Raw genomic sequence first — 143228 nt, 5'->3', positions numbered from 1 at the left:
AGTCAGTGTTTATTTTACCTGCTTCAAAAACTCATTTGTGCTTCAGAGATCGAACACGTCCTCATGCAGACTGACAGAATCCAGCCACAGTGGATCTCCGTTAGTTACACAGGAGATGTGAGCGATGCATGACTGAATAAAGATTGAAATTTGAAAGGAAAGGACTGCATTGGCTCCTCTTATGATGCATATTTACCGAGCACCTTAATGGCCCAACAGGAAGAATCTCTTTTGTTCTCTGTTTTGGAGAAACACTTTTGAACTGCCTGCTGGCATGGATACCATTATCCCCCCTTTGAGATCCTTTTCATCATTTTCATCTCTATAGACACTCTGCTCACATAGAGGTGAAAAGACCCTCGCCTTGTAGCAATGTTCCATCATTTTGTTTTATCTTCATATTGCCCTGCTGGTGTTTCATCTAAAAGATGAGCTCCACGTGTGAGTGTCCTTGTTGATCCCTTGTCTTTCGGTCTCTCCTGTCCTTCCCCTTCTGTCTGTCATGGCCAGCTGGGTGCTGCTGCTTCACTTCACTGAATGCCCAGGAAATGTTCTTGTTTTCTTCTTGATATGGCATGCTGTGTCTCTGAGATGGCTGAGAGGGGAGTGAAAGACCCTGGGGTGATGGAGGGAGCAATGGCCATCAGACAGTTGTCGAGGAGGACAATCAGAAAGCTTTAGAGGAGCCTGGTATTATGTCACAGAGTACTAATACCAAGAATCCTCATTAGAATCGTTTTTTTTTTTTTTGTGGCCCAGTCCTTTCTCTTTTAGTCTTTTATTTCATGGGAAAATTCACCCATCCAACACCATTAGTTAAGCCATATCCATATTTACTGTTTGCTTGACCTCAACAGGGCATGAACTCTCTCTGATCCTTCATCCGAGGACAAAGCTTATGTTTGCTGTGACATCATAAATGCCTGTGCACAGATCTCGATGGTTGATAGATTCTCTGGGGGCAGGGCCGTGTGGACATGGACAAAATCTCAGTTTGCCAGAAAGTTCCAGAAAGAGCCAGCCCACACCTTGACCAAGAAAACCTTCCAAGTGAAAGAAAACCACAGTACTGTACCTGTGGCAGTGCTGAAGAGATGACCACTGAGTTTTGTTTTTGCGCTTAAATATTGTCTACTACCTCATATTTACTACAAGCTATTTGGTACGGTGGTCAATTGTGAGAATTTGGGACTTCATGTATATTTATGAACGTTTGTTGTACTTGTGGATGTTGTAGGATATGGAATCCCTAAAAACAGATATACAAAGACTGTGGTCTCTTCCTCAGCACAGAAAGATGCATTGTTTTTGTAGGGTGCCAGAATGATTGGAAGTCTCCAGACATCTTCTTCGTTTGCATAAGCAATCCTACCCCCAGCTATGAATGTGTAGGTGGTCTGATTAGCTTATACCAGTTGTATAGAGATTAATGTATTCGTGAAAAAACTGAACTTTGCTAATACTTCTAAAAACAAAAATGTATGATGCAACCATTAGTGCTACAAGTTCAATAATTACTATATTGCTACCAGACATTTCTCATTCGCAAACCGTATTTCAAAGTATAACTAAACTATTTCAATAAATAAAAATATATAATTATTAAGTTCCAGAATATCAAAAATACGCTTTCATTACTTCGCTTTTATTACAGCACCATTTTGTAGGGAGTTCCCCCGGAGCTCATTGGTGTGGAAATTTCTCTAAGGCAGAGTCATCCCCAGGTCATTTCAGATGCATCCCACCCATGCACGCATTACCAGCCCAGACATTACCATTCTCTTTGTTAAGCAAATTGTATTATTGTAGTTTTTTTAAATGCACTAGGGGTTTTGTATGTCTGTATACTATTAGTTATTGGGATATTTTTCTTTTACTTCAAGAATCTTTTTTTTACACTTGAGAAATAATCTTGCCCGATAATGAATTCTAAGTGTATTTGTTGAGCAGGACTCACTATTTAATATGTGCTTTGTTAAGATAAGAAAGGCAAACATACAGCGATATGCAGCCACAGCTAACCAGAAGTAACTTTTCATCAAAGATTCCATCTCTCAGAAGGCTGCAGGGCTTTGGGTTGTTCCTATTGGCACAATTTAATAGGAATTGGTTAATTAGTTTATGAATGGCATGCCATTTATCGAAAGCTCAGATTGATAAAGATCAAATACAGAACTTTAGAGACTCTTTAAAACAGATATCATCTATTAAATAGGGCCTGCGGTAACTCTACACCGATTGGGGAATGCACTCAATCATGTCCATTGTTTCTGGTCACATACAGTTCCTTTTTGTTAGATAAGTAGGCCCATAGCCCCGCCCCAGAGATAACCACAATGCCCTAAAAGCATAGATGAGACGTCCAGTGTCAACACCTCAACTAGCAGAATTCCTTCCCAGATTAATGCGTTGGCTGACTTTCTGTCTAATGGCAGGGTGGTCATCAGCTGAAAAAGCTGAATGTTCTTAAATATATATTCATGTGAGCTAGCTGTTGCTTTGTGACATAATTTAATGGGACAGCTTCTCTTAGAGAGGCTTGGTCTGTGTATGAGATATCTGTGGGTCTCTTTCATGTCTTATTTAAAAATGTAAAGCAAATAATACACTAATAACAGACATTTGATATAATGACACTTTCAGATGCATTTTGTGTTCCGTCTCATGCAATGTCAAAGTCATAACTCATTTTTGTTTTGCTAAATACAGATCTCTTAACAAAAAGTAAATTCTGTTTTGTTGTGGCAACTGGATTCTCTCATTAGTAAACTAAACTCTGGGATTTCAGTTTTCGACACCTTTGTGTGGTTAGAATGCAGACTCTCTCATATTGGTGTGATTGTATGTGTGACTTAATGAGGTAATTTAGTTTTAGAAAGTGACTCAGGCTTCTAGTTGATGAGGGTAGCCCTTGAATGGGCAGCGTAAATATTATGGCATAGTGTCTGTGAGTCAGGAGATGAAAAATCTAGTTTATTGGTTCATTGCTTGGGTTGAAAGGACAGAGAGGAAGTGAGTGGAAGATTTGTCACCAGCAGATCTTTCTTTTGGGTGGAGGGTTGGGGGGTGGATGGTCTTTGCACAACTCAGGAATGTGAAAATTAACCATCAATAAAGCCTGGTTGTTTTTTAGGTTCTGCTTGCTGCCAGCTCAAATCTCTTTGAAGACAACTGAATACCATCCAGTCCTAAAGAGCCTACCCCATGTAATGAATGACTGATCATAGAGTTTTTCAAAAAATAATTGTCCAATTTGGTTTGGACCTTTTAGAGAACATCAGTTAGTATTTGTTAAACAGTGATCTACATTGATCTGATAAGCACACATGAATTAAATGTCCCTTTTCCAATATTTCTATCGCTGTGGAAGAGGTTGTCTGTGTCATGTTCTCTCCAGTGACGGGGGACTGATGTGTCCATCATCTGGGTCTCTGAAGGTAGCGCTAATCCTCGACAACTGGGCCCCCCCTGGCACCATATCCGTTGCACTGCTAGCTGTGTGATACAATGGAGTCCCTCCTTTGTCCTTAAAATTGTTTTAATTAGCCCCACAGTAGGGGTGAAGTAGCAACATAAGACTGACTCAATGGGATAGACAAAATCATAGACCTGTATTATCGCAGGCTTGACAGAAAGAGTGTTGTCTTTCTTGTGCCATTAACTTACTGTACTGTACACTTTATCGGAGGACTCCATGGCTGTTGGCGCCATGTTATGATTAGAATAAAACTTTTGCACAGTCTAACTACAAGAGCACGTAAAGTTTCTTCAGCTGTTTCCGAAGATCCAGCATTGGTGCTGTTGCAAAATAATTTAACCCAAAGCGAGGAGTAGAGGCAACAAAAAAATAATAATTAATTAGCCTCTTACAGAGATTTAGACAGAGAGGTAAAGCAAAGGTGACATTCTGTTGATCCCTCTATCATCTGAATCATTGTTTAAGGAAACCTGTTCAACTGGTTCACCTATTCTCATCAAACAAAAGCAATGATCTATAGAACAGCATTTTCAGTGGAACTTAAAATCCCTGAATGTGTGTTCCTCGAAGTCTTTGGAATGTGTGTGCGGGTGTGTGCAGACATGTGTGCGTTCGACAAACCCTAGTTAAAGATAGTCAACCTTGTGGCCCGAGGTTCCTCTCTTCAGACAGAAATGTCTTCCTCTACAACAGGCTTCCGAGACATGACCACTTGGACCTCCCACCACCCCACACAAACTCTGTCCAACAAGGAGGTGATAGAAGGCTAAATAGTTACCAGAAGCACCACATGGTCTTAGGAGACATATAAGGGTGGGGCTGTATGTGGCAATAGAAGGCTTCACAATATTAATGTGAAAGGGCAGGTTAACTCATTCAGGGTTACTAAGAAACTGTTACTGTGTTACATGGTTACAACTGTTTACCATTCTCATGTTGTGTCACGTCCACGGCCGTGCACTGGGGGTTACCGACATCTCCTGCTGCTGGGTCCACTTGCTCTTTCAGAAGCAACATGTTGTCAGTGACACATTTTTGGTGTTTTGTCTGGGCGTGCCCAGTCATGTTTTTAGAAAAATTATGAAAACCAAGCGAATTGACATCATATCACTCAATTCAAATATTCTATGTTCAAATTAATTGCATCCATTGAGTCAATGGTATGCTGTGCAAACTCCCATTATAACTTTTCCACCAGGGCCTGATAGTGGGAGACAACAGACTCTATTTATAACATTGTTTGCCTAATAGCCCAGATATCTGACTGGATAACACAGAGCACAGGGGAAAAAAAAGGTTTGGCTTTTTTTAGTTGTTGCCCCCACCCCCTTCCGAAATTAGGTCTCCCAAGTCAAATACCCCCATCCCCCTCTGTGGCCCGGCCATGGGAGGAGGGAGGGTGCAGAGAGATTGCAAAGCATCTGAATCTCTTTTAGTTAAGTGCCTAGAGAAGAGTAAGGCCAATTATTCCACCATGATGCATTCCTTTAGAAAAAAGGATTCCATCACTGTGCAACAAGCTGGAATGCCAGCTGTGTCATGAGCATTCAAGACATGCCATGTCCTCCTGGGTTCCTTGTGAAACAGAAAAGTGGAGTAAAGTACAGAAAGACAGTTTGTCTCAAAACAGGTGCTCTTCCCAGGTCAGCAATACATATCAGGAATGTGAGAAGAGAAATGTTTTGTCAATGAAACAAACAATGCAGGGGATGAGCCAATAAAACATGTCGTGGAGACGTGTGTGTTCTCAAACACATGTTGTTCATGCATTCATGTACAATTTTGTCCACCAACTAAATGGTAGTTTGCAAAACAGTGCAGATGGTTTGATACACTAAATTTCGCTCCCATTGCATGTGTGGTCCTTGATGGCTGGATTGACGTATTTGTCACTGAGTGGCTCTAAGGCGGTTCCCAGTTTCTGTAAACATGGGGCTAATGAAGAAAAATACAGCAGCTGGTCTTTTAAATATAGAAACCCACAATTAGGAAAGATTAATAATGGTGCATGTTGCATTGAAGACCCACCTCATCCTGCTGCCCCCAGGCAAGGTTCGGTGAGAAAAAAGTGTTTGTTTGTTTTTATCCTTTAATAGTCATGCTGATTAAGAGAAACTGGAGATGTGGTGGTCTTTGCCACATGGACTTTTTCATCACCTTTCCTTTACAAGGAATTTATTGAATGATTCAGAACACAAAAGGTAAAGAGTCTAGTAATGAGGCCTGTTATCTCTTGTTCAGCATATCTCTGAAAATATATCTTGAAACAAATGCTTAACTAGTATGACGGTTTGATCTATAGATTCAAACCACAAAGCAGAGTCTGCTGAGCTGTGGTCAGTTCTAAAGATCAACACCACCTTGATGGACTATGTCACGTCGGTGATAACTGTATACCTCTATATCTCTTCCTCTTAAAACGAAGAGCATTGTGTATGCTTTCGGATCATCCCTACATAAGGAGCAGGACCAGGTATACCACTGTTGTAAATGTGTATAGTATACTTTATCCCTCAACATATTGTCTCATTGACAATAGACTCTTGAGTCTTGTGTATGTTGAAGCCCACCTGTAGCCTGTGCAGTATTAATTGCCCCGAGAGACCCTCAGAGGTCGAGTTCCACAGTGGTGGTGTTTAATGAAGCTGATCGGTCTGCAATTCTCTCACCATTTCCTCTGAAACTGGACACTTGTTACCACGCATCATCTTCCTCCAGCCTTTTAGAGGCGACTGGAGCATGGAGCGTAGGCTTTACCACCTCTCTGAAGAGGGAGACAATAAGCACAAGACACATTTTCAGCTGACCAGCTGTGTGGTGGAAAACACTCAGCTTTGTCCAAGCCTTCCTACGGGGCTATGGGGGCTGTCAGATGCTCCAAGCTTGTTTGACTTTGTAGATGGATTTTTGAATGTATGTGGGGTGGAACAAAACACATTGTTATGATGGAAAGAGACAGAGAGGGCACCGAGAGAAACGAGGCGTCATCCAGCTCTCCTTCTCCAGTGTGTTTCTCCTCTCCTCCTCTGTCGCTCCGCCGGACCTGGTTATTCAAATATTATGTTTTCCTTAAACATGACACTGATCTGTAGGGATTATCTGTAAGACAAAAAGTGGTTCTATAACAACAGTCCAGCACTTAAGTCCAAAAATAGTCGTGTCACAAAAGCTGAAACAGGTATCTCGACTCAAGCACCCACCATGTTTCTACATGGCACTGAGCTACGGTTGTTTGGTGTGTTTGACGTGAGTGTCAAAAGACGTATTCAGATGACTGTCATATACTATATCAACTCTACCTCAAAAGGACAGAACAAAAACCATATCTATGACGTATCCATGTACATCTATGTCATTTACTGCTCTGCCATGCAGTCTTCTACTCGTTGTCCAGCAAGAATGCACAATATTTCCTTTGGTGACAACTGTAATGGAATACTTGTTAAAAAGAGAAGAATGTGCTTTAATTTGTCAAGGGGATCTGAGCTGACAACTTTAGTAAAGTCCACTATAACAACCTTCCAGGGCCCCTGACCCAGGGAGGGGGCGACCCCTGACCTTATTTGGGCCTCTTTTATGGAGACTTTTTTCGACTCTGGCCAGATGGCTAAACTATCAAAGGGTTTTTTATGAGAAAAATCTGCAGGCAAGGGTAGAGCAGTATATTTATCTCATTGTGAGGACGAAGCCTCTGTAACTTCCGACATAGTGGGGAAATGGAACAGGAGACTTGAAGGAGAGCGGGTGCCAAACACGGCCCCCTTTAAACATCTCACAGAAAAACAATAATTTTCCCTTTCAGAAACCACATTGGCTGCATCATAGCTTCTTCTAGGAGAAAGCCTCAATTACCCAGATGTATTGATCTTTTCAGTTCATGATTTTAGGATGTATAACCAATTTGAATTCCTTTCAGAATTGGCCTTTTGACCTTTGTATATCATCTCAGGAATGTTGGTGTGTGACAATTTTGCAGATCATTTTGATACTGGGATCAAAGTGAAATCACTGCAGCTCTGACAAATGAATGGCTCTATGCCGACCAACATTCTTTCCTTTCCCTCAGAACAACACCAAACAAGGAAGAAATATTAGGTTTACATCACAGTATTTTTCGTTTTTGGTAACTATCATGTGTGTCTCTGTCTTTCTTACATGCTTCTAGGGTGACGTACCAAACAACATCTACATCATACTTGAGGTAGCTTATGGAGGAACAGGACTCTCCTCCACATACAAACACAGAATGCCACTTTTATGGATGGTGTGAAAACATTTTGTAAACGCCACCCAGAACTTCATGTGACAGTCCTCTGAAATCTAGGATGAGCACAAAACAGAGGAATTTGTGTGTTTGAGGAGGGAGAGAGTTGTGTGTCCCAGGGTCGCTATAACTGGTTCTGCTCACATCACTCATGTGACGTGTTTATGAGCGATGGGCTGTTTGGCTGGATCAGGTTTCCAAGGAACTACTCACTTCGGGCACGTTCTATAAACATCACAGAGTACTGATTATTGAGAAAACCCCAAACTGTTGGTTGGTTTTAGTTAGTGTTTGTCTTGGCATGGGTGTGTGCATGTGTATCTTGTGACAGTAACACTGCAGCTGCCCCCTCTGTGTAGCGATGGGAGTGTAAGAGCCCATCCAGGAAGAAGCTGTCTCTTTTCTACCAGCTGTTGTAAACATTACCCATTTAGGTATCCTCCTCACCAGTCCAACTCTAGCGACACTCCCCTGAGCCTTGAGCCACTGTCCTCATACAAACTCATTCCCAAATAACATTGATCATATTTGTAAATAAAAGCACTGGACAAGCTACATTCTCTTTTGTTTCAAACCCCTAATATGCATGGAGTATGAAGACCTTGAAAAGGTTCATCTAACAGAGGAACTCACAGTTGATGCTTATTCTGTTTTACTTTTCTGTTTGCTCCACCCTTCATAACTGCGGTAACCTAAGCTGTCCCTGGCCTGGGCTTTTAATGTGACCATTCCTGTTCCTGATTGCACTCAGAGGTCGAGAAGGATCTGAAGTCACTGGAAGCAGTTAAAATAATAGGAGCTGACCATGTGTTTGGGGTTATGGGACAGCCCACGACGAGGTCCAAACAACCACTGTGGGAACTCTAGCGGAAGCTGACACATTACGAGGATCTAGAGAATATCAAAAAACATTAATTGATCATCATTTTTGGAGCATTGACTTATTTTCAAGAATATGCTGCCTGAGAGGGACATCATAGGAAAAAGCAGATGAGAGGGTTTATTTGTGTGTGTGTGTTGTGTTTGTGTGCATGTGTGTTGTGTGTGTGTGCGTGTGTGTGTGCGTGTGTGTGTGTGTGAGGAAGGTCAGCCTCCTCAGTCTTCCTGTTTACCTTCCCCTGTGGGGCTACCCCTCAGACCTAACACATGTACATACAAATGTGCTCATACACTGCTCGAAATCTTACACACACGCGCACACACACACACGCTGCCTGGCTGTCCCCGCCTCCTCACATTCATAATGAGGGGGATGGGCGAAGGGGAGGAGCCAATGTTTGACCCAAATGTGTGTGTGCTCATGCAAGCGCACAGCAGGAGTCTATGCCATGGAAAAGGTCAGTTGTCAGTTGAGTGATAACGTTATTGTGCTAAATTACTACAAGGTTCACAAATCTATTTGGTTCACCCATGTGAAAAAATCCTCTTCTTTAGTCTCTGGCAGATCTTTCAAGATCTATTGAGAAATTTCAAAGTCTCCAGATTAAAGCATTACTTTCATAATGAGCTTACCTTCATAATATGAGTATAAATATAATATATTACATTACAGTGTGTGTGCATTGTGTGTCCTATGAAAAAAAGGAAGATGGTGGGGAACTTTTCTCGGAGACTATGTCTTTTTTTGGTCACTGTTAAATCTCCTTAGTTTGGGGGACACAATGGCCCCTTGGCGCTGTCCAGCCCACCCTGCAGATGGCCGGAGGATCAGAGGCTGTCAGCACGCTTAAACGAGCCAAGAGTCGGGGTTTTTGCCCCACGGGAGCCAGGTCTGGATGAATGGGGCATTTCCAGCAGGCTCTATAGCCCCCCACTGGGCATTTGTAAAATGATTTGTGGCAAATTTGTTTAATCAATATGGATGCGGGAGTTTGGATTCCACCCATGCTCCTCTCGTCAAACGAACAACTGCTTTACCTGTCAAACAAGTGTGGTGGCCAGGAAGATGTCAGTGGACTCAAACAGGTCACACCTGTTGAAAATATTCAAGCAGGATGATGGACGTTTGTGATCTTGATATGAGTATACGTGTACACATCTGCCAGACTGAGATAGGGACAACAATATGACAATTGATTAATGCAAATCCTATTCGGATCAATGCTAGAGGGCTTAAAGGGGCCATTTTTATGTCATTTCAATAGCAGAACTACACTGTGAAAAATCTTTGCCTTTGATGCTAGGCATTAATGCATCTCAAGAGTGAAAAGAATACAAAAAAAGAAAAATCCTTGCTCTTTCATGTAAGACAGCAACGAGTCTGGACGGTTGAATGTGTTCAGCAGCTTGGAGAACAGGCAGGTGGCTTCAATCCTATTTCTTCTCTGACACACTGGTGGAAAGTAAATAGGGCTTCTTTGAGGAACCCAAGGACAATGGGCACCTATAGTTTCTTTCTTTAATGCCCTCTCATACTTAATTCAATCTTTCAAACATTGCGATCCTTTTCATCTATTGAGCTACAGTAGAGCTAAAGAGAGGGGAAAAGCCTGGACACTTGATAGGATGACGTCTGTCGGTGGCCGGAAAGATGCACGACGATTAAGAGTGTTTACTTCGTTTATGAGAATGATATCCGATCACGTAACCAGTCAAGATCGAGTGGTTAGATGAGTCAAGCACAGAGATCACAAACACCCTTATATACAAAGAATAGACAGTAAATATAGTTTCCACAGAACGTGTCCTTACAAGGCACAGCAAATAGTCAGCAAGTTTGTGACAACATCGTAACTCATAGAAGTCTGTCTCTGCATATTTCCTACTTACTGTCTCCAGTGAGTCTGGACACATGTTCATATCTATCAGTGGACTGTAAAGGTGCCTCAGAAGGTGACCTCTTAGCCTCAGAAGGAGAAAAGTCTCTCTTACACAAAAACTCTGCGTATCAACACTTAATTGATCATAACGCAATGTTACGTTTTTTATTTTCTTCTTATAGCTAGTTTTACATGGAAAATCATTGTTATAGTATGTTACAATAAACACATGATAAAATACATTTAAAAAAACACAAGAGAAGAAGTACAGTATATTTTTATGGTATCATGAGATCGCAGACCAGATTATTATTTCCAAAGGTCATGGGCTTCTGCCACACCTTTACAATATAATGAGAAGTATGACAACCATGGGGTGCCAATGTCTAGAATCTAGATGGTAGGAACAGCCCCACAGGCCAAGGTAAGAACAGTCATGAACCATTTCTACATACCTTTCTGGTTGCTAAGCTCTGATGACATTTATGGTTACGGTGGTGCAACTTTAAATGGAGGAAACCTTTTGTTAACTAGCTGGGCTACCGGAAAGGACTGCTGTTTGCTTTTTACGCTTTTTAACCAATTATATGTGTTAGTTGGCTGTTGCATTTCATGTTTCTTACCAATCTTGAAAATTCCATGTATCTCTCTCTCATGCTCTCTCTCCCTCTCTCCCTCTGTCTTAAATTGAAAGACTGAGGCACCACACATGCCTGGTTGCTGTTATTCAGAATTATCTCTGTTGCTGTTGAACTAACTATGTAACACTTCTTACACAGATGTTGGCAGAATTCCTAATTTCATTCGAATTTTCTTAGCTTGTCAGTCTTCAAAGGGGGAAGCAGGATGGAAAATAATCAGCAGAACATCCCATAATTCTGAATGGGGAGTAGCAGATGTGGAGGGGGGACCTGCCTCCCTCGCCCCAATCTGACCATTGTTAAGGCAAGGAGCCATTTACTATGGTTGCCATGACAACATAGACAGATTTGTCCATTTCCCCATGCCGGGTGCCTGCTAATGGAAAATAAGGGCTTCTACTCATCAAAATTACTCAATCCAAACAACAAACACTAATGAAAACGACTTAGGTAAAGTTTGATATTGATGCCTAGTTAGATGTAGACATACAGGAGGCCTGCACACTGTATTTGTGCCAAGATTACCACACTGTATGAAAGAAGCACGGCTACTGAGGGTTTTGAACTGTTTTGAGTGTTTGAGGATGTGTCTCTGTTTAGTGCTCAGATGGCTAGACCTCTGGGGCTCGGGGTGTCTGCCTCATGGAGCTATAAAATCACCACGGGCAGCCCAAAAACACACCGCCAGGAGTCTTCGGATCTCACTCATTGTCAAGTGTCTTATTCTCTGTTTCACTCTAATCCCTTTTTATTCAAGACAGTTATTTTATATCAAGCCCAAACCTTTTCACAGAATGTCCTTATAAGTCTTGATTCAGATATTGTATTAAGATGCCATGTATTTTTACAAAGTTGCAGCCTACTATTACAAAAGCACAAAATTGATGTGCTAAACAACAAAGGCATGAAATAGGACCTAAAAGTGCTTTGTAGCCAAAAGCAATTGAATGTGAGAAGTCATACAGAAACAAAATGCTGACACAACAGTAACCATTGATACTGTGGATTCTATTTCAGTTGAGTATTTCAACATGAGTTTGTTTCTGACACACACAAAAACATGACAGCAGCACAAGTGAAGTTGTCCAAATCAATTGCCTGCACAAAAAAATAGGACTGTTCATGGTATTGCATTGTCTATTGAGAAACCAAGGTATTGTGTGAAGTAAATCAATTAAAATCAGCCATCCCTGAGTAACCATTTTGTCCTTTCTTAGCAAACTGGAGGTTTGGCTTGATGGTGCTATTTACATGTGCATACAAGTTAGTGGGAAGGACATGTAATGTAAATTTGGCACTTCTTAGAACAGATAGATTAGATATGGGTTGCCAGTTTGCCTCCTTTACCATAATTCCTGCCATAAAATAAAACTATTCTAAGCTTGCTTGAAAGAGCAGTAATGCATTATGTTGACAGGTGGATTGTGTTTCCAAAGAACTGAGTGTGTGTAAATCACTGAATTTTACCATTTATGTGGTCTACAAGTCTAACCAGTGTTATATGTACAGCTGGCCTTCAAACAGCACTGCAAAGTTAGATGTTTTCTGTTTTGTGTGGGGTAAAGAAACCACCAAAGTTGTCAGACGCCATCTAAACATGCAAAAATAAACAATTGGTAATTTTGAGGTTTTGGTGTAAGTAGAATTTTTTTTCCCGACAAGTTGTTTTCATTGAAAAGATTAGTGAGATGTGAAGCATAATGATGTCGATAACTGCAGTCTGATTTTGTGTATTTCTTTGGTCAATACAGTCTTTTTACATTGCTAAAGGTGTACAATGTAAAACATGTTGTACTTGGTTGTATATGTGTGTGTGGATGTTACAAGACAAGAATATTGTAACATCCCAAGGTGGCTACAATTCCCACTAAACCTTAGCATTGTGGATACACATATTAACCTATGGGAGCTCTTGCTTTTCTGTTATCAACATATAATCGACTGGTCAAGTTAATATTATAATTTATAGAAATGAATAGCCCCTCCAATGGATCTCATATTTCACATTGCTGTGATGATGTGAAGAATCACCCATATTACAATTCCATCATTAGGTTACTATTGTAGAAATACATATACATAATGATATTTGAGTGGAATTATTGAATCATTAAGTGAAAAATATTCTTCAATTGTACTGCAATGTTTTTGTAATATATTGCTGCCTCTGCTTGGTTAGAGTCATAGCCATCTTGCCTCAACTGTTAGATCAGGTGTGGTGGTCTTACTCTGATTCTGACTTCAAATAATATAAATGATTGCTTCAAATGCAATAGTTCTACTCCTGCGGCACGACATGTGTAGCACTTGATTTGCTGCATACAGAAAAAAAGCTATGCTTCAAGCATAAGAAAGAGCATTACATTGAATTAAATTAGGTGTACGTGCATTTTAAGTATATACTGAACAGTATAAAAAGAAAAAATCTGGGTTGTGTGTTGATGGTGGCCTACCAGAGCTTAATCACCATCGGGACAGGCCTGATCTCCTGCAACCCTTCTCCCCAGCACTTCCCACCCAGTAAACGTTTATGGCCCTGCCCCAGATTGCATCTTAGATTTGAAGGATTGGCCCCCCTGTTGACTCACAGCTTGATGGTGACTGCCTGGCTCTGTGTGTTTACTATGTCTCCATTTCTTTACCCCTTTTTCAATCTTCAGTTCCACAGCAACCAATGTCAAGGCAGTGACAAAGCAAAACCCCTGCATTTTAGTGACCATTGTAGCTGCAATAGATCATTGTGAACCTGGATTGGGAGCAACAAATGTACACAATGTTTCTTTTCATACACAATCAATTGAGAAACTACTGGGTTTATTTACACCAACACCACAATAGCTCTTATAGCTAATTCTGCTCATGTAGTTGTATCATAGTCCTGTATGCATGGCTCATAAATAATCTCTGGTAAATGAGCGAGTGACTGAGGGTGAGAAGTGGTAACAGTAGGGGTTCCTCCATACAGTGAGTCCTTGTTCTATCAACACTTTATTGTTTGTTGATGGAAGGAGTTCTGCAAAAACAAAAGCCTTACTATTAGTGTGTTTACCTCTGCACAGGAACCGTTAGGCAATTCTCCATTAAATTACAGCCATGTGTGGGCTCCTGATCTCTCCCCACACCCCCCTCACCCCTACTCCCATCCCCTCTGTCACAGACACACATTCAGAATGAAGTGGATACATGTTGACTGTTACCAACACTAGAAATGGCTAGATAACATATCTCAAATATTTTCATTTGTCACACCCTACAAATAAGTGAACAAGCATGAACTAAAATAGAAAACTGACAATTGCACTATGTGTGTCTATAAGATATGCATGCGCTCAAACACACAACAACTCTTGACAAAAGCTCATGAAGAAGTTGAGTTGTTTGTGGAATGCAGTGGCACATAATTTCCAGCAGCCCAACCCCCACTTCCCATTCAACAGTGTGAGACAAATAAGCAGTCATCTTGTTATCTTTGAAGCCTCACATCTCTACCTAAAGCCTATGTAATTTATGCTTCCTGTGTGGAAGTTATTGGATTTTATATGTTCACTCAGGTGTTAAAACCTTTCCTCAATTACAGAAAAAAATTCACAGGCACTAAACATGCTGTTAATATAAAATTATACTTACTATTGTAAATGTATCATGTTAAGAACACATAAGTTTAGTCATTTTAGAGTTAGACTGCATATTGTGGCAATTAACAGTTTAATTCTCATCCAGTAAATCTAATTGGGTAAATTAATTCTACCAGCATAGAACAATCATTGTGTGTGCCATTCCAAATATTTGAAACATTGCAAAGCAATGAACACACAAAAATGACTTCTGAGCTTCAGTCTGAGGAATATGTTGAAATGCCTTTACCTCAATGTCTATTCTTGAAGTTGACAACAAACTGTGAAAGTAAAGCGTTTGGAAAGATGTTTACTGATATAAAAGAAAAGCATCTCAATGCTATGGACTGGTTGGCAAAACCCTTTGGTTTTCCTGGATGGCACTGCCTTTCCTCAAAACATTGCCAAACTAGTAATACAATGTTAAACCATCAAACAACTTACAGCCTACATGTGACAGTTACAGTTCACTGTATAAAGGAGAGCAAAGCAGAAAATAAAGTAGAAGCAACTAAAGATGGCACAAAACAGGTACACAGTCAAAATATTAAGAAAGATTTTGTTTCATTTTAGTTGATTTATTGAGATTTGCAGCAGACTTTTTGTTTAGTTTCCGGTCTAGAGAAAGAGGAAAAGCGTAATTCTTGTTCAGAGGTCCTATAGTTGTATGGACGTCTCAGTGTTTAACACAGGGTCACTCCTCAAGAGAATGCCCTTTTCTTCATGTTTCTGCACGATAATAAATAGTAATTTGGCAGGCAACCTTCTGCAATCAATCACTCGTCAAAGAGTGTGATTGGTTAAAGGTCTATGGAAGCTCACACAGGCAATCCACTTCACACAAGCTCTCAGCAGATGGACAGTTAGATCATAATGTCTCAGATACCACCCATACAACAGAAAAAGTTACTTAAATGATAGAAGTATATTGTTCAACTGCATAGTAGGGTCAAATCAACACTTCATAGTGCAGGAAATAAACACATTTCATAACAATCGAATGAGAATTAATTCCACAGCACACATCATTTATAGGAACACATAAAAGGAACGCATGTTCTTTGTTTAGTTTGCTCTGATGAAACACTTTACAAAACAAAGTACAATGTAGTTAATGATGGGCATAATCTGTCAAAATATATTTATTCTATCTCTTGTTTGTATTTTCTAATCATAAGAAGATCAAAAACCAAGTCAAAGGGGTTGTTTTGAAAGCATTCATTAGTGTTCTGGCCTTTCCAGTGGCTCCTGGAATTTGGTTTCCGTATGGCATCCTCCTGTAGCACAAAATACAGTAATATTTTATAACACACTGGCTTTTTCCATCAATAACTTTTTTTACTCACAAATAAATACCACAGTGATGTACTTTTAAAGAAGAAGACTGAAAGGATTATATTTGTATCAGCCTTTTCTGGTGTAGATACATCAGTGATTGCATACTGTAATGTTGAAAACTTAAAGTTGAAAAACAAAATTACAAATTATTGCACTTATAATCTGGGTAAAGAAAATAACGAGGAAACAATAATTGAAAGTTAAAATTAAAACAATATCCTCTTCAAGTCTGTGGAAATTTCACACTGATGTGAAATATCTCAGCCTAGCCAGACTGCGTTGTGCCTTTCATGTTTTACTGAGTGTTAAAAAACACATGTTCAATTTACAATTCCTCACCAAGTGTTAGGCTGTTATTGTTTGTCCACTACAAGCCCTGCTGTTGCTGCCCATTGTCAAGGATTTGTGAATGTCTTACTGGAAAGTAAGAACCTCTGAAAACTTCACTGCTCTCCCTGTCTGTCTTCAAATAAAGGGAATCACACAAAACAACTACATCTCTTTACTACATCATAGGGCATTTGAGTGACACATATAAGCTTACGGATATGTGGTCACAATAACTGCTTTGTTCTGTCCTCTGCAATGTGGTTCTTTCTTTGTTGATAGAAATAACATGTGGTATAGTCAATTTGAGTATTTTTCTTGTCAAAAATGTGACTGTGCAGATCTATGTGCACACACATACAATGGACATAGGACAGGTCAAGGTTTTCAAATACCATTACCATAATGCTTCCATGTTCTCTGTTGAAGAAAACAGCTACCTTTAACTCAACTGAACTTACACAATAATATGAGAAACGTACCATAGACAGGATAACCTTTGTACAAAAAGGAAGGAAAAGTTGTATGGGTGAAATGCCCATTAATGCATTTGTTTTTAGCTACCGAAGATAATCCAGGAAGCGCCTTTTTACTCAAATATTATATATATTAGATAAATATATTATATATTAGTACTGAAACTGCTTGTGGTTAAGATTCTGTGAGGTGGGAATCTGGTACATTCACAACTGGAATGTTACAGAATGTTTGTGACTGAATTTTTTAGACAGGTCAAGGTAATTCCATGGCCTCAGAACCTGTAGAGCTGTGTATGCTTTTCTTAAGTAAGAAGTCAACCCCAATCACATGTGTCCATTCTCAAAGGGCTGTATAGGCAATATCCCTTTGGTTCCCACAACTGCAGATTTATGATGCAAGTGCACACAGTTTGGATTGTTTAGTTTGAAAGCAGCAGAAACAGTGTATTCAACCATAGTTCTTATTGGGGCAATAAACCGTCTAGACAACACTCCTTCCTTTTTCACCTTCAGTCCTTTAGTAAAAAGCATTTGTTTTTTAAATGCATTGCTTTTTTCTCATAACTAACAGATGGGTCATTATACATGTAATTTCCACTCTATCTAATAAAACTAATGCTGTCATTCATCTCGTCATTCATCTCGTTCATGAATTTGTATTATTGTAAACAATATAAAACTTTAATTTTAGCTTTCAATATTTGTATGTTTCATTATAAGGATGGGGCTCCAGAGATGGAAGGTCTGACAATGGAATTGTAGATCAAATAGTTTTCGAATGTAGACATCTTGAGGGTGAATACGTGTTTAGGCAGTAAACATAAATACCTGTTGTACACCATTCAAACTTCCACACACAAACACACACAGGCTGTAGGCACTGACAACACTAAGGTCCACTTCAAATAGGAATAAGATGGAATTTTGACCCTGGACATGCCATATATTTTGAGTCATTGTAATCATTAGGGTAAAAGTGAAGACAATATACAAGATAGAGATATAATAAGTGTTGCATTGTGGGCCAATATAGGCTACTCTGGTTAAATCTTAGGAAATAGACAATAGGAAAATATAAAAGTTAACACTAGGCCTATATAATGGCTAAAAGCATTTCACAAATAGTCACGGCGTCTACTTTATCGTGTGCCTAACAGTACCAAAAAGGGACACATTTCTGCTTTTCAGGTGACTGTATGCCGAAAGGGTAGGTCATCGCAACAAACTTACTACCCTCCCTCTACGATTCCATCCAACAGTATCGCATCTCCCGCCCCCTCCTGGCACTCTGCTTTTCTCATCAATGGAACACATTTGAATAATGTGTAAGCACTTGGACTGGAGCCAATCAGCTGTCAGAGGACCATGATAAATCGCAATGCATTATTGATAATAATAATTACTTTGACATGCGCATTTCTACTTGTGGAGCTAATTTTCCAACCCGAAGAATTTGTAAAGAAGGAAAGGAAATTGTGTTACTATTTGCTCTCGATGGTTGCACCATGTCGAGGCGCAAGCAAGCCAAACCACAGCATATCAATTCCGATGAGCCCGGGTCCTCAGAAAACGGTGAGTTTGCATTGATAAACTTTTTTGCGGACATGTTATATTAATAGAACGTTACAGGTTAGGAAATATCTACATTTTCTTGGAAAGTTTTACGTTGTTTCCTTGCACTTTGACCTGAATGACGACCCTTGGAACGGACCATGCTATGGCGAGAATAGAGAAGGCGAGTTGTTTGATGAGCAGCAGATAGGCTATTCAACTCGAATTGGCTATAACGTGTTGTGAAGTTGAATTGGATTTTGTGATGGAGTCAATGGCATGGCAGTACGTTTAGATACATTCTACCTGTGCATCAGAAACAATATCTAATATAAATGACTGGGCTTGATTTACCGATTGATTTTGTTTGGTATTGAGCATAGTCTACACGACTCTTCATTCTGCTCAACTTTTTCAAAGTATGTAGCTACCTGTTGGGCTGGTAACAGGAGCAGCCTGTTTAGCAACACTGGTCACTTCTACGAACACGTAGCCAACTACGAACGTTGTGTGGCAAATTTCATTAGACACCTAACATTATATTTAACAATTTATTTATTTTCCATTATATGGAAGTATTAATGTATTCGATTTAATTACAGTAGGCTACGATACATAGCAATATTTTTTTCCCAACAGCACATTTGTATTGAAACTGTGGCTCATTGTCCGCATATGATTAGAGCTGGGTTACTACAATTGCTTGCATTTGTGTTGGGTTTGCTGTAAATAATGGTTTGCTGTGACTTCGAACAAGAGGATTTTGCATAGTTGGATCATGTTTACAGTAGCATATGTCAAAAAAAAGTGTGTGGGGGATTGGGATAGTCTGGTATACTTTCAGACAAGGGGTCCGACAGAATGGTATGAAATGTGACTCTAGTAAGCTGACCTAAAGGCCATAAATCCCCCACTTTAATGCATGACTGTTTCCTTTCGTACATATGTGGGGGATGGAGTGTTCTGCAGAGAACGGGTGGGGGTGCGTTTGGTGGTGCCAGAATGTAAGCAACATTAATGGACATCTTTTGTAATGGCCTATTTTGGATATAATTTTTTCATGTAGGCCTTTTTTACCGTTTATTTTTTACTTTATTTGACATGTCCGGTGACGTATTAATTCATCACCTTGCGAATGGACGTTCTTTACATTTGCACTGTAGACCTTTAGTGTTCTTTAGAGAATCCGTTTTACCTCGTGTCATCAACTAAACAACTGGTCACTATGCAACTCCGCCACCAAGCGGCAACCCTGATGAATGCTGGACTGAATATTCGATTCATAAGTGTATTAAAAACGCAAAATTTAATATCTATCTGCAACGTTTGTGGAAATTACGTTATATAAACCAGTCCAACAAAGTCCAGATTGATATTAATTGGTATGCTACCAACTACATTTTTCGACAGATAAAAAAATAATTTAAAAAACGCACCCTCCCCATAGACAGTACTCATCACATTACCAACAGCGTTATTATGCCCTTATTCATAGTCATCTTGTTTGTCAATGAACGGATTCTGTATACAAAGCCATTTGCAACCCCCCTCACACTCAAGTTGCCTGGTGAGCAATTAACAAGTCGAACTGTTTCGTTGGAAGAATGCAAACAGGTGGTCTACCCCCCTCTTCACATAAGTCCTACAGCATTAGCATTTGACAATGCGACCGGTTGTGAAATGGCCCCATAGTGCGTGAACATTTAAAATGCCCACTCGAGGTATTCTATATACTCCCGGTTAGCCAAAATTGTCTTTGCATGTAAATGACCAAGCGATTATTGCTTTGTCCGTAAGTGCGAATTTGGGAGGTCAAATGGTGACTACCAATGACCCTGTTAACTGTTAGTTCTACACCCTGCGTTGTAACTGGAAAGCGTGACTACTTTGTTTTTAAACGTACCTTGAAGTTGCACTTGTCCAGCTGTAATGATTAGAGTTTATCATTTGGACAAGTTGGTGGCTTAACTATGCTTTAAGGTGGGCTAATGCGTGGAAAAGTCATATAATAAGCGTGTCTTTTTTGCCTGGTATATTTATTGTCTGCATAATATTGTAAGACAGACCATCTTGCATATCTGGAGACTTTAGTTTAATGTACAATTGTGCCACCTGCTGGTACTCTTGTGCACTAAACACAATACATTGTACTTTTCAATAGGTCAGGACCATGGGAAAACTACTATAGTTTGCTTCTTCATGTGAAATTAATTGAACATGGGTGCATTCTTGCAACTATTTGGTAATGTGTCATTAACTATTTACTTTATTCCCCCCTTATCAGAGGTTGTACAGGATGGTCACGCTGAAGAGGATGGAAACGAGAGAAAGAGGTTCAGAATGGAAGATGCTAGAGTTTGCAACAAGTGTTGTGCCGAATTCTTCAATGAGACAGAATTTCTTGAACATCAGGAAAATTGCACTAAAGGTCAGCAGGTGGTCATCATGAAAGCGTCTGATGGGAATGAAGTGCCAGAAGACTTCTCACAAGGCTCTTCTGGTGCCCCCCAAAGTGACGATGATGGCCAGGCCAGCAGTCATCCTTTACCCAGTGTCCATCCAGAACCAGAACGGACAGATGAAGAGGTGTCCAAATCAAATGCTGAAAAGATTTCAAAAGAAGGACGGGTTATGTCTGCCAGTCCTGAGATTAGTTACCAGCCTTCACCCAAGTTACAAGATTCTAACGTCACCCTTGAATCTATGCCTGCCACCAAAGTAGCAGTCACCCAGCATTCATCCAGCCATAAGTCTCCACCCTCCAAGGATACATTGCAGGCCATCCCTATGATTCTGGAGCAGCTGGTGTGTCTCCAGCAACAACAGCTCCAGCAGATTCAGTTAACTGAACAGATCCGCATACAGGTGGCCATGATGGCTCCCCAGAGTCTCCACTCAGCTGTAGGGGCAGCAGTGGACCCCCTTAAGGCACTGGGAGCTCACCTTTCTCAGCAGTTGTCGGCTGCAGCAGCCCTGATAGGGAAAAGAACAGGAAGTCAGAGCCTCTCAATGGAGACTATGAAACCGGGCAAACTACCTCAATCTAATGGCATCCCAACCTCTCTGGCTGAGGGTCTAGGGTCAATCCCCTTAAAAGCAGATATTTTGAAGGCTCTCCCAGACCTGGCCAGTCGCCTACCAGCTTTACTACCCCAGTCTCAAGGAGCCATGGCATTACCAGGCTCTTTTACTGGCCTCCCTGTAGGGTTGGATCCTTCCAAAAAAGGGAAAAGCAAGGGATCCAACATGCTGACTGAATCCAAAAATAGTTCTGGGGATCTCTTATACAAGCACAAGTGTAAATATTGTGGCAAAACCTTTGGGAATGACAGTGCCCTCCAGATCCACTTGCGCTCTCATACTGGGGAGAGGCCCTTCAAATGTAACATCTGTGGAAATCGCTTCACAACCAAAGGAAACCTCAAAGTACATTTCCAGAGACACAGGGACAAGTATCCTTACATCAGGATGAATCCACACCCTGTGCCGGAACATCTTGACAATCTACCGACCAGCAGTGGCATTCCCTACGGTATGTCAATGCCCATAGAAGAATCCAACATGGTGGACATGAAACCAGTGATTGGCCTCCCAGCTCCAGGTTTCCACCAATCTCCACTCCAGGGCTTTAAGCCCTCCTTTGAAAGCTTTGGAGTCGACCCATTCTCTCAAAGGCCCTCGTCATCAAGTAGTGATGGAGCATCAAATCCCTCCAACATGTTTGGTCATGAGATGGGATCGGATCAAAACCAGGAATCGAAAGACCTCAAGGGAACACACACCAATGGCAATGGTCTGTCTGAGCACACCTCAGGAACTGCCAAACTGCAGCAGATGGTGGACGGGCTGGAGAAGAGGACCAATGACCCCAACGAGTGTTACATCTGTCACCGAGTGCTCAGTTGCCAGAGCTCCCTCAAGATGCATTATCGTACTCACACTGGTGAGCGGCCCTACAAGTGCAAGATCTGCGGACGGGCTTTCTCCACTAAGGGAAACCTCAAAGCCCATTATGGTGTTCATCGGGCCAACACACCCCTCAAGATGCAACACTCCTGCCCCATCTGTCAGAAGAAGTTTACCAATGCAGTGGTCCTGCAGCAGCACATCCGCATGCACATGGGAGGACAGATACCAAACACCCCCATGCCAGACAACCAGTATGAAGCTGCTGACGCAATGGACTCGTCTCTGCCCGACGAGAAGTCCATGGATGCTTCTGGCCTTGATGGGAGCTTGGAAGACCCAGACACTGAGCTGGACACCCAGGAGAAGCCCAGTGCCTCCTTCTCAACATCAACCACTGAGGAGCAGCAGCCCCAGGCACCTCCCTCAATGTTTTCGAGCATCGCAGCCCTAGAGAATCACATGAAGACCATCACCTCGGCTCTCAACCTGAAACGCCAGACCAGCACAACCTCCGAGAGTGATGGGCGGTCTAAAGGGTCACCCTCAGAGCCAAAGGAGCAAGAGTACCAGATCGATTGTAGTCCTGCCATCTCTGACTCTCTGTCCTTTCACTCCTCATCACCGGTGAACAGCCAGATGGGAAGCAGCCAGTCCAAGTCTCCTGAGTTGGCAATTCCAGAGGATTTTTCCCATAATGGAGCTAGACCGGATTCAGACTGTGGCTCCCAGGATGTAAATGAGTTCAATGGGGCTCTTGATCTGACTGCACCCAGCAGCTTCACACCAAAGTCAATCAAAGAAGAACCTGGCCTGCCCTACTCAATTGGCGAGTATGGTAAGTTGTTATCTATAATATTACTTTTGAGCTATGACCCTGGGTTTACCAGATGTGCAGTTCTGTTAATTAATATATTGAAATGTTCTTGTCATCTTGCTCTTCAGCTCCCAGCCATTTACCTTTCATGAGGATGCCCCCCAGTCTGGTCAACCTGGAGATGCAGATTCCCTCAGAGAACCCCCTGGGTGCCCATGGCTTGTTTGGCTCCCAGCTGCCTCAGGGGACAGGGATGTCGTCCTCCAGTGCTGCTCGCAGGTCCACCAAGCAACACCTGTGTAACGCCTGTGGGAAGAACTTCTCCTCAGCCAGTGCTCTGCAGATCCATGAGCGGACGCACACAGGAGAAAAGCCCTTTGCCTGCACTATATGTGGAAGAGCTTTCACTACCAAGGGTAACCTAAAGGTATGTCAGTCATATCTCCATTACTCTCTGACATGACAACAGTTTAATTAATATTTTAGTCTGTGCCCTTCAAAAGGTGTGCATTGGCATTGACATTTGACTTGTTCTGTCAGGTCCATGTTGGAACTCACATGTGGAACAACGCGTCTAGGCGTGGTCAGCGCCTGTCTTTGGACAACCCCATGGCCTTGATGGCCATGGGATCAGAGTCGAAGGTAATGCCTGACATGATGCCACCTCCTAAGGAACTGGGTCCTCCACCTATGAACTTTGACCAGTCTCTGTGGAACCAGTATGCTGCTGCTTTCACCAATGGGCTGACCATGAAGGCGAATGAGATTTCTGTCATCCAGAATGGTGGCATTCCCCTTCCTGGTAGCCTGGCTGGGGGGCCTCTGGCTGGCTCCACTGGAGGCCTGATGAAGATGGATGGATCCCACTCTGGCCTGCCTGCATCTGTGGCGGAGATGGAGAAGAACATCTCAGAAACATCTCCATTTCCACATTTCATGGAAGAGGGAAAAATTGCAGTGAATTGAGTATGACACTAAGGAAGTTCTCTTTTTGTAAATCCATCACTGCAACGTCAGTTTTGAATGTTTATAGTAGCAAGGATTTTGCTCGCCTACACTCATTGATGGGTACAATCCAAGTGTGCTTTTACAAGACTTTACAAAAGGTAACCCTTGTTGAACATTCTCCGGTTTTGCGAAGTCTAGCTGGAACTCTAACTTTAATGGTGCAGCTCTCCCCCTCCAAATGAACAATGAACCCCATAAACAAGTATTATTTTTAGGTTAACTTGATATAACTGCTGTAGTTGTATTTACTGATTCTTTTTTTTCTTAATATATTGCGGGTATTTCTGTGTGACATCTTTTTAGTCTTGTATCCAGAAGTTGAATGTAGGGCTTACTTGAAACTGCTTTAATTCAGAATGTCTCCCTGGTAATGTATACTTTGAAGAATGTTGACAAGCATTGGAAAAGCTTCAGGGTGTGACTGATAATGGACACCACTGTTTTAGTGTACATGATTAATATAATGTGGTTTTCTTTATTCCTCTGTACATGACTACTTGCTCTGCTACTGTGTGCCATAGATTTTATATAAAAGTTGTACAGTTCTGTAGTGGTCATTGTGCTGATATGTTACTTTGGAGAGAAATATTTGATCACTACATTTATTCACAGTTGCTCAAAGTTCTACTGAATAAGTGTTGTGTTCTTTATTCAAATTTGTTCAGGCTTGATTATTTACTTTGCCATCCATTTTGGTTGTCATTTGACAGAATTTCCCATTAAGTCAATTGTGGAGACTGAGAATGTGTCCTTTAAACAGAACCTCATGCCAAGTGCCTAGCTTCAACCTGAAATAATCATATTTTTTTTTCTTTTTTTTTTTGCACCACACAATTGTAATGAAGGTTGTGTCTGTTAGACTGATACCATATTGTCCCATGTAGCAGTACTTTTTGTTCATTCCTATATATATATATAAAGATCTGTTATACATTCTCTGCTTCTGATATTCCCCTAGAAAAGTACAGCTTAATCTTTGGTTTGTTCTGTTCTGAAGAAGATGGAATGCTCTCAATCATGCCTGCACTTTATTTCCTTTTTTTGTTGTAAGATGACTAGTTACATTTCTGAACATCACTTCTGATTACCCTATCGTAGAAGGTGCACATGAGTTTTGTCATTTCTTTTTGTATCCTTATAGATTTAAAAACATTGACTGCATCAATAATTTGAACAGGGAACTTCAGATTCCTGTTGAGTTACACAATGACAATGTTTAACAGTTTTTGACTGACTTTGATAACTGTTTTCTACATTCTTATATTAAATATGGTAGCTTATAAATGTTTTGTTATTTATATCGCACGGGGGTGGTAAATCTCTACCTCATTCAGATTTTTTTCTCCACCCCTTAATCTTAACACATGGTCTGTACAATTAGTGATACACACTGCTTTCATTCTCTAAACCTGCTGAGTTGTACAGTAACGAATGTATCACTGGACACTTTACACAACTCAGAATGCTCCGATAGCTGTAGACTCCTGCTGTACCTTCCCCATCGATATGCATTTACCAAGTTGTGCCTTTTTAATACAAGCAAACCATATCAGAACTGCTTTGAGGTTGTCTCTACAATTCTAGATAATGTTGAGCCAATTGGGCTTGTTTACAATGTAAATGTGTTTTTGTTCATTTGTTTTCTTTATCTAAATGTTACTTTCTGGTCTTTTGAAATAAAAATCAGGGTGACTTTTTGAACATTGTCCTTGAGTATTTCTGACACACGTTGAACAATGGGTGTTGGAATGACTGGATTAAGAAAATTAGGCAAAATATTTTATCCTGCCATGAATCTTTCCTGTCCTTGGAGTATCATACTTTGCATATGGTTTACCTCATTCTGTCAGTCAGTTGTAGCTTCTTCACTCAAATTTGTATAGAGCACATCCCTGATTTCCATCTGGTACCCTTCAGATGACTTTACAGGAGTTTCCTGATGTCTTACATTTAGTCATTTAGCAGACGCTCTTATCCAGATCTTGTTTCTCAAGATGGATAATCCAAATGTCTGTTTACTCCCTCATAAATTTGCATTTTCAACCAAATTGATTTGCATTCTCACTGACCATGAGTCAATATGTTGTCTTGTCTCTTGATTGTCTCTCCACAAATCCCTGCAATAACATGATTGGAAGGATAACTTATTTGCATTCTTCAGGACACCATATTTTACATTTACATTTAGTCATTTAGCAGACGCTCTTATCCAGAGCGACTTACAGTAAGTACAGGGACATCCCCCCGAGGCAAGTAGGGTGAAGTGCCTTGCCCAAGGACACAACGTCATTTGGCACGGCCAGGAATCGAACCGGCGACCTTCTGATTACTAGCCCGATTCCCTAACCACTCACCTGACTTTTATATTTTGATGCCTTTGACAATCATACAAATGTCAATTTAGTTTAACTTGCATTTCAACAAAACAGTAAACACCTGTCAAATCACTGAAATGTCACGGTCTTACGATTGTTCCAAAATGAAATAACTCGTAAGAAAATTGCTGGTGTTTGCCCATTATCAATTACAAAACTAAGACGTCTGACCTTGTTGAGTGGTGAAATGTGTAATCGAATAAAATAAAAACCTGCAAATATATTTATCAACTGGGTTCACATTTTGATACAATGTGTTGTATCATTTGTGTGTTGTAAGTGACATGGCAGCAAGCAACAGCAATGATGAGACACTGGAATGAAGCCAGGCTCAAGCTAGTCCAGACCAGGCTCTGACAGATCAGCCCTGCCCAGAACGCAGACACAGCAAGGTGGATTCCGCCAAGCGTCTACTGAGGGGTTGCAGGAATGACGGATAATATTCCCCTACAACCAGTGAGACATAAAAAAAGACACGACAATAAAAACAGGAATGGGTAAGGGCGCTATTAATGTAGTACATTTAAATAATTATGGGTTTCACTGGCAAGCGAGTGTAATTTCGCTTGTTGTCTTATAATGATTTTGATGACCATTAATGCACGAGGCTGTTGCCGACATAGATTTGTCTCTTTAATGTTAGAACAAGACAGATAATTTAGCACCTTTTGGTTACCTTGGTTTGTCACAAAAAATGTATGTTTAGAGTTATTTTCGTAATAGTTTTCCGTCTTTCAGAATAAAACCTAGACTAGCCTACATCGTTAGCAATGACATCACCAGGGTGCAGTTCTGGCTAATATTTGTTTAGTATAGACTATGGCGCTAGAAAATTGCACGAATAAAAGCCATTGCCACATAATCGTGTCTCTAATTCAATAGTAGCTGGTCTGTGTTCATTGTGCCGAAGTATAAGGCACGGCAGGCCTCAGATTCCAGAGTAAATTACACATCGGCGTTGTCGTAAACAGACTCCTAGATATCATAACATTGCTAGCTAGCTATAGCTAAGCTAGCTACCTTGTTTTAAATTTTATGGCTACTAATGCACGTCAGATGCTCTTATGGTGCACGAAATGCACAAACATACAGGCAAGAACACAGCAGTACCGCACTCATGCCAGCTTCTGGTTAGCTGTCATAGTCCTGCCCTCACGTCAAATGCATTTGGTTTCGTGTCATTTATAAAGAGATGGATGTAGGCCCATCGTGTACAAGAACAAATAGAGAACATTCATTCAGACAACTCCTGTATTTTGTCGTCCTTGTTCCAACAGTCCTATCTGGATTTTAAGATGGAGCATGTGTAGGCTAGGCCGCAGATGAGCACACGGGAATGACCTGTTAATGGAATATGGACAAATTAGACGTCCATGCATTATTACTACTTCTGTTTAGTTTGGTCTTTACCAGGCTAAATTGATTACGAGCCCTATCTCTTTGCATTCATCTGAGCTCTAGCAAGACATTTCACATTTAAGCACACATTGCTACACATTACTTGCTAGAGGTTTGTGATACGGGGCATCCAAAATGTTAGGTCATGGTAAACAATATCATACACATCGGAAATGCGTATATCTGCTGTTTAAAACAAGTTGTCTTTCTCAGGAGGTATATGGCATTTCAGTCTCTAAAATAATGGATTATGATCCAGTAGTGTGGGGGAGAAAGTTATCTTTACCATTGTGGCACAGGAATGGTTACTTGATAATGTAGACATTCCAGACCTTGCAACAGGAATGGTGGGGATGTAGTTTATGATTGTAAGTGTAACATTAAGTTAAAACAATATATACATCAATGTCGTGAATCTGATTCATGCAATATGACAACCGGTCTTGACCAGATCAAACCAACTAGCTATTGTCTTAGAATAAATGGAATTACTTTGTTTGAGAAGGGAGGAGGAAGCTATTCGGTTGCAGATGAAGTTAATATTTAACTACAAAAGGCATAATAATTCCCATCTCTCTCCCTTAGACCTAATATACTGACACATTTACGATTTTTATCCAGTGTCAACAAAGGACGTGTTTTGTGTGTGGAACCCTCACGTCCTCTCTCCGTTCCTATGTTTCAGGTGCTGCCCGTGGTCGAGATGTTGTGGCATGGGGGACTTTAGTCCCCGTACTGTGTGGCTGGGCCATCCCGAGAAGCGTGAGCAAAGGTATCCACGAAACGTCATCAACAACCAGAAGTACAACTTCTTCACCTTCCTGCCTGGGGTGAGGTTTGGGGTCATCCCCTTCTCTTTTGCATATTCTCAACAGCCTGGATGCAGGGGTGTGGCTGTGCCTGCTGGACAGTGGCTTTAACTTAACGTTCTTGTTGGAAGATATAGTCAGTCAACCTGACGCCTTTTGTCATTTTCCTATAGTCACCTTCCTTAGCCTAGTGTCTGAGTTTGTCCTTTGTTTGACAGTTTTTTTCTGGCTTCTGTATAAATTGTTTGTCTTTTTACCATCTGAATATCCAAAGCTCATTTTCTTATGTTTATTTATTGATTATTTATGTGCAGGGGGATCTTAACTGTGGTGTTATTTAGCTAGCTGAGGGAAAAGCCAAAGTCGAAACCAAAAGTTTGTGCAAATTCTTTTCACTCTCTCTCAAGTTAACATGTTTGTGTTGTTGACTTGTAAATAGTTGGGGAAATGGCATACAGTAGTGATGAGAGTGTGCATGCGTTCCCTTTTTGTGTAAGCTTGCACATTGGTGATAATGAAACTTCTAGCAGGGGCGCAGGAACGGCTCATGTCTTTGTAAACCTAGTAGTTACTAATGACATTTCGGAAAATATTACTGTACACCCCCTGAAATTAAATTATCTATCATAAATTGTGTATCCTTTGAGGCACAGTTTTATACAAACGTAAACTATAAGATACTGTTTCCTGTTTGACGACATTCTCAACGTTCACTCTAATCTTCTGTCAAATCATGTTTGTTTTGTGTTGCCAGGTGCTGTTTAATCAATTCAAGTACTTCTTCAACCTTTATTTCCTGCTCCTGGCCTGCTCTCAGTTTATTAATGAGTTAAGACTAGGTGCACTCTATACCTACTGGGTGCCCTTGGTAAGCAGCATTGGAATTCATGTGAATTCAAATAATAATAAAAAAAGTGCTATATATTATATTAATTATGTGTGTATGTATATATAAATGGGTTGGGGGATAAAATATACTTCCTATGCTGTAATGTACAATAGTTTGTATGCTGTTATGCTTATCCTATAATGAATGACTGCTAAATTAAAATACTTTTCTTGATTGTTAATACTAAAAGCATACTATTACGGGTTTATACCTATTTTTCCTTCTTCTAGGGGTTTGTATTAATCGTTACCATCATGAGAGAAGCAGTTGAGGAGATAAGATGTTTTATTCGAGACAAAGAAGTGAACTCTCAGATATACAGCAAGCTCTCAACAAGAGGTGAGTACAGATTCTTGCAGAAGCTTCACTATTTATTTTACTTTTACTATACTTACTGACCCAACATCCATGGCCAGTGCATTTGAACTGTCTTTATTTGATACATTTTTCCTTTTAAAGTTGATAGGGCATTGGTTATGGTGTGCTGGTTAATTCAAAACAGCAATACAAAAGTGTGCATTAGAAATCTCGGTGTAAAGTGCTACCACCAATAAAGCCCTTGAGACCTCTCGTGGTTTCCATCACTTTACCTCTTTGATTTGGCAGTTTGTTTTACCCATAAAAACAATGAATGAAGCCCTGAGCAAGGCTGTCTAAATAGGAAGATTTAAAGAGACCAAATCCGGGTTCTGTGTATTGTTTGTAATTCTGATATTGTTGATAATAGTTTGTAATGGTAAAACATATATTTTTACACTCCATCTTTACTTTTATGTTGTCTCCCATCTTTTAAATATCTACACGTATGTCTTTATGCAGGATTCATGATTTTAGGCTAACATAGGCGACCAATGTATTCTTAATTGAAGAACTATGAAGGCAATATATCCCTGTATATAATGAAGATCCCTAGTCTTTTTTTATTCGAGAACAGAACAACTGGAAGTCCTGTGAACGTAATACAAGGCAATATTAATGTGCTTTAATGTCTTACATATGCAAAAAACAGGGGTCGTTTCTAAGGTCAGGGGTCACTGACCCCCTCCAAACAATTTTGCCTGTTCATTCCAAAAGGAATGAGAGAAAAGGCTCAACTCCCCCAACATTCTTTCAGAAAGGCATGGAAGATTACTCCCAAACTAAGTAGATGCACACAGAGAACTCCTCATCATTTGCTGCTGGGGAGGAGATACTTGGAGATCAATAGTGAATATAATAGTATGTGTTTTGAATAACCAGCGAGTATAAGGGGAGGTTTTTTTAACAGTGTCTTTGAATGACGTTTATGGTACCAGCATGTCACCCTACCATAAATCCTGTCAAACCAAGGGAAAGTTTTCATGGTTGCTTCAGATTTGTGTCTAACTCAAGAGACTAAGTTTTACTATATGAATGTAACAATAAATCTGTTACAGACAGATTATTTCCAGATAACCACGTTTTGATATTTCATTTGATCAAAAAGCATACTGAATATTGATTTTGGCCTGGTTTCTCTTTTCTAGGCACAGTAAAGGTGAAAAGCAGTGGTATTCAAGTGGGTGATCTTATAATCGTGGAGAAGGTTAGTGTCAGTCTGGGAAACTGCCTACATCTACATCTGTGAATAATCTTAACACCATTGTCAAGTTTCCATTTATATGACAAAGAATAATGAGTGGCTTGTTAATCTTTCGTGCCAGACTGGGGACTGAGGTGAAAGGAGTTAGTAAAGATTTTGTAATCTTGTGATCAATGCTTAGCTTCAGTCTGTCAAACTCCATACATAACTGACAAACTTTAAATTCACTTAATTGGTCTGAAACCCCAAATTATATGAAATGCTCTATATTTTTGGGTATTTAATTTAAATATCTTTGTGTTAATTGTGTTTGATTGCTAATGTTGTTGAGGTAATTCAAGCAGACTTCACCCTACATTGCAATTGCCTCTTGGGATCTGTTTTCTACGTGTAGAAAGGGTTGATTATCTGAGTAGAGGAAATATGAGAACTGAGTGTTGTCCTGGGTTACCAACTAGGCACTTCAATTGGGTTAATCTGAGTTGCTCAAATCAATCTATCTGAAGGATAGGTCAGACATGAGACTACACATATTTAACTGGTTTTAATTTCAATTATTGTATTTCATTCAGATTTAAAAAAATGTTTTAATCATGAAAATAAAATGAATGACTGAAAAGAAACACTTGAATTCTAAATTTGTGACGAGCCACAGTAAATCTTTTTTTGGCTATCGATCACTTAAAATAATACAAACCCTGCTCAGTGTTTTGAATTATGTCAAGATGAATAGCATTGAAAATTCATCTTGTACAAACTAAGAGTGGCTTCTTGTGCAGAGGCTGGGTCAAACAGAGTGTAAGGCTCGGTCAGAGTCCCACTTAAAGTCAGGCCAGAATGATTTGCTGGAGGGCTTATTATTGTGACTAGCTGAATACAGGTAATGTGGCACATTAAACCAGGCTCTGACTTTAACAGTCCAGGCTAGCAGGAGGGGGCAGGATGCATTTTTGAAGTCCTGTTAATTTCTTTGTGTCTTTCCCTTTGCAGAACCAACGCGTTCCTGCTGACATGATCTTTTTAAGGACTTCTGAGAGAAATGGTAAACATCTGCTCCTTCATCCCCATCTCTACAACAGCCGCCTGTTTCAAAAGCAAAGAGGTGGTGGGATTAGCCCAGAGCCAAGGACAGGAAGTCAAACAATGTCTAAATTGTAATTAGGTCCAGTAGTAGGGCCATAGTTCAAAGTGTGCTCTGAAGGGCACAGACTGCTCTATCATGGACTGTGTCATTTTGTGTCATATTGATGATGGGCGGGGTTAAGAAGCAGCCCAAAGTGTTTGTTTTAACCTTCAGATATGCACTGGTTACTTTTGTCTTTCAAATCACAAGGTAATGTTAAGGAAAATCAAGACATGCAAAACTAAACAGAAAGAATATATAAAATGCAAAGATCAAAGTACCGACCAAGGCTCAGAGATGGGACTGCATCTGAATAAACAAATCTGGCATCTAGCAAGTTCCATCTAAATGATGACACAATAACAATGCAAAGCAACAAGCTCTGTCATATGCATCTAGACTGCTCAAGAGAGCCCAGAGTACATCCTGTCTACAGTTGAGCAACTTTACATTCGTGGAACTACACTGTCCTGTCCTCCAGTCGCTCTCACAGTATGGAGTAGTAAGTCCAAGATGCTTGTTGGCCTGAGATTTCCTGTGGGGGATGGAAAAAGAACAGCATTGTATTACTGGAAAGGGTGCTTGGTTATCTCTCTTCCATGTGGAGGCCATTAGGTCAGTAATGAAGCTGGGCCCAGTGTGGTGAGCTACAGACAGACAGACAGACAGACAGACAGACAGGTGGAGGGGTCTCAGTGGATCTCCATTCAGTTTTACACAATGTTGAACACCAATGTTAATGTTTGGATTGCAGTCCTGTTGGAACAACTTCTTAATTAAACAGTAGGGGTGTCAATATAATACTGTTCAGTAGAATTTGCAGTTGAATATTTGTACTAGGAACAAATGGAAAGGCTAGTCCAGTGACTCCCCCTAGAGGCTAATGTACATTCCCAAATGAGCACATGTCTTCTCCCTCTTCTTCTCCCAGGCTCGTGTTTCCTGCGTACAGACCAGCTGGACGGAGAGACAGACTGGAAACTGCGCCTCCCAGTGGCATGTACCCAGAGACTGCCCACCGCTGCTGTGAGTCACCAGATGGCTGCTGGCCCTCACACGCTCCTTCCGGAACACACAATGACAACATAGAGAACATGGAGTAATGCCATTTGTCCCTACTGTGGGGCATATGTAATGTATGGAATCCATGGCTTTTAGGTCATGTGTACTGTGTTTGAAGTCACAGTAAACACTAATGGTAAACAGCGCATTATAGCATCCTCTCTGTTTTGTGACAGATTTAATTTTAAATCATGGAAGTATTTAGACTTGCTTTAATTTTCAAAATCCAACTCTTAGTATTTTCCGTTTCTTTGCTGTTCCTAACCTGTGTTGTACAATCTCTCCAGGACCTGCTCCAGATCAGGTCCTATGTGTATGCAGAGGAACCAAACATTGACATCCACAACTTTATTGGCACTTTTACAAGGGTGAGGTTTATCATTGACTTATCGGGACAGTTTGCTTCCAAAAACGTATGTACAATTCTCTCGAGAACTTGCTATTTCGCAAGATTAATAATCCGTTTTACGAATATGATCATTAGCAACTGTGTTGAAAGTGCAGTCCCTCCCTGTGTGGATCTCATTGTGTGGATCTCCTGCAGGAGGATGGAGACCCGCCGGTCAATGAGAGCCTCAGTATTGAGAACACCCTGTGGGCCAGCACTGTCATCGCCTCTGGTGAATAACTAGCCCCCTGCCCCAGTAGTCCTCTGGCACTCGCTTGCTCCTCCGCTGAAGCACAGCTAATAAGCAGGAAGTAGCCAGGACCCTCCCTCTCATCTTATCTCCTCTCTCAGCCCATAGAGCTGCGATGAAGCGCCACATCCTACACAGCTGGGTGCTCATGATGTGGCGTCGAAAACGCCCACACACACAAACAAAAACACTGATGCGTGTACACACACACACACACACATCCTTGGGCCCATTTGTAAAGCACTTGGAGGCAGTTGAGTATGAAGAAAACAATCCTCTAGAAGTTCACCTAACATATGGTTGTCAATCCAATTAAATTGGGTACACTTACCGTACTGCCTCTCGTGTTTTGTATTTTAAACTCCTACTGTCTTGTTCTGTGTGTCGTGGTTGGTGGTCAGACACTGAGGTGACCTGTGCTTTGTCCCACAGGCACTGTTGTGGGCCTGGTGGTTTACACTGGCAAGGAACTGCGAAGTGTGATGAACACTTCCAACCCACGACACAAGGTAAACCAGAGCTCTGAACACCAAGCGCAATTTATAAACATATGAATGTGACAGTTGAATTTAGCGTATGAAATAATATTTATGTTTGCATAATTACTCAGTAAGGACACCGTGGCTATGTTTGGAATTCTTGTAATCTATGTCTCTTGATTATATTGCTGCAGGTTATCTAATGGGTCTTCCCTCCCTCTCCTGTAGGTGGGTTTGATCGACCTGGAAGTGAACTGTTTGACCAAGATCCTGTTTGTGGCCCTGGTGGTGGTGTCTCTGGTCATGGTGGCCCTGCAGCACTTTGCCGGACGCTGGTACCTCCAGATCTTCCGCTTCCTGCTGCTCTTCTCCAACATCGTTCCCATCAGGTTGGACACGAGCCCTCCCCTAAACCGCTAGCTTCTAATCGTTTTTGTCTCACGCCCGTCCATGCTAACTGGTGTTTGAAACGGGTTGTCCAGTTTGTGTGTGAACCTGGACATGGGGAAGATGGTGTTCAGCTGGATGATCAGGAAGGACTCTAAGATCCCTGGCACGGTGGTGAGAGCCAGCACCATCCCAGAGCAGCTCGGACGCATCTCCTACCTGCTGACTGACAAGACAGGTGAGCCTGACCCCTCCGCGGACGTGAAACCCGCCCAGATAAGTTACTGCAGTCACACGCTGATACTACAGAGAGGACATGGCGTTGAGGGGAGTTCTGGGTGAGGAGAGTCGTCACACAAGTCCATTTACGGTCTCAGCCTGGTCTGTTCTTCCAAAGGGAGGTCAAATGTTGTTTTTTGTGTGCATTGTGGTAGTGGTGAACTACTGCGGAAGTACTGGAGCTGGAGAGATGTTACTGGTGTAAATTCATAAAGATTGTGTGTCCAGCATGTGCCTCCCGAGCACAGCAGAGCCTGTCGAGCGCAGCAGAGCCTGTCCCCAGGGCTTTGGTTGTGTGCTACTCTCCAAGACATGCCAATTATTAGATCTTTAAATCAAAAAGTCCTTCAAGGCTCCCTCATCTCTGCACACCATCACAGCCTCAACCCGTCAGAGAGCATGTCCTCTGGAACAGGCCCCTAGGTCTGAGATTTACGACTCTCATGCCCAATAAAATGATTGGCCATTTTCCCATACAGAACCGTGATAAGGGCAACAGGGTGTAAGGGTTAAAGGCCAGCCTAATGTATGTGCTGGGCCTCCAAGGCCATCCTGATATACTGCCGTGGAGGGCTTTTAAAGTGAGTGTGAGCACACAGAGGGCATGGAAACAATGTCAAAGAGAGCTGCTAGTTGTTAAGCGGGAATAAATCCATTGACCCAATCAGACAATGTAGTGATATTTTCCCACCACATTGCGTTTGCGTCTAAATATCTCATGAGTCACTGTGTCCGTACAACCGTAAACCTAACACGTGTGCTTGAATGTTTCACACAGGGACTCTGACCCAGAATGAAATGGTGTTCAGACGCCTCCATCTTGGAACGGTAGCCTATGGGATGGACTCCATGGATGAGGTGCAGAGTCATGTCTTCAGCGCATACACACAGGTAGGAAACGAGCAAAATATCGCCTTGTAGGACCCAATGACGTAGAACTGCAAGGACACATTCCAGAAAAATGCACAGAACGGCCTGAGCCACGGTAGCAATGTTGGAGGAACACACCAGCTCGTGATTATTGTTTGGTCAAATGCTTCATGACCTAAGATGACACCCTTTGTCCCTTTGACACCAGAGGTTAGCTGAGCAGGAAGTGGGATTATGCCCCAGACCAGCCCACAGCGGGTTCCTTTAATGACGCCACCATTAACCCCTGGAAACACGGCAGCCCTATAAATAGCAAGACGGGGATGCAAAAGCTAATTGTTCATATTTCAGCACACATCTGGTCATGTTTACATCGCCCCCCCTCCCCCCCTGACCTTGTTGATGGTGCAATGACTTGAGGGTTAGCTTGTGAGGGAGGGAGTGCAAATCTGGAGAGGCTTTGTGCACCCCAGTAAAATAGAAAGAAAAAACAGACAGACAATACGGAAAAAGAGGCAATTCTGTGTCAAAGTAGAACGTTTCAGATGACAGCTGGGAAGGTTTTTCGAAACATCCCAACATTTGCGTATTACACACACTTATGTTGGGTTCTTTCCCCCGGTCTTCCCCTAAAAACCCCTTTTCTACGTGTGACCTTCTTCTTACTTGCCGCAGTGACCCGTGAGTGAATCCCTGGAAGAAAACCTTGAGGAGACAGTACCGGCGATTTTTCCATTGCCATTGTCCACTTCAGAGCAGTTTTCTTTTCTCCCCCCCAGCCCTCCCACGACCTCCCGGCCTCCAGGGCTCCGGCCGCCACCAAGGTGAGGAAGACCATCAGCAGCCGCGTGCACGAGGCTGTGAAGGCCATCGCCCTGGTGCACAACGTGACCCCCGTGTACGAGGCCAACGGCGTGACGGACCAGGCGGAGGCCGAGCAGCACTACGAGGACACCTGCAGGGTGTACCAGGCGGCCAGCCCGGACGAGGTACCGCCCCGCCCGCCAGGCAGCGTCACGCCCACGGGGCAGACCCTTGAGGCTGACCCCGGATCTGCTGTTGGCGCTGAATGTATCGTACCAGCACAGATGTTCAGATGTTACACAGAGTAGAGCTCCTGATAGTGTCATCATAGAATGTCTGTGATAATGAATACCGAGTTTATTACTTGCTAAGTTTCTTACGCCTGATTCGATGATGCCGTCGGGGGACTATAAACTACTCTGCCCTGTTCATAAACAACGGGTATGGCATAGTTGTCAGAAATGCTGTCCTCCACAGTCCTATTCCCAGGAGGAATACTGTAAATATTGTGAATAGCGGAACAGGATACGGAGGTGGAGCCTTCTTGGGTTTCACAGACAGGTGGAGGGTTTTGAGGTTTTTCCCTCCCAGGACCCTTATGGTGCCCACTGCTCCGCTTGCTACCTTTGAAGGCGACCTTGAGGAGACGGATGCCATTCCACACGCATGTCCTTGATCAGTAGGAATCCTTTGAACTCCAGGAAGAGGGCTGCGGAATCCAGCATGATCCATTTCCCGCAGTGTAAATAGGGATTTCCTTAATGCGCTCCCCAGCCCACTGCACTTATCCTCCTTTTGAATGTCCCTCCTCAGGAGTGGATATTTCGTTGTGGTCCACAGCTGTTGCTTTGTGGTGATTAGCCACATCGTATATCCCATTTCATGCATTGTATGCCAGGATTATGTTCTTGAAATTCCTGTTTTATAGAAATGCTTGTAAATAACAATGTCCAAAGCTTTACTTGAATTAATGGCTGTTTCCTGTTCTGGTTGGGTGTTTCTGGGTTGTTACAATAGGCATTTTGTATCAGCTTGATATGATCTGATCTCCATTTCAGTTTGCAGTTCTTTTGCCTTTCAGGAAGTCTAAATATAGATATAGTGTTGGCTGCTAGTATCAGTGGTCACAATGGCAGTGACGGTTGCCTGCATGGTTTCTGGTCCAGTGCCATTCTCTGGTTGTCAGTACAGGCGTATGTTGAATGGAATTTGATTCGAGAGACAGATTCATATATGCATATCCAAACCACCAGTTGAATTGAATACAACTTGGTTACTGTGTCTGGTTGCAACAAAAACAGGGTCGAAAAGAATAAAACATGTTATAGTCCTTAGTTATTGTAATGCATGTAAAACTGTGGAGTGTGTATCCCCCTTCTAACAATGCCAAAATACTAATAGGAATGTTTCCATAGTGACCCAAGAAATATTTTTCTGCTTTTCCCATCATTCCTCCGAACAGTCACCCAATATATTGAGTCACACCATCTGCATGTGTAAGCAATACACCTACACACACATTAGGGAGGAGGTGATGGTACCACTGTGGTGTAGGTCCAATAACTGCATACCTCCAAACTGACTATGCTTGGACTGAGAAAAAACCCTGTTCCCACTGTCTACCTAACTGGATGACACACAGAGAGTCAGAGCTCTGCTGACGTCAGAGCAGCACAGGTAAACAGACCACAGATCACATACCTAATAGAAACACTGCTGTTCTACGAAAGGGAAAACTCCTGGTTGGCCTTGACGTTGGGATCTGAGTTATGGGAGCATCTGGGCCAGGGTGGTGGGGCTCCCTGTCTGGGCCAGGGTGGTGGGGCTCCCTGTCTGGGCCAGGGTAGTGGGGCTCCCTGTCTGGGCCAGGGTGGTGGGGCTCCCTGTCTGGGCCAGGGTGGTGGGGCTCCCTGTCTGGGCCAGGGTGGTGGGGCTCCCTGTCTGGGCCAGGGTGGTGGGGCTCCCTGTCTGGGCCAGGGTGGTGGGGCTCCCTGTCTGGGCCAGGGTGGACGTCCTGCCTCTGGAGGCCTGATACTAAAACATGGGACAGAGCTGGGTCTAGACTCACACTTTAACCCAGCGGACTGGAAGTTATTCAGCCATGAGACTCCCCCCCCCCCCCCCCCCCTCCCCCCCCCCCACACACACACACACACACACACACATTTAGTCATTTAGCAGATGCTCTTATCCACACACACACTTTACAAAAGCATTAATGGAAGTCATCTGTTGTGCTTCATCCAGACCCATGGCCCTCAAAAGAGAAGACAAATGTGTGTTGCTTTGATTTTGATTTTTGATTTTTCTCAATTATTATCGGCCTCAGTTTTTCCCGATCAATACTCCAGAGTGCAGAAACTGCTTGAGCCATTGATTAGAGTGGAAGAAGAGCACTGTGCTTGTTCAGGTGCCTCTCAGGATTGATATGTTCCTCATAAGCAGCTGTTCATTGACTACAGTCTTACCTTCTTGGGAGACACTGAAACTATACTACATATTTGTAACAGAACATTCTAAATTTCTCCCCAAAACAATAATATAATTTGTGCCCCCAGTGTTATTTAGCTGGAAAGCTCTAATTAAGTCACAACAGGGTTATTTCAAAGGCTATTATAATATTAGCCTTTAACATCCCCAGTGTAAATGAATAGCTGTTACCAACCGGCAGCGTGTCTGTGTCTTTGCTTCTGCCAGGTGTCGCTGGTGCAGTGGACAGAGAGTGTTGGACTGACACTGGTGGGAAGAGACCAGTCCTCCATGCAGCTGAGGACTCCTAGTGGACAAATCCTGAACTTCACCATCCTGCAGATATTCCCCTTCACCTACGAAAGCAAGAGAATGGGCATCATCGTTCGAGTGAGTGCACAAATAAGGTTTCCTGGTGAAAAACATAGATGGATAATACACATGACAGAATGGTATGTTGCAAGTCGTGTTAAAGAGGTGGAATTTATACTGACTGCAAAGTAACCATCAGTGGGGTCCATGCAAGCATACATGCAGCAGGGGCCAGATGTTATTTAAAACAAGCTGAAAAGGGTAAGTGTTTTAGTTATCCATCAAGAGGAAGTCTTATCTGAGAAGGATTTCACCCTGCTATGAACTCTGACTAAGTCAGATGACTAACTATTGTTGTTGGCTTGGCCAGACCTGCGCTCCAGGAAGCCTGAGCTTAAAACTTCCTCAAGATAATATTTTCAAACACTTTGGACCAAAACAAGTTTCCCTTTTTTGGCAATAGACAGTCGGTAATGCATCGCATGCTCAATTGTTCCCAGGTGAGGTTTCCCAGGTTTTATCTGGACAAGATCGTAACTTTGTAACGCTTGTCGCATCAGTGTGATCATGGTGGGTGTCTTGGTGTCTAGGATGAGTCCACTGGAGAGATCACGTTTTACATGAAAGGTGCTGACGTGGTGATGGCAGGCATCGTGCAGTACAACGATTGGCTGGAGGAAGAGGTATGGTCTGCTTCTGCCACCGTTAGGATTTCTGTTCTTTGTTCTTTGAGTTTGTTGTTGGAACAGGAACGTGGTGATGCAAGTCCTCTGCTTTGTGGTTCTCCGTCTCAGTGTGGAAACATGGCCAGGGAAGGCCTGAGGGTCCTGGTGGTCTCCAAGAAGTCCCTGACCGAGGAGCAGTACCAGGACTTTGAGGTGAGCAGCTTCTCTGTGGCCAGGTCATCTCCTGGAGCCACCCAGGCCTGACGCTCTGCACTAGAGACTCAGCCAACCAAAGCCAACAGGAAAACGAGATTTATTGTGTGGATGGATTATAGAATCTATAGAGAATGAATGGATATCTAACTCAGCAGGCTCAGCAGCTGGTGTTGGTGGGTAATCCCAGTAGTGAGGCAGGGGACGGACCACAGCTGGAGCCGTCTTCTGCTGCAGACCTGAGGCCACAGGCTGGTGGGAGGGGGCCTTCATTTGGACCGGCACTTTTACTCAAAACATGATCGGATTGAGGAGTTCGGATCGACGATCTGTATATCGAATCGGTGTCATTTGTCCCACTCCCTTGGGAATGCCCTTCTTAAACACTTTCCATGTTTTTTACGTTCCTAAATTGTCTTTCTTCATTCCTACCTGCCAACACTATTAGATTCCTTAGCCAAATGGTTTCTACAGATACTCTTTCATTGTTCTGAAATGTCAAACTGTTGTTGCTTGGATTCTCTCCACACACACAGACACACACTCTTTCTCAGGGCAGCGTCTCCCTTGTAGCTCCAGGCCCAGTGCCTAGGATTGTGCGATCTGGTGGGCGGCGGTGAGTCACTCAGTGAGTCACAGAGTTTGTGTTCCTGCGTGAGTCATGCAGATTGTTTTCTCTTTATCTCACTCAAGTTACAGTCTGGGCTGGAGACGGGCGTTCACTTGGTGCTTATGGCTGTTGGGGCCACTGGCTATCCCTGACATGTCACATTTGATCACTTTGTTGAGTCTGACTTATTATTGATTGACAGGACACATGATAAAACCCATTCGGATATGGTGCAGAAATAGGCTGCAGTGTCTGCTAGACTCAGTTCCTGTACTTGCTGCTCTGCCTGTATTCTTGCAGACAGCCTATCTCTGTGTCAGTGGTAGTTGTATCTTTATCTACTGCTGCCAGTGGTAATGGCTGCCCTCTGCTCCCCCCCCAGGCCCGGTACGTCCAGGCCAAGCTGAGTGTCCACGACCGCTCCCTGAAGGTAGCCACGGTGATTGAGAGTCTGGAGATGGAGATGGAGCTGCTGTGTCTGACCGGGGTGGAGGATCAGCTGCAGGCCGACGTCAGGCCCACCCTGGAGATCCTCCGCAACGCTGGCATCAAGGTCAGGCTCCTGCACTGTCCAGACATCCAGCATAGATACATGGACGCGTCCGGCATAGAGCGTTAACCACCAGCTTAGATGCATGCATAGTGCAAGGTTAGGACCCTTGTGGTTGATGATGTTATTAACCAGCAATATACATTTGATCTCTTAATAGTGTTCTCTACTGTTGAGTTTAGGTGTGGATGCTGACCGGAGACAAGATGGAGACGGCCACATGCACTGCCAAGAACGCCCACCTGGTGACACGCAACCAGGACATCCACATCTTCAGACCTGTGAGAACATCCTCTCAGCTCCGCCATGTTGAATGGATGTGTAGTTGTGCTCAGGACACGGGATATTCCTGTTCCATAGTTTGTCCTCCTACTTGATTCCTACTTCCAAGTGGCCTTAACCATTAGTTCTAAACTCCCACAGCCCTGCCTCTATACAGCCCTGCCTCTATACAGCCCTTCCTAAATACAGCTCCTGACTCTTATCAGCCTTTCCCCTGCCTCTGCCTCTATTAACCCTGCCTCTTAGTCAGGAACCAGAGTTCAATAAATCACATCCCTCCAGCGCCAGCTTCCAGCTCCCTGTCAAACAGAGCTGAAGGGAGCCGAGCAGGATCTCTGAGACAGCGGAGAGAGCAGCTGAACAACTCCCTCTGGGAACACAACGACGACTCACTTCCTAATTTGTTTCGCAGGTTCACTTCTCTTAACTGCACAATCGCTTTGATAGTCCCTCGGCCTCCCCTCTGGCATCGCTCCAGTGCGGTAGAGGCGGCCATAGGAAGGGTACAACTTGCGTACAACACTCGTTACAAGAGGAGGATAACAATGGTTGGCACCGCATGAAAACAGACCTCTAGAGGCTATGGGCCACGGAGAGTGGCCCTGCAGTGTTGGCCTCTGGGTAGGCTTCCTGGTGGACACAAACCACATCTGGATTGACGTCCATACCAGAGCAGAACACTTGTTGGCAGATTGATGTCTTCCAGGTCAATGATGCTGAACTTTGAGTTCAGATTTGTATTATACACAGTTTGCAGGACGACAGTGTGTTTGTTCATGTCGACCATAGCCAGCCTTCACAATTTGCTGAGATGACTACAGAGAACAATACAAATCCCAAGTTGTTCTGTAGATTGAAATCAAATGTTGAGCAGTTGATAGCTGTGGCTTAATGGTCTCTCGATTTGGATCTGGCAGTTGATCAGTTATTGTCTCGTCCTGATTGTGATCTACAGTGTGGATGGCAGTTGAAGTGAGAATCCCTTTTAGTTATTGCTGTGGGTTCACTATGTATCTGGTTAGACTGATAGTGGCTCTGAGGGTTAGGCTGACAATGTGCCTGTGTGTGTGTGTGCGTGATTGTGTGTTTCTTCTGGCTGGCTGTGTGTTGCCTGTAGGTGACAACACGAGGAGAGGCCCACCTTGAGCTCAACGCCTTCAGAAGGAAACACGACTGTGCATTGGTGATATCAGGAGACTCTCTAGAGGTATGTGCTCTCTCTCTCTCTCTCTCTCTCTCTCTCTCTCTCTCTCTCTCTCTCTCTCTCTCTCTCTCTCTCTCTCTCTCTCTCTCTCTCTCTCTCTCTCTCTCTCTCTCTCTTCTCTCTCTCTCTCTCTCTCTCTCTCTCTCTCTCTCTCTCTCTCTCTGCCTTTCTCTCTCTATTTCTATCTCTGTTGTTCTGTCTCTCGGTCTCCCTCCTTCCCATCCCTCTATTTTCATCTCTTGCCATAATAATAAAGCAGGAGGTGAAGCGGTGCGTAGTCGGTGGTTTCCCTCCCAACGTTCCGCTGTCGTCTTGCAGGTGTGTCTGAAGTTCTATGAGTACGAGTTCATGGAGCTGGCGTGTCAGTGTCCTGCTGTGGTGTGCTGCCGCTGTGCTCCCACGCAGAAGGCTCAGATCGTCCGCCTGCTGCAGGAGCGCACGGGAAAACTCACCTGTGCCGTCGGTGAGCTGAACCCCCAGTGTCCTGAGCCCCCAGTGCCCTGGACCCCCAGTGCCCTGGACCCCCAGTGCCCTGGACCCCCAGTGCCCTGAGCCCCCAGTGCCCTGAGCCCCCAGTGCCCTGAACCCCCAGTGCCCTGAACCCCCAGTGCCCTGAGCCCCCAGTGCCCTGAGCCCCCAGTGCCCTGAACCCCCAGTGCCCTGAGCCCCCAGTGCCCTGAGCCCCCAGTGCCCTGAACCCCCAGTGCCCTGAGCCCCCAGTGCCCTGAGCCCCCAGTGCCCTGAGCCCCCAGTGCCCTGAACCCCCAGTGCCCTGAGCCCCCAGTGCCCTGAGCCCCCAGTGCCCTGAGCCCCCAGTGCCCTGAACCCCCAGTGCCCTGAGCCCCCAGTGCCCTGAGCCCCCAGTGCCCTGAGCCCCCAGTGCCCTGAACCCCCAGTGCCCTGAGCCCCCAGTGCCCTGAGCCCCCAGTGCCCTGAGCCCCCAGTGCCCTGAACCCCCAGTGCCCTGAGCCCCCAGTGCCCTGAGCCCCCAGTGCCCTGAGCCCCCAGTGCCCTGAGCCCCCAGTGCACCGTTCACACAGTGGATGATTATTAACAAACTATGATTTCAGTTTGCCATACTGTAGCGATGTTCATCTTTATAGAGTATATTGTGTGCCAATAACGCTGTTATTATGTGAAAGTTGTTTTGTGTAGCTCGCGATGAAGACGCGGGCACACGCTCACACACACACACACACACACACCCATCCCAGTGTCTCTATGGTGAGTCACAGATGTATTAGTGACACTTCCCCCTGCTGTTGTTGTCTCTTAGGGGACGGAGGAAACGATGTCAGCATGATCCAGGAAGCGGACTGTGGCGTGGGAGTGGAGGGCAAAGTAAGAGTCTGTCCCCTCCGTCTCCCCTGCCGTCCCCCTCCCCCCGTCCCCCCCGTCCCCGTCCCTGTGTTTCCTGCAGCGCCGGCTCCAGTGTCAGGCGCTCCACACCCTGGACGCTGCAGACCAGGGCGGCTCGCTCAGGCACGCAGATGATTCCTCCCCAGAAGTCGCCCGTGTGAACGTGTGTCATCCCCCGGAGAGGATGCGTCGGTGACACTGGTGTTCCAGCGCCGACGGCCTGCAGCTGCCATGTCGACAGCTGCACTGTGCAGATGGCTTATCTCCCTGACAGCCTGGGGCTGGAACTGATCCGCCCGGCCAAGATGGAGCACAACCTTCCCAGAGAGTAGCTCTAGATACATGGCCATTTCAGCTTGGCAGGAGCGGGGGAAGTCCTGTCGCTCAGGTCCCAGTGCGACTCTCTCTGCTGACCTGGCTGTACGCAGAAAACATTGAAAACCTTTTCGAGCGTTCCCTTATCCTGCGTAAGAATGTTGTTCTGGTTGCCAAGGGCCTAAACGCTCTTTTTCCCCTTTTCCATATTTGTGACAGGAAGGGAAGCAGGCGTCGTTGGCTGCCGACTTTTCAGTGACTCAGTTCAAGCACTTAGGCAGGCTGCTCATGGTCCATGGGAGGAACAGCTACAAGAGGTCTGCGGCCCTCAGCCAGTTTGTCATCCACCGGAGCCTGTGCATCAGTACCATGCAGGTAGGAGGGCTGGGGGGCGGCCAGCCGGGGACCAGGGCTGACCTGGGACGGTCCTGGTAGGAGGGGAGGAGCCAGGGCTCCCCAGGGGGTTGGGGGTTGGGGGTGGGTGGTGACTGGTGCGTCAGACTAAGGGGCGCTCTTGGGGGGGGCCCAGCTCTGGTGGGTAAGCCTGTGACTCATCAGGCTCCAGTAGTTACGGAGGCCCTCCACCACACGTCTGCCTTCATCATTGCCCACAACCACAGCTGGTCTCGGTTTGGTGAGGAGCCTGGCTGGTTCAGCCTCATGCCTGCATCCGACTGGATCTCTCTGTCTGTGTCACACTTTTGGGGTCTGCTGAACTATGTGGCAGTGCCATGTTAAAGTATACTTCTGTTTTGTCATCCGATTTTTGTAATAAGTAGTGGTGTGCAACTGGACCGTTAACACATTTCTTGGTTAAAATAATGTGATTTATTTCGTCTTTGCACTTCAAACCACCCACATGAGAAAAGATCACCCAAAAGATGAATGTTGAATGATGACTGTTTTTCTCCCTCAGGTTGTCTTCTCATCGGTCTTCTATTTTGCCTCGGTCCCCCTCTATCAAGGATTCCTCATTATTGGGTATGCCTCTCTGCATTTTCCTTTCTATGTCTTTCTCTCTCTGTCCCCATCGCTCTCTTTCTCTCTCTCTTTCTCTCATACTCTCTCTCATAGCACACTTATCTCTGTGGCATTTGACCCATTTGACCCATTTCTCATTGACATTTCTATGTGTTGAAGTATTGTTGCACTGAATGTCATAAAACTGAAATGATCTCAACCCCATGAGTCATGCCAATGCCCTCTGCAGTGCTTTCATGGAGAGGTTGATACGCGTAGCTTCAAACCCCTCAATGGAATACATTTTGAATACGACATCCTGGATGTCTTATCTGCCCAATTATCCAGAATAAAAACGATGGCTACTTTGAGCAGACTAAAAAGGAAATGTCTCCCCTCCAGATACTCCACCATCTACACCATGTTCCCTGTGTTCTCCCTGGTGCTTGATAAAGATGTCAAGTCGGAGGTTGCTATGCTGTACCCAGAGTTATACAAGGATCTCCTGAAGGTAACATGGTCCATATGGACGTACACACTGTATTGCACCAATGGCAGAACGTAATTACAGCTGAAGCCTCGCCAACATTCGAATGTGCAGTTCGATCCAATGTCATATAAATGAATATTGATTGATGTTCTTGTTTATACCTTTAGGGTCGACCACTCTCCTTGAAGACGTTTCTGATATGGGTCCTAATAAGTATCTACCAAGGTAAACTAGTAGACCAGGATATGGTTACTGTTAGCTTCCTCTCCAGGCCTAGGCTGACTGAGAAACTACTGTAGGCCTATACAGTTAGTACTATACATAACAATACTGTATGTGTTGTTATACATGATCCACTCTGAGAGATTTGTGTGCTGTTCTATTTGTAGAGGGGAAAAAACATTGAATCCCTTAAGCTGCCCTAAAAAAGATCGTAGAAACTGCCCTGCCCCATCAGCCCACACACTTTCTTATTTTTCTTGCTGTTGGAGGTTATTTATGTCTCTGGTGGTTGTGAATGTTGAATAACCCCAGGTGCTTTTCCAACACAGGCCATTTGTGTTTCAGAGGCGTTGCCAAAGGCATCCAAAAGCTAGTTACACCCCTTAACTGTTTGTCTACAACCCCCTCCAAAGCCCTCTGTCAAAACAAGACTTGGTTTGAAGACTGGTCTTGTTTCTAGAGGATTCTGGTTTCTGTTTTCTAGAGCCAACCACATCTTGTTTAGTATCGACCCTCAATTATTCTAGTTTTCTTTACTTTCCTGTACTCCATTGACGGCAAGACATTCGGGTACAATCAATTTTTGTATTTCTTTTTTTTTTTTTTTTTGTAGTACCTTCAGTTTAGGATCTGTTGGTATCAATGACAGTGTCAATACCAGGAAGTGTTTTTAGTCCTGCTTTTAAGGGTCACAATAACAATCTGCAAGAGGTGATGGAAAACAGTGAAATTATGGGAACGTCGAAAAAAAAAAAAGTCCTCTTCCTGTGAGGGGAAACCCTGGTGGCCACGGATCCTCTTACGTTATCCTAAAGACAACTACATACGCTCCACAGCTTCCATCATGCTGACAGTCTTCATTGTGTTCCAGTCACAGCGGCAACATGTTACTGGCCTCAAGGTCATCTCTTTAGGTGTTACCAATCCAGCTCTTAGGCAGGTTTCACCGTAGACTGTATGTGCGCGACTGGTTGTGGATAGTGTGCTGTTGATGTGTCCCTCAGGCAGCATCATCATGTACGGGGCCCTGTTGCTGTTTGAGTCGGAGTTTGTCCACATCGTGGCCATCTCGTTCACCTCGCTCATCCTGACAGAGCTGCTCATGGTGGCCCTGACCATCCAGACCTGGCACTGGCTGATGATCGTGGCCGAGCTCCTCAGCCTGGCCTCCTACATCGCCTCGCTTGTCTTCCTGCACGAGTTCATCGGTGGGTAATCACACACACACATGCATGCACAGATACACACACACACACACACACACAAATACACATGCGCCCACAGACATTTGGTGGCACTTTTACAGCCGGAAATTCAAGCGTCGGTATGTTTTTGATATGAATGTCCCAAATATTGCATCCACTTATTCATTTTATTGTACGCGTTGACAGATTGACTGTATTGGGCTTTCTCTCACCTTGAAGTTGTACGTCAGTGTTCAGTGATGACAAGGCACCATCCATTCATACAGTGCCTCTGGTGTCTAGTTAGCCCTTCCATGTGCTGCCATGAGGAAGGCAAAAGGTGACTTAAGTGACAAATGTCCAGAGGTTCCGTAGCCACTGGCATACCAGAGTATAAAAGAGGAAATGCCAAAGTTTGATGTTAGTTTCCTGTTCTGGCTACCAACCAAACACCACCAAGGTCTCCCTGGCTGTTGTGAAGAGAAAAAAAAAGACTATGCACAACTTGACCCTGTTGAAAACATACTGTGTAAAACCTACTAGAGGGAGATACATTTATGCTGAAGTCGGACAGATACTCATGTAACTATAGCCTGGAGTTTTTTGTGTCTATCAATGACATCCAAAGAAGGGCCATGTCTACAATTCCAGCCACATTTTAAAGAGTGGGACATGGGCATCAGTCACACAGAGTTGTCCCTATTTTGAGCGTTTATGTGGGGTGTGAATGACTTCAGTCTGGGGCCCTCAGTGTTGTGGCCTCCATGTGGTCTCAAGTGCCCTTTTTGGAGAACTTCATGTTCCATTTCAAAATCAGTCAGTAAGCCAGAATGGACCGATATTGGCTGTTCTATGATGCTTGTATGTTCCTATCCAGAATGTGTATTTCTATGGCCTCTGTCCTCTGTGTTCCAGATGTGTACTTCATCACCACGGTGTCGTTCCTGTGGAAAGTGACGGTCATCACCCTGGTGAGCTGTCTGCCCCTCTACATCCTCAAGTACCTAAGGAGGCGCTTCTCTCCACCCAACTACTCCAAGCTCACCTCCTAGACCAGCAGCTGTCCTCACACAGTGACAAGAGAGGAGGCCTCCACCGCCGCCATGCCCCCCAGCCTTGCTTCTGAGCCCAGGCAACTCCTGCTCCCTCGTCCGTCCGTCCCCACCCCCCTCCACTAACAGAGCCTGCACTTTGACCTGAGGACTGAAATGGTCTCTTCCCTTTTTAATTTATTTGCAAAGGTACATAACTGGAATGATCGGGGTAAAAATGTTTTTTTACATGATTTGAAAAGAAAGAATGTTGTGGTGTGAGGTAGATATGTATTTAATTTATCGGGTTTAACAAAAGTCTAATGACTACTTGTTGAGACTTGTAATGTTGGCTGTTGGTTGTTGAATTTGACTTATCATTGTTTGGGAAACAGGAGGTCTGTTTTAGTTACCAACATAAAAATGTGTGATCTACATCAGAGAAATTTAAATAGGTGCCATAATGGACTAACCCAGGCTCCCCAATTATTAAGAAAAATTTAGTGAATTTCTTTCTTCTTTTTTTAAGGGTAATGAAATGTGACTAGACAACTTGGATGGCATTCAGACATGATTCAAATACTGGTAGCAATTGTATTTGTTTATTTGAAAATATTCTATCCTGAATGAAACACAAAATTGCTTACATTGGAAAAACTAAAATACATGACAAAATACAGTGGATTAAGAAACTAATAGTTTAATATGGTTCAGAACACAGACACAGTAAAATGTATAATGTCTCATGTGTGAAGCTTCTGGTCTTGGAGATACCCTCTCAATTTACACTTTCTTTTCGTGACAGTTGTGATGGAAGGTTAATGTTTGACATGAGGACGTCAGTACTGATCAGGCACTGCTTAAACGCAAGTCTGTGTGGAAGTGTAATTTGGTGCTTGTTTGTTTGTGAGTCACTCAGCCACTACTACCCAGTCCGAAGGAGGGATTGTGGTTGTTTATTTAGCATGACCCAATGCCTCTGACGTTCAAACCAGACTTGTCTTTTGTGTAATGATGATCAGTTGTCTGTGTCTGAAGAGCATGGTCAATATTCACCCTCTAACGGGTATTTGCTATTTGTAGCTGATCCCTTCCACTGGGTCTCCCAACTCAACAAGTGTTTGCCAGGGACTGTGCTCCCTCTCATGTGGCTCCATCTGACTTGCCACACTCTAGCATTGCATGACTCACTGTAGTAGCGACCTGAAGCCATAACTGAAAATACTTTGACCACTGTCCGACTGGACCCACTGTCCCTCAGACGCAAGCCCTCGAGTTCATACTGCTCTCACCAACCCTAACAGTCATGTCTGTGGACGAACAAAGAACAAATCACACACACACACCTCAGCCAAACGGACAGCGAAACTAAACGTGTCTTTGGCAAGTATTACAGCACATTAAAAAACAAATGTCAGCTCCCTCACTCCTTATTCATTCGATAAATAAATGGTTCAATGATGGGAATAGTGTAAATAATTACAGTGTGTTGAATTCCTGTTTTCTTTATTTTTTGCTTATGTGGACCATTATCAAAATCTCCATGATAAAAACTATTTTTTTTATCTAATCATTTGTGTCCTACAGGGTGCCATCCATATTTATTAACTGTTTTACCTGCTGACTTTTTGTTTAAGATTCATTCAACAATTCAAACCCTTTATGCTTTTTGCACAGTTTTGTTTGTATTAACAACTTTTTTGTTGTGGACTGTTTGTTTTGATTACACTGTAATCATACAGGGAATACCGTAATTAAATAGCTTTTTAAATATTGTAACATGCATAATTGTGAATAACCAGTTTTTATTTATTAATGTTTGCCATGTATTGTTATGTTTGTATAATTGCACTCATATTAGCACAACAGAAAGGTTGTACTGTGTCGATTTGAACATTGGTGGTGATAATAAAATCTCATGTTTTCATTCGTAGTTGGTCTATCCTTATTGTTGGTCTACAGACTTCCTCAGATATCCATGTCTGTACGCGCTCACTTGATGTATACAGTTAGGTCCATAAATATTTGGACATTGACACAATTTTCATCATTTTGGCTCTGTATACCACCACAATGGATTTGAAATGAAACAATCAAGATGTGCTTTAAGTGCAGACTTTCAGCTTTAATTTCAGGGTATTTACATCCAAATCAGGTGAACGGTGTAGGAATTACAATACATTTTATATGTGGCCCCCCCCCCCTTTTTAAGGGACCAAAAGTAATTGGACAATTGGCTGCTCAGCTGTTCCATGGCCAGGTGTATGTTATTCCCTCATGGGAGTTCGTTATTTCATTGACAAGGAGCAGATAAAAGAGAGTTCATTTCAAGTATGGTATTTGTGTTTGGAATCTGTTGCTGTCAACTCTCAATATGAAGTCCAAAGAGCTGTCACCATCAGTGAAGCAAGCCATCGTTAGGCTGAAAAATCAAAACAAACCTATCAGAGAGATAGCAAAAACATTAGGTGTGGCCAAATCAACTGTTTGGTACATTCTTAAAAAGAAAGAACGCACTGGTGAGCTCAGCAACACCAAAAGACCCGGAAGACCACGGAAAACAACTGTGTTGGATGGCAGAAGAATTCTTTCCCTGGTGAAGAAAAACCCCTTCACAACAGTTGGCCAGATCAAGAACACTCTCCAGGAGGTAGGCGTATCTGTGTCAAAGTCAAAAATTAAGAGAAGACTTCACCAGAGTAAATACAGAGGGTTCACCACAAGATGTAAACCATTGGTGAGTCTCAAAAACAGGAAGACCAGATTAGAGTTCGCCAAAAAACATCTAAAAGAACCTGTACAGTTCTGGAACAACATCCTATGGACAGATGAGACCAAGATCAACTTGTACCAGAATGATGGGAAGAGAAGAGTATGGAGAAGGGAAGGAACTGCTCATGATCCAAAGCATACCACCTCATCAGTGAAGCATGGTGGAGGTAGTGTTATGGCGTGTGCATGTATGGCTGCCAATGGAACTGGTTCCCTTGTATTTATCGATGATGTGACTGCTGACAAAAGCAGTAGGATGAATTCTGAAGTGTTTCTGGCAATATTATCTGCTCAGATTCAGCCAAATGCTTCAGAACTCATAGGACGACGCTTCACAGTGCAGATGGACAATGACCCGAAGCATACTGCGAAAGCAGCCAAAGGCAAAGAAGTGGAATGTTCTGCAATGGCCAAGTCAATCACCTGACCTAAATCCAATTGAGCATGCATTTCACTTGCTAAAGACAAAACTGAAGGGAAAATGCCCCAAGAACAAGCAGGAACTGAAGACAGTTGCAGTAGAGGCCTGGCAGAGCATCACCAGGGACAAAACCCAGCGTCTGGTGATGTCTATGGGTTCCAGACTTCAGGCTGTCATTGACTGCAAAGGATTTGCAACCAAGTATTAAAAGTGACAATTAGATTTATGATTATGTTAGTTTGTCCAATTATTTTTGGTCCCTTAAAAAGGGGGGGGCCACATATAAAATGTGTTGTAATTCCTACACCGTTCACCTGATTTGGATGTAAATACCCTGAAATTAAAGCTGAAAGTCTGCACTTAAAGCACATCTTGATTGTTTCATTTCAAATCCATTGTGGTGGTATACAGAGCCAAAATGATGAAAATTGTGTCAATGTCCAAATATTTATGGACCTAACTGTATGTCCAGAGACGCTCTGAGAGCAAGGCCCAATGACACACTTCCTGTCCAGCAGTGCTGAGCCCACTTCCACCAGAGGAGGGAGTCCCTGACACTGAACAGCCTATACACCTCTCATACACTCACCGTCCAGTTGCATGCATTAAGTGTGTGTGGGTGAGGGTGTACCAGCCAGCCCTCTGGCTTAATATAAATGGATTATAGAGTTCTCAAGGTGTATTCATGACAATTAGAACTGTTCAGCTCTTTGAAAATTATTCTTTGTATGGGCCTGTAGAAATAAGAAATCATTTTTATAATATTAAAAAACAATTTTGCCGCCTTTCTAGAATGTTTTGACTTGGAGCAAAGCCTCAACCTCATAAAATCTTTCATAAAAAAACAAGCACCAGACTACTGTATGTGCATATTAAAATTCCCTGTCCAACATTTTTTTTCCTATTCCATGGCTCAAATGCGTAGGTTACACCATTAAAAGAAACCATTTAACTTAATCAGTCCCATGAAAACTGAAATTCCACCCCAGAGTCAACAAAACTGCCTCCTAACCTTAACGTTTGAGGTCTTTCCTTTGAGCTTCCAGCCTTAGCAGAGCCCCTCACTGGAATACTGCCTAATCACTATCCTATCCTAGTTGGAAAGAGAAGGTTAGACTCAACCAATAAAAAACACATTTAGGATAAAGTGAGGCCGAAACAAATCCAAGTTACAGGTTTACAACACTCTCACAGAATTATTTAATAATTCAACAACGCTTCAGCCTGAAAACTGTTTAATGCTTAGTTTCTAAAGTTAAGGGCTTACATTACTTCAATAGTTTCCATAGTGGAAATATACATTTGTCCCCAGTGAAAGAGTCCAAGAGGTTCTCTGATGTGCACTAGTATACACACTACAAAAGTTTGTCATATATTCTTGATGAGTGGTTCGCTAATCCAAATGATGTTACGGCAACATGTGGAATCCATATTCAACCTTCAGGCCAGTCAGACACATGGACTGGCTTGGATGTGGTTCACAGACTTTCCTAGAAAGACAGAAGACCAGAAACCTCTGGGGACTAGACTGAGGTCAGTTATACATGTCCCTCAGATTGTGATCCCATAGCAGCAATTTCGAACTAACACGTGTAAAATAGGAATTTGCTTCATCTGTGATCAGTGTTTAGACAATTGTAAATTTGCCTCATTGTAAATGGATGAGTGGTATGTACTTATTACTAAGTCTGAAGCCCCCAGTTAGACATTATTTCTGCCTGTAGTAGGAGAGACAGATCATACAGTGACAGATTCCCAGTCACTGTTCTGTTCTGGTTTGTGTAAACAAAGGAGTTTGGTGATGACAGGCCCCTCAAAGAAACAGTTGCTAAGCCTGCACACACCCTCTTTAGAGGCTATTTATAGCTAGGTAACATTGGAATGCTTTGATTTATCTTAGCACCTACTAGTTCTTAGGAAAGGCCACTGAAGTATTCCCTCCACCTATTGTGATTTTACTGACAACTAATAGATGTCTTTGATGCAGCTCTAACTGTTGAAGATACAATTTACAAAATAAAAGTCACAATTAAACATGCTGAGTCCACCAGCTGTGGCTGCAGGTACTGTAAGAGTAGGTAGAGGTGAAGTTTACCAGTCATTGTGTAAGTGTGGTTGTTTTTGCTCCTCTTGTTTGAAAATAGGCCACATGTGGACAAACTGGGTTCCAGATATTTCTAACAGTTGTAAGGTGGGAAGGAATGTTTTCGTTTTCTGCCTATCCCTAACGGCATAAACTGCTGAATAGATTTAATCTTCTCTCATTAGCAGGTAGCTACCAGGGATACACAAAGAGAAACATGTATTTTATTTGCATATGGGTGGGTCATTCAAAGAAGTTAAACATATGGATAGTATGGGGTTGATTTGGAAACTTGAAGAGACACAGAGCCGGGTCAGCTGGGGGGGGGGGGGGGGGGGGTTGTTTCATGGGATTTCATAACGGTGTGCTCAAGAGGGGAAAATTCATGAGCTATTTAAAATTTTTCCACTGGACTTAATAAACTGAAATTCTGAAAACAAACACTGGGGTATCGATCCAGTTGCGTAACTGGTTTTCAGCCATTGAGTATGCATGTAGTTTTCCATATTGAGGGAACATATTAGGTCAGTGAATCTGAAAAAAAAAATATATTTTCCAGTGATGACAAGTTGTGGCAAGGGAGAAATGGGAATGGTCATTACATAATACATGGTGGCTCTTCATGTATTCTAGTTCTGTTTTTGTCTTCTTCAACATTTGGATCTAACCTTGACAAGAGGTGTTCGGTTATTTTAACTGTATTGACAAGTATTGTACTGTACTGTAAGAGCTGATCATAGTAGGCTACTATATGTGTCCTCATAAATAGCCATGGTCAGTGCTTGGACTAAAGAACTCTTTAATATTCATGTTATCACCACAGTTGGTTGTAGGCTACCACTTTGAAACAGACACAGGTAGTAACTGCACCAACTATTTGAATGATGTAAATTTAGAGGTAGCGCAATACAAGGCAGTATGGCTGTAGAGTTGAAGGAAATATGTAGGACAAAGAAACAGAGGCATCCCTCTTTTAGACCCTTTGGCCTCTGAATTTCCTTCAAAAGTTTTCCATCCGACATGATATAACTTGTAATTTCCATATAGAAGTAACTGTGCCTGGTTAAAAAAACTGAAACACACATGTTGCACGTGGAAAACTAGAATGGGGTAATGCTGCTACCCAGACAACGCAGTCTAAATGAGCTGTTTTACAGTGATGGAAAATACTGCATGAACTTGGAAAAAGTAGACTCTTCTAAAAAGAAATCGGAAGTGCAAACTGCTGTCTGGACGGACGCTGTTTTCCTTTTGCAAACTTGTGGTATATTGATTTACTCATTCACAATTTGTGTTGCATAAGAGTTTCGTAAGAGTGGAGGAATGAATCTGGTAGACAAGGCTTGTGCGGAGAGTTACCCCCCTAAGCCTACTCTGTAAATGTTGTGGTTAACAGTCTCATTGTAAGTCTCATTAGTTACCCGATAGTCTAGCAGAGACTCACCCATGCAAACCATGTCAGAATTTAAACCAGACCCGTGATTGGTGCCCTTATAGCACACATATTTTCCTATGATTGGCTCTGATGCTCATGTACGTCACTGATGTCATCACTGTATCAGTCACTGAAGCAGTGCTGAATGTATACCACATGGGTTAATCAGAGCAATAATGAGAGACTTCTACTGAGAGAAAACTCACTTTCTCATCCGTTCCAAGAGCTTGTTAGTGGCGGACTTCATGTAAATGGTGAGACTACAACGACAGCCAAAGACCAGCCCTATATCCATGTGTTCACAGGATGCTAAACATTACATGTCTCCTATTTTATTGAACATGTATTTACACAGTTGACTATCTGCCACACAGATAAAAACAACTTTGTATCATTGAATGTACTTTATATCTTTGTGTTAGTGTACAAAACACAGAAACTGTATATGACTTCCAACTTCAGAGCACTTCTAAAGGAAGCCTCTGGAAATGGCAAGCGGAACGGTCGTGTCTAGTTTACCTTGGCTCCCTATGACCGGCCTTTCCACAGCTTCTTTACTGGCCAGTACGGGGAACTGTTAATGTGTTGAATTAAGGTTTCTTGAAACATTTATTCATTTAGGTTACAGGGTGAGAGTATTAGGTTTCAACATGCATCTCTCCCAAGGTACCAAGGCCTAGACAGTAAGATGTCAGGATGCTAACAGGGTTGTGGTTGTTTGTCTTATTGTTGTAATAAAGTATCTGTGTCTGAGAACATGCCTCTAACTATTCTTCTTATAATGGTAGACATTTATTTAATGATTTCATCACAGTGTTTGAGTTTTAGACAAAGTTATGAGTCATGTCAGTATAGATATGAAAGTACAAGCTACAGCTGCTGCCTGCACTCACTCTCTATTGATGTGAAGAAGACTAGAAGTGTATTTAGTTTAAGTCCATGATGAGGAATATGTGATGACTACACTTAATGTATTTGTATTGTGTGAGTTATATGGTGGTGTGGTGTGTAATTGTACTTGCTCTATCAACTCACACCAACTTTTTAAAAGTTGTCTCGTCTAAAATTCTCAAGTTCATTGCTTTTGGCCTGGTTAAAGTTGGTTGGTTACAGTAAAAGGAGATTACATTAATACTCAAACTTTTGGAAATCAATAAATTGCAAAACAACATTAATTCATTAAATGTTCCTGTTTAAACAGTAAAGCAAACTGTTGCTGATTAAAAGGATTTTAAACCTGTGTAGCCTAGACCATAAGCTATATCTAATGTAGTCTAGTAAATAGAGTATCAAACATGGTCACTAATTTCATTTTTTCAGCCCTGTTCTAGAGAAAAAAATTCACCCCCACAATGAAGTTCTTGTGCTACTGTCTGAGAGAAGCCGCAGAAATGCCTTGGCACAGGAGCAGGAGACGTCATAGATTCCTGAGTGTAGCTTTGCAGGAAAGCCCTGAGTCTCCGAGATGGAGCGGGTCCAGGTTTCCATGGCAAAGCGCATAAACAGGAGGAAACACTGAGGGAATCCCGTTATTTTACAGCATTGGACCATTATAAACACCCAGAGCGGGGAAGGAAGCCGCTCTTGATAGTCAAGTAATCCTTAGAGCTAGGAAAAGAAGTTCATACCATAAGCATAGTTAGCTGGAGAATTTTAGCTTCTTGTTTTTTTGTTTATAAAGGACTGTTGCTTGTCTATTCCTTTCGCTTTTACTGAAGAGGGGTTCTACTGCTATGAGTTATAGAGAAGAATAACTTTTTGTATCATATACTTTTTTCCATTTCCATTTTTACAAATGTTTAGAGAATCTTGGAGACTGGCACAGTACCACACCATGAGGTCGATGGATCAAGGTATGGATGCCGCGCGTGCTGAAGTGTTGTGATAATCTGGTAATCAACCCATTTGATTATTAACGAGTTATAGTCACCGACAAACTGATGGAAAATGTGTAATTGCTTTCTTAATATGGTCCAAATTTTCAGTTATGTAAGACGTTATAGTATTTCATATGCGCTTTAGTTTGGCTTTTGATAAAGTTATGGGGAAATAGCCAGCAGTTGAAGAGTGTAAACTGGGAGTAGCCTATGTAACACAACAAAATACGAAGTTGATTAAATTGACATTGTCATTGTCCATTTAGATAGATGAATATATGAATGACAATGTCAACGTATCTTTATACTGTAATGTAGACTTACCTGAGTATTTGCACACTCTTAGAGCGTGCGTTCAGGTGCGCTCTAACGGGTCTTTCTTAAAAGTAACGGTCCAGGCGCACAGCACAGAATTAGATAAGCCATAGTAAAATTGGGATATACATTGTTTTGGTAATGCTAAATGTTTTCAGAAAATGTCCAATATACAGTGGGAACCTTCATTTGCGGATTTTTGTTCTCCAGTTAGCCTATTTAAGACCATAGAGACCACCATTTAATTCATCTTGAATTGATAACTATCCGAACATATGGGCTGCAAACACAACGGTTGAAAACGACTTGATGAATGAGGTTTGTTCTGCCAACTTTCCTCTCGATACTCTGAGAGAGAAAACGTCGGTGTGTTTGCTGACTAAGCATAGCACCCCGGGAGGTGCCATTCCTGATGGAACAGAGATACTTTATGTTTCATGAGTACAGTGCACTGTGCTCAGGGTCACCTCAAGCTGCCTACACATTTCCAGAAGTGCAGCAGATTAGACTTGATATTGCCTAAATAATGGTTTAAAGTTATAGAACCTACCCCAGGTGTATGGATGTTTTCACAAATATCTTTAGAATGCTGGCAGTTGATATGTTAATCAAAGATAATTAGTAGATAATTGATTTCAATCATCACTCATCCATTGCGTTTTCATTATTATATGAAGCTATCTGTACAACACCCCCAATGAGTAGGCCTAAGTGTTCTACTGTGTTGCTTAATATATCATTTTAATTTGATCCGAATTGCTTTTATTGTGTATCAATCCGGAGTCTGTGTTTTAGTTTCAAACACCCGGGGGCAGCACCACATAAACCATTAAGACTTACACCACTGATGCAATTCATCACTTTGAAACTGCACCTGCAGTTGTTCTTTGAGTGATCATAGGGAGGCGTGAACACTCCGCGTGACACCTTGCAGTCCAGGCTATTTATTTACTTCTCTATATGAAAATAGTCCCGCCTTAATCTCTCAATGCGGTGAAGTTGAAACAGGAAGCTGCTGTTCTCCTCGTTCAGTTTGCAGTTTACTTATGCATAAACTGAATCCAGTTAGCAGTTGCGCAACTTATTTGCCTCTGTCCATCTTTGCTTCATCACGGCAGTGTGTTTGACGTCGTATGGCCTTAGTGCACGAGGAGTAGTAGGCTACATCGAAATTCTTTAAAGAAATATATATACTCAATCTGGACTAAAACTTTGGAAAGTAAGACAGATGACCTCGTTTTACGAAAAAGAACTGGAAGAGGAACTCAGTCAAGTTAACTGCCAAGATGAGTTGGAGTTCGATTACCTTTTTGAGTACGAACCACCTTGCAGCGACTTCCCAGGGGGAAACCAAGGTTTGTCTGAGATTTTAGTAAGGAGAGTGGAGTTGCACCACCGATAGATTTCGGACCAACTAATTAATAACGCCTACCCTACCGACTGATGTAAAAATGTACCTATTCAGTCTGATTACATGTTTAGATGTTTCATGAAAACTTAAAACAAAAAAAGAGTGTAAAACTAATTTAAGACCACACTGTATAAGTGTGGTTATATCTCAGGATACAGTGTGGTCTTGTATTAACTGAGGGATTCTCTTAGAATTACTAAATGATTTAAATCGCAATCTGTTTATTGCCTTCAATTACAGTGTTTGTAAACCTAGTTATACCTACAGTAGGTGTCTATATTATACATTGCAGTTTGTTATACTGTATTTGTTTACTTAAGTACTTATGGTCATTGTTCTCTCTCTTTCTCTGCCTTTTCATAGATGCGCCTAACCTCTCATCTCACAAAGTCCTCAGCCCTTCGACTTCTTCAGTCTACCCCCAGGAGGAGGCCTCTCCTTACAACATCAAGTTGTGCAGCCCTTCCTACAACCAACCCACGGCAGAGGTCCTCACAGGATATGAACACCTGGAGGCCAGGAACTACCTGGACCAGTCCCGGCCTGGGGGTCTGGCTCTGAGCCCCCGCATCGAGATTACCCCCTCACGGGAGCACTACAACCATGGCCGGGACTCCCTGCAGAACCACCCCCTGAACATCAGCCCCAGACCCACCCTGACGGTGCCAGGCCATGACAGCCTGGCCTACCGGGAGCCCCAGTGTCTGAGCCCCGCCAGCAGCAACTCCTCCACCAGTTGGCACTCTGAAAGCTACTCCCCCTGGGCCTCCCCTTGTGTGTCTCCCAGCAGCACCCAGACGGCTGGGGACCTCTGCCCCCGCTTCCAGAACATACACACAGGATCCCCCCGCACCTCCCCGGGCACCTCCCCTCGCACCAGCCTGGCTGAGGACGGCTGTTTGGGTCCACGCTCACCCTCCCCCAGGCCCGGCTCCCGCTCCACCTCCCCACAGGGCAAGCGCACCTACGACATGTACCGCAACCCGACTCTAGTCACTGGCCACCGCTCTCGCAGTCCCTCTCCACATGGGGGCCACGAGGAGTCCAACATCACGGCCCACTACGGCACCCCCAACAGTCTGGCTGAGGCCATGAATGGCTTTGGTACCGTCCATCCTGGCTTGGTGCCCAGTAAGATAGTGAAGACCACACAGCCATACACTCTCTACCCAGAGAACCATGGGGAGCTGAACTACCTGGTCTCCTGTGAACAAGACATCAAGACCAAGCCAGGAACAGAGCCCTTCTTTGTGATCCCACCTATCTGGCCCAAGCAGCTGGTCCCCAGCATCTGCAGGTGGCTGGTCAATACTGTAGAGCCAGGGACATTTGACTAGGAATGTTATTGGATACATGTCTTCTTCTGCACTAAAAAGGAAGCTTACATTGTTTTTCACCTGATTTCTCTCCAGCATCCCAGTGGCATCTCTCCCTCCTCTGGAATGGCCTGTACCCAGCCGTACGGACCAGTACAGTCTCAACATCGACGTGCAGCCCAAGCCCCACCACCGAGCCCACTACGAGACCGAGGGTAGCAGGGGGGCCGTGAAAGCCCCCACGGGAGGCCATCCTGTAGTCCAGGTGTGTATGTCACCCGGGGCATTTGACCCCACGGCTTGATGTAGTGTTAGCCCACTGAGCCAAAGCCTAGGCAGTAACTCTGAGAGCTGACCTCAGTGTCTTGAATTCTCAGATTAAGTTCAAAATAATACTCGACAGCACCATGTCTACAGGGCTGCCCTGAATGGCCAGGATTGGAGTGGTACTGCTATTTTTCTTTTCTCACTGATATGTTGTACCAGAAATATGTCCCATTGCAACCTAAACCCTGCAACTTGGCAGTTGTGCCCTTAATTCAACTTGGGCTCAGACTTGTGTTAGCCGATAGAACAGCATAGCTAACACAACACCACAAACATAGCTCTTTCTGGCAATAAAGGACTGCAATTACCCGAGTGGTTAGGTCTAAAAATACTTTTTTGAAATGACTTCCCAGTCTTATGCGTTCATCCATACCAACACCAACACTGCTGCAATGACCAAACATAGATGTACACAGTGAAATAATAGCTATGGTTGTACTGGTGTCATCAGTACTGTTGGGTTTATTGCTTATGTAAGCTATTCGTTTTACTTCATGTTTTAGAGTTTCCATGGCAACTTCTTAAAAGCTTTTTTTGTGTTGATACTTTATTTCCTGGCGGAAATAACATATTTCTTTCTTTCCAGTTTTGGATGCTGGCCAGTCAATCCTGCTTGTAGTAGCTAGCGAATCACGTGAACCGCTGGACTGACTGACTGGCTGCAGTTGTACAGACCCTGCCCTCCACTTTACTTTTCCTAACCGACTTGTCTCTGACTCACTCACTGCTGCTGCCATGGCAACAGGTCTCTCACATTGGCCTGTTAAGTGTTTGCAGTAGACGTCCTCTGTTTCACTCACACTGGCAGCCTCGGTACCTGGATGGATCAGGCTTGTTGACGTTGCCTTAGTTGAAGTGAACAGCTGTAAAGGATGAAAATGAGGCAAGTGCAAGACTAAAGCTGGAATACCACAACAGGCTGTTCAGATTCCATGTGAATGAACACAGCAACTCACACTCACGAAAGCCTCCAGGAGTTTTCCCTCCACTTTTTGTTGGGTGTTTCTGTTTCCTGCCCTCTCTTTTGTCAGGTTGTCTGTGTCACAGCAAAAATGAAACCAGATGAGGTTTCAACCAGCCCCAAACTCATCTATTTTACCTCTGCTCTCACCTGCTACACAGACACACGGACACGGACACGTGCACGCACACACTAACCACTCAGACACACACACACACACACACACACACACACACACAGTGCTGGCGTAGTGTGTAAATGAATGGCAAGGATTTGTTTAGGATAAATTACTTCTGCAAACTCACAGGGACAAGGACATGTTGGCATTGTGTTGTGTTTAGAGTTTAGAAGCATACTTTAATACACAAATGGAACTAAGTCTGGGGTCCTTTGCCTATGCAGCTTAAGTGTAATAAACTGTGTAACTGCATATCAGTTTCTACAGAACAGTGTTGTTACTACAGTTATGCTTATGTAGTTATATTTATTGATGTAAACTTAAGGCATGTGTGAAACATTATGTTGTAATTGGAACACACTTAGGCATATTCAGGTTCATGACTTGTGGACAGAGAGACAATCTTTACAAACTTCAGGCTTTTTGCTCGTGCACACTTCCTTCCGATGTAGTCTGTGGTGCACCTTTGATCTGAATCTTGTGGGGTTCATCTGTATGTGTGGCTGTGGACACATTTTCTGTGTGGGTGTGTGAGAGTGAGTGAGTAGTAGGTAGAAGTCTTTCAGGGACAAAATTAAAATTAAAGTAGTCTGACACCAAGGCTCCCTGGGCTGGTTTCTCAGACCCTGGACTGGGATTCCAGTGAATGAAAGTATTCCCTTCGAAGTTCTTTTGAATCCAGAGATGGTTACTAAACAACAAACAGAAGCCATGTGGAGCGGGTGGCTCCGAGTCGGTGCACCCTCTGCTGGCTGTGGGTCAAGGTCGAAGGGGGTGGGAATGTTTGTAGCTGTGGGTCTGAGTCTGTGATCTGGTAAGGTACCTTGCCATGGGGGCTGGCTGCTGGCTGCCAACTGACTCTTAAGGCACATCGTTAAAACAAAGGGAAAACATTCATGAAAGATTTGCATGTCACCCTTCACATCATAAAGGGTTGACACGACTACGGGTTTGGTAGAAATAAGGCTCCACAGTCTGACGTGATAAAAAGGGCTCTAGACTGAACAACATTATAGCGGTGTCACCATCATTGTTCAAGAATAACTTGATGAGCATGTATGCATTTACATGGCATAATAGTGATGCATTTTGCAGCCTGCATTTGACTGCACGTTAAGAGGTCCCAAGTTACAATCCCCCCTTGTACGTTGCTTTGGATAAACACATCTGCTAAATAAATACAGTATTTAATACTACTGTACATTTGACTTCCTGTGGTGTGTGTGTGTTCCAGTTGCATGGCTACCGGGGCAAGGAGCCTCTGGGGCTGCAGATCTTCATCGGCACGGCAGACGAGCGCATCCTGAAGCCGCACGCCTTCTACCAGGTGCACCGCATCACAGGGAAGACGGTCACCACCACCAGCTACGAGAAGATCCTCAACGGCACCAAAGTCCTGGAGATCCCCCTGGAGCCCAAGAACAACATGAAAGCCATGTGAGACGCCGACCTGTGCCCTGTGGGAACACCGGGGGTCTTGAATCGCACGGGATTCTCCTGGTTTCTATCGCAGGCGTTGATTCCCCCCCCCGTGTGTGTTCCCCGCAGAATCGACTGCGCCGGGATCCTGAAGCTGAGGAACGCTGACATCGAGCTGAGGAAGGGCGAGACGGACATCGGACGCAAGAACACGCGTGTGCGCCTGGTGTTCCGGGTCCACATACCCCAGCCAGGAGGTCAACACGCCTCCCTGCAAGTGGCCTCCCATCCCATCGAGTGCTGTGAGTGAACCCTACCCTCCCCGAATCCCACCACTCTTCGTTCTATAAGCATGCATGTTCTGATTAGGTCGGGTGTATGCCTACAAGTGTGCCGAACGCTAAGGTTTGTGTGGCTATGTGATTTGACAGAGCCGGACTGTTTTCATGTATGTCTCCTGCTGGGGTTTGGTATGGGATGTTTTCATTGGAGTGATGTTGACCAGGCTTAACTCAAGAGTAAACACAGTGAAAATGAAACAACATTCAAATGAGTGGGAGGACTGGAGCTGATATCCTAGACACACATACAAAGACTCCTTTATGGTGACGCTGGCCTGTGTGTGTATGTGTGGGTGTGTGTGTGTGTATGTGTGGGTGTGTGGGTGTGTATGTGTGGGTGTGTGTGTGTGTATGTGTGGGTGTGTGTGTGTGTATGTGTGTGTGTGTGTGTGTGTGTGTGTGTGTGTATGTGTGTGTGTGTATGTGTGGGTGTGTGTATGTGTGGGTGTGTGTGGGTGTGTGTGTGTGTTTGTATGTGTGGGTGTGTGTGTGTGTATGTGTGGGTGTGTGTGGGTGCGTGGGTGTGTGTGTGCGTGCGTGCGTGTGTGCGTGTGTCTACACAGAGTTATTACAGCACCTGATATGATCTAAACTCACACAAGAGGGCCTTTATCTCATGTTGAATGATTCACTGCTCAACAAGGGGAAATGACAGGAAACATGTTCAGGGAGCGCTAAGTACATATATGATTAGGCAGTCTCTCTCCCTTCTGCTCTGCACCTCTTCAACACCATCTACCTCTGGAGGCTGAGGACGGTGCTGGCAGATCATCTAAAGAAAAAAGGAATTGGTCATGGTCCTGGGAGCTGGCGTTAGCATCAGTGCTGAACCAATCAAGTTTTACGCTCCCGTATATTGCCACATCTGTCACAGAAAGGGACAAGCGAACCGTGTCAGCCATTGTGTGAGAAGAGACCAACCACCTGGCCTCATCTTCTCTTGTTGACTCTCAGTGTAGTAGGCCGCACAAACCCGTCCAAAGGTCACGATTGTTTGTCGACACCTCTCGCGGCTGACTGGATATCGAATTTCAGTTGCAGGGTTCATGAGCATGAGGAAGTCGATGGGCAGGTCCACCGCCTCGGGCTCCCGCGTACACAATGTTTCTGCTTTTTTAGACTGACACAAACAAGAGAACACGATCCCATTAAGTTGCGGGCACCGACTGTCTGCCCTCTGCTCCCAGTGGTTGATCTGGCAGGATGTAACCCAAGCTGTTGGCGGGCAGAATCAGGCCCCAGTAATAAGCACTTCTGAGGCAGCCTGTGGCTGTGTCCAGAGTGAGGCTTCTCTTCTCCCTGGCTAGCTTCTCTGTATGCCTCCTTATCACCATCCCATCCAACACTATCAGTCCAGGACATGAGCAGGGACTTACTACGGCAGCCATGTCAGGTTCCCCCCCCCCTTGGTGGGGTCAGAGAATGAGCTGGATGCATGCCAAGTTCAATGGCGTAATTAGGCACAACTGGAAATGCAGACGCTTTACCGTTCCCTCCTCCTGTGTTTGAATGGACCCTGCTGGAGGCTGCAGCAGTGCCGGGTTGCTGAACACACACGTTTGTAACATGAATGTAAGCGAACAGCTTTATCGTGTGGGCTATCAAACATTCAGACAGTCTCATAATGCTCAGCTCCTGCTGTCCAGTGCTCTGCGGGGCTCTTAGTCATTTCACTCAGACAAATCTCTGCATCTACATCAAAGGTTAAACCTTCCTTCCTGTCATTCCTCTGGCTAAGCTAAGTCTAATATATGAGGTCAAGATTGCCAAATGATTGTAAATAGTGTGCCTGCCTATCAAAACATATAAAACAACTGATGATTTGTGTTTACATCCCATACTAACATACTCAGTTATCCAAAATGGCTGTCTGTCCGTGAGAGTCTGTGGAGTGTGTGACGCCCTGTGTGCTCTGTTTGACCCCCAGCCCAGCGCTCGGCCCACGAGCTGCCCATGGTGGAGAAGCAGGACATGGAGGGCTGCTCTGTGCTGGGGGGCCAGCAGATGATCCTGACCGGTCAGAACTTCAGCTCTGACTCAAAGGTCATCTTCATGGAGAAGACCCAGGGTGAGTAGAGCACAGCACTGCTGCATGCTTCAACCAATACTATACAATACTCTACAATACTACCCAATACAATCCTATACAATACTACACACTACTATATCATTGAAACTCTCTGGGGGTTAGGGTTATTCTTGCCTGGTTTGCTATAATTCAAGTATTTTCGAAGGAGCTATCAAAAGCAAAATTCAAATTTCTCCATCTGTTTATACCCGTGATTGTAATTGTTAGTCAGGTGTGACCTACACGTGTTACCACCTGCAGGTGTTTCCATGCCTCAACAGCCTGAGCTCCCTAGTTCTGAGATCCTCCCCACCACACGTCCCTCTGGTGATGAGAATGTACAGCTGGCCCTCGTGCAGTTCACCTTTTGATACATTTGCATTCTCCACCAGATAAGGCCCCAGCCCCACTTTCCTTTGGCCTTTACCTCACAACTCTTATCCATGTGTCATCACCTCCCGGCTCTGTGTGATGTGTTGAGCAGCGCCGCAGTCACACGTAGCCCAACTCGTGGGGAGGACCCTCTGTTTTTGCCGGGACTATTTCCGAGTCAATCTAAAACATGTGATGACACATGAAGATGGTTTAGATGATCTTTTGTTACCTCTGTCCTCTCTTCCCTTCATCTCAGCTCAGCAGAGGATGTTGTCATTTGAATCCTGACTTTTCCTCCTCCGCAACTCTCAGATTTGCATAGTGTTGAGATACGGGCCCTCCCTATTAGGAGGCTTCCAGAAGTATAACAGTACATAGGATTCTTGATATCATATTTATATGATATCATATGAACGTTTTTGTTAATACACAATGTTTTAATACTTAAGGAAAGTAGCAGTATTTTGTGTAAAGCGTTACCTAGGTTATCCTAGCTAAATGTGTGTGCTGATGACATCTGATTTTTATCAAACTTTGGTTGCGTAGTTGTATTGACTATCTAGTTTCTATGTAATATCCTTAACAGATAGTTGCTAGGAAGTCAGATGGCTGAGCGGTTAGGGAGTCGGGCTATTAATCAGAAGGTTGTTGGTTCGATTCCCGGCTGTGCCAAATGACGTTGTGTCCTTGGGCAAGGCACTTCACCCTACTTGCCTCAGGGGAATGTCCCTGTACTTACTGTAAGTCGCTCTGGATAAGAGCGTCTGCTAAATGACTAAATGTAGATGTGATTTGTGTTTCTTAACAGCTGTCTCTGGCCTGTAGGGGACCGTGAGTGGTGTGTTTAGATGCTCTGTCTGCTAGCATATGGCCTGCTAGCATGACTCACTGTATCCACTGCTGTCTGAAAGAAAGAGAGAGACAGAGCAGGGAGAGAGAGAGAGAGAGGGAGAGATGGAGGGAGAAGGCGGCTGGAAGACGTGGTGTCTCTTGGGATGTCTGGAGCTCAGACTTGGACCATGTGTCTGCTTAGCTTATTTCAACCCGGGGTTTCCTCCCGCTGCGATGTGACACGCTGCAGTTATGGGCTCCCTCCAAAGACGGAAAGAAGTCCTAATAATCCACGAGAGGGATCGGCCATTCATTGTTTTGGAGAGTGTTTCTCTGGATGACACAGAACTGTGGAGGAGCGCCGCTGTGAACTCCTCTGGAAGGGAGAATGCTGCCTTTGGCCCCGGGCTGGGCTCCCCTGGCTCTCATGGCTGTCAAGGGAGGGAAGGTTCCCCTGCCAAACTGGAGCTCAGCTCTCATTTTCGCTCCCCTCTTTTTCTGCCTGTCTGCTCTGTCCCTGACTCCCTAACCCTTTCTCCCTGTGTCGAATTATCGGGGAGAAGGGGGGGGGGAGTAATGGGAGGGGGGGGGTATCCCTTAGTAGTATTGGAACAAAAGGAAAACAAAACATAGATGCCAAGAGAGCAGCAATCATCACCTGTCGTTAGCAAAACGGAGCAAGTTGATCATAAGAGCCTAGCGAGAGAGAAAAAAAAGAAAATATTGGCAAGACGTATGGAATCCCCCTTTCTCCTGCTGACTCATTTCAGACATATGGGTTTAATCTGCAGGCTGACATGGGGGTTCCCACCTAACTGTAGAAAAGAGCCTGTCGTACACCAAACAGTTCTCTCTTGACAGACACAGTGTGGAAGGAGGCCGAATGAATGATCAGTGATGATTGAACTGTTCTACTTGCTTGAATTCCAGTCTGCTAGAATGATTCTTACCACACCACTTGGCGGTGACACATTGTTCAGCAAGGCCTAAGCTGCGTGTCGGCTTGCATGAATGCGTCCCCCCCCCCCAGAGTAGTGTGAAACTGGCTGGTGGAAGAGGAAGTGGTTTTCGCAGAGATATTATCTTCTTGCACAAAGAGCCTGCACCCCGCCTGTTGCATGTTCTGTCACACGGTGTGGCCCGCTGGCTGACTGGGCCCTCCCACGGCTGCCTGAAGCAGCCACGAGAGACCAGACAGAGCGGCACCTCCCACGCTCGCGCCGTCCCAAACACAATGGGGACACCAGGGTTCTGTGTGTTCGTTTGGTTCTTCGTCCATGTCATCGTAATGCATCATATGACACGTGCACTGTTTTGACAGCCGTCCTGTGATTGCACCATGGATGGACGTGCTACAATGTCTTGTGTGGAAGGCCCAGATTTGAGAAGAAGCAACTCTTCCTGACTGACGTGATCTTATTTCCTCCCCTCTCGTCTCGTCTTCCGCAGATGGACAACAGATCTGGGAGTTGGAGGCAACTGTGGACAAAGACAAAAGCCAGCCTGTAAGTCTGCCTGGTTGAGCGCAGTGTTCGTCAAACACAGTTCCCATCCACTGTTGTCGTCCATCGATGAGCTGACAGCCCTGATGTTTTACAGAGCATGCTGTTTGTGGAGGTGCCCTCCTACCGAGACCCGTCCATCTGTCACTCTGTCAAGGTCAACTTCTACGTCATCAATGGCAAGAGGAAGCGCAGCCAACCACAGCACTTCACATACACACCTCTGGCAGGTAGAGTCTGCACTGTACGCATCACATACAGGTCAATGTACAGTAGTAAATCGGTAGTATGCCAACATGTCCCCTGCTGTCATGTTTTCTGGAACATTCTTTCTAGACATTTCTTGTAAACGTCCTTATCTACATGTGATGTCAACTGCAAGAGTTAAATCCATGTCTCTGTCTCTGTATCCTCCTCCAGTACCATCTATTAAATCAGAGCCCCTGGATGAGTATGAGTCAGGTCACATGGGCTTCGCCATGCCCCAGATCCTGGGAGTGTCCCCTCAGTCCTACTACCACAACCCCCGGCCTGTCCTCCAGCCCGACACCAGCCTGGTCTCCAGCCTGGCCTCCTGCCAGCAGGTCCACAGTCGCCCCGGTATGCCCACCTCCAGCCCAGACCCCCGCTTCCAGCAGCAGAGCCCAGCCATCGTCTACTCCCGCGGGGGTAAGAGTCTGAGCAGCAGCCCCGGCCACTACCAGCAGTCTGGAGGGATGATGCCCGACCCACACCGCTCCGTCCTGGTCCACACGGGCTCCCCGGCCCAGCCAGGGCTTCTGGGGGCCCAGCAGCACCAGCACTCAGTGGGCCCACACCCCTCCATCATCCAGTTCTCCCCCACCAACCACCCCCTTCTTCGGGGGGGAGACCCTCCTCCACCTGCCCAGGCAGACAACCACAACATCCTCTACTGTGATGGGTATGCCCAGCAGGCAGGGACCCCACACTCCCCCACCCCGGCTCAGGCCCAGCACTTCCCCACAGTGATCCAGCAGCAGGCCTATGTGCAGAAAGGGCCGAAGGGCCGGTCTCCCCCAGTTGCAGGCTCTGGTCCTGGACAGATGGAGGCCCAGAGGAGCCCCCCAGGGGAGGATCAGGCGACAGGCCTGCCAGGACGGGTCACGGTTAAGGAGGAAAACCTGGATCAGGCCTACCTTGATGACGGTGAGTGTAAGTTCCTGCTTTTGTATTTACTGTGAATGGAATCCTACATATACATTTTCCATGTGTTATATAATTATTTATTTGAGTATTACCTTCTAGCCTGTCGGCACTTTGCCATTAACTGCCATTATTTAAGGACAACGTTTGATGAAAATCGACAGTTGGCAGATGTTTTTATTTATTCAAGAACAATTGAAGGATATTGTGTCCGTCTCTCTACAGCAACTGTCTTTTTGTATCTGCTACAGCCCTACATTGTCTTGAGCAAGGCATATTGACTAGTTGACCCTGTTTCTTGCCAAGAGGTATAGATTTGTTCCACTCAAGGTGGAAATAACACAGATTATGAGTCATGTGTTGACACTTGCTCCTGTCAACCTCACAACCCTTCTAGAGAATAATGCAGAGCTCCATCCAGAAGCCTGCCGTGGGAGCTACGCCTCCTCTTCCTTATTTTGCAACCTCAAAGCTGCGTGTCGTTTCATTTGCGCCTGTCCTGATAGTGTAGCCTCGAAGGTCTGGGTTTGGGTCAGGAAGGTCAGGTTTGGGGTCAGTGGAGGAGTAGTCTCCCAGCGGCCAACTCTCTGTCCCCTCCCAATTAGAGGGGCTTCTCTGGCACCGGCACACACCAGGAAATTCAACTTCGCTCTTTTTTTTCTGAAAAAAGTGAGGGAGAAAAAAATCCGCTCTCCTGACCGCCTGGATATGTTGACACTGTTATGATGTGAAAAACAACTTCCATGGCAACCATTGTCAAACTGTGGAACGGGCTGCCTGGGAGAGCCGGGGAAAGCCTCTTTGTTTGTTATACTTGGCCAGGACTTCCCCTTGGCCTTGCGCCCCTCAATTCTGTGGGGGAACCCACCAGAGGATTTGCTTTTTTCCATCCCCGGGATTCTGCCAATCTGGCACCGCAAATTCCTATTTGCAGCTGCTCTCCTCCAGAAACCCAGCCTGATCTCCGTAAGATAGGAGGGAGGGAGGCAGTCCGCAGGAAAAGGGAAGGGTCCGAGTGCGTGCTCGATGGAAAAAATGAAACGGCGAGAGAGTGAAAGGGGGCAAGCCATGGAATTTGTTTTTTTGGACAGCCCAATAGGGTTTCCCTCAGTAAACAGCAACAGCGTTTGCTGTTTTAGAATTAACAGAGTTAATGGGAGATTCATACCAGACTGGCCGTGTTTGATCCTCCCTTCCCTAGGTGTGAGCTCTCTCTCTGGGTTCTCTCTCTTCTGTTCTCCCCCTTTATGATGGTAGCTCTTGAACAGATTGCATCTCCTTGGAAATCTCATAAAGAGACTAATAGGGGTAGTTACAATTACAGGGTTTAATTGGCTTCTTAAGCCCAAGGAGGAGTTGTAGGCGCTCACAATGAATTATATTTACATCTCTGTTGACTAAATAATGTGCGGACTACTGCGTAGTCACTAGTTCACTTGTAGTGTTATGTTGCCTGACGGAAAAAGCTTTTGTCATGCGCGGTGCAGCTGATACCTGGGCAAAGTGTAAAGATAGACTGAAAGAAATGTATTACCATGTAATTTCCCCCTCAGTGCAAGTTGTAAGCAGATGGCAGCTTCACAGAAATGACACGGCAGACCACCACTACTGTACGCTCACAGCTTCTCAGATAAACACAGGAAGATGAAAGAAAAAGGGAAAACTCCAGAGATGTCTTGATCTGGTTCTACCCACACTTATAAACCCCCAAACATATCTCTGCACAGAAGGGATTTGACTGTAATGACTAACACAGTCTTTCACGTTCAGTTCATGTCAAATAAGTAGGGACATCCAGCGATCGCAGTTGTGTGGTCGGTGACTGTGTCACATCATGGTAATGTTTCTACTGTGTCACCTGGGGGATGGATGCTAGATGAAAGTTGTGACATGTTTCACTATGAATACACCATAACAAGGTGTTAACCACCCACTCCAAGGTGCTGTGTCGACAGCTCATCTTCTCATGCCTCCCACACCACTCCCGGGTCCCTCAACTGATCTGGGGGCCAGCCCCCTGGTGCTGTCGGATCCTCCAATTGGACCGCATGGGCTGCTTGACACACACACACGTCTTGACACACACACAAGTCTTGAGTGGAGGACGTAACCTGTTCTCTGGGGTGTGGAGGTTAAGAGCCACTACTGTAGTCCTGTAGGACTGGAATTAAGCCCAGAGGCAGTGGAGCAGGTAAAGTTGTTCCAATAGGGAGAGAGCGAAAGAAAGAGATAAAGCACACAGAAACAGCATGGTGGACAATCATTAGTTTCACCTCACTTACGGCCTGTTTTAGAGTTGGCAGATCAAACGCAGCAATGGCCACGCGGCTGTAGGGAATGGAAATAGGAGAAGTTATTAAGATATCTTAATGAACAAGTCAAGTGTTTGTGTATTCGATGACAGCGATAAGAAGAATATAGGAGATATAAAGAGATCCGTGGACTTGTTCAATTCTGTAGGTATCCTGAGGTACAGTGTAGGGTCTGGTAGTTTGGGGTAAGCTGGTCTGTATGTGGAACATACATTGGTCTATTGCAAGCAGCTCTCTGCTTCTGTGGGTTTATTCACTTGATGCAGCCAACAGAATCTCCCCACCCCTCTCCTGACATGCACCCACAATATCTCTTTCTCACACACACATACACGGACGTCGTACACACAACCATAATCACCCCCACACACACACACACACATAAACACACAAACACACACACATCCCTCCATCTCACAGTGCGCAGTGTGCAGTGTGACTGAGTCAGCTACTGTACTGTGTGTGTTCTGTGTGTGTGTGTGTGTGTCTCTCTCTCCCACCCCTAGTGGGTAAACAGAACTGCCCATTGGTGCTGGACCCAGGAGCCAGACACTCACCTATTGTACAGTCCAGTCTGAGTGTTCCTGGGCCCTGCCTCCAATGGCCCCTCCGTGCCAACCCTTCATTCCCCTCAGTAAAGCCAGTCTGTGTGCTGCTCTGCTGTGGCGCTGCCTCTGCAGCCTCTCTGACTCCGTTTCATGAAATCCCAGTGGCACGGCCGAGGAGAAGAAGGTTTCTCTAAGGCATTGGGTGTCAGAGGGAATTCCACGAGACTAAAATAAACAGGGACCTTGAGCTGGTGACGACAGCAGAGCACCCGGTTTGGCTGCAGCCGTCTGCTCGCGCCTTTCACTCGCAGGCCTCGGCCCATAAAGTGAGTTCAGTGTGGAGCTGGCACATCTGTTAGTGATCGTCTGCCACAGAGGCAGAAGACAGCCTGCTGGTCTGAGCTGCAGAAACACAGCTCTCTCTGCAGGCTGCCTTTCTCCCTGGGATTAGGTTGTTATGCCAAAAACGGGATGCGTCTTAGTACCATCTCTGTTATCCTAACATAGTTGTTTTACGTTTTTTCCCCAAACCTACTTGAATAGGAATACATAATAAAGAATGACATTTGTGAGATGAGTGCCTTTTTTGGGGGAGTGTGAAATATGCTTCATGCGGTGTTCCTCAGCATTATCCCTGCAGCATGTGAGTGTGTTTGATGAGTCGTCGATGTGAAGATGGCTGTTTTTCATCCTGTCTTCTGCAGTATGTGAGCCAGGGATGTAGTGGCTGGGTTGGAGTCTGTTCTCACTTAACTTGCTTGTTAATATTTGTAGCATTGGTTACACTATGTAGGTCCCAGTTTTAAATAGGACCAATTGGAAGCCAGATCAATATTGACATCTCTGTTTACATGTAAAACAATATTCCCGATAAGACGGTTATTCTTCTGCATTGTTCATTCAGAAATGCAAAGATATGTTATCTGCATATTTCAGAACACGTCACATTGGCACACACTATGAAGTGACAGTATTCACAGAAATTATGATTTTGTATTTCGCTTAAAATCCCAAGTCATTACACAATTTTAAAGATTCAAGAGAAACAGGAAAAGCGCATTAGTTGTCTTTAATGTGCCAGAAATCAGTCACTCCAGTGTGAGGCTTGTAGCACAGTGGTAGTGCACTCTCAGTCTCACTCCTAGTCTCACTCCCAGTCTCCCAGTCTCACACTGTCTCAGTCTCCCTCTCAGTCTCACTCTCAGTCTCCCTCTCAGTCTCACTCCCAGTCTCACAGTCCCATATTGTCTCACTCATTGACTCACTCCTAGTCTCACTCTCAGCCTCACTCTCAGTCTCACTCTCAGTCTCACTCTCAGTCTCAGTCTCAATCTCAGTCTCACTCATAGTCTCACTCATAGTCTCACTCATAGTCTCACTCATAGTCTCACTCGGTATCACTCTCAGTCTCACTCTCAGTATCACCCTTAGTCTCAATCTCACTCCCAGTCTCACTCCTAGTCTCACTCTGTCTCGCTCCTAGTCTCACTCACAGTCTCACTCTCACGGTCACTCATAGTCTCACTCATAGTCTCACTCCAAGTCTGGGTTAAGCGCCTGAGCACCCTGAGAGACTCTGATAAAGGCCCAAACGCTGCCTTGAGGATGTCGTCTATCAGGACGGACGGCATGCTATACATTCGAGACATTCCTGGCTGCTTAGCTCAGGTCTCCCTATTGTTCTAGTGATGTGTGATAAGTAGGCCGGCTCAGGAGCATGTTGCTGAGGCCATTCTGCTGTTCCATTTACAGGCTGATCCATCCTCCATCTGAGTTAGCATTTTTGAATGGTATGGACGATGGCCCTGATTATTTTAATAGAAACAGATTTGTTTGATAGATTATGAATCTTTTGTCTCTGGTTTGAACTCATCAGGTCTACAGGCTGTGGTGAAGTGCTTATGTCAAGTTTCAGACCTCATCAACTGTGTGACTGTTTTCCCAACAACATGGTGTGTGTACCCCACACTCCTTGCCTCTATTTTTAGATTGTTAAAACTGTGAAAGTTTCCATTCATACCCGTCGTTACCCCAGAGAACAACAGGAAGTGAAAGCCAAAAATAGGTAGCTGACTGAGTAGTGCGTCGCCACCTAGTGGCCACTACATGCCTGTTCAGCACCTGTAGGGCAGCCCAGACCTTGATTGAAAATTCCACTCAGAGATCACTAATTCCAGGACATGGCTTTGGGTATTTAAGTGTTAATTTGCCTTCTGAGCACCATGGTGTTCCAGGAAGACATAGATTTATTTTTGCTCAAAGTTTTCATTTTCTAACAGCCTTTATGTGTCTTTTGGTCTTGTAGTGAATGAAATCATCCGGAAGGATCTGACTGGTGTCCATGCAAGAGGGCAGACATAGAGGAAGAACTTGCAACAGGAAGTGACATCAGAAACCCCGTAGTTATGAGGTGAACTGCAGAACTCTGTCAGAAAATGAAGAAGTTGTCATTACCATCTTCACCTCATGACACCAAAGACTTACTTCATACAGTAAAATTCAGGCCAAAAAACAAAAGTTATGCTTACTTTGTCATTCAACAAATTTTAAGTTATGCTTTATTTTTATAAGATAAGTAAAGTGGTAAAAAAAAAACTCGAGAGGGTATTAGGCCCAAGCTGGAAAAATTATACTTAAATCTAATTTAAATATATTAAATGAGAGCTAAGTACATTTTAGTATCTTTTTCTACACATTTGTAAGTATGCATAAAATATACTGTTTTGTATATTCACATACTTATTGACAACTTTAATTTACAGTATGTAGGTGCAGTATTTTTGTACTTTCTAAGTAAACTTTAAGTATAATCGTTTTTCACTTGGTTTTTCTAGAAATACAATTCAGACTAGCTACCCAAATACGCGTCACCAAATATGTTTAATGGGTGTCTCTCAAACACACTTACATGTCATCCAACCAACTTGCTCATATTACACTGAGACAGTGTAGAGTATGTAGTATGTTGAGAAGTTCTTATAGCAGCTGATTATTATATTATTATTTTTACTTTGATCATCTCAATTTAACTGTACATATCTAGGTTCAAAGAGACACACACTGCTTTGTGGATAAACAAACATGATTGTAGTTTCACCAACTATTCTTGTATGCACTGTTTATAAAGATAACTTTGCATAATATGTTGTAGGCTATGTTCTTTGTTTCAGGTGACAAACTTGAAACTTTTTTTATCAAAATCTTTTCTGCTTTTTTGCTGATGTGCCAAAGAGGGCTCATGTGGGTCTATGTTTTATTTTAGATAAAAAATATATGATATTGCACCTTTCTTAATACATTATTGAATACTAGCCTTGATACTGTAGGTTTACATAATTCCCAAAGTGGTTGAGTAAGGATTACTGGAGAAGAGTTCTTAAACATATTGCCAGTCTTAAAGTAGCTAGTAGGCTAATTTAGCTTGAGTGTTGTACACCTATAGAATGCCTTTTACTACACTCAGGTTCTAGCTCAATGTTTTTTGCTCTTACATTTCTGTCTATATTATTTGTATTTCTCTTATTGTTGATTGTAACTTTTATCAGAATATGTGGCTATTGTGTTACTCATTGACAATAAGTAAATTACATGCATCTATGGTATTTTGTTTATAATTCCTCTAATTTGGTTTTTGACCACAATTACAATCAAATATGCAGAGCTAACAATGTGCCTATTTCATAATCAAGTATTTGTATGCTTCTGTAGGTAGTGTGCATTACATTTTCAAGATAATGTCACATTTCCAAGATGAGCAAAATGTTAATTGTCTTGCACAGTCTGCTTTACAGGTTGGACATCTATGCATGTAAAAGCACAAAAGTAAATGTAACTTATTTTCAATTTAGAGGTGGATTTTTAATTGCATAAGTATAAAAGATTTAAATATGCAGACTGAAATTTGGTATGGGCCTTGTATAATAGTGTTGACCTCATTATTTGAGATATTATATACTATTAAACAGGATATTTGAAGATCCATTCTGTTGAGCCATTCTCTCAATGCACAGCATACCATTTGATGAAAAATCCTGAATGTATACATTATTAAAGCTTTTTTTCTCCCTAACTGTAAATACAATGTTGCTTTAAACTGTAAAAATATACTTGTTTTAGAAGTTTACGTTACTGAGAATAGAGGAAAATATTTTTTTATGAACTGCATCAGTTGTTTCCAGGCTTGTAATTGTTAATCTAATGTATTTGTAATATATCCTTAGAAACATGACATTTTATTCTGGTTCAATTGATATGAAAGCTTTTAAAAAGATTTTTGATAAAAAAAGGTTACCATTTTACATTAAGATGCTCTTCAACAAGTTTGATAAAAATCAAGGAATATTTTCATGCAGATTTACGACCATCTTACTTGTCTCAGGATGATCTTAGTGTAAAGTGTTATTTTAAATGTATTACAGGGTTAAGCAAATCCAAAATTTGGTTTGTAGACTCGATTTTACTGAACATGACATCATTTAGCTTGTTCATGTAGTGTAATGTAGATTGTATTCTGATTGTCTATTGTAATAATACCTTAGTATATGTACTGTGTTAAATGTTTTACCGTATGTTTAAGTTTCTGTTCCTCTCTTTTTTTCAAAGGCAAAACATGTATTCCTAAATTAGCAATAAATCATAATAGTAGAATATTGTGTTCTGTATTGTTTTTTTACATCCATCAATTTGACCCTAGCATATACTTACACCATGCAAGGCGAGAACACAGGCTGTGGAAGTGGTGTAATTCACCTGAGACATACACCATGCAAGGCTAGAACGCAGGCTGTGGAAGTGGTCTAATTCACGTGGCAGTTACTGAGGTAGCTTAGTTTTAAAATAGCATCATCAAAAAAATTTGTTTTCTTTAACACATCTTCAGGTGTTGCAAATTAAATATGAATGAGTTGATGCTCTGATATGTTGTTGTGTTTGGGCTCCCTCCACTCTTTCACATGCCAAACTAGTTGGTATTCTTGAATTATTTTTTATTTATTGTATGCTACATACAGAACTGCAAATTTCACAAGTGTCTGTTGTCAGACTGGCTGTTGTAGGGGGGAAATGTACATTAGCACAGCTAACTCCAGCAATCAGTGACTCATCATAGCCCCCTGAACCCCACTCACACTCACACACAAATACACATGGTTGTATGGAGGCCTGTTTGTTCTATCATAAATAGTCCTCTATTAGAACTGAACCCAGTGGCATTCTATGTACATCTATTCACTCTCTCTTTCTCCCTCCTCCTCTCACACATGCACACACACACACACACACACACACACAAAGTTACAACCCCACCACTCCCTCAAACAACTAACAACAAGGGATCTCACAGGCTGTGAAGCCCTGTTGCTAGGTGACAGCTTGTTTGGAGCCCAGTTTTGGTGGCGGGAGGCGGACTCTGTGAATGAACCCTGTGTTCAGGAAGTCTTACGATGACATCACTCCGGATGAAAAAACACGTGGGCTGACCAGATGAACCATTTTCACCCCCACGCTTCCAGATATGCATCGGGTGAGTCATGTGGCCTTTCTGCTCAGTGGTGTAACAAGTTCAGACTGTATATCACATTGACTCTGTGCGATTGAGCAAACACCAAATCCAATGCCATTTGAAATCTCAATACTTAATTGCCCTATCAAATGTCTTCAATATTAAAAGATGCATAAAGAAATAGATTGCAAGATGCTCATTCTATCTTTACACCAAATTGTCCTTCTTAAAAATAATTGCAGGGTTTTTGACTAACAGTGAAGGCTTGTTGATGTGGATAATGTTGTGACTGTTCAGTAGCAGACACTTCTGAAAGCCAGCAGAGACATTAGTCAGTTTCCTGGGATTGCACGCATAAACAAGGTGTACAAACATGACCTTGACTAGCTGAAGTCAGGCTCCACATCTGAATAATGACGTAAAATGATGAACTCACATTGATTTGCAATTTAAAAAAAGTACACTAATGATATTTTAGGTCCCACTACATACTGTAGGGGAATGTTGTACCTACAGTAGGTTTCCATCCAATGGAAGTTTGATTTAAATGACTCATTTGTAACAACATGCATACTCTGACTCACATTATGAACATAAATGGACCATTTAAATGTTCCATAAGCTTAGATATTTTACTGTACGTCTGACAAGTCACAGTTTTTCCGCTGCAAGGTCCAGGGAAGGGAAGCTCACCATGCTGATCGCCAGCCTCACAGCAACCACTGCTGTATCATGAGGAGGAGCACCAGGGTGGACCTGGTCTGCATGTTCTCACCTTGGCCAGCAGAGGGAGCCAGCATCTCGTGTGACAGAGCTGTGTTGAAGGTCAATCATGCAGTACAAACACACGAAGGAATAGTCTGTGTAAGGATGACCACGCCATAAGAGATGCTCCTGGGTATTGACCCAATGCATGACTTTTTAACAGTGTGTAAAATATGAATTTCTGTAATTGCTTTCTGTTTATGAGTGTCTTGAATGTGAACACTTCACACACGCGTGTAGTCTGTCAAAACACTCCACTAAAAATCCCACACAGTTTGAGCATAAAGTATATGAACAGTTTCACACAATGAAAGTAATTCAATAAAAATAACACATAGGGAGAGAGGGAAAGAGAGGGGGAGAGAGATTGAACAAGGACAGATGTACATTGGATGTCATTGAGTTAGACTGTAGAGAGATCAGGACGTGATAATGAAAGCAGATGGATGAACATGGTCATAGAGTACACCAGAGTCTCCCACAGTGAACGCACACTGGGCTCACTATTATAATAATTCAGGGCAGTTTCTTTCCCTCCCAGGTTACAGTTGGCATCAGCTCTGATGTGCCCCTAATCTCTGAGCTCAGCTCGTTACAGCAGCCAGAACAATAGCCTCCCACTGTAAATACTAATGCAGCCGCCCTCCGCGATGCCACTTAGTTCAATTCTGAAGTCAATCTCCCCTGTGAGGTAGGGCTTTTACATAATGCTTCTGTCCAGTTACAGTCCATTTTTAGCATGTGAAGTGACAGTAAGCACAACTGTAAAAACAGCCCCTGCTGTTCCTGTGTAGGAAATCATTCATAGACACATGAGTGAAATACCTTTGTTGAACATAATACTTCTGTTCCAAAAATGGGTTGACAAACAATGTAACACACAAACACACCTTTCCTCTTAGACTAAGTAGCAAAATCCACCTCAAAATAGTCATCAGTTCCTCCTGGCATTCAGCCAGAGGTCTGTGGGTGGTGCCTAGAAGCAGAGGTAAAACAGCGCCCCCTGGCTGCAGCAGCCAGAGTGGTGGAGCCGCTCCTCTTCTGGATGGATGGTGAACATCAGGAGCGTCTGTCGTTCCTGGCAGGGTTCAGTCCTCTGAGGTTGATCAGATGCCACAGTGCCAGACAGGGATGGATGTCCTGTATTTGCACATCCGAAATGGCTTTGTTCTCCCTCCAGCCCTAATTGTGGCAATTGGGAGAGTGGTGTCAGGCAGAGTAGCAGCACTAAGTACCCAGTAAGTTAAATTATAGAAACTAGCATCCTGACAGTCTCAGATTTCTGATGCACTCAGCCTGGGGCAGGGTTCTGTAGGAGGAAATGGAAGTGACAACAGTGGCTGCCCCTCTTATTCCAACCATTCATCTACAACTGTTTCCCCGTCCGGATAATGATAGCTGTTCTACGTGGGCTATTTCTTTCTGTCATTATTTTCTCGCTGTCTCTCTCCATGGCTTCTCTCTTCTGTGAAATCATTATGGGTTGTAGACAAACACACACACCCCACCACAGGTACCCAGGTGGTGTGAGCTGAAGAAGAAAAGTGGAAATTCATCTGTAATTGATGGGGAATTGATTGACTCTTCATGGTTTCTTGGTTGACTTGAGCAAAACAAGATGCTCTTTAAAGATTGAGGGAGCTACTGCTTCTGGACAGGCATCTGTCCAAAGCAGCAGAAGGCAGGCACTCTCCAACATACCGTGAGACAAGCTCATCTCTCCACATTTATATACAATATTTGTATATACATGAGAAATCAAATGACATTTACCCAGTGGGCTCAAGTCAGTTGTCTAAACTTCGTAATTATGTATTTTCCTGACATCGTCTGATCCTTGGATCTGCAGTCTTATTCAGAGGCTTTATTGACATCATATTGACTCTTCAGCCCCAACTCTCAGTGGGTCCCAACCTTGCTGGCCTGCTTTATCACGGTTGTAGTCAAGAACTCAGATGAAGCATAATTACACGCCTCCTCATTGTGTTTTAATCACTCTCTTCACGTTGTTAATTGCTGGATTTACGAATCAACTGGAAGAATCATGTGGTCACACTCGAGAACAGAATCATTAGGGTTGTCTTCCTCCTGCTGTGGGGATTCTGAGAGCAGGACAGATGAATAGTGAAACCACCCTTTTTCTTTTTTCTTCTCATATTCATACAATACTGTGCCAAGTTGGCTCAGCCTTAAAGGTCCATATTGTGTCTGTTCCTGTCTTTATTAGAGAGAAGACAATCCATCTGCCAAGATGAGAGCAGTCACCAAAGGCCTCCTGTTTTTTTACCCTGCAGACGTCGAGTCCAAGAAGCAATTTACAGGCAGAAACTGCTACTGTGCTAGTGTGAGAGCGTGCTGGTGTGAATAACCCTGTACACAACAAGCTATCAGGTTTTAATGATGGTCATGACATTTTTTCCCTCAGTGCAGTGAAATGAAAAGTCAAACCTTCAGACCTTTACTCTGCAGGGGAGCTTGGTCACAGGCTGTAACCAGCACATCAATTGGAGGTTTGAAAAGTGCAGATATTGAACCCTGTACTTGAGAGGGAAAACCTGCATCTTCAAATTAATATCAGATTAATTCTGCAAGAAAGTCAATTGATGTCTCATAAAACATGAAGACATCAAAAACGACAGTAGCCATGTAACATAATCAGAAAGAAGGTGCATTTGACAGGGAGAGAGAGAGACTTGCACAGATTGTGTTGAGGAGGGAACTGCTGTTTAGCATAGCAGTAATCACGGCCATGCTGATCAACAGGCCTGCTGAGAGTTACCCTGGCAGCTGAGTTACTTGGACAACAGACGGTAGACTTCTCCTATAGACTCGCCTGTGGCACGAGAGTACACCTTGGTCTGTTTGATACTTTTATTTGCTAATTTTGTATCAAGTCAAACATGCAAATACCATTTAGTTAATGCACATTATGAATTTTCCTTTTTTATTTACATTATTCAATCCTTTGCAGGCTGTAGACTAAAGAAATAAATGTGGTATTTAACTACAATACATCCAGTGTTGGCTAAAGAGGCTGCAAAATAGACTTATTTTATCAACCTTGATTTAATACATTACAGTAAATTAAGACAACAATTCATGAATGAATGCCATTTCAAAGATGAATTTTTATTTTGTAATGGGTGTAATTACAGTTACTATCTGATTTAACTCTTTACATAATGTGAACCACGTGGTTTCAATGCCTGGAATCACCTAATAGGCATAATTGAAAAGAAGGGCAGTAGCATGATAAGGTTTATTTCTAACAAGACATGTAGATTGGTATAGTGCTGCAAACTGGGTATACAGGGAGTCAGGTGGCTGAGCGGTTAGGGAATCGGGCTAGTAATCTGAAGGTTGGCAGTTTGATTCCTGGCCGTGCCAAATGATGTTTTGTCCTTGGGCAAGGCACTACACCCTACTTGCTTTGGGGGAATGTCCCTGTACTTACTGTAAGTCGCTTTGGATAAGAGCGTCTGCTAAAAGACTAAATATAAAATGTAATGTAAATGTAAATGTATACAGTAGAATGATTGGATGCAGATGATCATAGAGGAGACATAAATACAGAAGGCTTATTAATCTTACTTATTTTTTATTTTATTAATCATGATATATCCCATCTAGGTAAAACTATGTTACCATAGTAACCATGCAGGGCATTAAATTAACTGTATAGCCAGCATGTAATACAAAATCATCTGTTGTAAATAATAAATGATGGCCTATCTAGTCAACTAGCTTTGAAGTTAAAGTGATCTTACATTGCAGTTTCTGGCAAACTAGAATAAAGAATTGTTAGAGTCTACATACATTTTGGGATTTGCTTGAACATCTGATTTTTTTATAGCCCTCCACTTAATCTCTCAGTGTTGTCACATAACAACAGTATGATATCCATAGAAACACCTTTAAACTTATAACGAAAGAGGTGATTTACACCTTTCTTTACAGATAATCACATAATGTTTCTAATTAAGAATGCGTGGATTTCACTTGGTTCATTTAGCTTGTTTAGCCATGTTTCCCTTTAACATGCTGTGTAGCACTGCTGACATATGGCTTAATGTGAATAGAAGAACTAAACAGAATTGCCAATGATCCATATTAATTTGTGATATAGATGCTGATTTAATAATTCACTCAGATTATTGTATAATGTATGTATTACCCTTTGTAATATCATGCACCAGATAGTTACACTCTATCTTATCCCAGACATTTTCCAAAGGGTTGTTTCACAATTTATTTCCATTACCTCAGAGCCAGATGCCCAGTTAAGCAGCTACTCCAAGTGCAACACTGGGCTATCAACACCCCTATCCCCTATCAACACTAACAAAGGCAATGACATTACATTGGAATTGAAAATCTTGCACCTTTGTTTGCATGTTTAAGATTTGGATTCGTCTTTGGTTTCTTTGGGGAAACGCAAAGGGAATTAAAGAGAGACATGTAGAGTTACACATTTGTGTCTCATCCTAACAGACCTGTATCTCATTACACAAACAAGCTGTTTATCAAGCAGCTGTTTGAATTGCTGCAAGGACACCCTTTTTTACCCTTCTGAGAGATGTCTTACAGTAGTAAATGTTGACAGTCTGTTCTGATCTCCAGAGTTGACTTGTATGGTTACAGTTTGGTATAGTGGTCAGGGTTGTTTGAGCACCCCCTTTGCTAACTTTATACATGTAAAACCAAATGACAAAGATACACCACATATTTAGCAATCCAGGCTTTGATAATATTACTTTCATAATTCTAACTGCCAACAACAGTAAGGTAATAGAAATTAAACTGACTTAGAATCAACAATATAAAGCTTACAGAGGGGCAATCAAGCATTGGAGAATGTCAAGGACACTTGACAGCCTTGAACTTGGGGCTACTTTGAACAGTAATCAATGGATCTTCATAGGAGCCTCTCAAGTTTGTTGAGAGTGGGCCGCAAACTCACTGACCTCCTCACCAGAAGGAGACATCTTTCAGCCTTGCTGGAGAGCGACTCGGCAGATTCTCAAAACCTCCAGCGCTGGGAAGACAGCAAAGAACTGAAAGAGCAGGGGACATGACCCAGACAGAACGCTCACCTGAATGATGTTTATAGGCCCTGGAAAGTCATTTGAGAAATGTAGTAATGGTTCATAGTTTGGTATTCACAGTTTGTAATCCTATTGAAAGAATGAGATAAGAATGATGTTATTCAAAGAACTTCTACTCCAAACACTGTACAGATATCTACTGTATCAAACTGACATGCTTACTGTTTGGTACAGTAAATAAGAAAAAGTACAATACAAGACCATTGGGATGGACATATTCAGTAGTTTTGTCATGTGTGGTTGGCTAACGTGGAGGCTGGGCATGAGCAGCATATTTTAGCAGAGTGCTAATAATAACATGCTGTAGAAAACAGAGAGTAGCAGGGTCAAGCTATAATATCGTACTTAGAGAGGAAGAGGGGGCAGACCAGCTTCTTGTCCATGACAACAACGCAATTAACAACCTAGTGCTCAATCTGAAAATCATCCCTCCTGCTGCTACGTTCCCTGGTGTCATAACCCCACGTTGAGCTATTTCTGGAAGGATCCACAAGCCATTCCAACAATAAAAGATGTGCTTCTAGTCAAGATGTATCATTACCATGCCAACTATGTTTGCTTCTCTGCTGAGTTCTAAGTACCATCTATGTATGCTATGTTTATTAAACTTGAGTCCTTCGTTCTGATCTGCAATTTAGCATTTGAAGGGTGAAGGATGAGAAAGATTTGAGGGTTGAATTATGCTGTCACCTTAAAATCTGCAGAACTAATTGTTATTAACATGCCATTTTGCTTTCTTGGAACCTCTGAGTTGGAATTCAGAAGGGGAAGCTGAACTGGTTTAATATTTTGAACTCTGATGTCCTCATGGAATGGGTTTGTAGGGATAGAACATATGTTAATGATTTGAATGAATTTCAGGAAACTGTCAACTCTGTAATTTTATGCTTTTACGTTATTCTTGGGGAACACATTTACTGAAAGGGAAAGTAATAATGTACTTGACAGATTTTTTATACTATACCGAAAGGGATTCATAAAAGGTCAAATGGTGGCATGGAGATGTGATTTCATATTGTACAGATAAATCCTTACACATAATTCATTATACACAGTTTATGAATATGACAGAGAATAATAGATACAGTAGTCCTCCAGAATTATGATTGGTTTGTTGTTGTTGATTACTGCCACTGAAGCTCTATTTCTCCTCCATATTCGTCATGCATAAACATTAAATCTAGCTGAATTTGTTGGTTGGAACTTGGCTTCTACTAATGTAATGATTTCCATGAAATACACTGTAACTGTAGCTGCCATACATTTTTTTTGATAATATGTGTTGGTGGACAATATTTGCTCTGCTGAATTAACTAAATTCATGGTTAAATTATAGACATGGCAATTAGCTGCAGACCTGTTTTGACTTTCTGTGAAAGGACAGAATCAGAAATGTTATCATCAAAGACACAGAAGATGTACAGTTTTGTGTATTTGGAAAAAAACAGCTTAAAAGCTGAAAACACACTATGAAAAGAAAGCTGTAAACGGAGACTAGTTCACCTTGACATGTTGTCGATAAGATCTATTTCTTGTCGACCTTTTGCTCAGACCAGAATTGCAAAACCTCCTTTTGTCTCTTAATAACAGATGAAGGCTTGTTTCAGTGACTGACAAAACACAACACATGGCTCTGTGAAGATAAGGGCCATATCAATACAGGCTGAGCATAGAGCCATTCCTTTTCAATAATCCACCACATGTTTACAATCTCTCCTGCTGAAAAGGCCTGTTGATCAGGCAAGTAACAGGAGCATATTCCCACAAGTGTTCTTTCCAGTCTCCTCGCTGTCTTATTCCTCTCAAACAATTAACCTCAAATTACATACAACGTTGTGCAGAGAGAACATCAATATTGTTAATATTAAAATACACAAAATTGATGGGTTCGTGTAGGTGAAAGGAAACCTGCAGCATCAGTGTTTTGGTTTGACTTGAAACTAACCCAGTGTTGTTCTATTAGGTTTCAAACCTGCAATGGTGGGTAATGGAACAGAAACATAATTAACCTGTCATCTGCAGATGGACAGGATCAACTCCTGTTTTCTCATTTTCTTTTGAAATATAGATCTGGACATGTTGCTCTCACATCCAAGCTGAAAATGTACATCTAAATGACACTGACTAATCTTGTTCTGCAGAGGCCACACTTAAGATAAATGATTTTTTTACTGACTGATTCACATGGACATTGAAGGGCCAGGGGAGGAAAAAAACTGACACAAGCTTGTCTGCCTCAGAAAGCTGGTCCAGTTTAAGGAAATAGGAGTCTAAACCGACATCCAGTTTACAACTAAACATTTGATTATTGAGTATTACAGTTTTTCCACAGGTATTTTTCTTTACTGTCCACTGTGACTGAACCTGCGAGCATCTTCATTGATTTTCCCTGAAGAGATCATCAGAGCACGATGGTCAAACTCCTCCTCTTCCCCTTCTGAGCATCACACACCTGCCTTGAAGAACACAAGTCATCTGGGTGAGGAGACAGAAGAGCTATCCATCTATGAAGCCAACACCATGCGTACGGATGTCTATGTGTGAGCATGTGTCTGTATGTGTGCGCTGCTTCAATATCGTGTTTGCACTGGTGAGAGTGTCTATCAATGTCGAGACTTTAACACAGACAATGTTTTGTATTGGATCGCTTGACTGATTGCTGGTTTCTACTCGAATCATTCTTGGAAGTTTTCTGTATTTACTGACCTTGTTTTCTCCATTTCCGTGTCATCACACGACAGAGCATCAAGCGATCAGAATAGATCAAGGGGTCCTTGGGTTATTGTGAGAAAGGGGATGGATAGAGATTCCCTGGTATTTTCTCTCTCTTTTCCACATTAAGGTGATTGATGCTTTTGTGTGTCTCAAAATTACAGCTAACCAAATTTCAAATGGTACCCAAGTATGGTATCCTGTCATGCATAATGCATATTCACAATAACTAGATAACTCCGAATGTTTCAGGAGAGTCTCTGCAATGGCTGGATCATCAGCTGAGGTGTAGTTGGTTTCTATTCTAGTGACCTCTCTTCCCCTCTCATTGGTCCATAATCAACAATCACAGTTAAGAATCATTTCAATATGTTCCAGAGTAGTTTGTCTTATTGTGACTGCAAAATGCTCACAGCAAACTCTGCAGGAATGCTTTCTACTGAATCCGTTACATCTTGCTTGAAGTGAATGGTCCATTCTTTATTCTGTGTTCTTTTCATGGCATAAATCAAACCAAATTTGTTCCCTTGTGTTTGATGGGATTGGAAAAGATCAGTGTCTGATCATTTTCTGTGTCGGGCTGTCCATTCACAGCACACAAACATGTTGATGAAAGTAAAAATACAAGGTGCAGAATATGCTGGAAATGTAATGGTCTGGATCTAGGATTACTTCTGAGTACCGAAAAAGCAAAGGTGCGACAGTAATCCGACACACTTGATTTTTCCATTAAAATGTGTTTTTAAGAACAATTTAAGTGTTTATTTGTAATTCATAGTAGCCAGCACTTTCGGAGGTAGTGAATGATGTTCATAGTTTGGATAAACTCTCTCGCAACAAGATGGATCATTTCACACAACAGACGCGTTGTTTTTTCTGCATAAAAAACTGTTTAAAGTACCAGTGGAAGAGACGAATTTCAAGACATCCAGGTGGACCGCAAAACATTTCATGAGGCGTTAGTAAAGATGAGTGGAATACCAAAACCACACCCAGCTGTGTGTAAAGTTGCTCCTGTTTCCTCTTTGCAATGATGTTTAACGGGCTGCACACACGCTCAAATGCAAGTGTATTAGTCCCACAGAACTACCGAAAGAAACAAGCTTCAACAAACTAAAGTAGAAAACGCAGTATTAAAACAGAAATACGCTGGTATCTGAGACCTGAGAACTCTCTGAAATAGTCTGAGGTCACCGCCACATCCCACACGTTTCCACACTGTGTCACATGTATGGTGCTGAAGCTATCTCCCCAAGTGAGCGCAGCATAGAAACACTACTTAGAGCAATGAGACTGAAGCTGTTATCAATGCGTTATTCTTCATCTTCTCAGAGCTTCAGTATGGCAGCAGCTATCATTTGAAAACGGTTTTGATGAGATAGCAATGAATAGAAGGAAATAGAAACCGGATTTGCAATTTATGTTCACTCCACTCTCTTCTTTACCTATTAAAGCGATTCCTGCTCTGAGAGTCGAAAGCTCATTTCAGAGGAATAAAACTTGCAAAGACAAAAGGTCTCTCATATTTAAGATGTAGCTCTATTAATACTTTCCTGTACAGATGGAGTGTCGTATTATTTGATTGAGTGTATTAAATCTCAAGAAATAATTGCACACATCAGAACACATATATTTCTTGATATTGTGGGACTGTATTTTATTATCTCCTAAAATTATTGTATTACTGTGTCACTAATGTTTATGTGCAACTGCTACAGAAATTTGCAACATGAGCAATATAGAAACATTGCTGATGATATATGTTTAATTAGGATTAACATGATGTTCATACAGTATATATAGTAAGTAGGCAACAAGGCCTCATGACTTTTGCACATGTAATTGTTCCGGTAAGAGACTATTTATCTCAGCTAAGAAAAGTACATTTGTTTGTGTTGTGCTTTCAAGGTTGTGTTTGTTTTCCCAGCCTGTAATCCAAGGCCAATTGCCCTGATGAACGGTGACTGATTGTTTTCCTGCTGCCTCATTTCTTTATTCATCTGCAGAGGTTTATTAACCTTCACCGTTGGTTAGAATACCTCTATTATCCATCTCAATCAAATCTGAATGGATAAACATAAAGTCTAAAGAGTGCACTGGACAACCTTTCTCAATAGATGCCTTCTGGCAGGCGATACTGAAGTGTTCGGTCTCGTACACGCAGACTGGACAACAGTTTCTTTCCAAGGGCCATCAGGCTTCTCAATGAACATTGATATGGACACTGATACACCTCTCAGTAGTCACTCTACACACTGTAACTTATAGCTAGTGAAGCAATATACTTCACTTGTCTTAGGTTAGCATAGGTTTATAAGGTTAGTATAGGTTATTTCAGCTACTGGTTGCACTATCAGCAATATTGCACTTTTGTACTTCACTTGTCTTAGGTTAGTATAGGTTTATAAAGTTAGTATAGGTTATTATGTGTATTATGTGTATTTAGAGGTTTAGTATACTGTATTGAATATTGTATATTATTTGTATATTAGGAGGTTTACTATATTTTAGCTTATCATAGATGTAATCTATGTTCTGTGTATTTATATGTTATGTTATGCCAGGTTGCTTTGCGTTGTCTTGTCCTAAGAATTTCTGTTCCCAGTCTGACCCTGTGTTGTTCTGTGCATCTGAAAATAAAAGACTTGAACTTGAACTAGATGATGCAAATCTCAAGGAGATATACTAATTTGAGGGTCACATCTCAGATGATCAGTGTGTGTGTGTGTTTGTGTGTGTGTGTGTGTGTGTGTGTTGGGGAAGTTATTTCTGGCAGATCAATGAAAAGTCCCATCAAACCCAGGCTGCTGACATTAGAAGCGGCAGACTCATGTATTCCTTCCCTGCATCTGAAGGGCTGAGAAGGCCAGAGCAGAGCTGTGTTGAACCCCCCAGTCAGTTCACAACCAGAGGCACAGTTGCCCCTGCTCAGGAAACACCTTGGTCTTCCACTGTGAGTGCCTAGTGAGGGATTACTGTCCTCCAAGCCTTGGGGAATGTGTCTTCGCACTTCAATAGATGCAAAACTGACAGTTGAATCAGTTTTGCATATCGACTGTATCATGGATTAACTTCAGAGTCTTGAACTTGGAGAGAAGCCTTTGTCTCACTCTTGCATGAACTGCTGGATTATAATTAGATATCTATCAAAACAAGAAGGGAGCTAAATAATGAAGCTTACTAGCCTCAAACTGTATGAACATACTGAAAGATTCCCACATTCCATGGTTTCTTTATATACTCTAGCTGTACTGTAGCCCCAACCTTAACCCAACTAAAGGCCTTATCCCTTTTCTCTTTGCCATAAACCTTATCCTATCCAGAAGTCATACCTCTAACACTAAGTTCACAGAATTTGCAATCAACTTTAGATAAAAGACTGATATAAAGCTGATATAAAGATATAAAGTATAGGTAAGATAAACACTGCAGAGCAAAACACTTGCTATTATACTTACCTAACACGAGCCACGAGCCACTATGCATTTACAAATGTCCCTTTTGTAAAGCTTTTTTTTTTTAAGGAATCATGGTGGAATATCTAAGATTCATATCTTGCGTCCACTCAATATGACAGAGGTGTCTTTGGACTGAATATTTTAAAAGAAATCAATTGTAACATCATAAGTCATAGTATTGTATTTGTATATTATTGAGTTGATCATTTTGTCCTGTGGCAAATCTTATTCGTGAAACAATTAAATACCATTATCTACTGTACAGTCACAATGAAATCATGTACATCCCTTTTTGCTTTTAAGATTACCCAAAGTAGTGTCAAATCCTGTGAAGGAGATGAATACAGTAAGAAAAAGAAAAACATGCAAGTCAGAATCTGTTTTGCCTGACCTCAGATGCCTGCTCTTTGATTTGCCATCATGGAACTTGTTAGCATTTAAGTGAAGCTAATTGACTGAAATTGACTTTTCCAGTGGGCTGACTTTGGTTCTCTCTGTTTGCGACAGGTAGATCAATAAAGAGATAATAGACTCTAGCTTGGGCAGAGAACAATCATAGCACACATAGCAAGGACAGGTTTAGTGGTCAAATTCCTCAAAGATTTTAGACTCAGTTACACGTCTTTGTAATTACATGTTGATTCATTTGCACCAAAATGCGTTACTTGCTTAATTTTTACAATGACAATGAACAATTACAAGCGCTCACTCGCTGAACGTCCCTGTAAATGTATTCTATCCTATGGATAAGTGAAGAGGATAACTAACAACAGCAAAATCCAGTCAATGTACAATAGCAAGTAATGATGAGTCTGACAAGTTTGATGAGCTGTGATTGGTCGACTCACCTTCCAGCATCTCATCTTCACAGTTCACACCTACTGTCTAATTTGGGACACAATGATGAACTGAGGCTGCATGGAGCACAAGCATGAGCAAACCCACGCTCAACCAAAGCACATCATGGACTAATACAAACAGGTGTGGGCGTCTACGGTCAAAATAGACAGGGATTGTTTCAGTTTCAAGGGGGGGGGGACCCTATCCTTGCTAGATGCTGGTTGCTATGGATTTCTCCAAAGCTCTCAAAATAATGGCACCTCCCACCTCTGATGTCACAGCTTGGAGCTGTTGATGTGCAGGGAAGGGGAGAGGAATGGAGGGGGAGGGAGGGGTTGAGAGAGCGAGGGGAAGGGGAGGGAGACTGTAGCCTGTTGCTCATGATCATCAAATAACCTGCTAGCACTCCACAAGGCTTGTGCCTGTGCCTGCTCAGAGGAGGCAGAGTTGCTGTGCGAGGCAGCAAGGCAGAAGAAAAGACTTCTCTCCTGGTTTTGAGATTGTTGGCTTCTTCCACAAATTAGACGCGGCAGTTGAGAAATTGATTCACAAACACAGTAAGTATAATTTCCTTTTCTGTTTAGCCAATTACTGAAGAGGTTTGATATACTGTACTCTACAATGCATCACTCAGCTCTGACAGGCAGTCATGACAAAAATAAGTGTATCACGCCAGACTTCAACAAGTGTCTGTGCTAACATTTTAATTGAACAGTTCATGAGTGAAAATGTACAGCACAAAATAAGAAAATCATATTTGCATTGCCACTAGTTCCTTGCACAATCTTTTGGACTTTTGGAGGACTGCATGACACTACTGTCACAACAAATACATCAAGCCACATTCTGTTAACAACACTGACATTCTTTGCAGAGCACATGTATCTACAATGTAAAGCCTGCAGCATCGTTGCAACTTACTACAATGTCTCAGCTTTGTGAATTAAATACATTAGTAATGTCGCTGCTACCATATCATTTTCCATATTGACTATCTTTATCCCTCTTTTCTCGCATCCCTCATTTCATTTGATCCTTCTCATGCTATCTTCCCATCTACAATATGTCTTTGACAGATGACAGTCATTTGCATACTGGAGATCCTCCATAGTAACAGACCACAATATATTATGATCCGCCACATTTATAGATGGCCTCCAGATAGAGGTGGATAGAGGTGGCTGAGCGGTTAGAGAATCGGGCTAGTAATCAGAAGGTTGCTGGTTCGATTCCCGGCTGTGTCAAATGACGTTGTGTCCTTGTGCAAGGCACTTCACCCTACTTGCCTCGAGGGAATGTCCCTGTACTTACTGTAAGTCGCTCTGGATAAGAGCTGGTAAATGTAAATGTATGTTAACAGCTGCTAGCCACAAAAAAATAATATATATTTGAATTAATACAAAATGTTTGCTTGATGGGGTATCCATTTATAGTCAAAATGTCATTAAATTATGAAAAATCAATTGGACGTAGTAACAAGCAATAATAGAATATTGATTATTGTCCAATACTGTATTTTAGGTTTGTATGCTGACAATATCATTGTTCTCCCCCCCCCCCCCTATAATTTCCCATTAATACTGATTTATGATGTATTATGGATCATTGTCCCTCCCTGTACAAGATCATTTTCATTTTAATTAGATGAAGTAATGGCTTTGCTGTACTACACACATGTATATTTATAGTGGGGGACCTCCCACTCATAAGCAGTTCAATTCCAGCAGTCTTCAGGTGTGAGGAGCCCTGACATGTCATTAACGCAGGTCGTAAAGTCACCATCAAAGGAGTGTCAATTACATTCTCAATGTTCAGAATGAAAATACTGTGTCTTTAAATCAGGGCCAAGCATTTCCTTTCCCATTTTGAGGACCACATTTTAAAAAGCTTGTTCCGCCTCAAATGTTCTACCACTGAAAACAAAAACAGTCTAATCCATCCACATTTTGTACATTATGTGCATACACAGACCATAAGCAGACCAGAGACTTCCGGTGCTGCATCCAGTTGAATCCAATTTACTTCCAAACAAGACATAGACTTGTGGTCTATGTGTCCACAGTGATACCAGGGTTTACCAGTGTGCCTTCACACAAGGAAAAAAACTTTTCTACCAGTGTTTGATAGGTGCTTGGTTATGTTAATCCCATTAATTTAGTGCTTCAGGTGGCTGACACAATCTATTAATGGAGTCGGGAGACTGTTTTCAAATGTTTTATCCAACACCCTCCCCCATCTCTTTCTTTGATATTTCATTCTTTGTCTCTTTCCCCTCCATCCTGCTGGGGCCTTTAGTGAGGTCTGCAGCTGAAATCCCTTTCAAACACTCTGTCTAGAGGGGGGACAGACAGACAGGCAGCTCTTCAGGAGGATGAGAGAGTGTTCGCCCGTACACGTCCCTCAGAGACACTTTTAACAGGATTCAATCCAAAAGAGATTGTTTAGCCAGCCCAGAGAAATGGGGTCATGGGATCGTTGCGGTGTTGGAGGGTACGAGTGGGGTAGTGTGAGGTTTACCAATGAGTCTTCATGCACACAGACACACAGAGATCTTATATAATGATTATGTAATGCAAGTTGAGCTATGTGAGAGGGCTCTCAACTTATTATAGCAATGTGAAGTAGAATTGTGAAATTTTTCATGAAAACGAGACACATTTGTTATTTATACTTACAAATAGTTAGTTCTCAAGACTAGAAGATGTATTGGGCATGGAATTACATCTTATTCCTCACCAAGAAGGACCAAGAAAAACCTGTTTCCTGGAACTTACGTCCAGTAATATATATTTTTTGGAATGATCTCTTTGTTGACATGTATGGCATTTTCTATTCCACAACAGTGCCAGAGAGGCAGTCACAGGATATCGGGGTGTGGAGGTGAGGTAAGGGTGAGTGTTTGGGTGGTAGCCTAATTATTGTCTGTCACGGTGTGCCAGTGCTAAAGGGATGAGGAGTGGTGAGGCATAATATGGAGCAGTGATGCATAGAATAGGAATTGGCCAGTGGTGTCATTCTCAGTCTGTCTGAGTAACAGCAGAGGAGACAAGGACAAGGTGAGGGAACACAACCTAAGTGTCATCATTCCAATAGCCAAGCTGACGTTTATGGAAGGAGACTCCTGAAAGATGTGTATGACTGAAAAACACATTTCCAGAGACTAAGGCTTTGCACAGCTGAGGCTAAGGCTTTGCACAGCACAACAAAGAAACCAAATGTCTTGAAAAGACAAGGAAGTGCCCTGAATGGTGTAGATAAAGTGACAAGAATAGTGCAGAAAAGGGTACAAAGGACAATATGTGACAAATAAGGAACAGTTCATTATGAATGATCAAACCTTCATGAAAGTGTGCCTGTTATCTCTGTGGTGCAGCACAGTGAGGTTCTGGACTGCAGTCAAGCGCAGTGTGGTGGACCACAGTTGAGGTATAGCAGAGTAGTAATTGCCCACGGGATGTTTCTTGTTCATATGTATTCAGTATTTATTAAATCCACCCACCCACTGCAGAAAAAATATGCCTTTTTTCTGTTCTGCAATTTTTGTCCGAGTCAATGTAAGCACAGGTCTTACAACGTAAGGTAGCTCCAGGCAGAGCCCACATATTTCTACAGTTAAAAGAGCTGGTGTGCGGGTGTGTAAGAGAGAGGGAGAAAGTGAGAAAGAGAGAGAGTGAGAAAAATTGAGTGAGAATGGGAGAGAAGGCAGAGAGAGAGAGGAGAGAAAGAGAAGTAACGGGAGAGATGGTGAGAAGGAAGAAAGCTGTTGTGTTGGAAGCCATTCCATTTCTGGAATTATGAACACCCTCTTACAGTCCGCTAGCGAGAGGTGAGAGACAGAGGGAATTCGAAAGACAACGATTGTTTGGATGGTCGTTGCGAGATGTGAATGGTCATTACAACAGAATGAATGAAGGAAATGGACTCAATTGTGATGTGACATCCTGCATTGTCTACCTGTGTGCCACTTTCTTGATGGGCTTCACAAGACTACACACAGACAACAGCACATGTAGAAATATAGAAACAAGTTTCTAGCTGTGCCTATAGAGACCCAAATATACGGGACATCTTATTTACAGTAGAGAAACATTTTGATATATAGGCTAATATGACCTAATCCACAAATAATCTTTTCCATGTCCATTACCATAACTTACTTGCTGTTAGAAGACACGACCATTGAAATATCTGAATGATTATTGATTGTATCAGCATCAGTACTAAAATATGTTTATATGGTGCATTCTTGTTAGAAGTCCACCCTCATAGTGAATATATTTTAAATCTAAAGCTAACAGACCTTTAGTGAATTGCAAATGTGATTAAGTCACTTGCCTGGATAAACAATATAATGTATTGATGAGGATCTCTAAAAGGGATTGATAGATCAATGCTCTACACACACTGAGCTATTTGTGAAATGAATGCAACCATGTGAGTTCTTATAGATCTGTCTGTAACCAAGCACACTGAAGATGAATATTCTACTCAATACTCTCTCATAAACAATGGAAAACACCCATTGACCTCAGGCAGCCAACTGACACATGAAGACGTCAGCTTGGTTAAGACGTGTCACAGACCACTGTCAACCACAAAACCTTTATGTCTTCCAACAACCTTTCTTTCGCAGATTGCTCGAGGTGGAGCTCCTGATCATCTGCATGAACCCCACTTAACTGGGATGGTTATGGTCTGGACCAGAATCTCCGGGTCCTTTTGCGGAAGATCTGCCATGTGCAGCCCAATTAGTGATTCACAGCCAATCTGGAGATCATGCCCCATGGCAAGCACTGTGCTAGCACGTAGCCCCTGCTCAGGAGAGAGGGACAGAGAGAGAAGGAGAGAGGCCGAGAGAGAGGGAAAGAGGAAAGAGACAGACCCAGCGCTGATCTGCTGCTGAAAAAAAGCTCTCGGGCAGAGGAGCGCACGTTTTATCCCCCCTCCGCAATAGATACACGCTCCCCCAAAGAGGTGTTTAAGGCGCATCAGAGCACCGAAAACCCAGAGCACAAGCTTACTCCCGTGACTGGAGGCTACCGCACCACCTGTCAAAGCCCTGGGGAGAATCGAAGGGCACAGAAGAGGGTTCCTGTGTATTTGTTGTTGTACTGTGAGCAACACAGATTCCCTACTTCTTGGGGAGGGGGATAGAAGAACGTCTGATGATAAAAAAACTTGTATTTATTTGATCGATCACCGGGTCTACAGTAAACCACGCATCAGTAGTAATGGAAAGGAATGAATTCGAGATTTTAATTGGATCATCGTTGGATTTTGCATTGCATTCGTCTCATATCAAGCTCTGCTGGTGATTGGGAGGTTGAACAGAAAAACAGCAGATAGAATTTTAAAAGAGAGAGCAGAATAGACCAGACTCTTAGTGATATTGCCTTTCTGATTTTGGTCATGTTTTTAGGTGAAAGCTAACCACAACGTCTCCCTTCACCACACAGTTATCACTATCCATGCTGCACTGCATCCTTCCTGGTGTGCTGTTCCTTTGGCCTGGGGCCATCACTGAAGAACAATCAGGGGTAGACAAAGATTTCCATATAAAAGAAACCAAGCTTACGGAAAGCCTTGAGCTGGTTCACTTTAATTTGATGAGCGGAAAACAAGGGTTTGACTGTAATCAGGGGGTGACTGACAGTGCAGGTGCCTAATAACCATTCAGTGACGCACTCACAGCCCCGTTTTAGAAGTCATGGCCTCCTCCTCAGCTCTGATTGGTGGTTAGGCACACACAGGCTGTGACAGTAATTCATGACTTGCTAACCTGCGTCCTAATCATTGTAATTAATTTAATTAGTTTGGACACAGGCCACAAGGTCCTGTGAGCAACGATGAAGAAAATATTTATCTTTGGTTGTTGTTGAACACAAAAAATGAGAGTGAGTCTTTAAATTAGTTTGGCTTCTTCTGTGGTGGTTTTTGGTTGCCATGGTATTAGGAGGCTAAACTAGTCAGCATCTCAGAGAAATTCGAATTTAAGTCGTAAACAAAAAAAGAAAACTACTGCATCTAAAAGGTCACACACAAATTTACCAACTGTAACTCAGAGGAAAACCTATTTCCACTTTTTTTTGTAGATGTATTTTAGATATAGATTTTCTGTGGCAGCAAAACCTTGTGTAATGTGATTGGTAGTCAAGTCACACATACATAGGAATTGGTGTACACATTCAGTCAGCTACACATTGGTGTAGCTGACTGAGAAGGGGCAGAATATCAATGGCTCTCATAATGCATTCTTTTCTACCCGCATAAAACCACTTATTTTCTTTCTGTTTTAGTCATTGTTTCTGAAATTGTGGGCTGTGTTATTTTTCGACAGACTACAGTTATGCAACAACCCACAAATGGCAATAAGGGTATTACTTTGATTGTGTCTGCATGAGTAGTCATGTTAGGACATGTGTAAGACCACCAGCATGCTAATTGGGGAGACAGTGGACATCTTGCACTACTAGATGGTACTGTACTCTTGGTAGTTACCAGAAGCACAGCAGAGGACTACACTCTACAATACATATAAGTAGAGCATTAGGGCCTCTGTGCATCCATATCAATCTTTGTCTAATGCGAAACTCCTAAAAGAGAGATAGATTGTAAGGGAAATTGTATCTTCCTTACATAGAAAATACTTCCTCTTGGCTCACATAATCTACATTGATCTCTGAACATTCCTCTCCAACAGCATGACAGTGTTTAGAAATGACACACAAATGAAGGTGTTACAAGTTCAACTGTACAGCTGTATACTAAAAACTTAGCAAAAAAGACTAAGGAAGTATACAAGAACACTGAAACAAGATATTCTATATACTTAAAAAGCATTTCAGTTTAGAGATAGAGGCTGACAGCTGCAGTTTATGTCAGCTGAATGCCTCAAGACAACTGTTGTGTTGGCCTACAGTTACAAGGGAATGTTAGTCAGCTCTTCTTACATTTACAATTATTCATTAAGCAGATGCTTTCATCCAAAGTGCTGCACATGTGGTTTCTATGGTAAGTGCAACCAAGGACAATCAAGGACCAAAAATGCACATTTCTAACAGTACTGTGAAATGTTCATCTGTTAGCCTCCAACATGGTGGAAGTAGATGTTTTGTCTTTCCATAGATTAGAGCAATATAACACACTCCTCTGGGCCCCAGACAGCAGCCCCCCACATGAGCCTTGTCTCTATCTTCCCCTTGCATTTGCAGCTCCAGTGTCTTTTTCTGTTTGTCCAGGATCCCAGTATTGTTATCTTGTGATTGACAATCTGTCTCTCACCCCAAAGTAGCCCCCCACAATGCTGAGATATGATGAAGCCATTTGAAGACAGAAAATGTGTCCAATATTTATCCTTCACAATATTATCGTAAAGCATGAGGTAAAGGGTTGATTTCAGTGTGAGTCTGATGACCATATTGATTTTGTTATTGTCCAGAGTGATACTGATATAGTAACTTTATCCACTGGAGTGCATGTTACACTGAAATCAAGCATTGCCTGAAGCCTGTGTCTGAATAATTGATGAACCAAACCAAGCTATTTTGTATCCATTAAATTAGAAAACGGTTTTAGTAAATTACTGGGAAAATAAGCCACAAGTAGTTAAAGATGCATCTGACATCGACCACTGGACAGAATATATGTATATATTAAAAGGCTTTGGCTCTCCTGTGACTGTAAACTCCATTAGAGGCATAATGGTAAAAAACAGGAAATACCAAAAATATCTTTTTTTATTCCACGTGATCCAATTAAATGATAGGAGAAGCTTTTTAATCCAATCAGTGAATGAACAACGCCACAGATGCTTAATTCAGTTACCGTACTGTTGTCTCTCTCAAGAAACACACAGAAGTAAAATGATGTATTCAAATTATCTCTATTTGTCTCTCTTCATGAGAGTGTGTCCAATTGAATTTGAGACACGTTGTGTTAGGTTTGTAGTCTTAAAATGAGGAATTAACTTGATGTTTCAGATCATTCCATACAGGCTGAATGAACAGTTTTGTTCTTCTATCAAGTTTATGCCAATGTGTGTTTGTTCTCTGCTGTGCTTCAGAAGGTGAAGGAGGAAGGGCTGGCGACAGACCTACACTAGAGATGTGAGGTCAGGCTGGAGCAGACCAGGTAGGAAGGGCTGTAAAGATGACCCTGCTAGCAGGAGATGGCTCGGACTACGACTACAGCGCTCTGAGCTGCACGTCCGACACCTCCTTCAACCCACCTCCTCTCTACGAGAAAGAAGCCCTCAAGGGGGCCTTCTACAAGCGGGCGCAGCTCGCTCCCGAGGGCCCAACCAATGGCGAGACCTCCTTGTCTGGCGCCCGTAGGCACCACGCCATCATCAACGTGGGGGGGCTGCGCTACCAGCTCCCCTGGACCACCCTGGAGGACTTCCCCCTCTCCCGGCTGGGCCAGCTGCGCCTGTGCCGCAGCTTCGACGAGATCATGCGCGTCTGCGACGATTACGACGTGGCCCACAACGAGTTCTTCTTCGACCGCAGCCCCTGCGCCTTCCGCACCATCCTGACCTTCCTGCGGGCCGGGAAGCTGCGCTCGCTCAAGGAAATGTGCGCCCTCTCCTTCCGGGAGGAAATGCTGTACTGGGGCGTGCCAGAGGAGAGCCTGGAGTGGTGCTGCCACCGGCGTCTGCTCCAGAGGGTGGAGGAGTGCGAGGAGATGGAGAGGGCGGACGAGGAGGACGAGGAGGACCTGCTGGACACGGAGAGCGGGCGGCGGGACGCGGCCCTGGCCACCGAGTCCAGGGTGGGACGCTGCATGGGCAGGCTAAGGGACATGGTGGAGAGGCCCCACTCAGGCCTGCCGGGGAAGATCTTCGCCTGCCTGTCCGTGCTGTTTGTCACCATCACAGCCATCAACCTCTCCATCAGCACCATGCCAGCCATGAGGGAGGAGGAGGAGGCGGTGAGTAGACACCTGTACTGAAGGAGACCTCAGCAGTCTGCCTGTCTGGTTAGCATTCTCTCCAGAACTCCCTGAAATAGGTGGGAGGAATTTCACTTGTATATTCCAATTATTTTGTTGGTTCTGGAGTATTTTTGTTGTGTTTCTTTTGAATGTGTTTTATTTGAATGTGTTTTCACTTCTGTATGTGTTCAGGGTGTGTGTGTTTCAGAGTAAGCCTTGGTATCGTAAGTTCTCCTCTGCATTAGGATGAATGATACATAAGTCAAGGTGAGGAAAAGGATACGAGAAGCAGAAGTCACAGCAATTTAAATGTGCATTCTAAATTATTCAACATCTTCTACTAACCATTCACAACCACAGAGGGCGTCGACCCGAAAGACATGCAAAATTGCATAATACAGAATTGGAGATGAGCATTTATCAAGTAAAGAAATGTACTCAGCTGGTAATGAGAACTGGTACCAATTGGGCAGTTTAATTAGAAAAATAACTCCGCCAGAACATTGGGTAAAGTCTCCTTCTAATCTAATTTACTTTCTCATTATTGTGGCTAACTTCAATCCCTGCAGTATTTAACTTTCAGTGGCCAGATAAAAAGAGGATAGTTTCAGTTATAAAACATTTTAGTCCTGGAGCTGCACATGCTACATTTCACTGTTCTCTTCTTAGATCTCTGCATGCAGGGTTATCAAAGTAATTAATGTATTACAATTCATTATTTTGTGTTAGTATTATGAAGAGTAACAGTAATAGAATTTGTGACTCAAAACGTCACAAATAATCAGAGATGATTGTTTCACAAATTGTGGTTATTGCCTGAGTAATGCAATTACTCAGGCAATAATTATACATACGTCCTAATCCTAATCGTGTTGTTCTGATATGTGGGGGCAGTAGTGTGTTGGTCATTCCATCACAGTAGATTTCCAGACAGAATTCTCATGTTGTGTTTGTTGACTCAATCAGTACATTTGAGTTGGATGTTTTAATCTAATTGCTCTAAGTTGATTTCATTTAAACACTAAACTTTTGTGGGGTGTAACTGACTCTGTCAGACAACCTAGTCTATTTCAATAGACTCTTAAGTGCTTCTCTGTCTTAGAGCAAATGTAATGTGCTTTCTTCATTCAGACATTATGAAGTCTGTTAGATCTACTCTGTGGGAGTGTGTTTCACAACTATACTTTCCTGGAATAGAGTTGGTTCAAAGACATCCCACAGTCTGCACTTGGACCGTTTAATGCTCCTCTTAGAAAATATAATCTTTCCTTGAAGGTTTTCATCATCTTTTACCCTTCATAAGAAAAAAAAGAACATGCTCATAACACTTTGTACCATCACTACATGTCTGAGATGCTTACAGAGTGTGATCTTCAAACACTCGATGAGATCAAGCTATTATTCAAAAATAATTGGGCCGTTGTAAATAGTGAAATTAGGTTCATGTGGAGCATTGCTACATTTCTCTCGCTCAACACAAAGCACCTCACGGCCTGATGGCTCCCTCTAGTGGTTTGAAGCCAGACGACAGAAGAGGAAATGTTAAGGAACTTGAACAGTGTTTGAGGTCTGTTTAACCAGAACCAGATTAAACATGATATACAACTAAAAGGCTTTTCATCCTTTCTGGACATGAAAACCAACAATACTTTGATATTTCCAATAGTGCCAAGATGAACTCCTTTATATCTTGAACACTAACAAGTTTGGTAGAGTTTTCAGGGTCTATGTATTTAATTGAAGTTCAGTGTCAAGTGGGTATGTTGACAACCCCAGCATTTTAACACACACTGCAACTCAGGTTTAGCATGGATAATTTACTGAATCAAATGGGCTGTACATCATCGGAGACATAATGATTCTGCTGTACACACTGTGCTTCTCAGGTCTCTCTTATTGTAGTGAAAGCACACGCATGGTTAACCCGGTGTTTCCTGTATTTCAGGGTAAGTGCTCCCAGATGTGCTACAACATCTTCATTGTGGAGACAGTGTGTGTGGCCTGGTTCTCCCTCGAGTTCACCCTGCGCTTCATCCAGGACCGCAGCAAGCTGGCCTTCCTCCGCCGCCCCCTCAACCTGATCGACGTGGTGGCCATCCTGCCCTACTACATCACCCTGGTGGTGGACAGCACTTCCACGGGGGAGAAGCGCCTAGGCTCCGGCAGCAGCTACCTGGACAAGGTGGGTCTGGTGCTGAGGGTGTTGCGGGCCCTGCGGATCCTCTACGTGATGCGTCTGGCCCGACACTCGCTGGGGCTGCAGACTCTGGGCCTGACGGCCCGCCGGTGCACCCGGGAGTTTGGCCTGCTCCTGCTGTTCCTGTGCGTGGCCATCGCCCTGTTCTCCCCGCTGCTCTACCTGATCGAGAACGAGATGGCCGCCACCCACGAGTTCAGCAGCATCCCAGCCACGTACTGGTGGGCCGTCATCACCATGACTACGGTGGGCTACGGGGACATGGTGCCGAGGAGCATTCCCGGCCAGGTGGTGGCGCTGTCCAGCATCCTGAGCGGCATCCTGCTCATGGCGTTCCCCGTCACCTCCATCTTCCACACCTTCTCCCGCTCCTACGTGGAGCTGAAGCAGGAGCAGCAGAGGCTGCTGCAGAGGCGGACACACTTCCTGCTGCGCAGCAGGATGGCAGGACTGGGCAGCAACCTCTCCCTGGACAGTGATGGGCTCTTTCCCATGAGGGCTTCAGATCACAGGGACCTGCAGGACTAGGGAGGAGAGAGAGAGGGAGAGAAAGAGAGAGGGAGGGAGGGAGGGAGGGAGTGCGTGTGTGTGTGTGTGTGTGTGTGTGTGTGTGTGTGTGTGTGTGTGTGTGTGTGTGTGTGTGTGTGTGTGTGTGTGTGTGTGTGTGTGTGTGCGTGCGTGCGAGCGAGAGAGAGAGAGAGAGAGAGAGAGAGAGAGAGAGAGAGAGAGAGAAAGCTAGGGAGACTGTATTATTGCTTCCATTTTTTGGCCGTGTGTGTGTCTACTCTTGACTACTTCATCAGTGTTTGTTATTATGATTCATAAAATATTTTAATAAACTGTGTATTTATTCATTTTTGCTGAAGAATACAGGATATTTAACAAAGCCATACACGTGTTATGTCTCAGTATTCACTATCAATATTCTCTCCATTAAAAGCACAAATAAACATGGCAACAAAGGAAATGCAAGGACGTCTCTGTCTATAAAACATATTGAATGTATAATTGAAATTAATGCTGTTTTGTGCTCATATAGTCATTGGACCAATATATTTTATTATGTGATGCTCTCATGGAGTTTAACAAGTTATCTTTCAAAAAAGTCAGTGTGCTTTCTATCAGAGCCAATGCAAGCGTGTTACCTCACTGTGACCAGTCTCACAAAATGCCAACAATTCAGTCTCTGTTGTGTTGATGTACTGTATACTAACCCAGCAATTTATTTTCTTCATACCTTTTTGCCTCAAAAGTCATTTTCTAATTTGCTAAACATTGATTGTGTTGTGTGACTTATTGTACCCTGCAGGCTGCATATGCAATTTAAATGGCAAATTGTACGTATTTGTGCCTGTTATGGTGAATTATGTCTAAAACAGCTATTATTTAAACAAATATATTTCCCTGTACATAATTATTGCATATGAAATGTATTATTAGCCTAATTATTTTTTTCTGCTGTTTGGTTGCTGTTTACAACTATTTTCTTAATTTTAAGTAAATTTGACTCTGTCTAGTGTTTGCTTGATAATTACTTGTGTCTGTATGTAAATTACATACCGAAGTGATCATTATTGCAACCACCCATGTCCGTTCTCTCATCTCAAAATCTAGGTTTATATTTAAACAATAGATGGCAGCATTGGGCCACAGATAATGGTATTTCGACCATGGACGTACTATTCACTTTCTTCAATATTTAAAAAAATTGTACATTGAATTGAAAGGTAGGACACCTAAATAATCACAAATATTAATCCAAATAGTAGGCCTATACGCTTCCCTTAGAATTAGGCTATACCACGCAATCATATACCAAACAAAATGTAATGCATTGTGTATTATTGTATAGCTAGAGCTGTATACATATTGTATTTAACTATGTTAAGTGTAACTATTTCCCTAATTAAATTAATTGGGAAATACAGCCTATGAAACTATAGGATCACAGTCTCCTCCCCTTTAGCCTACGACTACCGCCTCCCCTCGGAACCCCCAATGTTTTGATTCTGATCTTCCTGCGCATAGCAGCGAACTGTACACAATGTAGAGGGTACGAAAACTACATGCGGCTGTAATTTTTGACCATAGCCGTTTAACTAATAGATTGATTCTTCAAAAATAGGCTTGTTGTTTATTGGATGACCGCGATTGCCGCAATCAGATTTCTTACTGCCGCTGCGCTTCGGAGGCAATCCCTGTGATGACCTTACTAGACCGCCCCTCCGGTTGAATGGGATCCCATCAGTACTGGGATTGATTGTCTGCTGTGAGCATAGACATCGTTTGAGCATCGTTATCATTCGTTTTTACTTCGATGTCGAAGTCCTTGATAATTTGCTAACCTCGTGGTCGACAAAAAATTTACGCAAAATCATTGGAAGCCTGCGCGTCAGGGTAAGTAACCAAACTTGTTATTTTGAAGCAAAGCTGTGTTCCAAAAGACATTGAAGAATGAACGGATGCCTTGGTGTATGTAGTCAATAGCCGGTAGCCTAGTGAGAATGTTACATGAAGCAGATACTTCAACAATATGCCGCAAAGATCAGTTTGACCAAATTGAGATGATTTCTAGTTAAGGTTATATATTGCCCGCGGTTGGCTGCTGAAGCAAATGTGTATTTCAGCATTGTAATGTATAAGTCCAACGCTTCCCTTACCAACACCTTAAATGTGATTGTGGCACACTTTTTCGTGATGTTAGGCTACTTTGAAATGTGGGTATCTATACTATATCACTAGTTAGTTATTATTTTGTCATTGTTTGTTCAAACCATTAGTTCATTAGCTGTTATGTTGTTGTTTGAGGAGTCATGAGTTTCCTAACTCCTCAAGGAGTTTGTTTTGTCACAACTCCTCAAGGAGTTTGTGTTTTGTCACAATCACCAGAATGTTTGTCTTGCATCGATTCCAAAAACACTTCAAACATCTCATTCAGTTCCATGGACTTGAAGTACACCTCTTTGTATGTATTTGTGTGTGTAGTGTGTGTTCACGCAAGAGTGTGGGTCAGTGTGTGCTGTCGTGTTAGTGAGTTGAGAGAGAGAAAGATATATTGGAACCAGGATTGATGTGTTCTCTGTACATTTTTTTCAGTGCATTCTTCTCCCCACCCACTCACTCCCCAGCTGTGTCCTAAGCTCAGGTTTAGTACTCACCCACTCCAGATGACTCAAGGAGTCAAACACTCCTGGGGAGGCGTTAGACTAGCATGACCATTTCCTTCTTTGACCATATGAGTTTTTGTAAATAGGAGTTCTCTTTCCTCTCTCTCGCTCCCTCGCTCGCTCCCTCGCTCGCTCGCTCCCTCGCTCTCTCGCTCTCTCTCTCTCTCGCTCTCTCTCTCGCTCTCTCTCTCGCTCTCTCTCTCGCTCTCTCTCTCGCTCTCTCTCTCGCTCTCTCTTTCTCGCCCTCTCTCTTTCTCGCCCTCTCTCTTTCTCGCCCTCTCTCCCTCTCTCTCTCTCTCTCTCTCTCTCTCTCTCTCTCTCTCTCTCTCTCTCTCTCTCTCTCTCTCTCTCTCTCTCTCTCTCTCTCTCTCTCTCTCTCTCTCTGACACACAAACACATACTGTTTTGTAAACCCTGCCGTCCTGGCACTGTTATTGTACTTTTTTATCTGCCTAAAGGCAAGATATTGTTGTATTAGACAAAGGCAGTCAGGTTTCAGTCACCTTGAGTCAAAAAGTCAAGGTTTATTTGTCCATGATTGCAATTTTTGGATTGTAATATTCTACTCAGAAATACAGTTGCTTGGTATTTGCCTTTAGTGATCATGGATTAGGATTATATATCATCATACATCAACTAATGATCTATGTAGGGAGAGAAGTGAGGGGAGTCAGGTGGCTGAGCGGTGAGGGAATCGGGCTAGTAATCCGAAGGTTGCCAGTTCGATTCCCGGTCATGCCAACTGACGTTGTGTCCTTGGGCAAGGCACTTCACCCTGCTTGCCTCGGGGGAATGTCCCTGTATTTACTGTAAGTCGCTCTGGATAAGAGCGTCTGCTAAATGACTAAATGTAAATGTAAAAATGTGTATTCTTGTTATTGAATGGGATAGTTTCATTGGTCTTCTTGTGACAGTCATTTGACCCATGTTTTTTTGTGTACTATAATCTGTACTATTGAGATAGTTTGCCAACCAATACAATCATATTATCTTTTCAGTATGCCAAAAAACATGTTTTTAAGGCCTCTGGGCAGTGACATGCAAACTGCAGATTTTGTTTTATGTAATACCAAAATGCATGCAAGAGAAACTTCATAAACGTCAAATATTTTTCACTAATTCCAGTCCAGTTCAAATGTTATCTACTCAACCATCCCTTTCAGTTCATTCTCAGATTATTTAAACAATTATTTTTATCAAACAAGTGGATATCTTAATTGATTGCGTCAGTCTTTTATCGCCCCTGTATTTCTTGCAGTCCGTCAGAAGGGTTTCTCTATGCCTAACTGGACCCCCATTGTACTCTCTAGCTGGCACATTTCAGGCCCCACAGAGGGTACCCTAATGCTCCTTGGAATCCTGTGAATGCCTCACAGTGAAAGCTGTAGAAGTTTATGTCGGCTCCAATGAGATCACTGGAAAGGGGCTCTTGAGGCAGGAATTCCTTTTAATTGGTAATGTGTCTATGGACTGGGTCTTTTGTTGACCATGGACTGAAGTGGGCTCTATCTGGCTGATACTCTGAGCCTGGCATCAATGAGAAGCTTGTTTCCTCTGTCACCCAGGCCTTGACAACCAGCCTCTGAAACAAGTTGTTTCTTCTTTGTCTGAAATATCTTCATGTGCTTAAAAAAAAAGCTAGATGTAAAGTCAGTTAAAGGCTCTCTTTAGAGCTGCTCGAAGGGTCTCCAGGTATTTCAGACAACCAATACAAGATAATGTGTGTTTTAATCTGGTATTGTTATCTCTTGTTGAGAGAGTGGTGTTGTCTATGGTGAACCATTAGAATAAAGCCTGGATGACTGGGACACAAGTTAGAAAAGACCATTACAATAGTGTCCTAGTTTCCTTCAGGTGAGGATTAATTGACATAGTTCTGAGCAGGTAATTGCTTAAACTATTATGAACAGGACCTAGTAAAATATGGCATGAGGAATGGGTTCACTGACAAACTGCAAGATGAAACAATAATGAAGGTGTGTGGAGCTAGACTGCCTTGTTGGAACAACACAGTATTCCCCAATGGCTTGATGAGCACTTTATGAAACAAAACTTTTGTCTGGTGCCAGTATACTTCCGCTCCTCAGTTTGATTCTGGCCGTGACATGTATGACCATCAGTCTGGTTGTATAGGTTTGGGCGGCTGGCGTGAGATTTGTGACAGCCTCCCGCTGAAGAACTCATTGAATTTTTCATGTGGCAGACAACAAACTTCTGTTGCTCTGGCCCAGTTTTCCTGCTAATTAGTGCCCATCGACGTTCAAGGGCACCCATTTGTGAGGGATAGTGCCACCTGTTCTCCCTCTCTGTAAAGGCTCTTTATTAGATGGCTTACATTTATTACGAACATTGAAAGCAGATAAAGAGCTTGTCTGTTTTGAGGTCTGTGTTGAATAAAGCATTCTGTTCTTATCTACTTACCTTATACTCAGGAGGAACTGTATATTAGACATTGAAACCGTGGCATAAAAGCGACGTTTCACTTCAATATAAATGTCTCCCATGTTATCAATTGTCTACCTTTGCTGTGCTGCAGGACAGTTTCCTCTCAGTCTCAGTCAAGTGGAATATGCAAAAACCATAAGGGATGTTTAAATCCCTCTTGTTAAAGGCCGGGACCCAGTAGAGGAATGGTAAAGACAGGAAATGGAGTAGAACACAGCAGATCTATCACCCAGGCCTGACTGCAGCTCTCTATCCATCTGCGGTCATGCCGCTGCCAGCACATTTGAATGGAGTATCTGATTGTGGCTGATTGAGAGGAACAGAGCAGGGACTGTATCCCTTTCGGGGTTCTCAAACCACTTCCTGTTGGTCTGCGCTGGGAAAAGTCCAGGGTGACAGAGGCCACACATCCTCCCTCAATCCCTCCTCTGTTGGTCAGGAGGGCCATCAGTCTGGGAGTCGTCTCTCCTTCAGTTCACCTGGCTCTTCACTGGCAGGAAAAGACTCCTTGGCATGCATGGAGATGGTTCTCTGGATCTTTTGTGTAGCCACAGCTGTGCTGCTAGGCCTGGGTGAGATGCTGGGATCTGCATACTCTCCTCGGAGACCCTGGACCAGCCTGCTGTCTGTTATGTCCAAAGCCCCTTACCCCCACCCCAGCCCCCAGATAAATCTGTATATTGACATGAGCTTTATGCAAATTTGTTACTGACCGAATTACCCTGTGACATTGTGGCATCTACCCCTAGCTTGGCTGCTGGGTTAATCTGACTACAGATGGAAAAGTATAGATTTTGGTGTATTCATTTTCTAAATGAAGCATCTTTGCTAATGTTAGCTAAGTCAAGAGGATGTGAGTAAACAATATAATCTTAGATCCTCTTTAGTGGGGGTATCTGAGGTATTGAAAATAATGTGTCAGAATTCACCTCATTGTTCAGGAACTGAGAGGAGAGTGAGATCACATTACACATTTAAAATGAACCCTTTCATCCCCTTTGCTTCTTCTTGTAAAACACAGTATTGAACATCTTTCTTAGACAATGCACATTTTCAAGCTAAATAGTGGGAGAGTTTCTCTCTATGGCTGCCCGGTTCTGGACCATTAGGAGAACAGAGAATAGACATTCACCCAGAGCTACTTGACAGAAAACAACAGGTGAAAGGGAATACCACGAGGGGAGACTGGGAATGTAATCAGTCACGCCTGAGGACTAGTCTGTCCTCCGTTCCCAGAGCCAGCTCTTCCCCCATGAGAACAAGCTCCTCCCCCATGAGAACAAGCTCCTCCCCCATGAGAACCAGCTCCTCCCCCATGAGAACCAGCTCCTCCCCCATGAGAACCAGCTCCTCCCCCATGAGAACCAGCTCCTCCCCCATGAGAACCAGCTCCTCCCCCATGAGAACCAGCTCCTCCCCCATGAGAACAAGCCGGACTAGGCACGGAGACAGGAACAAGCCCCCAGGGGCCGTGGCCTCTGGTCTTCCCTCCGTGTCCTGCTGCCCTAACACGGATGATCAGGCCACCATGGTGATGGATCAGCTGGAGCCAGCCTCCCAGTCCCAGGGGTGTGGTCAGAGAGTTGTGCAGCCACACCTACGAGGCCACAGCTGCTTGCTACCAAGGAGACTGCAGCCATCCTGCTCCTTGTCCAGTGGCAAGCAACTATACCCATTTGAATATTCAAATCATGGCATGGGGGAACAAAGGGCTGCTATAAAACCCATGGAGGAAATTGCTCCAAAGTCAGAGAGTCTAGCCCCAGCCCTGGGATGTGTGCTACGAAAATCCCCAAGCGGACAGAGAGTTATGTTTGATGATCATGCGTGAAGAGGGCATGTTTAAACTTTAATGGAGAGCACTGTCTGTTGTTTTATGTGCTTCTTATTTATCAGGCTCCGCTGGAGAGAGGCCCCTCTCTCTACTGTCTGGGACCAGGTGCTGATTAATGCACGCTGTGAATTACCGGAAGCAACGCCGTGAAAGCTGTCACGTTGTTATTTGTTCCCAGAGGCCCTAGATTTCACTCGCCTACCAGACGACACGAATGCAGTTATCTTACGTAGCGATATATGCTAACATGCGTCGGCCTGGATGCATGAACCAGGCTGCTCCATAGCCAGTGGTTTTTCGCTTGAACCGTTGTATGGGCGGGTCAGTTTGGTTTGCTTCTTCATACTTCTGCTTTATGCGGGCCGTCTGCTCTCTGGGGAAGTGTTCCTCCTGGTCCTGACCCCCACGCAGGGCCGAGGAGGCTGCATGAGTCAAGGGCTAAGCCGCATGTTGAAGCATCAGATGATCACACCAATATAAATTAAGTAATCAGTTTTTTGAGGAAGCATGTTTATTGACCAAACAAACTAAATGTTGTTTTGCCCTTCCTCTTGGTCGAGCACAGGTCCTGAGGAGAATCTGTAAGGTAACTAAGTTTTTACCTTTCAAGAGGGGCTTGTGTAGACCGTGTGGCCTGGTTGTGCCTTGTTCCTCTGACTGGGAGCGATGTGGGGAATGTTCCGGGACGGCATCTCCCGGGGCCGCGTTTGCCACTGTACATCTTGGGTGGATGGAAAGCTGTGTCTGTCTCTACCTGCTTCCAGAACATTCCTGCTGTGGGGTGTGGAAGAAGGAGCGCAGTCAGAACTCGCCTCAACCTCCAATCTACATTCCACAGTCATGACTGGGCACACTAACACTGCTCTAACAAACCGCTGTGTGTACTTAGAGCACACACACAAACACAAACAATCCTGGCCTCCACACACCTGGTTGTTTCATTTTTGCCTCAAACCTAACCAGCGCTAAAAAGCCCTCAGGTTTGAGCACGAATTATGTTAAGAGGCACAATGCTGCGAATTGACATTGTACATTTCATTAGCTTTCTTGAGTTCTGCCATGTATAATAGATGTGTCTCCACTGAGGCCTGAAGTTACCCGGCAACATGGATTTATCTTAACTGCTGCTGCCCGGCTGACTAGATCACAAGTTAAGCGGTCAAGGGCCTGGATTGATGAGGCGTGCTGCGCTCTGGGTCTCCCCGGATCTCAGATGGTTTCTCTTTTGAAATAAGATGCAAATGAAATCACTTGGAACTTGACATTGCAGGGTGTCTGTTTCCTGGGGATGGACTGTTTATCCACATGGTTAGTTCGACCGAAATAGTCACCGGAGTGGTTATTTGTGATTTTTGGTCACGCTGAGGCCCCTGTTACTTTTCACCATGTGTATGTAAGGATCTTAATTCAGTTTGGTCTGGTGTCAGTTCCATTTCACAGCAGGGTTGAGGGCTGGTGACAGGCTTAGCTGGTGGAGTGAGGGTTGCCCCTTCGTGAGATGGACTAATTCATTTTGTTTTGGGAGCTGGGAGAGATGATGTTTTTTGCTGCTCATGTGATGTTTGTCTGACATAGCCTCGGCTGTGACAGGAATTGAATTCCTTTATTTTCCTAATTTCCCTCTGGAAATCTCCTGAAAGGATTGGAGAGAAAGAGTTAGAGAGTGTGTCTATGTGTATTAGGGAGAGAGGGAGAGAGAGGGAGAGAGAGGGAGAGAGAGGGAGAGAGAGGGAGAGAGAGGGAGAGAGAGGGAGAGAGAGGGAGAGAGAGGGAGAGAGGGAGCGTAAGAATGAGAAAGCTAAACCCCTTGAGGATTATCTTTTTTTTTTCTCCCTCTCTGCATCCTTCCATCTCTCTCCCTGTACTTTGAGCACATGACCACAGATCATTGGTCTCAGTGCACATAATGACCGTATTTAGATGGAGGGAAGAAGGAGTGAAGGAAACAGAGAGAGGGAGAAATCCCCAGCAATAACCAAGCCTGTGAATGATGTCTCCACAAGGCACAGTTCAACAATACTGTAGTAAATAAGTCTTTCTATTGTTAGTGTTCCCTACTATACCCTACACTGAGGACCAATACATGCTCTATCCACACAATACAACCAGCCCCCACAGCATTGTAACAGCAAACACGTTTTTGTGTACATATGACTTGGGCCGTTGAATGTAGCCTACCTCCCTATTTGTTGATTTCTTTACTAACTGCTATTTTCACTGATGACCTGCCAGACTGGGGTTTTTTTCTGTATGAACTGTACTGTAATAATAGCTTTTGGGTACAGTTTTGTAGCTATTATTTCAGCAGCTCATGGGTAGTACTTTTGTTAGCTTCCCCACAACTTTTTTTGATGAAATAATGAGCTCTTAAGGGTCTATTACAGGCCTGAGCTAGCACTGGCTAGCTGCTAGCAGGTTGAGTTGTGTGGAAACGTCCCTATCCATGATAGAGCTAGCCCCCAGAGACCTAGACTTAATAGAATGATGAACAGAGTGCTGTGTAAAGTAATGTTGTTGTGTTTGTTATCCTTGATAATCATGGTTCAATGTGAAATGTAGCCTGTTACCTTGTTTAAATATTGTATGGGGATGGGGGAAATACAGAAATTAAAACAGTGTGAGTTTGATTAAAAGATCCAAGATGGAAAAAAAAAAAAACATATTATACTATTTTAAATATACAGTAAGGTAAATTTTTCACCGGCTTAAAATTGCATTTCTTGACACTCGACTCCAGAGGCGGTTATGGAAAGATTTCTCTCAGGACATGTTTCCTGTCTCTGGCAGCACCTCACAGGGGTTGATCCGAGAGGATCGCCTCATCCAAAATGGCCCAGATATTTTCTTGCTGAGCCTCAATTCCAAAATGATTTCATATGTGTCATTCTGAGATTAGGAGCTGGGGATAACAGGCCTTTAGAAAATCCATCAACCTGGGAACTCAGCCAGTGGCTTGTTTGTTATTTTGCTGTTGAAATGAACTGTGTGTGTGTGTTGCAGTGAGAGGGCGTGAACTTGTGTGTTTAAGTGGTGAATTGCCACTTACAGTAAAATACTGTTGTCACGAGCTCTCATGGTCACACTAGGTGTTTAAAAAAAAAATGTGATAATGACAAAGATTGAATTAAGTATAAATAACAAAGTTCAACCTTAGGCTTACACAGACACACAAGCAGTGACATATATAAAGGATCACACCGTCTGATCTTCTAAAGTCCAGAAGGCTGGGAGAATGGGTAAACAGTTCTTTATGGGAATCTCCTGAGACTCCCAAAAGAGAGATAATTTTACAGGAGATGAATCCCTTTCAGTGGCTGTCAGGACATGAAAGACATCTCGCATAGCTCACAGACAGACAATCCTCTCGCCTTTCATTCTTTATATCTGATAAGCTTATCTTTTTTCCGAATATTTGAAAAGAACTTGTGCATCTGCTTTTGCTTGTGGAATGCTAGGAATTACTACCATGGCAACGGCAGGGCTGTGTGGCGGGGTAAATATTGACTCCAGAACCTCCTATGCCACTGTCTCACCCTGATTGGCCAGTAGGGGTTCAAACACCCACACGCACACAAACACACAGAGCAGACAGTGTTGGACTGGTGTCAGCAGCAGCCATCATTGTGGGTGGATGTTTACTTTTAGTCCTCCAGACATGGAAGAGCTTGCTGGCTTTGACTGGCTCCTGGTTTGCCAGTGTATTGACTTGCTATGAGCTTCGCAGTAATGATTCCCCTCATGGGTGACTCAATGGAAAGTGTGCGTGAATTCTCGTTGCCCAGGTGGAGGGAGCTTGGAGCCTGCAGGACGAAGGGATGTGTAGATCCCACGGGTCATTTCCGATTCTCTTGTTTTTTGGACAAATATGAAACGATAAAGGACCTTGATAAAGTATCTTAAACTAAAGCAACCATGTAATTGACAAGGAGAAGCCTATTTTGAGTTGCTGCGTTCACATGTGGCTGTTAGAGATGGTCTGTTCGGTTCTACGGAGGGAGATTTTCTGCTTGTCTGGTATCTAGTCCCCTGTAGCAGAGGGATTTGTCAAGGCAGGATGAGCTAAAAGACTACACGCAGTGTTGCTATGGTTGGTCAGACCTGTATATACTGTCTCTCAATCCACTCACTGCCTTGTTCACAGGCCCCAGAAGGAATATTCCCCCAGGGTTAGCCGAACACGATTACGGAATTGATGTTGATAATCTGAGCAGAACAAGCAGCTGGATTAGGCAGCAACTGGTGGCCGGTGATGAAGGGCTGGGCCTGGAGTGATTACATAGAGGGCATTAAGATGAGGAGAGAAGCATGGAACACATATACAGATGTACACATCTTGCATGCACACACACGCCACTGCTATACTGGGAAACTTGTTTACATGTTTACACCCACACACACATGCACACACACACCCTCTTCTTTCTTAAGATGATCAGTAACTCTCTGGAAATTGTTGGAGTTTTAAGTCTTTCTGATAGTACACAAACTTTTTTGGTGTACTGAAACGAAATTTAAATGTGCTTGTTACACGTAGTAAATCAGTGAAAAATATGTTTCTCAGATACTCTGCACCTAAAGATGATTAGGACGTGGAGGTGGACTGGACTTGCTTTGGGAGCCAGGTCATGTGAGGTAAAAGTTGTGATTCGAGACAGGACATTTTGACTGAACCTCCGGGCTTGTGCTGGCTACATGCTGTTAGTCACTAATGGAGGAAGAAGGACGTCTGTGGGGCTTGTTTGTCCTGGCCTGGGAAGCTGGGGACAGGCTGTCCAGCCAGCCTTGCAGAGCCCAGGTCACTTAGCATATGAAACGTTTGATGTCTGCTAATGCAAATGTCATAAAAAACATAGATGGTTATCTCCGAACAGTCAAACACCTGTTGTTCACTGGAGGACAGAACAAGGAGTTGATAGGAGACAGAGTTAATGAGGCTTAAATGTCAAACATGGCAACCACCATTACAATGGCTTCTCTCAGGATCGTCTTTTCTGAGTGTTGTTCCTCGCTTCTCAGAGAGGCAGGTGTCCGTGCTCACGTGCGGGAACTGGAACGGAACTTCAACACAGCTCTGGGTTGGGTCACACAAGTCACAGGGGCGTTGCAAAAAGGCAGGGTTATCTAGTCAGCCAATAACATGCCAAGGACATTCAGCTTCCAGAGACAAGTCGTTTGGAATTTTTTCAACCTGGACTAGACCTAACTTGCCTTTTTCCGCCACTGCACACGGTATTCTGTTTTCGTTTTTGCTTTTCACTTTTGGTCTGAAAAAGGAGGATCACAATGTCTGCTAGCTGATGGGTTCGTTTCCTTACTATCCATGTTAGTGAGCAAATGAGGACTGCTTGATCCTCCCTGAAGATGAAACAGAAACACTAAGCGAATACACCAGGGAGTGTCTTATTGAATGAATAGGACATGCTCAAACAGAGACCATTAATATGCTCCCACAGTAGATGAATGGTATCATAGCTTTCCCATTGTCTGAGTTTGAGGATACAATTCACAGATTATGCTTGTTATCCCTTTTATGGGAGGAATGGAAAAGAAAACAACTAAAACAGGGAGAGAAAAAGAAAGAAAAAAACAGCAGCAGCAATATTAAAAGACGATGATTCCCTTTCAGCTAAAGCCCGTGAGACTTGAGGGATTTGGAATCCGTTGCCGGATCTTGTGCATAATTAAGCAAATCTCTCCGCCCACCCCCTGTGTGCCAGAGGGATTTTCATGGCGTTTCTCCCTCACAGAGAGCAGGTGCTCAGTGTCTATTCCACCTCAGGCCCTATTAGGCCCCCGTGACTCGATGGCTACCTCGAACTAGACCTCCCTGGATGGTCACGTCACCCAAGCCAGTTGCTAACCATCAGTTGCTAACCGTCACGTGCTGAGCACTCAGCCCCACGGTCTCCCTCGTACTAAACAGGGTGACTGCGTGATTTGATTCATTTCCATATTTCCTGGTTGACTGTTGATGGGCGCTGGGGGACCATTTGAATGCACGCGAGGTCTTGAGCTGAAACTGGTGCCGGCTCACCACAGGCCACAATCCACGGCACAGTGTCTACTTTACTTCAGTGGGCTGACAGCAGTACAAGCTTCGAGCCGACAATAGAGGCTTTGTTATGAGCCCAGTGTGGAGAGCCCCAGACTCCTCCTTCAGCTCCGTTTAATGCTTACCTCTTCGCCAGGTCTAGAAATACTCGCACATGCACTCTTTTCAATACTCATTTTTTTGTTCTTCCAAATACTAGATTTAATAGAGGGTTTATGTGAAAATAATTGTTCTAATTCATTTGTGGTTTAACATGTATTTGCAGGATATGGGGTTAGCTCGACGGCTCAGCAAATGTTGTAGAGCATTCAGCTTTGAATCCCATTCAGTGTGAGAAACGCTGTATAATTGATGTTAAATGGCTCAGTAGTGGTTCCCTGAATTTAAGGACTCTACAGCCTACTGAGGTGAAGCTAAGATATATCATTAGGATGACACGTCTGGAATGAAAGTAGTAATTGTGTGGAAGACGAAGAGGGAGGCTTGACAGGACCGAGGGATGGAGACGGGGAGAGGCAGGGTGTTGCTGGGATCCATCTGAAAGGATGTATTCACCACCATGCTACCAGTCTGCTGGAGGAGAGACACAAAGACACAAAGACCCACTCCCTGCATGTGCCACGAGCCCTCTTTGTGTCTGCCCCTGTGTGCGAACTCCTCTCTTCCACTGCCTGTGTGTGCGTACACGGGCATGGATATTGTACGTGTGTGTGTTTGTGTGTGTATCTGCCGCCTGGCCAGACTGTTAAGCTACTGTGGCGCACCCCTGTTGTGTAGACATACCCCAGAGGGAGATATCGACCGTCCCCGTTGACCCCCTCCCCTCTCCACACCCCTCCTCCCCACACTCACGGCCTGACGCCGAGCGGGAAAGGAACTCTCTGTGGTTCTGTTATTGTATGTGGTCTGTCCTTTTCTCCTCCCTGTCTCTCTCTCTCTTCCTCAAACGGCCCATCTTGCTGAGAGGAGCTGGCAGACTTCTGTGAGCATCCGATCCACAGGAATCTCCTCAGCTGTTTGATAAGCACCAGAGGGGCCACCGTGCCCCCCTGGTCTTCCGCATCTCCAGCCTCCTGGCTGCCTGCCAGGTCTGGGGAGTGGACTGGAGGGAGGGGGGGGCGTCTGACAGACATGAACCCCTGGCTGCCGGCTTCCACAGAGTTCCTCAGTGAAAGAACTCTGTTTTTCCTTTGTGCCTGACATTTTTTCCACTGTGTGTCATCGCCACTGCTCTAGGAAGCTGTCATCCAAGCCCCTGTGTTCTGGGGCTCTCCCCCGGCATGGCTCCTGTGTGAGGCGGCAGACACACAGCCTGGCTCCGATCCGCCTGACATAGATCCGCTGGATTCTGTGACTCCTAAATAAGAGCAGTGGATGAGTCTGGAAAGTGGAGCCCGCTGTCACCCTAACCTCAACTCTGACCTCTGATAGCAAAACAAAAAAGACCCCTACCCCTCCCAACGACCTAATCACCACTAGAGCTTTTCAGCCCCAGGCTTCACCAGGACTCTGAAAAACTAGCCTGTTATCAGTCTCTCCTCTCTAAATTAGGATAGCCTAGTGCACCCCCCACTGCTATATCCATCCAGGATAGCAGAGGGTTGAGTCCCTAAATTATCATGAGCTTACAGTAATGATTTCCCTCCTCTAAGCTGTGATTAGAGAGGGCTGGGATACTTCATGTGCTTAACTGGAGACTCAGACAAGGCAGGCAGCTGAGTAGGGAAGAGACAGAGGGATGGAGGGAGAGAGCGACAGTCAGAGAGAGAGACAGAGAGAGAGACAGAGAGAGAGACAGAGAGAGAGACAGAGAGAGACAGAGAGAGAGACAGAGAGAGAGACAGAGAGAGAGACAGAGAGAGAGACAGAGAGAGAGAGAGACAGACAGAGAGACAGAGAGAGAGACAGAGAGAGAGACAGAGAGAGAGACAGAGAGAGAGACAGAGAGAGAGACAGAGTGAGAGACAGAGTGAGAGACAGAGTGAGAGACAGAGTGAGAGACAGAGTGAGAGACAGAGTGAGAGACAGAGTGAGAGAGACAGAGAGAGAGACAGAGAGAGCGACAGAGAGAGCGACAGAGTGAGCGACAGAGTGAGCGACAGAGTGAGCGACAGAGTGAGCGACAGAGTGAGAGACAGAGTGAGAGACAGAGTGAGAGACATAGAGAGACATAGAGAGACAGAGAGAGACAGAGAGAGACAGAGAGAGACAGAGAGAGACATAGAGAGACATAGAGAGACAGAGAGAGACAGAGAGAGACAGAGAGAGACAGAGAGAGACAGAGAGAGACAGAGAGACATAATCTTAGGCCCACTTCTCTCTACTCAAGGGCTCCCACCAGCTCCTCAAATAACAGCGAATGAAAGTTGTTCCAATCTCCCCTCTAACGGAAGTGCCTGCCTGCTGGTTTCAAGCTACCATAACCACCCTCTCTTGTTCTGACAATATCACATGCTGAACCAGCAAGATGTAAACATTTATGCTCAGTTGAGTGGTAGTCTATTAGATTACAGAACCCATGTGCAGCATATGGTTGGACGGAGTTGCCGTAGGCTGCATGATCACAGCAGTCATTTGGAGCTCTGCTCTGCTGGCAGGAGCCCTGAACCAGTTCACACTCCATTCACTGGGTAACAGGAGGGTGTGAATTGGGATCGGTCAGCCACAAACAAGCCCTTTGATCAGATTCCTATTGACGCTCGGACTCATAGAAATGAGCGGGAGTCAAGTCAACTGTGGACTGTTGTGGCTAATTTATCACCCAGGTCATTGTAGTGGCACTACAAACCCAGGATGACAGGGTGCAATGTGGGTCATGGCTCAGAAGTGTGTGTGTGTGCGTGTGTGTGTGTGTGTGGCAGGCAGAGGGTGTCTGGTTGCTGTGGTAGTAGTGGAGCAGCAGCTGCAAGCCCATCCTTGGGGATGTAGTGGCTGAACGTGATGCTGTCCCTCCCTGTGGCTGGGTTCTCTGGTCCCCAAGGTGGTCCCTGGGTCCCTCCCATGGTTCTCTGTCTCTTCTGTGGAACCGCCTTGCCTGAGGCACACAGGGTGGGAGAACGTGGGAGTAGGTGCATGGTTGAAGCTATTCTGAGCCTTCGCCATGTGACACATGGGAAGGATGGACAAGTTCTGTACTTGCAAAAAGTGACATTGAGCCTGCTGTTTCAGTCTGCAGCGAGGTCCTACCCTTACAAAGTCTTTGAATATGTCAAATCCTGTTTTTGTTGATGTAAGAATGCTGAGTGAGGCTGACCTGTCTGTCTCTGTGTGTGTGTGTGGTTGTGTTTCAGGCCTAGGCCATGGGGGGATCCAAGAGCAAGCCCAAGGACGTAGGCCAGCGAACCCGCAGTATCGATGGCAACCTCAGCTCTGGTGGAGGGTGCGGAGGGCACCACCTCAGCCCTGCCCAGCAGTCCCTCACACCCAGTCGAAGCCCCACAGTGGACGGGACTCTCCGCCCCAACCAAGCCATGACAAATCCCCCTGAGCTGGCACTGTTTGGGGGTGTGGACACCACCAACCCCATCACCTCCCCCAACAGGAGCACGCTGGCAGGTTAGCTCCTCTGCAGATATATGAAACTAGGAATAGAGCTAGACACTATGTTAAACATGAAACGTCATGGTAGAGGGTTTGTTTGATGATACGGTACTCCCTACAGGCGGAGTGACGACGTTTGTGGCGCTGTACGACTACGAGTCTCGCACAGCCTCGGATCTGTCTTTCAGGAAGGGCGAACGCCTCCAGATCGTCAATAACACGTAAGGCTAACACCGCCCCTCCCGCACACACACTGTATACAGATATATTCGGCATGTCTGCGTTGTGGCTGTGTCTCTCTAGCAGGCTGTTCTACCCCCTATAAACCGCATGGCACTTGTCCTCTGTCTGAATGCCTCGTAACCATAGGAACAGGCTCCCTTCAGAAAGCTCTGTTTTGTTACGAGCTGACAGATTTCTGTTGCTCATTCACAAAAGCCCCGCTGCAGTTCCATCTCAGCAGTAGCTTCAGGTGCAGGCTGATACAGTACTTTAGCTGCCACTCGCCCATTCCTGGAAAACGGCACTGCCTGAAAAGGAGAGGATTCTCTGAAACAGGTATCAGAAGGGGGGCGGTGGGGTGTGCGGTGGGGTGTGTTGGCTTTAACATTAGGCTTGTTTAATCAATAGCAGTGCAGTGTACCGTAACCCTCTGAGCCCCCAATGCTGCAGCTAACAAAGTGATGACCTAGAAGGGCCTGGCTGAGGACAATGTTGGATTAGTGGTGCATCTGCTCCTCAAGCTCTAGAACCTGCGTGTTATTAGGTCACACACACACACACACACACACACACACACACACACACACACACACACACACACACACACACACACTCACTGGATGTATTATGTGACATTAAGACCTCTTGATCTGCAAAGACTCATGATTCTCCATAAACTGACTTGATACCGTGGGCTTTTGTCATGATGGCTTTAATCTTGAATATAATCCCCTTCATAAAAAGTCTTCTCCACGAATCGAATGGTCTTCACTAAAAGGGATACTTGTTGTGGAGTCAACTTGCTCTCACCTCTGCTGTTGGTGCAGCAGTCTGTCCAATGGGACTGCTGCTCCTGCTTGACTTAGGCAGTGAGGGGGGGGGGCTACTCTTGTTCTGTGATGGTTCTCCTCTGTGGAACTCTGTAAAACGTGCTGTTGTATCTGTTCATTTCTAACCACCTTCCCCTGCGGATCTCCTCCCCTGCCCCCCCCTCTCTTCTTCTGCTCTCCTCTCTTCCTCTCCTCCCTCCCTCCCTCCCTCCCTCTCTCTCTCTCTCCCCCCCCCCCCCCCCTCGACAAACCCTCATAATGTTATTTAGGATAAAGGTCAACTGCAGGTTAGTGATGCTTCTCTGTATGTTTCCGTTTCATCATCTTGTCAGTATGCTTCACTGTTCACCTGTCTGTATCTGTGTTCCCATCACTGAATCACCCAGTTGGAGTTTCTTTACCACTTAACTTCACTAAATGACTCCATTTGTTAATTGTCTTTTTTAACGGCTCAATCCACTATATGCCATGTTTCAGTCAAGACTTCAAGAAAGACTATGCGTCAAAGGAATCAGTCAAAATGACAAATGCTTTTTGACTGTTGAGAAATGTCCAAGCATATGGAAATCCCAAATCTGATTCTGGCAACATGGATTGAGCCTTATAGACGATGATAATGTTGCGACTCCTTCAGGTATGAGAAGTGAGCTTGCCGTCATCTCGATAGCAATGGAGTCATCTGTTTGGCCTGTTATTTAGCCGAAGATTGTGTGCCATATAAGTACCATCTCATTGAGTCAGTTAACCCACATCACAAATGCATGCGAGTCAATCACAGCCCTCTCCTGTAACAGCGGTTTTCAGCTCAAGTCCCGAGACTGTACAAAAGCTTCTAGTTGGCTTGTAATTGATGCCTTGTAATTGAGGCATCTGAATTGGGTTTGGAATTGTATGAAGCTATAAAAGAAGGTCCGGAAAGAAAAAAACGGATTTCCGTTTGACTAGACCTTGACGAGAGCATAAGCCAATCAGCTTAGTCAGAGCCCTCGGGACTGGAGTTGACAGAGACCGTGTCAGGACCTCTCTCTGGCTGGGAGATGAACAGATGTTTGTGTGTGTGTGGTGTGAGGCTGATGTAAGGTCCCCGCTTGTGTGTGTGTGTGCAGGGAAGGTGACTGGTGGTTGGCACGCTCCCTAACCACCGGAGAGAGCGGCTACATCCCCAGCAACTACGTAGCTCCGTCAGACTCCATCCAGGCTGAAGAGTAAGTCCCTCTTTCCTCCACCCTTACCCTATCTCGGTCTCTCTCTCTCTGTCTCTCTCGCTCTCTCTCTCGCTCTCTCTCTCTCTCTGTTCTTTTCATCTCTCCTTTCATCAAAGCCATGAAATATATATCTTTGGTCCTTTTGAAGATGCTTTTAATCCAAGACGCATGCATTGAAGGACACGTAGTGCGCTCAGGGATGGGGAACGAAAGCGAGTGATTTTCAAACGTGTCCTCGGCTCTGTGTACACCTTGAAGGCACACACGTGAACACTGAACAGGTCGCTACATGCACTGAGGCATGCAAGCGAGCAGGCAAACTAACCATAGTACTGACACCGTTTCTCACCCTTGTCTTACCAGTCATCTCAGATTGACTATGGAGTCCAGGTAAGGGACAGTGACTTGAATGCTGGGATGCATCTGGCATGGGGCATGCACACAAGGGAGATTAAATCGTCTTCAGATTCCATAGCGGCACGGTCGGCAGCTCCCTCACTCTCTCTCCCTCCCCCCTCTGTTACACGAACCTGCACCTCTGCCCCCTCGTCAAACTGGTCCCGTGTCCCGTGTTTACCCGCCACCCCCTTCCTGTCCTGTCTCCCCCCCCTCAGGTGGTACTTTGGGAAGATCACGCGCCGCGACTCTGAGAGGCTGCTGCTGAGCCTGGAGAACAGGAGAGGGACCTTCCTCATCAGGGAGAGTGAGACCACCAAAGGTGAGTTAGTGAGGGCCTGAGGGCTCGCAGTACAACGCCCTCAGCTTTCCGACATGGATCCCTCAGTGCCGACTGATGGGCATGGGAGAATTCTGTGACAGTGTTCGTATAAAGATAAAGCACGGTTTACTTTTCCTACGAATGTACCTTTTTGTGAGGGGAAAAAACGTTGTAAACCAGTCTCACGAGATTACGTAATTCCCGACATCTGTAATTAAGATTCACAAAACAAGTGTAGGATTTGTCGGGACACGTTGGGCTGGCCATGCCCGCTGAGGGGCCCGCTGTGCTGTGTGTCAGCTGCACAGCATTCTGGGTAGCGAGGAGCAGTTGGGCAGATGGGGGGGGGGGGGGGGGAGGCTGGATGTGACGCCTGTGGGACAGAGCATGGAGACGGCTCTGATAGGCAGCTGCTGCTGCGCTGACGCTAATGTCACGGTCCCCACAGGCTGTGTGTGTGTGGTGTGTGTTCGTCCACGTGTGGCAGGCAAAGCTCAGTGGGCGGGGGGGGGGGGCGGAGAGATGAGGGCTTTGAGGAGAGGGGAGGTGGCAGGGGCTTGCTGCAGGGAGTAGATGGTAGCAGAGGGGAGGCCTCGGGTGAGCGAGCCAGACAGAAGTAGGTCAGTGTGGAGCCTGGACTGTACCACCACGGGCCATATCGCCCTGTTCAAACACAGAGGAGAGGAGGGATGGGGCCATTGCCCAGGGGGCTCTGAGTGCATCTCACAAACCGTCTTAAAACAACTCTGCTGCCTCCTGGTGGCTGCATGAATGTGCCCTTTTTGTTTCAGGAACTTAACTGAACTGAAATGAGTTCTGAAGACATCCAAAAAAAAATGGGAAACAGTGAAAACCTGCATTTGTCATGTTATTTACCATTCTGATAATCATTTTCCTATTATTCTCACCAGGTGCCTACTGTCTATCAGTGTTGGATTACGACAACACCAAAGGGCTGAACGTCAAACACTACAAGATCAGAAAGCTGGACAGTGGAGGCTTCTACATCACCTCACGCACGCAGTTCAGCAACCTTCAGCAGCTGGTCAACCACTACCGGAGTGAGCACCTTAAACTTACACACACACACAACTCTGTCTATGGATCTTTAGTGTACCCACATAGCCATATTTAACATTGTCCCCCTCTCTCTTTCAGAGCATGCTGACGGCCTCTGCCACTGCCTGACGGAGGTGTGTCCTGTCCTGAAGCCCCAGACCCAGGGTCTGGCCCGGGACGCCTGGGAGATCCCCCGGGAGTCCCTCCATCTGGACCTCAAACTGGGCCAGGGCTGCTTCGGAGAGGTCTGGATGGGTAAGGCTAACTCTCACTGTTTGTCTCTCTCTCTCTCTCACACTCACACTCACACTCACACACACTGGGTTTAGGGTTAAATACCGTAGGGCAGGTGGTCATTCCTAATCAAGGAAGCTTATCTTGTCAATTCGTGGTTCCACTATGGGGGGGGTGGCAAATAGAGTAAGACCTGTTTGACGTGCCCTAGGAACATGGAACGGAACGACGCGTGTGGCGATCAAGACCCTGAAGACGGGGACCATGTCCCCCGAGGCCTTCCTGCAGGAGGCCCAGGTCATGAAGAAGCTGCGGCACGAGAAGCTGGTGCAGCTCTACGCCGTGGTGTCGGAGGAGCCCATCTACATCGTCACCGAGTACATGGGGCAAGGTCCGCACACACACACACAAGTGTGCACACACGTAGTAACGTTTGGGAAGATTGTATATGAAGCTGTTTGAGAGGTGTTTGTTGTGATTCACTCCCTGGTTCTTGTGTTCCTGCCCCACCCCCCTCCCCCCATCAGGCAGCTTACTGGACTTCCTAAAGGGAGACATGGGGAAGATGCTCCGACTGCCCCAGCTGGTGGACATGTCCTCACAGGTCAATACACACGCAGACACACACATGTTGAGAAATATATAGCTACACACACACACCCACCCCCCCCCCACACACAACTCAATCCAGTTCAAAAGCTTAATGATCCATCTGGACTGAAAGGAAGACATTAGCTTCCATGCGGCTCCGTTTCAAACAGATGCACTTTACATCAGACATCTAATACAAGGAATGTTTACACTGTAATGAACACTCACTGCCTGTTTCTATCTCTGGCCTTCTGCTCTTAGATTGCCTCAGGGATGGCCTACGTGGAGAGGATGAATTACGTCCACAGAGACCTGCGGGCAGCTAACATCCTGGTGGGAGACAATCTGGTCTGTAAGGTGGCCGACTTTGGTCTGGCTCGCCTCATAGAAGACAATGAATACACAGCAAGGCAGGGTAAGACCACAAGGGGGCGCTGGTGACCTTTCCATTTTTTGTGATCTGATCTGCCCCCCACACTGATATTCCTCCGATAGCTTCTTATGGCTTCTGTGAGCATATTCCCGCCTCCCTTACTTAATATTTGTACTCGTTGATATCTTCTACTCTATTTCTCGCTGATACACACCCTTAGGAACACACACGTTTTTTTGATCACGTTTGCCCTCTGATGCAGGGGCCAAGTTTCCTATCAAGTGGACAGCACCTGAGGCTGCCCTGTATGGACGCTTCACCATCAAGTCTGACGTCTGGTCCTTCGGTGTGCTGCTCACTGAACTGGCCACCAAAGGCAGAGTGCCTTACCCAGGTAGGAGGGCTTCTCTCAAACAAGCTAGCCTCAAGGATGTACTTCTCCCACCACAAGAACATGCAATAGACAGGTCCTATAGCTTTTCATCGGCAATACTATGTTTGCTGCGTGATGACCGGTCCTTGTTTTCCCAGGCATGGTGAACCGGGAGGTGCTGGACCAGGTGGAGCGAGGCTACAGGATGCCCTGCCCGGCCGATTGCCCAGACTCCCTCCACGACCTCATGCTGACCTGCTGGAGGAAAGATGCGGAGGAGAGGCCCACTTTCGAGTACCTCCAGGGCTTCCTGGAAGATTACTTCACCTCCACGGAGCCCCAGTACCAGCCTGGGGAGAACCTGTAGGCCTGGGCCTGGGTGTGTGGAGGGGGAGGGGGGAGAGAGTTACTTGGGTACAACCAACCACACTGACCTCAGTGGCACCTGAACCTGCCAGTGGGATGACCAACCAACGTATCAACAACCACATACCTGATTCTAGCTCTTGCTGTCCTTTCAATTGATTTCATTGTCATGCAATTTTTTTTTCCTAATCTATCGGACAGCACTAATCCACTTGATTATTTTGGATTGATATACAATACATTGTGTTGGGTCATTTTTGGACAGAAAACAGCTCTTAAAACTCTGGGGCACTTACCCTAGAGACCGAAGAAGCTTTCCTGGGGCTTGACATTGTAAGAGGACAGCTACTGAACATGAATAGGACTGACTGCTATATGTCGCTCATCAGGAGTGTCTCTTAAGGGGCAACATGGTCTTTGTAGAGGGAAAAGGAACAGACTCCTCATATCTCCCTCTTTACTTGTATCGTCTTCGATGGGCATAACGTCTTCCAATTGATACCTGTGCACTCTTTCAGAAGCCTGTGAGGGACTTAGAGATGGCATCTTTACTAATGTTTTGGTTTAAGAATAATTTATCAAACCTGGATTAACTGGAATATTTTGGCATTGGGGCATTCAGGTAAACAATTGTCATTAACCACTTTTGTTATGCTTTTTGGCAGTTTTTCACTTTGCATGTTACGTTACTGACTGCTGTGTGGAGCATGCAATACAGAGAGAACTTCAGTAAGATATTTCTCTCAGGCATCTTTATGTGCAGAGAAAGGGGATAGAAAGAGGTGTCTGTTTATTCCCTTTGTATTTACATTTTTGTCCAGAAAAATGGCTGCTGATAAGTCTCCCCTCAGAACAGTGACCAGAATCAATCCTGCTGTAGCGTTTTGTGCCAATGACAACTCGTTTTATACTCTCTTCTATTGTGGGAAAGTGTATTTTTGTTACTCTGAACTTTTACATTACAAATAAAGTTCAAGGAGAACAAACCCTGGAATTCTTCTCCAAAGCAAATCCATCCTGTTTTCGCAAGTCATTTACCTATGAAACAGCTTACATCGACCATGACATACAATCATGTCTATATTGTTCTCCAAGCATTCTGATTGAAATCCAGTGATTGTTCTGCCAGGGTCTCTGTGTCCACATCAGATAAGCTGAACGCTGAACTCTGTCTCACTCCTGAGATTGTGGTCTACTTCAGTGATGAGTGATGTTTGGAGAAAATACTGATGGAAAACTATTGAAATTTGCAATATTGGACACACTTTCTGTAAATATCCAAAATACTACAATTTTTTGTACAGTATCATGTTTGTAATTTATTCATTTTTGAAAGATCCTACTGGTTTACCCATTTTCAGCATCCTTTTGCTTTTTCCTCTCACTATGGAGGGTAGGGCCTGTCACAAGTATGTTTGTTTTGGATGAACACATCATTGTTGCTAGCTATTTAATTTAGCTCTACCATCATCTTTTAACCCAGTTGTACAACATGAGTCAAGGTTTAAGATAACTACCTGAATTTCCTACTTCGGTTTCTTTCATTGTTTCTTCGTATAGGATAAAGCCTACCTGCAGTGTATACAGTCTGTATTTGTATATCTGTCAGTAACCACATACTGTCAGTTCCACGTTTACATTTCCCACCCCACTTACTGAGAGCATTGCTGTGGTACGTGACTCATCTGATACCGACGTCTTTCTTTCATATCTGTAAAGCTGAAACATCACGGTACATATAACTACAAACATTAGATTAGTATCATGTATACGAGCCGTGTATTATGTATCTTCAAGTTCTCAAAGAGCACCTCTTTGATCATCCTCTAGAAATCAGATGTTGGCAGAGAGGAAGGAAATGGGCTGATTTCTCCTGGTGTGTTGTTCTGGACATGGGCTAGGCCAGGAAGAGAAAGGCGGCGACCTTCTTTTGCCCTTGTCCATTACCGTCATCACATTGATCAGCAAAGACATGTCATCATTCGGGTTTTTTGGGTCTTTTTCTTCAGCCTATGCAGTTTTTGATCTGTATGTATTCCAATGTACTCTTTTTTACTGCACTCAATGAAAGACTTTGAGACACAGTTTTTCTGTTGTCTAAATCCTACTGTAAATTGTTTAAATTTGAAATGAAAATGTTGGAATAAAGTTTGTATATTGCCAACTATAATCCTGCTGCAATTTTCTTAATGTGTCTTACAGTTTTTATATTGGGAGTACCTTTTGAAAAGGCAGCATCCAAAACATGTGTAAAACGTATCCAGTAGAGTGCATAGCATATCGGCCTAGTACTGTAGCAGTGCAGGAACCGTTTCAGTGCGACTTTTAAAGCATTTAACTTTAATTATTCAAGACAATGGATGTTAACGTTTCCTCATCTGATTAACAGCATTTCCGGAAATAACTTACATCTCACATGCAAATGAGTAGTCGGTTGTCTTTTTCTTACAGTCATAAATGTGTAGACCGACCTCTAAAGCCAATTTCCCATTCCCAGAACGACTGGCAAATATCAACATGAAGATTTGAAAATGCCGGAGATAAGCCAAGGTTACATTATTTACAGCGTTTTCCATTTGGATTTCGACATTTACGGCAGGCTTCGGGTGTGGATGTACCTCATGAACAATAATGAGGTGGAAATAACTGTATCCTTGGTGAAGTACCTCCACAAAACAATTATGAATTGGGCCGTGACTAATTGAGCATCACCACCATATATTTCTGAGAAGGAAACTTGACTTGACTTGAATTGTGGCGATTAAGTACCCGGAAGAGACAATACTTTGTGTTGAGTCCACATGACACATGAGTTGTCATGTATGTGCTGGATGCAGGTGAGCGGTCGCGCGATTTCGGGAATTCCCAAATACTAAACAAGGAAGATGCGGTCTGGAGTTATCGCATAATATCAACACACTCTCTCCCAAGTAATGTATGACTTGTTGAAATTAATAATCATTATTTAGTTTTAACAATTTGTCATTTATAAGTCAAAGGCGCATCAGATACCGTGACATTGTGAATACAATCACTGCTACTCAGTTTCGTTCTCTTCATTTAGAAAGAGCCATGTATGAATCTCGTTTAGCTCTACTTGTGCCGTTGACATTAGGAATATATTGATTGTGTCATAACTACAGGTTACATTTGAGGAGGTTAGGTGTAATCGATTATTGGAATGGGGTTTTATAAAATAAACGACCCTAACATGGTGGCTGGACTCGTTACACAGTTTAGCTTTTATAAGTCTTTCTCTCTCTCTCTCTCTCTCTCTCTCTCTCTCTCTCTCTCTCTCTCTCTCTCTCTCTCTCTCTCTTTTTCTTTCTCTTTTTTTGTTGACAGTTTTGTGCCCGCCCCTTTCCTGGTGCTAATATCAGGTTTCTATGTGGCTCCACAGAAAGATCCAGCAGGTTGAAATACGGCTTCTGTAAAGCCTTTGTCCTCATTCGGTTCATGTGACTAGGTAAGTCAAAGCATCTATAGGCTACTACCTACACTCTACATTGACTTTTTTACTGCTTGCCAAACATAGAAAGAATCTTCTGCTCTAGTCAACCTGGCTTATGCATGTAGGAATGTATCTCACTCTAAAGATTCAAGATTCATGCTGAGACTTGACTCATTCCTAATGGTGGGTTTCAGCTTGTCGGATGATGCTCAGTATGTAGTTGTGAAGTAGTGGTCATAGTGTCAATTCACCAAGCCGCCCTCTTTCTTCCTGTGTCTCCCCCTTTTGCTCTTCTTGCCCTTTTGTGGGCATACGATACATGCATGTGTATCACACAGACCTGCTACTTAGGATGCTGCACAGTTTTGCAGTGTCAACCACACAAGACATCTCAACAGACATTTTGGAGGTGTCTGTTTGACTGCTGTTGCTTGCAGCCTTCACAAGATTAGATACTCAGAATGTAGAGTACTGAAGGCAACACAATTATCTGCATGCAAATCTTGTCCTGTTGCAGAAGGCAAAAATAGTCAAAGTGAAACTTTATAAAGAAGTTGGTTGCAAGTTCAAAAGTTATTTTACATCATGTTTTGTGACAGACATTAATTCTGAACATTGGAAAACGTTCGACATAGCATTTTTTTAAATCTCCATTTCTATGTAATGCAATCTTAATCAACAGTATTAATATTTGAGCAAGATGCATTTAGCACGTACATGTTTGGGTGCGTTTCTCACTTTATTGTTGCTGTATTTGCTCAATAGATAAGCAGTGACACACCTACAGTAGATGGCTTGTTGTTTGAAAATGACAGATGTACTTTAAGAAGTGACTTAGTCATAGTGGTCAGAGTTTCCCGCAGAAAATGTGTTAGTTAATGTGGTAGGGTGGGGTTTGCCGTCAGACCGGGGGAGAGTGGGGGGTCTACTTCGTGCTAAAGACTAATGCGGGGGGGGGGGGGCGTTCTGCAGAGAAGGGAGACTGGCGTTTTGGAATGGGAGGGAGAAAACAGGACAGAGTAAAACGGCGGATATCGCTATAAAAAAATAAATTTAAACAACGTTGTTAAGGCGGCAGGTGTGTGTTGCTTAGGCGGCTGCCTTAACTGAAAAGTGCTGCGGGAAACCCTGGGCGTTCAACAGGTATCCAGTGGAGGAAGCTGTTAGTTATAAACTAAGTTGAATAAGACATGGCTCGGCAGCTGGCCTATCACTGCAGTCTCCCAGTAGTTCCAGAATGGGGCTATTGCTGACTGTATCTGTACTTGGATTGCTGTCTGATGTGGTGAGCTTGTGTGCTGAATCCATAATTGCCATCGAGCCACCAGTGGGTTCCAGAGCAGGCCCAGATGGGTGAACTGGGGGGGTAACCTGAACACTGTTGGATGTATTGTTCAATCAGCTGGGAGACAGAAACACTGATCTGAGCTGCAGGGGGAAGCAGGCATGCCATGGTGGATCCAGAGGAACAGAGAGGACGGGTTGCATGGGCGGTTTTAATGACCTTAATTAGATCTGTTGCAGCAGACTGAGTCTGGGGGGTCACAGTTAGCTGCTTACGAGTGAACTCTTCAGGATAAGCAGACTTATTAATGTACCACGTACGCACGCCCATGCAGTTTTGTGGACCAACAGTGCGAGCTATAGAGCTGCTAGGTCGCAGCTAAATAAACCCCAAATGGTTATTGTTTAGGTACAGTTGTGTTTAGCTATAGTAGAAGTTCAGATGTAAAAGAGGTTGTACTTTGTTATCATACTGAGACAGTTCTAATGCACTTTCAATAGACGTCCCTGAACAGCAGTTTTATTACAAACAAAAAAACACAGATCTTTTATATTAAAGCTCTGTAATATTAATCTCAGTCTACTAGCAGGTTGTTTTCAGCCCCAGGTGAACAAAGTACACAGTGCCTGACAACCATGTGTTATTGCCAGGAAGTGATGCGTGAAGATTGGTACCAGGAAATGACTTGCCAACCACAGGAGGCCGTTTAACACTTTTTGTACACCATGGCACTGCTGAAGGACAGAGGATATACTGTGCAGTAGTGGAACATGCTTTTTAGTTTTGTTTTGAAATTGCGGCACTTCCTGTCTCTGTATTGCAGATTGGTGTATTGAAACAATAAGCTAAGAATAACTCCTAAGGGTACATCTGACTAATGCACACTTGCAATGAAGTGTGTTTGTCAAATCATCTGTACACTAGTCTAACCAGTTCCTATTGTGTATCGCCTGAGTTGCCACTGTGTGTGCATGCATCATGTTTTCACATGGACAATAACCAAACCTTAACGGATGACTAGGCTAGTCCCAAATGCCAGCAATATGTGCCTTATGGCTAGTAAGATTAAGCATCTCTATTTAGTGTAATATGGTGAGCTTCTCTCTTTCATCTGGCCTGGACAGACGATGTTTAATAGATTTGTGTTAGAAGAAGTGCTTCACATTGAGTTTATTGATTGTAGTGGGGGTGTGGCAATTACCACAGTATGAGAGATACTTAATTCTTAAAGTATTAATTGAACCACCTTGATATTACCTATAATTGATGAATGCTGATTTGGGAGTACATCACCTTTTTGAGGCCTGCTCTCAGGCTGATAGGGAAGCCTTTTGCATGATGTATGGTACCCCCCCCCCCTTTATTTTTACTGAATGGAATGGATGGGGGCCTTTGGAGGTGTGAACAGGACGAGCTGGCACCATGGATTCTGGCTGCGTGACTCTGCTTGGATTTCACCATACTGAATTTGTCTTTAAAGTTTCCATTGAATCATGGGCAGTAAACATCTACACAGACACAAGGCCTACGGCCCAGTGTGACACACATACCTCATGAGAAGAGATTATTAGGTTAAGTGGCCATAAACACAGCAGACGTGGAGCCTATGGGAATCACATGGGGAAGAGGGGGAAACTACCAGTGACTCAGATCCAGGAGACCAGGAGGAGTCAGAGACTGACTCTGAGGAAATCCCCTAAATGTCACTTAGCCACACACAAGAGCCACCTATATATAAACTTCCAACTGCAAATACACGCCAGATGATGTGACAGTGTTGTCTCATTCACAGGGAGCTTCTAAAGGTAAGAGTAAGCCATAGTTTGCTATGGCGAACCAGGAAGCCCCCAACCCCTCCTACACCGTCTTCGACCACTTTGTCCTAGCCCAGAGCTGCAAGGATGTGCAGCGCTACTTTGCGGAGCTGTGTCACCACCTAGAGGTGGACCCCCAGGACTATCACACCTTCTACTCCAAGCTGAAGGAGAAGCTCAACTACTGGAAGGCCAAGGCCCTGTGGGTGAAACTGGATAAGAGAGCTGCTCATCCAGATTACCAGAACGGGAACGTTTGTGCTAAAAACAAGGTTTGTGTTCAGCGCCTGAGGACGACGAGATGACCTGAGTATTCAGCTGTTGAACTGTCAACTCGTCCTCATTCCTCACTTCATTGACTGCGTCTTCTCTTGTTGATCTTCCTCTCCCTCTCCTCCTTCCTCTTCCAGTGCCTGGTTCTGGGCGCAGGGCCATGTGGGTTGAGGACAGCCATAGAGCTGGCTCTGCTGGGAGCTCAGGTGGTGGTTCTGGAGAAGAGGGAGTCGTTTGCCAGGAACAACGTGCTGCACCTGTGGCCCTACACCATCTACGACCTTCGGGGCCTCAGCGCCAAAAAGTTCTATGGCAAATTCTGTACCGGTGCCCTAGATCACATCAGTGAGTGTTCCATTTGCCAATCTAAGCTATGCTATGCTTATACAGTACCACACTCTTAGAGAACTGTAGAATATACATTTAAATTTAGTCATTTAGCAGACGCTCTTATCCAGAGCGACTTACAGTAAATACAGGGACATTCCCCCCGAGGCAAGTAGGGTGAAGTGCCTTTCCCAAGGACACAACGTCATTTTGCACGGCCGGGAATCGAACCAGCAACCTTCGGATTACTAGCCCAATTCCCTAACCGCTCAGCCACCTGACTCCCGATATACAGCGCCTGTCTTGATATTCCTCTCCTACACCACAACATATACATTCAAATAATGTGGCTCCACTATTTCCTTCTATGTGAAGGTCCATATCCACAGCACATGTTCATGTGTCTGTCTCCCCAGGCATCCGTCAGCTGCAGCTGATCCTGCTGAAGGTGGCTCTGCTGCTGGGGGTGGAGGTTCACACTGGGGTGGAGTTCCGAGGCCTGCAGGAGCCCTCGGAGAACACAGGTACACGTTCAACCTTCCCACCTCTTTCCGTCCCTCTTCTCATCGCTCTGCCGTTGGCCCCCTGTCCCCTCATAGTGTGGATTCACACACTGAACAGAGATGCTCAGCTAAGAGGAATCGTGTCGCCGCAGTGCGTGTGCCGGTCTAATGCTTTGTCCTGCGCCTGTCTCTTTGTCAGGCTGGATGGCCAAGCTGCACCCAGAGTCTCATCCTGCCGGAACCTTCCAGTTTGATGTCTTCATCTCTGCTGGAGGAGGACGCTACGTCCCTGATGGTTACTACACGCACGCACACACACACAAACTCCCGCACATCATAAAACGGTATACTGCTGATGTCACACATACAAATGACCCTATGTTAATATGTAATCATATTTACCATTCACCAAAACAAATTGGGTTTTACTGTTGCGGTACAACCGTGAATCTCGACTCAATTTCAGACCACCTAGAAGTGAGCCCTTCTGTTTTCCCTCTCCCCCACCAGGCTTCAAGAGGAAGGAGTTGAGAGGGAAGCTGGCCATCGGCATCACAGCCAACTTCATCAACAGACGCACGGCGGCCGAGGCCCAGGTGGCAGAGATCAGTGGTGTGGCTCGGATCTACAATCAGAAGTTCTTCCAGGACCTACTCACAGAGACAGGTACCACTTCACTATCTGGCTCCACAATCTCGGTGGTCTGTTCCCTGTTGTACCTCACCAAGACAGAACTTGCAGCATGTCTTTTCATCGAAGTGGTTTATTCCTCTCTTTCTTCATTTCCTGTGTCGATATAAATCCTGAGGCAATCCATTTGACATGGTATGTTCTTTGAGTCTGTGCGTTAGGGATGTTTCACAATGTCTTGCTTTATTTCCCTCTTCATCCTCCTCATTCTCTCTCTCTCTCTCTCTCTCTCTCTCTCTCTCTCTCTCTCTCTCTCTCTCTCTCTCTCTCTCTCTCTCTCTCTCTCTCTCTCTCTCTCTCTCTCTCTCTCTCTCTCTCTCTCTCTCTCTCTCTCTCTCTCTCTCTCTCTCTCTCTCCCTCCCCCCCCCCCATTCTTCCAGGTATTGATCTAGAGAATATTGTCTACTATAAGGATGACACCCACTACTTTGTCATGACTGCCAAGAAGAAGAGCCTGCTGAAGAAGGGCGTCATTAAGCAGGTAAGACCAGCATCACGACCCACATACATCATCCAGGAGATACTGGCCTGCTGTCTCAGCATCTGTTCCCTCCAGGATCCACAGGGGGACCAGGGTACTAAACAACCCTGGTTAGCAGAGACTCCATATAACCTTGACCCTGTTGTTTTTCGGATCTCTGCCCTTGTAGGCCAGGATAGCTGTCGGTCTTTCACACACCAAGGGACTTGGCCACTAGTCAACTGTTCCACTGTACCACTCACTACTGTCTGTGACACTAAGCTAAGGATCAGCTTAGTGTTACAGAGCAACATGCAACACAGGACCGAGCACACAGTTTCGCTTTCCAATCTTGTTTTCTGTACAGGGAGAGGAGCGAGTGGCTTTGTTGCCAAAATAGACTTTAGTTCAATCTCAAGGTCACACCACACTTATTGACTTCAGTTCTTCTGTGAGACATCAGTGAAATCAGATCCAGTTGATCTTAGAAACAAAATGGCGGACTGCATTGTCTTCCATTGCATTGTCTTCCCCCTAGCTTGGGTGTAACTTGAGCATACTGCTTGAAGGCTTTATTCAAGTAATTGTCTGATCAGGACAAAGAGAACGGGCTTTGTCGTCACTCACCCCCATCCCCTCCTCCTTGTTCTCTCTTTGCCAGGACTACGGTGATGCAGAGCAGCTTCTGGCCGCGTCCAACGTGGACCGCGAGGCCATGCTGCGTTATGCCCACGATGCGGCCCGCTTCTCCACAGGCTACCAGCTGCCTGATATGCAGTTTGCCCAGAACCACGCGGGCCGGCCCGACGTGGCCATGTTCGACTTCACCTGCATGCACCGCGCTGAGAACGCCTCCATCGTCCGGGAGAGGAGGGGCAACAAACTGCTGATTGGCCTGGTTGGAGACTGCCTGGTGGAGGTAGGTACTCGTCTATTAGTGGGTACGCTGGCTGGCTTCCTGGCTGTCTGTGACTCAGAGTGGTGATTCGCTAACGTAATATCAACTGTTGACGTTTCTCCTCATGTACATTTGCATGCATGTTCACACCTGTGTGTGTGTGTGTGTGTCACCAGCCGTTCTGGCCCTTGGGGACAGGCATAGCCCGGGGCTTCCTGGCATCCTTCGACACAGCCTGGATGGTGAGGAGCTGGGGTCTGGGCAAAGCGCCTCTGGAGGTCCTCGCACAGCGGTCAGTCTCATACTCTATCCTCCTGTTGATCTCCTCCTCCTGCTGTCCTGTTGTGCTGATGACTGCGCTGGTGACTCTGACTCTGAAGGTTACCTTCCTTGTGAATCTACAGAGAGAGTGTCTATCAGCTCCTGTCCCAGACAACTCCAGAGAACACCTGTAAAAACTACAGTGCCTACAGCATCAACCCAACCACCCGCTACAATCAGATTAAGTTGACGTCCATACAGGTCAACCAGGTAAGCACATAGTACCTGGAGCCACCAGCCTGCAGCCTCCTCAACTGCCTTTCTGTTGAAACAATATCTGAAGAGAGGAGACCTATTTAGGGTCATTCGTTTAAACTGACAACACAATCACATCAGTGTTTTTAGTCAATAATACTTACTGACAGGCCATTTGTTTATTGGCAGGAATTTGCTGCGCATATCAAGCGCTGGGTGGTAAGCAGGGACATTGTTTTTTTGATGTCCTCCCCAGGAGATTATTGATTTAAAGGCTTTGGAGAGTTTCCAGAAAATATTGGATCGATAAAAACTGCATCAGAACTAGCCTTCAGCCTTTGAGTGGTAACAGAGGAGAGCTCACTGTGTCTGATGTGTACAACATTCACACAAACCTGTTGGTCCATCTCTAAGGTGAAACATCTGTACGACGTGGAAGACCCCCGTGAATCCAACCGCCTCAGCCAAAAGCAAAACAACAAGCCTCGCATGCGCAGAGGTGTGTTTCTTCAGTTTCATCCATTCCCCGTTTCCACCTTGACTCTCGCCTGACACACATATGTATGTAATATACTGAAGGAATGCCATGATATTCTAGATGATTTATGGACTATTCCTATAATGATTCCCCTCTGCGACTAAAGGGCCTGCTAAACTTTGTTTCCCCCGGCTGCAGATTCAACAGGTTTTGATGAGCTGCTGAAATGGTGTCAACAACACACAGGCGGGTACAAGGGGGTGAATGTGAAGGACCTGACTCAGTCCTGGAGGTCTGGTCTGGCTCTGTGTGCCCTCATACACAACTTTAGACCACAGCTCATGTGAGTATCTGAGCTCTGCTGCCCTGGCCGTAGCTACACAGACCGTGAGGCAACAAAAGAGTTGATCAAATACGAGCACAATATCCTGGCTTTGTAGGCAGATTCACTAACAGTTGACATTGTAGAGACGTTGAATTTGACCTTATCGGTCACCTTTACCTCTTCCCCAGCTCTCAAGCTGTTGAGGTAGTATGAGCAAGCATATGAACTGTCAGTGCTCCTGTGCCCCAGTGACATGGCCTCGCTGGAGGAGTCCAACACCGTCCACAACAACCAGCTGGCCTTCAGCGTCCTGGAGAGCGAACTTGGCATCCCCCCCGTCATGTCTGCCAGCGACATGGCCACGCGCGGACAGATAGACAAGTTGTCCATGGTGCTTTACCTCACCCAGGTCCGCAATGCCTTTTCCAAGAGAACGCCCCCTAAAGGTAAGACTTAAAGTCAACTAAAATACTAATATGCAGGGAATACTGTATGTCCCCACTTTATCTTATTTATGTATTAAAATGACAACGTCACATTGTGTAGTTTTTACTATCCTACAACTCAGGCTCAAAAACATTAGAGATGTATGTTTTAGTCATTGTGGATAGGCTTATCTGTATTTCATTGCGTACTGTATGGATATCATTCTGCTGAAACATTGTTTTGATTGTTGCACATGAAAGCAATGCAGCTCAATCTAGCATAAGTCGGTCAGTGCACAGCATCAAATCACCTATTTCTAAAAAGGATCAGGTGTCTCTCCCCCTCTCTGAAACGTGTTTGCTGTTGATTAGGGAAAGTGTTGGCACTGTCTCTTTAAGAGCATTACCCAGCATGCCCCTGGTGTGAGTGGCTGGTGCTATGCTAATAGCCATCCCTGATTGGCTGTTGTGCTCCTGCTTACACCAAGCCAGGCAGCAGGCAGAGCAAACGGCTACGGCGAGGACATGGCTTGTCAGACTAGGGCGGGCTCGCCTCGGAACGATCTAGCATTGCTGCTGTGACATAGGATTTCCCCGGGCTGTGTTTTAGAAGGTATTCTCACCCAACGTGCACTCTGTGGGATGTGTTGGTGGTCGGGGGCTGCTGGGTTCAGTGTAGACGTGATGCGGCGGTGTTTGCAGCTGGCTGGAGCGAGGTGGGTGTGACACCCGCCGCCTGTGATGCTGCGCGGCTGCGCTCCGCTCTGCCGGGGGAGACGCTGACAGATGCGCTTCCAGCAGGAGGGAGCAGCCTGTCCCTCACAGGGGGGTATGACTGTCACCTTATCTGCGGGGGGGAGGGGGGGGGGGGTTCATAAGGATTGCTACCGCTGTTGCATGTTGGATGAAATTGCATCTGCTGAGGAGCTGTGCCCTTTCTCTGGAGGCTGTGTGGTAAAAGAGGAAGCTATCAGTTGGGACTGAAGAGGACGAAATAATTGATCGATCAGTAAATGGAAGGCCCTGACCGACGCGGATACTTTGATATAAAAGAGGCTTATATCGCAAATGCGTTCGGTTGTAGTTGCCTTTGTCCAGGAAGCGATCTTTCCTTTGACTTTGCATCAATCAGACAGCGTCAAACGGATGAGAGGAGAGTTTGTTTGGTGTGGACTCTGTCGCGCACTTGGTGACAATGTTTTTTCTTGCGTGTGTTTCTGTGTTGCAGAGCCTCAGGCCCCGCTGACACCGTACAAATCCAGTGCTTTCTCCCGGACCCAGTCTGCAGTGTTCTTCCTCAACAAGCTGAAGCACAACTCCCTGCAGAGGCGCAAGGTAAGCTCAGAAGCAGAAACGCCACAGAGCGTCACTAAGAGGACAGCGGTCCACTGTTGACACATCTCAGGCATCGCTCCATAACATCGAGGTGTTCTGAGATAAAGGGTTGTTGACTGAGCGGCTTAGACAGTCACTGTAACCTCAAGTTCACATTTTATTAGCCAGCACCTGGAGTTTTTTTTAAATGAGTGCTTGTGTTTTTATATAAAGTAGTGTGGAAAAGGTATCATCGTTCTATGGTCTAGCTTTGGCTTCTTTTTTTAATCTTCCTCTCACTACTGTGTTTGCTAAGATAACAACGACTTCATTGTTCATTCATAAGCCTTCTGTCATACTCTTTCATAATTGGATCCATGAACACATCACATGACTGATTGTGTTCTTCTTCACAGGAGAAGCTGGCATCCAGGAGAGAAGCAAAGCAGAGAGAGATGGGAGATGAGGAGGATGTGAGTGTTGCGTTCATTCTCCTCTGTGGGCTCTTACGCTGCATTGACCTTTTTCTGTTGGGATTGATGTTTTTAGTTTTGTGTTAGTGGATGACACCACCGAACATAGGAGCACCCAGTCCAAACCATTTGTTTATGTTACTGAGTAGTTACAATACTAATTCTCCTTCCTTCCCTTTCCCCTCAGCAAATATCCTCCCTCTCAGCCCCTGAGGTGAGTCCCAGGCCAGACCCGGACCCTGAGCCTGACCTGAACTGCAGCTCCCCGACAGGCAACTGTGAGGAGTGCTACTTCTGCGGTCAGAGGGTGTATGTGCTTGAGAGGATCAGCACTGAGGGCAAGTTCTTCCACCGGAGCTGCTTCACCTGCCATCAGTGTGGCACCACCCTGCGACTGGGGGGCTACACCTTCAGCCAGGACACAGGTGAGGACCGCTGGCCCCGACGGAGGCTCTTTTGTGGAGTTCTTCCTTCATTTCATCCCAACCCTCTTGTCCTCTGTGAAGTGGGGTCTCATTCCTAAAAATATCACAGACTTCCACGTGGCAATGACTTGCGTCATGTACACTGTAGGAAGGACATTTAGGGAAGTACACGCAGAGAATGTTCTGGCTCATATTTACTAAACAAGAGACTTTTTGTTGTTACAAAAGGTGGACAGCTAATGTTGGCTCTCTGAGGATATGTTGACTCATGGTCATTTCCCAGCATGAGCCACTAAAATAAGATGAAGAGAGTGGAGGTCTGCTTTCTGAGATTTTAAGACACATCATTATTTTGTTAGATCATGTTTTCCCATCTCTGAAAAGCATTCAACCTGCAGAATGTGTGAATTTCAACAGCTGTGCTACCTGTTGTGATGTAAAGGTACTGTAGGTACTCAACAACCACAACACCATTTTCATGGCAAAAATGGAGCACAGTTTAATTTATTTAGCAGAGACATGCATAATGTATGAGAGTACCCTTTATAAGGGGGTGGGGTGTTGTAGTCAAGACAGGAAAGAGAAAGAGTTGTCAGCCATGCAACCTCACACGTAACGGTTCCAGACTGCAAGCTGTTGTTTTTCTGTGACGTTCCCTCAGGGAGGTTCTATTGTGAGCTGCACTCAGAGGATCTGGAGCTGGAAAGCATGAGAGAACCCAGATCTTTACAGGTTGGTCACCGCGGAAACGAGAACACAACACAAGCTGCTGGTGCTTGAGCCCAGGTTGACCTCCAGTCTGGCGCTTGATGCATGGTAGTTCATACTGTAGCCCCTCCGCATGCCCTGGTGAGCTAAGTGATCCAGTGAATGTAGTACACTCCCAGTGTGCATTATTTAGGGCTGTTTGAATGTACAGTGTTTACAATTGACTGGCTTATGGTACATTATACTTCCAAAGCAATTATGGACAAGGAGTTGAAAAGCGTAATAGGTCACAGGGTCCTGCTTCATGGCAATGCATTCTGCTCTGACTATCTTTTCCACAAAGTATTTCATTCAGTTCCTTCCCCCCCCCCCCCCCCTCTACAGGATGGAGAGGAGGAGACGGTAGAGTATGGTGTCTCCGGTGAGGACGACGCTCATTCTTCAGATGATAACACCCTGGACTGTGGCCTCGCGGGGCCACAGCCCGCTGAGGGCCAGAGGCCGCCCAGCCCGGCTGAGCCTGAGGAGGGGCCCCAGGAGCCCCAGCCACCCCCAGACCCTCCAGCCTGTCAGAGTGGACTCCAGCCTGGCGACGAGGACCAGAGGGGCGCCGAGACGTCCCACCCCGTTCCAGCGCCTCGCCCCTCGCGCTACGCCTCCCCCAGCCCTCAGCCCTCCCCTCCGGTGCCTAAACCTCGATCCATCCACCTGACCACCCTCAGGGATCCCTCCTCCCCCCCTGAGCGGCTCACCCCCCCGGCCCCTTCCCAGGAGAACAGGACCCCCGGGCCAGCGGAGGCCGGCTCCAGACCCAAGCAGTCCCTACGGAAGCTCCAGCTGAGCGCCGAGGAGAAGGACCAGCTGCTGAACCTGACCTACAGCCACGACTCCGACTCGGAGACCCCCGGGGGCTCCTCCTCCTGCTCCTCTTCCTCCGCCACGGCGGGGGGGCCCAGCCCCCCCAAGCCCGGCCGGCACAGGGAGGATCACTGGAGCGGCAGCTGGGGACCGGGGCCGCAGGTCCGAGATCATAGGAACCGGCGCTGCTTCAGACGGAAAGAGGAGCCCGGGGGCCAGAACCAGCCCGCCAAGGTCCGATCCAAGTTCTCCCCCTGGAACCTCTCGTCCCCCAGGCTGGGCAGAGACCACAGACTCAGTGTCCTCAACATCCACCCAGGTAGGACGGGCAGACGAAACTCCTTTCGTGCACGTGGGACAGACTTGAACCTCTTAAATAGCCTTAAATAGTATGAGACATGTAGGACATCCAACTGGTGTTGTGGACGGTCTCGGCTGTCCTGTCGGTCATGATAATGCAATGCTAATGGCGTGAGATGGACTCCGGACGCAGCTCGAATATTAACCGTTATCCGTCCGTCTCCATAGAAACTGCGGATGAGTACGGCCACAAAGCGTCCGAGGAAGAGGGTGCTGATGGGGATGAGGACGAGGATGACGACGACATGTTTGAGAAAGATGACAGCGATTTGTTCGATGAGAAGGTATTGGTGTGCGACCGCTCAAACCCCGCATGCACACGTGCCAGCACACACACACACACGCCAGCACACACACACACACGCCAGCACACACACACATCCCACACTCCTCTGTTTGCAGTTCCAGGCTATCCCCTCGGACCCGGTGGAGGCCGGAAAGATGGAACTGATGAAGATGAGAACCCTGGAAAGGCGGGCGAAGATATGCGAAATGCAGCGCTTCACCAAGGCCCAGGTCAGTGCACTGATCTCAGTCCAGTTACTAAAGCCCTCGGCCAGGTCACTTGGTCCACCACGCTGCCGCTCTCGGACCGACCTTGCTTTATGGTGTTGCCACACCCAAGGTATGTTTGGGGTGCAAGTCTGACGGGCCTCTCCTCTCTGTCACCCCTGTAGTCTATCCAGAGGCGGCTGGAGGAGATCGAGGTGACGTTCAAGGAGCTGGAGGAGAAGGGGGTGGTGCTGGAGAGGGCTCTCAGAGGAGAAGCAGGTGAGGGGCCAGCGGTGTCATCCCCAGCTCGCCACGATCCCAGACCACGACCCCAGACGGAACGAACGGGAATGGGCCTTCTGATCTCCCTGTGACTGTTCTACGAGACCTGGATAGAAGCGTTTACAGTTTTTTAATGAGGGCATGGAACACAGACGAGCCAAAAAATGTGTCGCCCTTCCGCACCATACCCCCCCCCTCCTCCCACTCGTTATCACACGCGCTGCCTGTCGCCCTCACACCCTGGGGGCTGTCCTCCCTCTCGTTCTCACACTCTCTCTCCCTTCAGGCGGAGGTGGTTCTCCTGAGATGATCGAACAGTGGATCCAGCTGGTCCACGAGAAGAACGAGCTGGTCTCTGAGGAGTCGGACCTCATGGTGGCGTGAGTACAACCCCCTCTTCTGTCTGTGTGTGTGTGTGTGTGTGATAGAATACATCCTGATTGGCCAAGTACGCTCCCCGCGCTGAACAGTGTGGTCATTGTCTGCCCCAGCCAACAGTTGACTCTCTCTCTCTCACTGCATGAGCCGTCTCTTTGTTGGCTTGGTCCTCATGATGAGGCTGTGGTGTTCATCCCGCCGTCACATGACTGAGCGGGGTGTCTTTTCTGTGGGGCTTCAGTCGAGGGAGAGCAGGCTGTCCTCCCAGAGGCTGGACCTGTCTGCTCTTGTTCACCTGGTCTCTCTGTCTCTCTCTCTCTGTCTCTCTCTCTCTCTGGCCCTCAGGTCCAGACAGTTGGAGCTGGAGGACAAACAGAGCATGTTGGAAATGGAGCTGCGGAAACACATGGAGCTAAGTGGTATGTACTCGCCTGTATCGTTAAGAGTGGTGTGTGTGTGTGTGTGTGTGTGTGTGTGTGTGTGTGTGTGTGTGTGTGTGAGTCATGTGTGTGCTTGTGAGTGGCTCACTGGTATTAATCCTGTGTATGTGTGTGTGCCAGACTCTGAGAAGACGGCGGAGCAGCGGGCCGAGGAGGAGCGTGTCCTGCAGCAGATGATCGAGGTGGTGGACATGAGGGACTCTCTGGTGTCCTTCCTGGAGGAGAAGAGGCTGAAGGAACTGAGCGAGGAGCAGCACATCATCACCATCATGGAGGCCAAGAGACACTCCTCGCCTGGAGCCCAGGTGCACTGGGCGTGAGAGGCAGTCACTTGGACGCTTTCTCACACACACACACACACAGACACACACACACACACACACACACAGAGACAAGTATGATGGAGATGGATTTGCTGCTTACAAACTCGGGTGCTGTCCTCCATTTGCAAAGCCAAAGATGTATTGACTGTACATTTGCAAAAGATGCATTGTCAAAGATGAGTTGTGCTCTCGGGGAACGAGGGCCAAGGACCTGAGAGGCCAAGTGAATTCCAGGATAACCGCTCGAGGAAGAGCTGGGCCGGAGATCTGAAGCCTGCTAAGTGGCTTCATCCAAACTGACAGCCTCACCTGCCAAACCTGGTCCAGCCAAGCGTCCAGAAGCCCGGAGACCGAGGGAGCCCGGCTGCTAGCTGCGCCACCCCTCCCCTCGCTGCAGCACACACACTGAGGAGAGAGAGCTGGAACACGGGTCACAAAACTGGGACTTGAAGCCCAAAACGCAGCTTCTTTACACAGGTCAGACCGTGTTGTTAAAGTCTGTGTTTATTTGCTTGTCAGCTTGAACTAATTCAGATGCACAACAGCAATGTACATACCGCAGCTCCATGTTGAATATTTGTACACTGTATAAGATACTAGTGTCATAGTGTCTCGGAATAATAATAATGATATTTAGATGACCTCGTATGAAAAATGTTGATATTGAATAACAAAGTTTTTTTTTTTTTTTTTTTTTTTTTTGGCACTTTTAGTTGTTCACCATGTGCTGTGTGTTTGTGTGCATGTTACATAGATGGCTATTGTCTCAGGGTTGACAAGCACTCTTCTAGTATTTGTTACAAAATGGTCGTTCCTTCAACTGAAGGGTTTCAGC

At 44.4% G+C, this 143228-nt stretch overlaps 6 protein-coding genes across 11 annotated transcripts; all 6 read left to right on the top strand.

Moving 5' to 3' along the window:
- The first annotated feature begins 18314 nt into the window (after positions 1-18314).
- Positions 18315-24728, top strand: sall4 (spalt-like transcription factor 4). Its single transcript, XM_062458824.1, has 4 exons — positions 18315-18472; positions 20736-23195; positions 23303-23601; positions 23715-24728. Exons 1-4 carry the CDS (start codon positions 18406-18408, stop codon positions 24138-24140), a joined length of 3252 nt encoding a protein of 1083 aa, XP_062314808.1. The 5' UTR covers positions 18315-18405; the 3' UTR covers positions 24141-24728.
- Positions 24729-26903: 2175 nt separating this feature from the next.
- On the top strand, positions 26904-50649 carry LOC134018687 (probable phospholipid-transporting ATPase IIA). The gene is made up of 28 exons (XM_062458823.1): positions 26904-27054; positions 28641-28785; positions 29519-29632; positions 29884-29992; positions 31159-31217; positions 32205-32256; positions 33269-33363; positions 33687-33767; positions 33944-34019; positions 34470-34546; positions 34745-34905; positions 34999-35141; positions 35961-36073; positions 36832-37041; positions 39554-39715; positions 40228-40320; positions 40432-40515; positions 41508-41678; positions 41858-41956; positions 43075-43164; positions 43480-43624; positions 44438-44502; positions 45055-45210; positions 45752-45816; positions 46198-46306; positions 46453-46510; positions 47512-47715; positions 48607-50649. Exons 1-28 carry the CDS (start codon positions 26987-26989, stop codon positions 48741-48743), a joined length of 3141 nt encoding a protein of 1046 aa, XP_062314807.1. The 5' UTR covers positions 26904-26986; the 3' UTR covers positions 48744-50649.
- Positions 50650-57008: 6359 nt separating this feature from the next.
- Positions 57009-77019, top strand: nfatc2a (nuclear factor of activated T cells 2a). 3 transcript variants are annotated; one of them, XM_062458822.1, is made up of 10 exons: positions 57009-57286; positions 59400-60333; positions 60449-60617; positions 63053-63255; positions 63367-63539; positions 65506-65646; positions 68302-68357; positions 68452-68584; positions 68775-69527; positions 74684-77019. In XM_062458822.1, the coding sequence occupies exons 1-10, from the start codon at positions 57229-57231 to the stop codon at positions 74737-74739; spliced, it is 2676 nt and encodes an 891-aa protein (XP_062314806.1). In that variant the 5' UTR covers positions 57009-57228; the 3' UTR covers positions 74740-77019. The 3 variants fall into 3 exon arrangements, with proteins under 3 accessions (XP_062314806.1, XP_062314804.1, XP_062314805.1); XM_062458820.1 differs by lacking the exon at positions 57009-57286 and adding an exon at positions 58600-58980; XM_062458821.1 differs by lacking the exon at positions 57009-57286 and adding an exon at positions 58601-58980 and having other exon boundaries at positions 68775-69521.
- Positions 77020-91173: 14154 nt separating this feature from the next.
- Positions 91174-102459, top strand: kcng1 (potassium voltage-gated channel, subfamily G, member 1). Its single transcript, XM_062458819.1, has 3 exons — positions 91174-91315; positions 98821-99686; positions 101635-102459. Exons 2-3 carry the CDS (start codon positions 98907-98909, stop codon positions 102412-102414), a joined length of 1560 nt encoding a protein of 519 aa, XP_062314803.1. The 5' UTR covers positions 91174-91315; positions 98821-98906; the 3' UTR covers positions 102415-102459.
- Positions 102460-103897: 1438 nt separating this feature from the next.
- On the top strand, positions 103898-125910 carry src (v-src avian sarcoma (Schmidt-Ruppin A-2) viral oncogene homolog). 4 transcript variants are annotated; one of them, XM_062458814.1, is made up of 14 exons: positions 103898-104283; positions 118675-118939; positions 119046-119145; positions 120246-120263; positions 121083-121181; positions 121545-121571; positions 121796-121899; positions 122811-122960; positions 123058-123213; positions 123404-123583; positions 123720-123796; positions 124045-124198; positions 124419-124550; positions 124688-125910. In XM_062458814.1, exons 2-14 carry the CDS (start codon positions 118684-118686, stop codon positions 124894-124896), a joined length of 1662 nt encoding a protein of 553 aa, XP_062314798.1. In that variant the 5' UTR covers positions 103898-104283; positions 118675-118683; the 3' UTR covers positions 124897-125910. The 4 variants fall into 4 exon arrangements, with proteins under 4 accessions (XP_062314798.1, XP_062314800.1, XP_062314801.1 ...); XM_062458816.1 differs by lacking the exon at positions 120246-120263; XM_062458817.1 differs by lacking the exon at positions 121545-121571.
- A 1748-nt stretch (positions 125911-127658) lies between these two features.
- Positions 127659-142588, top strand: mical1 (microtubule associated monooxygenase, calponin and LIM domain containing 1). The gene is made up of 25 exons (XM_062458813.1): positions 127659-127825; positions 128241-128361; positions 131424-131717; positions 131856-132063; positions 132462-132569; positions 132748-132843; positions 133059-133214; positions 133619-133719; positions 134360-134617; positions 134773-134888; positions 135001-135127; positions 135527-135611; positions 135789-135933; positions 136165-136361; positions 137569-137675; positions 138071-138127; positions 138315-138552; positions 139214-139284; positions 139645-140437; positions 140647-140762; positions 140881-140994; positions 141156-141249; positions 141539-141632; positions 141976-142049; positions 142191-142588. Exons 3-25 carry the CDS (start codon positions 131460-131462, stop codon positions 142388-142390), a joined length of 3813 nt encoding a protein of 1270 aa, XP_062314797.1. The 5' UTR covers positions 127659-127825; positions 128241-128361; positions 131424-131459; the 3' UTR covers positions 142391-142588.
- Positions 142589-143228: the final 640 nt, after the last annotated feature.

Source organism: Osmerus eperlanus, chromosome 4, assembly GCF_963692335.1.
Source record: "Osmerus eperlanus chromosome 4, fOsmEpe2.1, whole genome shotgun sequence".
Lineage (NCBI taxonomy): Eukaryota > Metazoa > Chordata > Actinopteri > Osmeriformes > Osmeridae > Osmerus > Osmerus eperlanus.
This window is presented reverse-complemented; position numbering and strand designations above follow the sequence as displayed.

Coding starts and splice junctions, on each gene's coding strand:
- sall4 (XM_062458824.1), top strand. CDS start 18,406: ATGTCGAGGCGCAAGCAAGCCAAACCACAGCATATCAATTCCGATGAG. Junction 23,196..23,302: donor CTACTCAATTGGCGAGTATG/GTAAGTTGTTAT, acceptor CTTGCTCTTCAG/CTCCCAGCCATTTACCTTTC. Junction 23,602..23,714: donor CTACCAAGGGTAACCTAAAG/GTATGTCAGTCA, acceptor TTGTTCTGTCAG/GTCCATGTTGGAACTCACAT.
- LOC134018687 (XM_062458823.1), top strand. CDS start 26,987: ATGACGGATAATATTCCCCTACAACCAGTGAGACATAAAAAAAGACAC. Junction 34,547..34,744: donor CTTCCAACCCACGACACAAG/GTAAACCAGAGC, acceptor CCTCTCCTGTAG/GTGGGTTTGATCGACCTGGA. Junction 37,042..39,553: donor AGGCGGCCAGCCCGGACGAG/GTACCGCCCCGC, acceptor TGCTTCTGCCAG/GTGTCGCTGGTGCAGTGGAC.
- nfatc2a (XM_062458820.1), top strand. CDS start 58,854: ATGACCTCGTTTTACGAAAAAGAACTGGAAGAGGAACTCAGTCAAGTT. Junction 60,618..63,052: donor GAGGCCATCCTGTAGTCCAG/GTGTGTATGTCA, acceptor TGTGTGTTCCAG/TTGCATGGCTACCGGGGCAA. Junction 65,647..68,301: donor CTTCATGGAGAAGACCCAGG/GTGAGTAGAGCA, acceptor CGTCTTCCGCAG/ATGGACAACAGATCTGGGAG.
- kcng1 (XM_062458819.1), top strand. CDS start 98,907: ATGACCCTGCTAGCAGGAGATGGCTCGGACTACGACTACAGCGCTCTG. Junction 99,687..101,634: donor TGAGGGAGGAGGAGGAGGCG/GTGAGTAGACAC, acceptor CCTGTATTTCAG/GGTAAGTGCTCCCAGATGTG.
- src (XM_062458814.1), top strand. CDS start 118,684: ATGGGGGGATCCAAGAGCAAGCCCAAGGACGTAGGCCAGCGAACCCGC. Junction 123,214..123,403: donor CTTCGGAGAGGTCTGGATGG/GTAAGGCTAACT, acceptor GACGTGCCCTAG/GAACATGGAACGGAACGACG. Junction 123,797..124,044: donor TGGTGGACATGTCCTCACAG/GTCAATACACAC, acceptor TTCTGCTCTTAG/ATTGCCTCAGGGATGGCCTA.
- mical1 (XM_062458813.1), top strand. CDS start 131,460: ATGGCGAACCAGGAAGCCCCCAACCCCTCCTACACCGTCTTCGACCAC. Junction 132,844..133,058: donor AGGACGCTACGTCCCTGATG/GTTACTACACGC, acceptor CTCCCCCACCAG/GCTTCAAGAGGAAGGAGTTG. Junction 140,763..140,880: donor GCGATTTGTTCGATGAGAAG/GTATTGGTGTGC, acceptor CTCTGTTTGCAG/TTCCAGGCTATCCCCTCGGA.